We start from the raw sequence: 144,179 nt of genomic DNA, 5'->3' as shown, positions 1-144,179 counted from the left end.
CTGTGGTGAATAGGGCTAGAGATGATACTGTGGTGAATAGGGCTAGAGATGGTACTGTGGTGAATAGGGCTAGAGATGGTACTGTGGTGAATAGGGCTAGAGATGATACTGTGGTGAATAGGGCCAGGGATGCTACGGTGGTGAATAGGGCTAGGGTATGTGATGGTACTGTGGTGAATAGGGCTAGAGATGATGCTGTGGTGAATAGGGCTAGGGATGGTACTGTGGTGAATAGGGCCAGGGATGATACTGTGGTGAATAGGGCCAGGGATGATACTGTGGTGAATAGGGCTAGAGATGATACTGTGGTGAATAGGGCTAGGGTATGTGATGGTACTGTGGCGAATAGGGCTAGAGATGGTACTGTGGTGAATAGGGCTAGAGATGGTACTGTGGTGAATAGGGCCAGGGATGCTACTGTGGTGAATAGGGCTAGAGATGGTACTGTGGTGAATAGGGCCAGGGTATGTGATGGTACTGTGGCGAATAGGGCTAGAGATGGTACTGTGGTGAATAGGGCTAGAGATGGTACTGTGGTGAATAGGGCCAGGGATGCTACTGTGGTGAATAGGGCTAGAGATGGTACTGTGGTGAATAGGGCCAGGGTATGTGATGGTACTGTGGTGAATAGGGCCAGGGTATGTGATGGTACTGTGGTGAATAGGGCTAGAAATGATACTGTGGTGAATAGGGCTAGGGATGGTACTGTGGTGAATAGGGCCAGGGATGATACTGTGGTGAATAGGGCCAGGGATGATACTGTGGTGAATAGGGCTAGAGATGATACTGTGGTGAATAGGGCTAGGGTATGTGATGGTACTGTGGTGAATAGGGCTAGAGATGGTACTGTGGTGAATAGGGCCAGGGATGCTACTGTGGTGAATAGGGCTAGAGATGGTACTGTGGTGAATAGGGCCAGGGTATGTGATGGTACTGTGGTGAATAGGGCTAGAGATGATACTGTGGTGAATAGGGCTAGAGATGATACTGTGGTGAATAGGGCTAGAGATGGTACTGTGGTGAATAGGGCTAGAGATGGTACTGTGGTGAATAGGGCTAGAGATGATACTGTGGTGAATAGGGCTAGAGATGGTACTGTGGTGAATAGGGCTAGAGATGGTACTGTGGTGAATAGGGCTAGAGATGATACTGTGGTGAATAGGGCTAGAGATGGTACTGTGGTGAATAGGGCTAGAGATGGTACTGTGGTGAATAGGGCTAGAGATGGTACTGTGGTGAATAGGGCTAGAGATGATACTGTGGTGAATAGGGCTAGAGATGGTACTGTGGTGAATAGGGCTAGAGATGGTACTGTGGTGAATAGGGCTAGAGATGATACTGTGGTGAATAGGGCCAGGGATGCTACGGTGGTGAATAGGGCTAGGGTATGTGATGGTACTGTGGTGAATAGGGCTAGAGATGATACTGTGGTGAATAGGGCTAGGGATGGTACTGTGGTGAATAGGGCCAGGGATGATACTGTGGTGAATAGGGCCAGGGATGATACTGTGGTGAATAGGGCCAGGGATGATACTGTGGTGAATAGGGCTAGAGATGATACTGTGGTGAATAGGGCTAGGGTATGTGATGGTACTGTGGCGAATAGGGCTAGAGATGGTACTGTGGTGAATAGGGCTAGAGATGGTACTGTGGTGAATAGGGCCAGGGATGCTACTGTGGTGAATAGGGCTAGAGATGGTACTGTGGTGAATAGGGCCAGGGTATGTGATGGTACTGTGGCGAATAGGGCTAGAGATGGTACTGTGGTGAATAGGGCTAGAGATGGTACTGTGGTGAATAGGGCCAGGGATGCTACTGTGGTGAATAGGGCTAGAGATGGTACTGTGGTGAATAGGGCCAGGGTATGTGATGGTACTGTGGTGAATAGGGCCAGGGTATGTGATGGTACTGTGGTGAATAGGGCTAGAGATGATACTGTTGTGAATAGGGCTAGGGATGGTACTGTGGTGAATAGGGCCAGGGATGATACTGTGGTGAATAGGGCCAGGGATGATACTGTGGTGAATAGGGCTAGAGATGATACTGTGGTGAATAGGGCTAGGGTATGTGATGGTACTGTGGTGAATAGGGCTAGAGATGGTACTGTGGTGAATAGGGCTAGAGATGGTACTGTGGTGAATAGGGCCAGGGATGCTACTGTGGTGAATAGGGCTAGAGATGGTACTGTGGTGAATAGGGCCAGGGTATGTGATGGTACTGTGGTGAATAGGGCTAGAGATGATACTGTGGTGATTAGGGCTAGAGATGATACTGTGGTGAATAGGGCTAGAGATGATACTGTGGTGAATAGGGCTAGAGATGGTACTGTGGTGAATAGGGCCAGGGTATGTGATGGTACTGTGGTGAATAGGGCTAGAGATGGTACTGTGGTGAATAGGGCCAGGGTATGTGATGGTACTGTTGTGAATAGGGCTAGAGATGGTACTGTGGTGAATAGGGCCAGGGTATGTGATGGTACTGTGGTGAATAGGGCTAGGGTATGTGATGGTACTGTGGTGAATAGGGCCAGGGTATGTGATGGGACTGTGGTGAATAGGGCTAGAGATGGTACTGTGGTGAATAGGGCCAGGGTATGTGATGGTACTGTGGTGAATAGGGCCAGGGATGGTACTGTGGTGAATAGGGCTAGAGATGGTACTGTGGTGAATAGGGCTAGAGATGGTACTGTGGTGAATAGGGCCAGGGTATGTGATGGTACTGTGGTGAATAGGGCTAGGGTATGTGATGGTGCTGTGGTGAATAGGGCCAGGGTATGTGATGGTACTGTGGTGAATAGGGCAAGGGTATGTGATGGTACTGTGGTGAATAGGGCCAGGGTATGTGATGGGACTGTGGTGAATAGGGCTAGAGATGGTACTGTGGTGAATAGGGCCAGGGTATGTGATGGTACTGTGGTGAATAGGGCTAGGGTATGTGATGGTACTGTGGTGAATAGGGCCAGGGTATGTGATGGGACTGTGGTGAATAGGGCTAGAGATGGTACTGTGGTGAATAGGGCCAGGGTATGTGATGGTACTGTGGTGAATAGGGCCAGGGTATGTGATGATACTGTGATGAATAGGGCCAGGGTATGTGATGATACTGTGATGAATAGGGCTAGGGTATGTGATGGTACTGTGGTGAATAGGGCTAGGGTATGTGATGGGACTGTGGTGAATAGGGCCAGGGTATGTGATGGTACTGTGGTGAATAGGGCTAGAGATGGTACTGTGGTGAATAGGGCCAGGGTATGTGATGGTACTGTGGTGAATAGGGCTAGGGTATGTGATGGTACTGTGGTGAATAGGGCTAGGGTATGTGATGGTGCTTGGTATTTGATTCATTCAGTCATTTAGCATTGTATCTGACCTGCTGTATGTTTCTGTGTCCTCAGTGTAAAGAAGGAGGCTTTCCTCATGACCTGTGGCTGAGTGTGAGTGCAGAGAACGTGTCGGTCTACAAGAGAGGAGAACCCAAACCTCTAGAGACATTCCCCTACGAACACATCATCTTCTTCGGCGCTCCGCAGGCCGCTACCTATAAGATCACAGTGGACGACAGAGAGATGTTCTTTGAGACACCTCTGGTACAGTATACCACCATAATACAACATTAGATAAATAGTAGCCTGGTCCCAGGTCTGTTTATAACACCAGATTAGAAATGCTTTGCAGCCTTTCAGTAGCCTGTTCCCAGGTCTGTTTATAACACCAGATTAGAAATGCTTTGCAGCCTTTCAGTAGCCTGTTCCCAGGTCTGTTTATAACACCAGATTAGAAATGCTTTGCAGCCTTTCAGTAGCCTGTTCCCAGGTCTGTTTATAACACCAGATTAGAAATGCTTTGCAGCCTTTCAGTAGCCTGTTCCCAGGTCTGTTTATAACACCAGATTAGAAATGCTTTGCAGCCTTTCAGTAGCCTGTTCCCAGGTCTGTTTATAACACCAGATTAGAAATGCTTTGCATCCTTTCAGTAGCCTGTTCCCAGGTCTGTTTATAACACCAGATTAGAAATGCTTTGCATCCTTTCAGTAGCCTGGTCCCAGGTCTGTTTATGCTCATGCCAACATGTTTGACATGACAATGAACGACAGGGAGTCTACATGATAGCAAACTGACTGGCACCCCAGGCTAGCCTTTCAGAACATCACCCAACAAGGCCTTGGCTGTTACGATGCTTCTAAACACATGTCTGTTCAGTGTGTGTTGTACCTTTTCCCTGCTGTTAAAACTCTATCATCTGTGGTGTTTCAGGTTGGAGAGATCACCAAGATCATGAAAGCCTACATCAACATGATAGTGAAGAAGAGATGCAGTGTCAGATCTGTGTCCAGCTACGGAACCAACTGGATCAGGTGATTAGGGACAGGACAGGACACAGCCCAGTTGGCTTCCCACCACCCCAGGCTAACAGGCTAACAGGACAGGACACAGACCAGTTGGCTTCCCACCGCCCCAGGCTAACAGGCTAACAGGCTAACAGGACAGGACACAGACCAGTTGGCTTCCCACCGCCCCAGGCTAACAGGCTAACAGGACAGGACACAGCCCAGTTGGCTTCCCACCGCCCCAGGCTAACAGGCTAACAGGCTAACAGGACAGGACACAGCCCAGTTGGCTTCCCACCGCCCCAGGCTAACAGGCTAACAGGCTAACAGGACAGGACAGGACACAGCCCAGTTGGCTTCCCACCGCCCCAGGCTAACAGGCTAACAGGACAGGACACAGCCCAGTTGGCTTCCCACCGCCCCAGGCTAACAGGCTAAAAGCCTAACAGGACAGGACACAGCCCAGTTGGCTTCCCACCGCCCCAGGCTAACAGGCTAACAGGCTAACAGGACAGGACACAGCCCAGTTGGCTTCCCACCGCCCCAGGCTAACAGGCTAACAGGCTAACAGGACAGGACACAGACCAGTTGGCTTCCCACCACCCCAGGCTAACAGGCTAACAGGACAGGACAGGACACAGCCCAGTTGGCTTCCCACCACCCCAGGCTAACAGGCTAACAGGACAGGACACAGCCCAGTTGGCTTCCCACCGCCCCAGGCTAACAGGCTAACAGGACAGGACACAGCCCAGTTGGCTTCCCACCGCCCCAGGCTAACAGGCTAACAGGCTAACAGGACAGGACACAGCCCAGTTGGCTTCCCACCGCCCCAGGCTAACAGGCTAACAGGCTAACAGGACAGGACAGGACACAGCCCAGTTGGCTTCCCACCGCCCCAGGCTAACAGGCTAAAAGCCTAACAGGACAGGACACAGCCCAGTTGGCTTCCCACCACCCCAGGCTAACAGGCTAACAGGACAGGACAGGACACAACCCAGTTGGCTTCCCACCGCCCCAGGCTAACAGGCTAACAGGCTATCAGGACAGGACAGGACAGGACACAGCCCAGTTGGCTTCCCACCGCCCCAGGCTAACAGGCTAACAGGCTAACAGGACAGGACAGGACACAGCCCAGTTGGCTTCCCACCGCCCCAGGCTAACAGGCAAACAGGCTAACAGGACAGGACACAGCCCAGTTGGCTTCCCACCGCCCCAGGCTAACAGGCTAAAAGGACAGGACACAGCCCAGTTGGCTTCCCACCGCCCCAGGCTAACAGGCTAACAGGACAGGACACAGCCCAGTTGGCTTCCCACCGCCCCAGGCTAACAGGCTAAAAGGCTAACACTACAAGGCTAAAAGTCTATGAAGACAAGAGGGACTGTTCTCCTCAACCCAGATGTCTGGATAACTGAAGGCTGTTAATCAGCTACTCAATAACTTGTTCACCTCCGTTGACAACAAGGAATCTCATCTAGAAGATTATATGAACTGTAGTGTGTTTCTCAGGGCGTATAGATGTGGTAAAGAGGTCAATGGAACTAGACCAAAACAATGGAAATGCCATGGAAACGCGTGGGGGAAAGATCCTGAATCTCCTCATTGCCCCCCAGCAACATTACCCTATATCTAGCCTGTTGTTTATATGTGTATTTCACACTATGTTGAGGTAGAAATCGGAGTATAATGCTTGTATGGATGTCAACCCCAATACATGTTCATTTCATCGTCACCAATCAACTGCGTTACAGTTAAAAACTACTTTGACTACCACCACTGATTTCTGTATGCTAGCTATGCTAACCAGCTTATACGAACGGGAGTTAGCATTTAGCAGTCACTTCTTCTAAACCTGAAAAGGGACAACTTCTACATGTTATGCAGCGAAAACAGCCAAATATATCCAAATCAGACTTTAGTAACCACATTGTGAGTCTATTGCAATACATCAATCGTGACGGATTTGACAAATATCCACTTTGTTAGATCAGATTTGGTGAATGTCCGCCAATCCGGCGTCCCCACGGTCTGCATTCCATTGACCTCTTTACCGCATCTATGCCAACAGAACATTCTAGAACATTCTAGAACATTCTAGAACATTCTAGAATGTGTAGAACTAAATGTTTAACTGCTTTCCTCAACCATTGCATAGAGCTATTCCCTAGCTGTCGACAGAGTGGATAACCGACCATGTTATTTTCTGCCATTATTTACATCAATTTATCAATGGTATGGACCAATCAAGTGTCACATGTCGCATCAGATGTCCTTTTGCATCAAGTTTGACCATTTCAAATACCTTTCCAATGGACTGAGATTCAGATTGACTGAGAAGTCTCACACTGTCAAGCCCTCCCTGACAATAGCTCCCCTTCCTTATGAGAATGTTGTGTCTTCTTTTGAAAGTGCAAATGTGTTATTATTATTATTATTATTATTATTATTCTAACATATGAGTTGTTCATGTTTGGGCACCCAACTATATCATTCTATATTTATAATTAGAAGAAGTGATTTATGTAAGGATATACTATGTGGTCAATGTTGATCCTCGGGGGCAGTCATCGCTCATTACAAGACTCTCTATTGCCATTCAATAGGGAGATAAGGTTTGGAGACTTCCCCTCAGGTTTGATGAGCAATATGAGTCCAATTTCAGACCACCGACCCAGGGAGTTGAACCTCTTTACATTTTAATGCCTTAAATAGTTTCACTGCTTCCATCCATGTTTTTATTCATCTACTTTGGACCATAAGTCATAGTTTTGCCTTTCAGGAATGGCATCCTCCAACAGGTGTATGTTATAACACAGGTGGCCAAGGCTGCCATTCTACTCAGTGCCTGAGAAGCAGGGTTTAAACCACATGGTTTCAACTCTGGTGAAATGACACTTGCCTTTTATATAAGACTAGAACAAACCAATATATAGTCCATTGCTTCTTATTACTAATACATTTAGGATATTTATTTACACTAAAGGCTGTGGTATTCAGTAAACGCAGTGGTTAATATAAAAATGTGCGTATTTCTGTAAAACATGATTATAGAAGTTAGTCTCCAGTATTTTAAATAATTTAACTGTTATATTTGCTATTATGAATCGATTATTTTATTTTTTTGTCCTTGTAATGATTGTGACTGAAACTGTTGTTTAATGAGAGATGTTTTGAAGAGACAAGCAGGAGATTCTGTTACTGAAGGATGTATTGTTGTTTGGTCATTATGGGAGGGGACATTGTCTCACGTCAGATGACGTCACTCCTCCGTCTTGTTGGACGTGGAACTCAGATTCAAATTTCAATATTGAGCATCCGCCATTCAAAAAATTAAAACATAGTTCCTCATTTTTGATATCACTGCGCTAGCATGTGATTCTCCATGAAATAGGCAGAATAACCAACTAGCTAAATTATTACAAACGTTGTGACAGTGATTTAATAGTTTGCAATTGTGAGAAAATAAAAACAAACCAGTGGCTACCTTCTGCACAAATTCTGTGCCAGGACGTAGGTCGCCAGGCAGTGACTTGATCAGCTGTGTAGCTAACTGTTGTCGCTAGCTAGCTAATCAGCTAGCTCTTCCGTCACTGACATAAAAAGCTTGCTTTGCCTGTTTAAATTACCCTGAAGTTGTAGACATGCAGCCCCACAAATAATAGGAACTGGCTGTTATCACAAATCAGTCCATAGATCAGCATGATGCTCCTCGATTGTATCGTTGGGTAAGCTGAGCACAGCAGCAGCTGCTTCATGAAAACTCATAATAATGTAAGCATTAGCACTACTAGCTACAGCAGCTTGCTAGCCAGCTTTTGTTGGAAGATTCAACATCGTGTGCAGCACTAAGTAGGTAGCTGGTTGGTTAGCAGTGTCGTTTCAGTCAAGATGATTTCAGTGACTCACTCAGCTGTTGGACAAATGTATGCTTTTCGTGCCCATAGTCAAACTTCAGAAATACTGCTCATTAAAGTACAATAATCCTTAGCTAAATGTAAAATGGGACGACTTCCTCACCAAAAACACACACTATTGACATACTGTATTTATTATTTGAACATAAATGAATTCAGACAGTTGTGAGGCAGAAATGGGGTTCAGCAGACGATGTCAACAAGGTCATATGTTCAAACGTTATGGCAGCCCATTGTAGCCTGACCACGTCTGATCTATCCCATTACCCTTTGCGAGATACAAGACGGGTCAGTGCAGACGGAATCCACCGCTATCTGATGTAAGACAATGGGAGGGTGGGGTGTTTACTATGTGTAATTCCAAGAATCACTATAAGCAGACACAGGCTGTTTCTCAGCTTTCTGTGGCTGCGTCTGTATTGGCACCCTATTCCATATATAGTGCACTACTTTAGACCAGAGAATGGCACCCTATTCCCTATATAGTGCACTACTTTAGACCAGAGAATGGCACCCTATTCCCTATATAGTGCACTACTTTAGACCAGAGAATGGCACCCTATTCCCTATATAGTGCACTACTTTTGACCAGGGCTCTGGCACCCTATTCCCTATATAGTGCACTACTTTTGACCAGGGCTCTGGCACCCTATTCCCTATATAGTGCACTACTTTTGACCAGGGCTCTGGCACCCTATTCCCTATATAGTGCACTACTGTTGACCAGGGCTCTGGTCATATAGAGAATAGGCACCCCTCTCTGTTGTTTCTGTCAGCTGCCGGCAGCCGCACCAGAACTACTATGACTGGTTTCCCTTTATCATTACTGTACTTTTGACATTTTTCTGTTTATTTGGAGAGAGAGAAAAATTGAAAAAATCTGGAGATGATTTTTTTGTAACTGGATTTACAAAATGCTTAATAAATTATTGTATTTCAAATCAAATAACATTTTATTTGTCACACGCGCCGAATATAACAGGTGTAGACCTTACCGTGAAATGCTTACTCACAAGCCCTTAACCAACAATGCAGTTCAAGAAATAGAGTTAAGAAAATATTTGCTAAATAAACTAAAGTAAAAAATAAAATAAAAAGTAACATAATAAAATAACAATAACGAGGCTATATACAGGGGGTACCGGTACCGAGTCAATGTGCGGGGGTACAGGTTAGTCAAGATAATTTGTACATGTAGGTAGGGGTAAAGTGACTATGCATAGATAATAAACAGCGAGTAGCAGCAGCAAAAGGGGGGGGTCAATGTAAATAGTCCGGGTGGCCATTTGATTCATTGTTCAGCAGTGTTATGACTTGGTGGTAGAAGCTGTTAAGGAGCCTCTTGGACCTAGACTTGGCGCTCAGGTACCGCTTGCCGTGCGGTAGCAGAAAGAACAGTCTATGACTAGGGTGACTGGAGTCTTTGAAAAAATGTTGGGCCTTCCTCTGACACCGGCTGGTATAGAGGTCCTGGATGGCAGGAAGCTTGGCCCCAGTGATGTATTGGGCCGTACGCACTACCCTCTGTAGCGCTTTACGGTCGGATGCCGAGCAGTTGCCATACCAGGTGGTGATGCAACCGGTCAGGATGCTCCTGATGATGCAGCTGTAGAACTTTTTGAGGATCTGGGGACCCATGCCAAATCTTTTCAGTCTCCTGAGGGGGAAAAGGTGTTGTCGTGCCCTCTTCACGACTGTCTTGGTGTGTTTGGACCTTGATAGTTTGTTGGTGATGTGGACACCAAGGAACTTGAAACTCTCAACCTGCTCCACTACAGCCCGTCGATGTTAATGGGGGCGTGTTCGGCCCTCCTTTTCCTGTAGTCCACGATCAGCTACTTTGTCTTGCTCACATTGAGGGAGAGGTTGTTATCCTGGCACCACATGGCCAGGTCTCTGACCTCCATATAGGCTGTCTCATCGTGGTCGGTGATCAGGCCTACCACTGTTGTGTCGTCAGCAAACTTAATGATGGTGTTGGAGTCGTGCTTGGCCACGCAGTCGTGGGTGAACAGGAAGTACAGAAGGGGACTAAGCACGCACCCCTGAGGGGCCCCGGTGTTGAGGATCAGTGTGACAGATGTGTTGTTGCCTACCCTTACCACCTGGGGGCGGCCCGTCAGGAAGTCCAGGATCCAGTTGCAGAGGGAGGTGTTTAGTCCCAGGGTCCTTAGCTTAGTGATGAGCTTTGTGGGCACTATGGTGTTAAATGCTGAGCTGTAGTCAATGAACAGCATTCTCACATCGTTGTTGCTTTTGTCCAGGTGGGAAAGGGAAGTGTGGAGTGCGATTGAGATTGTGTCATCTGTGGATCTGTTGGGGCGGTATACGAATTGGAGTGGGTCTAGGGTTTCCGGGATGATGGTATTGATGTGAGCCATGACCAGCCTTTCAAATCACTTCATGGCTACAGACGTGAGTGCTACGGGCGGTAATCATTAGGCAGGTTACCTTCGCTTCCTTGGGCACAGGGACTATGGTGGTCTACTTGAAACATGTAGGTATTACAGACTCGGTCAGGGAGAGGTTGAAAATGTCAGTGAAGACACTTGCCAGTTGGTCAGCGCATGCTCTGAGTACACGTCCTGGTAATCCGTCTGGCCCTGCGGCCTTGTGAATGTTGACCTGTTTAAAAGTCTTGCTCACATCGGCTACAGAAAGCGTGATCACATAGTCGTCCGGAACAGCTGGTGCTCTCATGCATGCTTCAGTGTTGCTTGCCTCAAAGTGAGCATAAAAGGCATTTAGCTCGTCTGGTAGGCTAGCGTCACTGGGCAGCTCGCGGCTGTGCTTCCCTTTGTAGTCCGTAATAGTTTGCAAGCCCTGCCACATCCAACGAGCGTCAGAGCTGGTGTAGTAGGATTCAATCTTAGTCCTGTATTGACACTTTGCCTGTTTGATGGTTCATCTGAGGGCATAGTGGGATTTCTTATAAGCGTCCGGATTAGTGTCCCGCTCCTTGAAAGCGGCAGATCTAGCCTTTAGCTTGATGCGGATGTTGCTTGTAATCCATGACTTCTGGTTGAGATATGTACGTATGGTCACTGTGTGGACGACGTCATCGATGCACTTATTGATGAAGCCGGTGACTGAGGTGGTGTACTCCTCAATGCCATTGGATGAATCACGGAACATATTCCAGTCTGTACAAAACAGTCCTGTAGCGTAGCATCCGCATCATCTGACCACTTCTGTATTGAGCGAGTCACTGGTACTTCCTGCTTTAGTTTTAGCTTGTAAACAGGAGGATAGAGTTATGGTCAGATTTGCCAAATGGAGGGCGAGGGAGAGCTTTGTATGTGTCTCTGTGTGTGGAGTAAAGGTGGTCTAGAGTTTTTTTTCCTCTGGTTGCACATTTAACATGCTGGTAGAAATGAGGTAGAACGGATTTCAGTTTCCCTGCATTAAAGTCCCCGGCCACTAGGAGCGCCGCTTCTGGATGAGCATTTTCGTTTGCTTATGGCCTTATCCAGCCCGTTGAGTGCGGTCTTAGTGCCAGCATCGGTTTGTGGTGGTAAATAGACGGATACGAATAATATAGATGAAACTCTCTTGGTAGATAGTGGGTCTACAGCTTATCATGAGATACTCTACCTCAGGCGAGCAAAACCTCAAGACTTCCTTAGATATCGTGCACCAGCTGTTGTTTACAAATATACATAGACCGCCACCCCTTGTCTTACCAGAGGCTGCTGTTCTATCCTGCCGATACAGTGCTATTTGACAAATAGCCACACACCCCCACCCCTCGTCTTACCAGACATAGCTTCTCTGTCCTGCCAGCCAGCTCTATATTATCCATGTCGTCGTTTAGCCACGACTCGGTGAAACACAAGATATTACAGTTTTTAATGTCCCGTTGGTAGGATATTCTTGATCTTAGATCATCCTGTTTGTTTTCCAGTGATTGCACGTTGACCAATAGAACGGACGGTGGTGGCGATTTACTCACTCGCCTACGAATCCTCACAAGGCACCCCGACCTTCCCCGACCTTCGCCCCCTGTATCTCCTTCTTTTCTTGACGTGAATGACAGGGATTTGGGCCGGTCTCCGGGAAGCAGTATATATTTCGCGTCAGACTCATAACCTGTTTGGTGTTGTCTGTACGGTGTTGTCTGTACGGTGTTGTCTGTACGGTGTTGTCTGTACGGTGTTGTCTGTTTGGTGTTGTCTGTACGGTGTTGTCTGTACGGTGTTGTCTGTACGGTGTTGTCTGTACGGTGTTGTCTGTACTTCAACACGTAGCTACAGTACTATGACACCAAAGCAGTTTCTGGCCTTTGAAATAACAAAAACTGCTTTGAAACTAATGTAGCTACATCTTATACAAAATCCTTCCTTTTTAGAAAATGTAGATTCTTCAGAAAAATTATAATAAAGAAACTTCGCAGGTACTTAAAATATTCCACAAAAGAACGTCATTCAACTCGTAATTCCAAGTCGGGATTTCGGGCCTCTTTCTAGAGGACCTGAAGATCACTGACGTCATGATTCAACTTTGTTTTTTTCCAAGTTCCCAGTGGTCTTGAAAGCACCATAAATCCAGAGAATGCTAGACTTTGATGACAAAGTTTAATGACAAAATTTAGCCATGAAGGACCGCCGCGCCACCTTCCTTTTCAAGTGAGCACAGCCCAACAAGGTGAGTCCAAAAATGTATTGTATGCTGCTGCATAAATGATGTAATATGCCAGGGAGATATGTATACTGTAGCTAAGAAAGTAATACTAAGTGTATGTTGTGTAGTAAGCTGTTAGTAGCCCATGTGCCTCACCCTAATAATTTGGTCCCTTTCCCCCTCATAACTTAGCCTACTGTTCTGACTTGGTGGTGCACATGTAGCCTATAGCCTTTTAGAGAAATGTAATAATCAAATATTGTAAGAGCTTTCGTTGTCTGCTTATATTCCCCCTTTATTTATCCTACGGTTCTGACTTGGTGTACAGGGAGAACACTGTAAGAACGGCCCATGTTCTGAATTCTGTCGCTGTACATTTCAAAAGTGCTGAACAAATAGTTATATTGACTACGTCCGTCCTAGCTCGCTCATGAATGTCTTAATCTAAATTACGGATTGCCTCTAATCGGCTTGTCGTCCCCTTATGCCATAGTTTGTACAGCTCAATTGTCAGTAGAAACCACATTTGTTTAAGCAAGTCAGCCATATCAGCTATGTCTTTTAAAAAGGCAGTAAATGAGGCTGAATGAACTGTTTCTCTGCCAGACAAGGCCCCGCTGATAGCCAGGTGGAGCAGTGGTAAGGTGTTGGGACTGCTGTTGGGACAGCTTTATGGAGGCCCTAACAGTTTGTGGGCACCGTTTGTCACCGTTATAGTGCAGTTAACATATTGTTTAGTGTTGTGTAGTGGCTTTGCTGGCATGCATCAAAAAATAAAACATGTGTTTGCCCCACCAAGATTTACATGCTAAAATGCAGATATAATGATGTCCAGCTTCTTAGACACTTGTGCTGTATAATTAATCACTGTGGCTATAAATGCTACAAGATCCACCTTCTTCACAATAAGTGTATCCAGGTCACCCGATTGACCTATAACATTTGCAACTGGTTGTGGTGTATCTGCCACCATATCTTCTTCAGGACTGTTGCCTCTTGCCCCTTCAACTCTCTTCACCACCTACACATTGGAGATTTGCTGTACAGCCCTGATCCTTGACACCTCAACCTCTTTCACCCTAACAGGGCACTCAGGTCATTCGGAAATAAGCTCCCCACCACAGTTGCAACATTTTACATTCACAGATTCTTCAATATCGTACTTCTTCCGTCTACAAACATTTGACACGTGACAATATTTACAATTTCCACACTGTAATGGTTTGGACGCAAATGCTCTCACCATACCTCACATATCCAAGCTTCACATGTTCTGGTAGAGTCTCCTCAAACAACATAATAATATCGACAGGCTTTTCTCCTCCCTTCCATTTCCCATGCGGGTCAGGTGATCTGCCCTGACCACTCCTGGGAAGGTACTCATCATCTACTGTATATCCAACGAGGCTCCACCCAGTTCTACAGTGGGGGGGGGAAAGTATTTGATCCCCTGCTGATTTTGTAAGTTTGCCCACTGACAAAGACATGATCAGTCTATAATTTTAATGGTAGGTTTATTTGAACAGTGAGAGACAGAATAACAACAACAAAATCCAGAAAAACGCATTTCAAAAATGTTATAAATTGATTTGCATTGTAATGAGGGAAATAAGTATTTGACCCCCTCTCAATCAGAAAGATTTCTGGCTCCCAGGTGTCTTTTATACAGGTAACGAGCTGAGATTAGGAGCACACTCTTAAAGGGAGTGCTCCTAATCTCAGTTTGTTACCTGTATAAAAGACACCTGTTCACAGAAGCAATCAATCAATCAGATTCCAAACTCTCCACCATGGCCAAGACCAAAGAGCTCTCCAAGGATGTCAGGGACAAGATTGTAGACCTACACAAGGCTGGAATGGGCTACAAGACCATCGCCAAGCAGCTTGGTGAGAAGGTGACAACAGTTCGTACGATTATTCACAAATGGAAGAAACACAAAAGAACTGTCAATCTCCCTCTGCCTGGGGCTCCATGCAAGATCTCACCTCGTGGAGTTGCAATGATCATGAGAACGGTGAGGAATCAGCACAGAACTACACGGGAGGATCTTGTCAATGATCTCAAGGCAGCTGGGACCATAGTCCCCAAGAAAACAATTGGTAACACACTACGCCGTGAAGGACTGAAATCCTGCAGCGCCCGCAAGGTCCCCCTGCTCAAGAAAGCACATATACAGGCCCGTCTGACGTTTGCCAATGAACATCTGAATGATTCAGAGGAGAACTGGGTGAAAGTGTTGTGGTCAGATGAGACCAAAATCGAGCTCTTTGGCTTCAACTTAACTCGCCGTGTTCGGAGGGGGAGGAATGCTGCCTATGACCCCAAGAACACCATCCCCACCGTCAAACATGGAGGTGGAAACATTATGCTTTGGGGGTGTTTTTCTGCTAAGGGGACAGGACAACTTCACCGCATCGAAGGGACAATGGACGGGGCCATGTACCGTCAAATCTTGGGTGAGAACCTCCTTCCCTCAGCCAGGGGGACCTTGCGGACGCTGCAGGATTTCAGTCCTTCACGGCGTAGTGTGTTACCAATTGTTTTCTTGGTGACTATGGTCCCAGCTGCAATCACAAAGTACTAAGTCATGTTTTGCAGAGGGGTCAAATACTTATTTCCCTCATTAAAATGCAAATCAATTTATGAAATTTTTGACATTCTTTTTTCTGGATTTCTCACTGTTCAAATAAACCTACCATTAAAATTATAGACTGATCATGTCTTTGTCAGTGGGCAAACGTACAAAATCAGCAGGGGATCAAATACTTTTTTCCCTCATTGTATATATATGTAATAATATTGTAACTCCTTTGGCAGGCGCCCTGCTCCGAAGATCAATACATGTTACTTCTGACGTGGACACTTTTGCCAGATCCAGTGCACGCTTCTTCTGTTCTTCATCAACACAATTAACCAATACAAGACTGCTTCTAATCGGTGCCCCAGCACATTGACTCTGTACCGGTACCCCCTGTATATAGCCTCCCTACTGTTATTTCCCATTGACTCTGTACCGGTACCCCCTGTATATAGCCTCTCTACTGTTATTTCACATTGACTCTACCGGTACCCCCTGTATATAGCCTCCCTACTGTTATTTCACATTGACTCTGTACCGGTACCCCCTGTATATAGCCTCCCTACTGTTATTTCACATTGACTCTGTACCGGTACCCCCTGTATATAGCCTCCCTACTGTTATTTCCCATTGACTCTGTACCGGTACCCCCTGTATATAGCCTCCCTACTGTTATTTCCCATTGACTCTGTACCGGTACCCCCTGTATATAACCTCCCTACTGTTATTTCCCATTGACTCTGTACCGGTACCCCCTGTATATAGCCTCCCTACTGTTATTTCCCATTGACTCTGTACCGGTACCCCCTGTATATAGCCTCCCTACTGTTATTTCCCATTGACTCTGTACCGGTACCCCCTGTATATAGCCTCCCTACTGTTATTTCCCATTGACTCTGTACCGGTACCCCCCTGTATATAGCCTCTCTACTGTTATTTCCCATTGACTCTGTACCGGTACCCCCTGTATATAGCCTCCCTACTGTTATTTCCCATTGACTCTGTACCGGTACCCCCTGTATATAGCCTCCCTACTGTTATTTCCCATTGACTCTGTACCGGTACCCCCTGTATATAGCCTCCCTACTGTTATTTCCCATTGACTCTGTACCGGTACCCCCTGTATATAGCCTCCCTACTGTTATTTCCCATTGACTCTGTACCGGTACCCCCTGTATATAGCCTCCCTACTGTTATTTTACTGCTGCTCTTTAATTATTTGTTATTTTTAACTTAACACTTTTTTTCTTAAAACTGCATTGTTGGTTAAGGGCTTGTCAGTAAGCATTTCACTGTAATGTCTACACCTGTTGTATTCGGCGCATGTGGCAAATATTTTTTTTTATAGTCACCTTGTGTAACAATGTACACTGGGAGTCAGGAAGCAAGTACAGGGAGTGCATTTAATGATAAATGAAACAAAACAAGAGTCAGGAACAGAATCAATAACCCCTGGGGAAGGAACCAAAGGGAGTGACATATATATAGGGGAGGGAATCAGGAAGGTGATGGAGTCCAGGTGAGTCTGATGAGGCGCTGGTGCCCGTAACGATGGTGACAGGTGTGTGTAATAAAGAGCAGCCTGGTGACCTAGAGACGTTATGGGACCGGTCCTTGTCTTCATTATGGGACCGGTCCTTGTCTTCATTATGGGACCGGTCATTGTCTTCATTATGGGACCGGTCCTTGTCTTCATTATGGGAACGGTCCTTGTCTTCATTATGGGAACGGTCCTTGTCTTCATTATGGGACCGGTCCTTGTCTTCATTATGGGACCGGTCCTTGTCTTCATTATGGGACCGGTCCTTGTCTTCATTATGGGACCGGTCCTACAACTTATACTCATTTGGTTCCATTCTTTGATATCTCTATTTACTCTTTTTTCATTATCACACACTTCACTAGCTGCACTTTCAGATTCAAGCACAGTCGCCATTTCCTCCTCTCAGGCCTGCTGCTTTCCTGATCATTCATTGCAGGTCTAAAACAGTCCCTGGTGAGTTGAGTTTCAGGGTACTAGACAACATTATTCTGACATTATTGTTACTTTAATGATTGTTAAATGCTGATGTTCATTATGTCAGTGTTTGTTTTGTAAGGTATTTGGTTTAGCTGAAGTCTTTGGTTTGTAATGTTTGGATACCTGAATGTAGCCAGCCACGCCTTGTTGTTGTGTTATATATAACACTTGATCCTTGGCATCTAGACAAACCTCTGAAAATGTATTGCCAAAGACTTAGGGCAGGGTTTCCCAAACTCAGTCCTTGGGACCCCAAGGGGTGCATGTTTGGGTTTTTGCCCTAGCACTACACAGCTGATTCAAATAATCAACTAATCATCAAGCTTTGATCATTTGAATCAGCTGTGTAGTGCTAGGGCAAAAAAACTAAACTTGGGACCAAGTTTGGGAAAAGCTGACTTAGGGGGGAACATGTCTGATTACTCTTCCCATTAATGTGCCTAAAATGCACCATCTAAAAACACTCCATTTAGACTGCAGATTGTCAAACATTTCAACTAATTCAATAATACAAGTATGTGGAAACCCTTTCAAATTAGTGGATTTGGCTATTTCTACAACGCCTGTTGCTGACGGGTGTATAAACTCTAGCACAGAGCCATGCAATCTCCATTGGCAGTAGAATGGCCTTACTGAAGAGCTCAGTGACTTTCAACGTGGCACCGTCATAGGATGCCACCTTTCCAACAAGTCAGTTCGTCAAATTTCTGCCCTGCTAGAGCTGCCCCGGTCAACTGTAAGTGCTGTTATTGTGAAGTGGAAACGTCTAGGAGCAACAACGGCTCAGCCGTGAAGTGGTAGGCCACACAAGCTCACAGAACGGGAGTGCTGAAGCACATAGCATGTAAAAATTGTCTGTCCTCGGTTGCAACATTCACTACCGAGTTCCAAACTGCCTCTGGAAGCAACGCCAGCACAATAACTGTTCATCGGGAGCTTCATGAAATGGGTTTCCATGGCCGAGCAGCCACACACAAGCCTAAGATCACCATGCGCAATTCCAAGTGTCGGCTGGATTGGTGTAATGCTCGCTGCCATTGGACTCTGGAGCAGTGGAAACGCATTCTCTGGAGTGATGAATCACGCTTCGCCATCTGGCAGTCCAAAGGACAAATCTGGGTTTGGCGGATGCCAGGAGAACGCTACCTGCCCCAATGCATAGTGCCAACTGTAAAGTTTGGTGGAGGAGGAATTATGGTCTGGGGTTGTTTTTCATGGTTCGGGCTAGGCCCCTTAGTTCCAGTGAAGGGAAATCTTAACACTACAGCATACAATGACATTCTAGACGATTCTGTGCATCCAACTTTGTGGCAACAGTTTGGGGAAGGCCCTTTCCTGTTTCAGCATGACAATGCCCCCGTGCACAAAGCGAGGTCCATACAGAAAGGGTTTGTCGAGATCAGTGTTGAAGAACTTGACTGGCCTGCACTCTGACCTCAACCCCATCGAACATCTTTGGGATGAATTGGAATTACGACTGCGAGCCAGGCCTAATCGCCCAACATCAGTGCCCGACCTCACTAATGCTCTTGTGGCTGAATGGAAGCAAGTCCCCGCAGCAATGTTCCAACATCTATTAGAAAGCCTTCCCAGAAGAGTGGAGGCTGCTATAGCAGCAATGGGGGGACCAACTCCATATTAATGCCTATTAATAACCCCCCCCCCCCCCTCCCCTCCCCTCCCCTCCCCTCCCATCCTCTAGTGTCTATGCTGCAATAGTCTATTGATAATTAACATGGATCTTTACACTTAATACATTCATTCATCCAGGTGATAGAAATGGCTGTCCGATTTTGCTTAATTCACGGGACTGCGCATTAAACCGATTCGCGCGCCCATGTGTGCACGGTCCCAACAAAACATATAGACACGTGACCCAGTGAGCCAATCAGAGTTTAAAACCCTATGCGCGCTCCTGGTCGAAACGAAGGAAACGGGAAGAGGTAAAAGAAGCGCTAACATTTAGCGATCTGTCTGTAAATTAGTAACTCTCAGAACATTAACTAGCTACACAATGTCTGAAGAAAAGCCAAAGGTAAGAAATGTTGTGTGTGATTGAATATTTCGGTGCATTCTGCCTGTCGAGCGTACTGATATGTGGGTGATAACGTTAGATTGCCAGATTCCGGTTTGAGCGGGTAAAAAGAGAAAACAAAAGGTTGTTCGATTTGCGGACATTTGGCCGTGCGACGTTTTGCGTGTAGCTAACCAACTATCTGATAGATGTATGCCTAGATGTAGTGTACTCTTATCTACTGTTTCGTGAGGTGATTGTTTGCAGTGAAACAGCGCCATTGTGACTTTTCTGCGCCCATTGGAATGGGGACCAACGTTGTCTCTTTGCGGCTTTTTGAGCTAACTAACTAGCATGCTAACGTTAGCCTAACCCCCCCCCCATGGCCGGCCAGTTAGCTAGCTATCTAGGTTAGCATGGCTCTTGTTGCTAGAGGTAGCTAGCTAAGCTATTGCTGCTAGCTAAAAAGCTAAACACAAACAAATGTTTGACACCAAGCAAGGACATTATTCTTCGCCAGACCGTGTGAACTCCTCACCCTACCAGTACTGTTATGCTCCTCTATTGGGAAATAGTTGTGTCATTGTGAGATGCAGGGCAACCTTACAAAAAATAAACTTGGTCCCAATGGGACTCAGCTAAAATGAAGGTACAATAAAATACAACCGTTAGCAGTGTGCACCGCTAGGTAGCTAACGGAGCTATATTACAGATGGATTGCTGTTGCCATAAAACTAGCTAGCTAATATCTTCATGTTACAATGCGTGTTGAGATGCTTTAATGTTAGCCAAAAAGTTTGCTCTGTCTAATGCATAACATTAGCTATATTAGACTGTAGTGATATAAACAATATAGATATTGTCTCTGAAATACACCCTTTCCCCACTGTTTCAGGAAGGAGTGAAGACTGAAAACGACCACATCAACCTAAAGGTTGCAGGTCAAGATGGGTCAGTCGTCCAGTTCAAAATCAAAAGGCACACTCCGCTCAGCAAGCTGATGAAAGCGTACTGCGAAAGACAGGTTTGGCTTTCCTTAAAGTTTACATTCATCTGACTACTCTTCTGCTGAGGCTGATTGGACAACCTTACAGGGCAACTCCTGACCACAGTAACTTGCTAGATGAGTAGATATAACCTCTCCCCTTTATTTCAGGGTTTGTCAATTAGACAGATACGGTTTAGGTTTGACGGACAGCCAATCAACGAAACGGACACACCTGCACAGGTAGGTGACACTTTCGTTATAGTCCTCTATAATGCAAAGATTCAAACAAACTGATATCATGCACAGACGGAGTTACATGTAGACATATTTTGTGACTTACTGACAATTCTATGTATTTGTGTTGGCAGCTTGAGATGGAAGACGAGGACACTATTGATGTATTTCAACAACAGACCGGAGGAGGCTCCTCCTTCTCGGAGGCTTCTCTTAAAAGTGTATGGACCCCTCTCTGAGGCTCCTCCCTCTCTGAGGACAGAAACACACTTGAATAGCAGCAATGTTTTTTTATTTTATTAAATAATTGTTCAGCTTTATTTTATTTTGGGATCTATCCGCTCGTAGCCATGGTCTTATCTTTGTCATGATCACAAGCTGGATTTCATGCCACCTATCCACAAATGTCTTGTTTAAATTCATACTGAGGATGGACTAGATAAACTGCTTGGAGTCATGTTTTGGAGAATATGTATTTGTTTCACACACGGGACAATGGTGATGTGGGGGGGTTCAACTCATTCAGGGTTTGTCCCAAATGGAACCCTATTCCCTTTATAGTGCACTACTTTAAACAACGTGTATATGGTCAATAGGGGGCCGTTTGGGACGCGCCCTCAATCTACCATAGGTTGAGGGACTTATAGTGTTGAACAGGTCTCATAATATGCAACATGCTATAGTTTTTTTTTTTTTTTTTTTGTCTACTGTTTTTAAGTACATCTTGCAAAATATATACAGTCCAAGTGATCAATTTAAAACCTGTTCAAGGAATATTGGTGAATGGGCCCTTCCTCTAGTGCCGTTTAGATTGAATTGCTATCTCTGTCTGGACCAAAATGCTAACTGAAGTGTCGTGAACAGAAATGTCTTGGTGATATGATAGATTAGGGGTTGCAGGTCTATTTTTAACAACACTTGAAAGGGTGCATCATACCTTTCACACGTCTCTGTTTGGTTTCGACCCCCTTCCACACAGATTTAAGGGGAGTAGTTGAGCTGTACTTTGGATTTCTCCTGCTTTTAACCCATCCCACTGCATCACTGATATTTTATGACAAAATAAAAGGGAATCCACCCTGACTTCAACAACCCTTGACTTTCTTTTGTTTAGCCTTTAGCTATAACCAAGACTTCATGAACTGATCTTCCCACCTGCCTTCAGACTATTGTGTGGACTGGGGCCTTGAATAGGGAACACAGGTCCACTGATCCGCTGTTTCTCTAATGATTTGTATATTCTTTTACTACTGTATCCAATAAATATAGTTTGGTACTCAGCTTCCTTGTTTGCATGCTGTGTGAGGAGTGCTGAAAGACTTGCTGTCTTCCCACATTAGGATATCTCACACCACACATCTTACCAAATATTGTCCCACCTGGAGTATGGAGTGGGCGTTTTCCAAAGCAAGCAGCTAATTGGTCAGATATTACTGCTTCGCCTAACCCTCTGCAAGCGCAGACTCTGAGACTATATGAGGTAGATAGTTGAACAACTCGAGATGAAAGTGTAATATGTTGAACAACTCGACCTACAGCCGATACAGCCGAATAAAATGACGATATCTCGTAGCCATAAAATGAAGAGTTATACACATTTTCAACAAGTGTGTGCAGTCAAACGCTACACTGTTGCAATGCACGAATTGAAAACCTGCCTAGAAATGGCGGTAAGTCGTAGCCATAAATTAAAGGTACCCTAGCAATTGTTACTGTCAAATCACATTTTATTTGTCACATGCGCCAAAGGATCTGGGGACCCATGCCAAATCTTTTCAGTCTCCTGAGGGGGAAAAGGCTTTGTCGTGCCCTCTTCACGACTGTCTTGGTGTGTTTGGACCATGATAGTTTATTGGTGATGTGGACACCAAGGAACTTGAAACTCTCAACCTGTTCCACTACAGACATTTACATTTACGTCATTTAGCAGACACTCTTATCCAGAGCGACTTACAAATTGGTGCATTCACCTTATAGCCAGTGGGATAACCACTTTCCAATGTTTTTTTTGTTTTTTTTGGGGGGGGGGGGGGGGGGGGTAGAAGGATTACTTTATCCTATCCCAGGTATTCCTTAAAGAGGTGGGGTTTCAAATGTCCAAGTCAATGAGAATGGGGGTGTATTCGGCCCTCCTTTTCCTGTAGTCCACGATCAGCTCATTTGTCTTGCTCACATTGAGGGAGAGGTTGTTGTCTTGGCACCACATGGCCAGGTCTCTGACCTCCTCCCTATAGGCTGTCTCATCGTGGTCGGTGATCAGGCCTACCACTGTTGTGTCGTCGGCAAACTTAATGATGGTGTTGGAGTCGTGCCTGGCCACGCAGTCGTGGGTGAACAGGAAGTACAGAAGGGGACTAAGCACGCACCCCTGAGGGGCCCCCGTGTTGAGGATCAGTGTGGCGGATGTGTTGTTGCCTACCCTTACCACCTGGGGGCGGCCCGTCAGGAAGTCCAGGATCCAGTTGCAGAGGGAGGTGTTTAGTCCCAGGGTCCTTAGCTTAGTGATGAGCTTTGTGGGCACTATGGTGTTGAACGCTGAGCTGTAGTCAATGAATAGCATTCTCACATAGGTGTTCCTTTTGTCCAGGTGGGAAAGGGCAGTGTGGAGTGCGATTGAGATTGCATCATCTGTGGATCTGTTGGGGTGGTATGCAAATTGGAGTGGGTCTAGGGCACTTTCTTGGGCACAGGGACTATGGGGGTCTATTTGAAACATGTAGGTATCCATAGAAACTCATTCACTCCCATGGAGAGAAGCTATGTGCAGTTCAAACATCTTTTCAGTGAACTTAGCTATGCTACTGAATCACTTCTCTAAGTCATATGTTTCAATCATCACTGCACAATGAAACATGTATGCAAATTAGAACATTTGGTCAACTGAAAAAGAGGCATTCTGTGACAATTACATCACACATGTCCCTGAATATAATGACAAAATATATACGACCCATAGACTCCTGCCTCTATTAGGGAAGTGGGTGAGAGGAGAGAGATGTGAGGGATAGCATACCCTGTCTGTATGTGAGGGATAGCATACCCTGTCTGTATGTGAGGGATAGCATACCCTGTATGTGAGGGATAGCATACCCCGTCTGTATGTGAGGGATAGCATACCCTGTCTGTATGTGAGGGATAGCATACCCTGTCTATATGTGAGGGATAGCATACCCTGTCTGTATGTGAGGGATAGCATACCCTGTCTATATGTGAGGGATAGCATACCCTGTCTATATGTGAGGGATAGCATACCCTGTCTATATGTGAGGGATAGCATACCCTGTCTCTATGTGAGGGATAGCATACCCTGTCTGTATGTGAGGGATAGCATACCCTGTCTGTATGTGTCCGTTGTGAGCTCACCTTCAGCCTGCTGACATCATGTGTGTTTGTATGTTAATCCATCAGCGTATTGAGTGAATATAGTAATTCACTTGAAGACAGCCTAATTAAAGGCGTCCGCATGCTTCCCAGCCGAAACAGTTCAGAAGAGTTCATGCATATATTATGACGACATTTTGTGACGTTTTTGTTCGTTTTGGACTTCGGTAAGGGTTTTTTCGGCTGTTCGGGCACACAACATTTTTTCTCCACAGCATGATGCTGTCACCACCATGCTTCAACGTAGGGATGGTGCCAGGTTTCCTCCAGACGTGACGCTTGGCATTCAGGCCAAAGAGTTCAATCTTGGTTTCATCAGACCAGAGAATCTTGTTTCTCATGGTCTGAGAGTCTTTAGGTGCCTTTTGGCAAACTCCAAGTGGGCTGTCATGTGCCTTTTACTGAGGAGTGGCTTCCGTCTGGTCACTCTACCATAAAGGCCTGATTGGTGGAGTGCTGCAGAGATGGTTGTCCCTCTGGAAGGTTCTCCCATCTCCACAGAGGAACTCTGGAGCTCTGTCAGAGTGACCATCGGGTTCATGGTCACCTCCCTGACCAAGGCCCTTCTCCCCCGATTGTTCAGTTTGGCCGGGTGGTCAACTCTAGGAAGAGTCTTGGTGGTTCCAAACTTCTTTCATTTAAGAATGATGGAGGCCACTATGTTCTTGGGGACCTTCAATGCTGCAGACATTTTTTGTTTCCCTTCCCCAGATCTGTGCCTCGACACAATCCTGTCTCGAAGCTCTAAGGACAATTCCTTCGACCTCATGGCTTGGTTTTTGCTCTGACGTGCACTGTCAACAGTTTTTTATTTTTAATACATTTGCTAAAATGTATAAAAAATTATTTTCTCTTTGTCATTATGGGGTATTGTGTGTAGATTGATGAGGAAAAACATTTAGTTAATACATTTTAGAATAAGGCTGTAACCTAACAAAATGTGGAAAAAAACAACGGGTCTGAAAACTTTCCGAATGCACTGTACATCGACTGTGAGGAATTTTTGCCAACTCTTTTTTACAGTACTGATTCTACTGTGTCATGTTCAAGGGCTTTCTTGAATGCACGGACCGCTTCAAGTCCCTCCACAGCATTTCGACAGGATTGAGATCTGGGCTTTGATTCTGACATTCCATAACCCTCCATTTCTTATTTTTGAGCCATTCTGCTGTAGCTTTGTTTGTGTGTTTTGGATCATTGTGCTGTTGCAAGATCCATGTTCGGTTCAGCTTCAGCTTTTTGACCGATGGCCTCACATTCTCCACGAGAATTTTCTGGTACAATATATAATTCATGGTTGACTCAATGATGGCAAGTTGGCCAGGCCCTGAGGCAGTAAAGCAGTCCCAAACCATAATGCCACCGCCTCCATGCTTTACGGTTGGTATGAGGTTATTCTGATCAAAGGCAGTGTTTCGTTTTCGCCAAACATTACGTCTGGCATTGAGGCGAACCAACAACTCCACATTTGACTCATCTGTCCAGAGCACATTGTTCCAGTAGTTTTGGTCTTTACCCAGGTGTTGTCTGGCAAACGTCAGTCATGTCTTGATATTCTTTTTTGAGAGCAGAGGCTTCTTCCTTCCTGACCTCCCATGTAGGCCTAGTTTGTGCAGTCTCTTTCTGACAGTTGACTCATGCACTTCGACATTGATTGGCAAGAGATCAAGAGATCCCTGGGCTTCATAGAGATCCCTGGGCTTCATAGAGATCCATGGGCTTCATAGAGATCCCTGGGCTTCATAGAGATCCCTGGGCTTCATAGAGATCCCTGGGCTTCATAGAGATCCCTGGGCTTCATAGAGATCCCTGGGCTTCATAGAGACCTTCTATGAGCATCTTTCGGTCGGCTCTTGGGCTTGTTCCAGCTCCTTTCAGGAAGTCCAGATACCAGTTCTATCAGTCATATTAGTGACCTGGTTTTTAGGTTTCTTTAGTACTGCCCAATCAGCATGTTCACATTTAACAGTGAAATCGCACTTATAGTTGAAGTCGGAAGTTTACATAAACTTAGGTTGGAGTCATTAAAACTTGTTATTCAACCACTCCACACATTTCTTGTTAACAAACTATAGTTTTGGCAAGTCGGTTAGGACATCTACTTTGTGCACGACATAAGTAATTCTTCCAACAATTGTTTACAGACAGATTATTTCACTCATAATTCACAGTATCACAATTCCAGTGGGTCAGAAGTTTACATACACTAAGTTGACTGTACCGTTAAACAGCTTGGAAAATTCCAGAAAATGATGTCATGGCTTTAGAAGCTTCTGATAGGCTAATTGACATAATTTGAGTCAATTGGAGGTGTACCTGTGGATGTATTTCAAGGCCTACCTTCAAACTCAGTGCCTCTTTGCTTGACATCATGGGAAAATCGAAAGAAAGACCTCAGAAATTTTTTTGTAGACCTCCACAAGTCTGGTTCATCCTTGGGAGCAATTTCCAAACGCCTGAAGGCTGTCATACCGCTCAGGAAGGAGACGCGTGCAAATCAATCCCAGAACAACAGCAAAGGACCTTGTGAAGATGCTGGAGGAAACCGGTACAAAAATATCTATATCCACAGTAAAACGAGTCCTATATCGATATAACCTGAAAGGCCGCTCAGCAAGGAAGAAGCCACTGCTCCAAAACCGCCATTAAAAAAAGCCAGACTACGGTTTGCAACTGCACATGGGGACAAAGATCGTACTTTTTGGAGAAATATCCTCTGGTCTGATAAAACAAAAATATAACTGTTTGGCCATAATGACCATCGTTATGTTTGCAGGAAAAAGGGGAATGCTTGCAAGCCGAAGAACACCATCCCAATCATGGAGCACGGGGGTGGCAGTATCATGCTGTGGGGGTGCTTTGCTGCAGGAGGGACTGGTGCACTTCATAAAATAGATGGCATCATGAGGAAGGAAAATTATGTGGATATATTGAAGCAACATCTCAAGACATCAGTCAGGAAGTTAAAGCTTGGTCGCAAATGGGTCTTCCAAATGGACAATGACCCCAAGCATACTTCCAAAGTTGTAGCAAAATGGCTTAAGGACAACAAAGTCAAGGTATTTGTCACGGCCGTCTACGGAAGGAGTGGACCAAAGCGCAGCGTTTGTAGCGAACATGACTTTATTAACGTTAAAGTACACGAACGAGGAAAACAATAAACAATGACGGATAGTGAAGTCCTCAGTACACAGACTGAAACATGGAACAAAAACCCACACCCACAAGGTGAACACACACAGTATAAATATGGCTCCCAATCAGAGATAACGAGCCGACAGCTGACACTCGTTACCTCCGATTGGGAGTCATTGACCAAACCAAGACAACACAACCAAAGACAACCAACCAAAACACAACAAAACGAACACACCCTGGCCGGAGCCGGACTGACGACACGCGCCCCTGGCTTGGTGCGTGGAACAGGAACGGACCGGACCGGGCTGACGATACACACCCCTGGCTTGGTGCGTGGAGCAGGAATGGACCGGAATGGGCTGGCGACGCGCACCACCGACCTGGTGCGGAGAGCAGGAACGAGCCGGACAGGGCTGACGAGACGCACCACAGACTTGGTGCGGGGAGCAGGAACAGGCCGGACCGGGCTGGCGACGCGCACCACAGGTTTGGTGCGGGGAGAAGGAACAGGCCGGGCCGGGCTGGCGACGCGCACCACAGACTTGGTGCGGAGAGCAGGAACGAGCCGGACAGGGCTGACGAGACGCACCACAGACTTGGTGCGGGGAGCAGGAACAGGCCGGACCGGGCTGGGGACACACACCACTGGCCCTACGCAGGGATCAGGAACAGGCCGGACCGGACTGGTAACACACCCCAGTACCTCTCGCCGTGCCTCCACACTTTCCCTCTCCTCTGTGACCAGTGGCCCCCTTAACCTGGCGGCCTCCTCTTCACACCCGCTGGACCGCTCCATCGCGGCCTCCTGCTGCCCCGTCGTCCACGTCGTGAGCCCCCCCCTAAAAATTTTCTGGGGTTCTCTCCTCCCCGTGGACCAGGCCTCCCTAGCTCTCGCCAGACTCTCGATCCATTGCTTCATAGACCAGCCTCTCTCCTCTTCACTTAGCGTGGCCCAGCCGAAACTCCTACTCCCCTGATCCCAGGTCCTTCCTCTCATGTCCAGTCTCCTTGCTCCTGGACACGCTGCTTGGTCCTTTTTTGGTGGGTTTTTCTGTCACGGCCGTCTACGGAAGGAGTGGACCAAAGCGCAGCGTTTGTAGCGAACATGACTTTATTAACGTTAAAGTACACGAACGAGGAAAACAATAAACAATGACGGATAGTGAAGTCCTCAGTACACAGACTGAAACATGGAACAAAAACCCACACCCACAAGGTGAACACACACAGTATAAATATGGCTCCCAATCAGAGATAACGAGCCGACAGCTGACACTCGTTACCTCTGATTGGGAGTCATTGACCAAACCAAGACAACACAACCAAAGACAACCAACCAAAACACAACAAAACGAACACACCCTGGCTCAACATACAAAGTCCCGGAGCCAGAGCGTGACAGGATTGGAGTGGCCATCACAAAGCCCTGACCTCAATCCTATAGAACATTTGTGGGCAGAACTGAAAAAGCGTGTGCGAGCAAGGAGGCCTACAAACCTGACTCAGTTACACCAGCTCTGTCAGGAGGAATGGTCCAAAATTCACCCAACTTATTGTGGGAAGCTTGTGGAAGGCTACCCAAAACATTTGACCCAAGTTAAACAATTTAAAGGCAATGCTACCAAATACTAATTGAGTGTATGTAAACTTCTGACCCACTGGGAATGTGACGAAATAAATAAAAGCTGAAATAAATCATTCTCTCTACTATTATTCTGACATTTCACATTCTTAAAATAAAGTGGTGATCCTAACTGAGCTAAGACAGGGAATTCTTACTAGGATTAAATGTCAGGAATTGTGAAAAACTGAGTTTAAATGTATTTGGCTAAGGTGTATGTAAACTTCCGACTTCAACTGTAATAGTTCCTATCTAAGAGGTCAGAGGTTAGACACAAAGCCTAGTCGCCTAGCGACTACCAGCAGTTTCGGAGCGGTTGAATGAGGGCAGAAAAAACTACTACGGTCAACGCTTCCCAAATTCTCAGAGCGGAATTTACTTGTTTTATTGTTCTGGAAAATGACTGTAGCCTGGTGCCAGGCAGTGTACCCAGAATCAGATTGATATCTACTAAACCCAGAGTGATAATCAGTGGTTATAGATTGAGCATCAAATGGATTCGGGATCAGGGGTGTACCATGTGACAGACTCATTGCAGGGGCCTTTTCTCGTCTCATGTGGTCCTGGGCTTCTGGTCCCCCCAGCTGGGGCAGAGAAGACAGGGAGAGGTTACCCAGTACACCTGGTCCCCCCAGCTGGGGCGTAGAAGACAGGGAGAGGTTACCCAGTACACCTGGTCCCCCCAGCTGGGGCGTAGAAGACAGGGAGAGGTTACCCAGTACACCTGGTCCCCCCAGCTGGGGCGTAGAAGACAGGAAGAGGTTACCCAGTACACCTGGTCCCCTCAGCTGGGGCGTAGAAGACAGGGAGAGGTTACCCAGTACACCTGGTCCCCCCAGCTGGGGCGGAGAAGACAGGGAGAGGTTACCCAGTACACCTGGTCCCCCCAGCTGGGGCGTAGAAGACAGGAAGAGGTTACCCAGTACACCTGGTCCCCCCCCAGCTGGGGCGGAGACAACAGGGAGAGGTTACCCAGGACACCTGCTTCCGGCCCGTTGTCTGCTAAGGAGTCCCAGAGCTACTGAGAGTCCAAGGACCCTACTTGGCTGTAGGAGCAACATCTTCTTCCAGTTCAGCTCCTTCATCCGAGGCACTTAACTGCAGTTTGGGTGACCTGGACGATCTGGAACTGCCCTTTCCACTGGGGTTTCCATAGTTATTTCCCTCGAGTGTGTCGTCTCACCATTACCCAGTCCCCTGGCTGGAGTTCGTGGCTGTGGAGACTTGTGAGTGAACAGCTCGGATGCAGTCAGTTAAGGCTACACAATACTTTAGCACAGTATCATCTAACCAATGCAGGTCCGGGATAGCACATGGAGGAGATGCTGGTGTTCTCGTAGAGAACCTTGTGCGGGCTAAGTCCAGTTTTCCTAGCCGGGGTAGAACGCATCGTGCTATAGGGAGAGTGTCTACCTAGGTCAGTCCATATTTTGTCTAGTTTATTTTTCAGGACTGCAGTGAATTTCATAAAAACCTAAATAGTCAAAAATTTAAAAAAGTATGCTTTTTAGATAAAACTATAATAAATATATTCACGTCACCAAATAATTGAATTAAACACACTATTTTGCAATGAAGGTCTACAGTAGCCTCAACAGCACTCTGTAGGGTAGCACCATGGTGTAGCCGGAGGACAGCTAGCTTCTGTCCTCCTCTGGGTACATTTTTTATTTTTTATTTATTTTTATTTAACCAGGTAAGCCAGTTGAGAACAAGTTCTCATTTACTGTGACCTGGCCAAGATAAAGCAAAGCAGTGCGATTAAAAACAACAACACAGAGTTACATATGGGGTAAAAAAAACATAAAGTCAAAAATACAACAGAAAATATATATACAGTGTGTGCAAATGTATTAAATTATGGAGGTAAGGCAATAAATAGGCCATAGTGCAAAATAATTGCAATTTAGTATTAACACTGGAGTGATAGATGTGCAGAAGATGATGTGCAAATAGAGATACTGGGGTGCAAATGAGCAAAAATAAATAACAATATAGGGATGAGGTAGTTGGGTGGGCTAATTACAGATGGTTCTCACCCCCTTCCATAGATGTACACAGTAACTATGACAACTGATAAATAAAACATGAAACAAAACAAGAGTCAGGAACAGAGTAACAGAATCAATAACCCCTGGGGAAGGAACCAAAGGGAGTGACATATATAGGGGAGGGAATCAGGAAGGGGATGGAGTCCAGGTGAGTCTGATGAGGCGCTGGTGCGCGTAACGATGGTGACAGGTGTGTGTAATAAAGAGCAGCCTGGTGACCTAGAGACCAGAGGGGGAGCATACGTGACATGAACAAATTAATTTATTCAGAGAAAGAGAGAGATTATTTCTCTCAAATGTTGTGCACAAATCTGTTAGTGAACATTTCTCCTTTCCCAAGATAATCCATCCACCTGACAGGTGTGGCATATCAAGAAGCTGATTAAACAGCATGATCATTACACGGGTGCACCTTTTGCTGGGGACAATAAAAGGCCACTCTAAAATTTGCAGTTTTGTCATACAACACAATGCCACAGATGTCTGAAGTTTCGAGGGAGCATGCAATTGGCATGCTGACTGCAGGAATGTCCCCAGGGCTGTTGCCAGATAATTAAATGTTAATTTCTCTACCATAAGCCGCATGTTGTTTTTATAACACATGGTACCTTTAATAATATTTAGATCAACTAGGTCCTGGATGAGAGCAGGCCTGGATACGGCCCAGTACATCACTGGGGCCAAGCTTCCTGCCATCCAGGAAAAAAAGAGGACTGAGCACGCCCCCATTCTCATCGCAGGGCTGTAGTGGAACAGGTTGAGAGCTTCAAGTTCCTTGTTGTCCACATCACCAACAAACTATCATGGTCCAAACACACCAAGACAGTCGTGAAGAGGGCACGACAAAGCCTATTCCCCCTCAGGAGACTGAAAAGATTTTGCATGGGTCCTCAGATCCTCAAAAAATGATACAGCTGCACCATTGAGAGCATCCTGACTGGTTCACCGCCTGGTATGGCAACTGCTTGGCCTCCGACCGCAAGGCACTACATAGGGTAGTGCGTACGGCCCAGTACATCACTGGGGCCAAGTTTCCTGCCATCCAGGACCTCTATACCAGACGGTGTCAGAGGAAGGCCCTCAAAATTGTCAAAGACTCCAGCCACCCTAGTCATAGACTGTTCTCTCTGCTACCGCACGGCAAGTGGTACCGGAGTGCCAAGTCTAGGTCCAAAAGGCTTCTCAACAGCTTCTACCCCCAAGCCATAAGACTCCTGAACAGTTAATCATGGTGTCACGCCCTGGCTCTGGGACTCTTATATGTTGAGCCAGGGTGTGTAGATTCTATGTTTTGTGTTCTTTGTTTCAGTTTCTAGTTCATGTGTATCTATGTTGGCCGGGGTGGTTCTCATTCAGAGGCAACGAGAATCAGCTGTTGCTTGTTGTCTCTGATTGGGAACCATACTTAGGCAGCCTGTTTGGCACAGTGTATTGTGGGATCTTGTTCCGTGTTGGTTTGTGTTTGTTACCTAGGACTTCACGTATCGTTTTGTTGTTTTTTGTTCATGTGGTGAATATATAATAAAGTATGTTCGCATTCCACGCTGCGCATTGGTCCAATCCTTTTGACGATCGTGACACATGGCTACCCGGACTATTTGCACTGCCCCCCCACCCCATCTTTTTACGCTGCTGCTACTCTGTGTATTATTTATGCATAGTCACTTTAACTCTACCCACATGTACATATTACCTCAACTACCTCAACTAGCCGGTGCCCCCGCACATTGACTCTGCACCGGTACCCCCCTGTATATATAGCCTCCCTACTGTCACTTTATTTTACTTCTGCTCTTTTTTTCTCAACACTTTTTTGTTGTTGTTGTTTTATTTAACTTTTTTATGAAAAAATTAATGCATTGTTGGTTAAGGGCTGTAAGTAAGCATTTCACGGTAACGTCTACACCTGTTGTATTCCGCGCATGTGGCAAATAAGATTTGATTTGATTTGATTTGAAAGCGGCAGCTCTACCCTTTAGCTCAGTGCGGATGTTGCCTGTAATCCATGGCTTCTGGTTGGGGTATGTACGTACGGTCACTGTGGGGACGACGTCATCGATGCACTTATTGATGAAGCCAGTGACTTATGTGGTGCACTCCTCAATGCCTTCGGAAGAATCCCTGAACATATTCTAGTCTGTGCTAGCAAAACAGTCCTGTAGCTTAGCATCTGCTTCATCTGACCACTTCTTTATTTAGCGAGTCACTGGTGCTTCCTGATTTAGTTTTTGCTTGTAAGCAGGAATCAGGAGGATAGAGTTATGGTCAGATTTGCCAAATGGAGGGCGAGGGAGAGCTTTGTATGCGTCTCTGTGTGTGGAGTAAAGGTGGTCTAGAGTTTTTTTTCCTCTGGTTGCACATTTAACATGCTGTTAGAAATGAGGTAGAACGGATTTAAGTTTCCCTGCATTAAAGTCCCCGGCCACTAGGAGCGCCGCCTCTGGATGAGCATTTTCCTGTCTGCTTATGGCCGTAAACAGTTCATTGAGGGCGGTCTTAGTGCCTGCATCGGTTTGTGGTGGTAAATAGACAGCTATGAATAATATAGATGAGAACTATCTTGGTAGATAGTGGGTCTACAGCTTATCATGAGATACTCTACCTCAGGCGAGCAAAACCTCAAGACTTCCTTAGTATTTGATTTTGTGCACCAGCTGTTGTTTACAAATATACATAGACCGCCACCCCTTGTCTTACCAGAGGCTGCTGTTCTATCCTGCCGGTACAGTGCTGTTCTATCCTGCCGATACAGCGCTGTTCTATCCTGCCGATACAGCGCTGTTCTATCCTGCCGATAAAGTGCTGTTCTATCCTGCCGGTACAGTGCTGTTCTATCCTGCCGGTACAGCGCTGTTCTATCCTGCCGATACAGCGCTGTTCTATCCTGCCGATACAGTGCTGTTCTATCCTGCCGATACAGCGCTGTTCTATCCTGCCGATACAGCGCTGTTCTATCCTGCCGGTACAGCGCTGTTCTATCCTGCCGGTACAGCGCTGTTCTATCCTGCCGGTACAGTGCTGTTCTATCCTGCCGATACAGTGTATAACCCGCCAAGGTGAGTAATCGCTGTTCTGATGTCCAGAAGCTCTTTACGGTCATAAGAGACAGTAGCAGCATCATTATGTTACAAACAATGCGAAAAAACAAACAAAATAGCACGGTTGGTTAAGAGTCCATAAAATGGCAGACATCCTCATTTTATGTCAGAGGTCAAGTTTAATGACAACACCGTTCAATCAAGAGCGTCTAACCTATAGCAGTTCGCTTTTGACACACCCACTCCTTTTGACACACCCACTCCTTTTGACACACCCACTCCTTTCGACACACCCACTCCTTTCAACACGCCCACTGCTTTCGACACACCCCACTACTCCGAGACCAGTTTGGGACGCAGCTACCTATACTTGGTGGGGAGCGGAACCCTTACAAAAAAAGATTGCAGTTTTGAAACTGCAGTAAAAGTGCAGTAACTGCAGTCGACTGTGGTATTTTTGACGCAGTAATTGCAGAATAACTGCAGTGTACTGCAGTTGAACTGCACTTATACTGCAACATTACTGCAGTAAATTAAACAGTGTTATTTTGGACGCAGTATTTGCCTCATATTGCAGTTATACTGCACTTTAACTGCAATCTTTTTTCGGAAGGGAAATTCCAACCGGATGCTTCAGATTTGTACATTCTGAGAAATATCTGGCTCCTGTGGTAGAAGCAAAAACAGTCAACTCTGTGGTACCTGCTGGACCCGCTCACCATCCACAAAGCTAGAGGAGACTACTCATCCGGCCACAGCTAGAGGAGACTACTCCTCCGGCCACAGCTAGTGGAGACTACTCCTCCTGCCACAGCTAGAGGAGACTACTCCTCCTGCCACAGCTAGAGGAGACTACTCCTCCGGCCACAGCTAGAAGAGACTACTCCTCCGGCCACAGCTAGAGGAGACTACTCCTCCGGCCACAGCTAGAGGAGACTACTCCTCCGGCCACAGCTAGAGGAGACTACTCCTCCGGCCACAGCTAGAGGAGACTACTCCTCCGGCCACAGCTAGAGGAGACTACTCCTCCTGCCACAGCTAGAGGAGACTACTCCTCCGGCCACAGCTAGAAGAGACTACTCCTCCGGCCACAGCTAGAGGAGACTACTCCTCCGGCCACAGCTAGAGGAGACTACTCCTCCGGCCACAGCTAGAGGAGACTACTCCTCCGGCCACAGCTAGAGGAGACTACTCCTCCGGCCACAGCTAGAGGAGACTACTCCTCCTGCCACAGCTAGAGGAGACTACTCCTCCGGCCACAGCTAGAGGAGACTACTCCTCCGGCCACAGCTAGAGGAGACTACTCCTCCGGCCACAGCTAGAGGAGACTACTCCTCCGGCCACAGCTAGAGGAGACTACTCCTCCGGCCACAGCTAGAGGAGACTACTCCTTCGGCCAAAGCTAGAGGAGACTACTCCTCCGGCCACAGCTAGAGGAGACTACTCCTCCGGCCACACGGTGGTGCTGTCTGCTTATGAAGTTAGTTATTTCTGCATGGTTCCTCTGTTTTTATGTCAGAGGTAAAGTTTACAGGTTTGAATCGTGTTGTGAGGAAGTGTTTAGGATCATCAAAATGAATGTAATAAATATGGGATAGGTTTCATTACTTTTTTTGAAGGCTACAGAAAGCGTTTGTTTACATTCACAGTATGTTTCGAAGGATCTGCTTTTGAAGGTAGGAAAGCTGTCTACTTGCTATCTTGATTGCTAGCTAACTAGTTTAGAGTATGATTCATCTCACTGTAAGCTAGCTTTAGCTAGCTAGCCAACTAACGTTAACGTTGCTTGTTACTTGGCAAGCTGATTATGAGGAGCTCATCTCTCCAATGCCAAAACTACCTTGCTATGTTACTAGCTACTGATCTTCTTATGTGGGTCAAGGTTGAGCTTTTAAAGCTAGCTAGCTATCACTTGTATATTCGCTACTAACCAACTCTGGGTCTATGGGGCTCTGCCTGATTCAATGTTTCCCCTTTTATCATTGTGGTTGTGCTTACGAATTCGTTTTCTGCTGAACTGATATCTGTAACATGAATTTATCCATAACATTACGAATTGCAGAATACTGGAGGCTCACAATGGATCAGAGTTTTACTCACTGTCAACCTGACCTGACCCACTTCAAATCAAATTAGGGCTGGACGATATGGCCAAAATATAATATCACGTTTGTTTTTTAATTAGACGGTTTGACAGTATTTTATGTTTTTGAATAATAAAAGTAAATCATTTTCTATATGAGTAGTGCGTGACTCTAGGGTGGCAACACAGACTAACTGGACATTCTATATGAGTAGTGCGTGACTCTAGGGTGGCAACACAGACTAACTGGACATTCTATATGAGTAGTATGTGACTCTAGGGCGGCAACACAGACTAACTGGACATTCTATATGAGTAGTGCGTGACTCTAGGGTGGCAACACAGACTAACTGGACATTCTATATGAGTAGTATGTGACTCTAGGGCGGCAACACAGACTAACTGGACATTCTATATGAGTAGTGCGTGACTCTAGGGTGGCAACACAGACTAACTGGACATTCTATATGAGTAGTGGGTGACTCTAGGGTGGCAACACGGACTAACTGGACATTCTATATGAGTAGTGCGTGACTCTAGGGTGCAACACGGACTAACTGGACATTCTATATGAGTAGTGCGTGACTCTAGGGCGGCAACACAGACTAACTGGACATTCTATATGAGTAGTGCGTGACTCTAGGGTGGCAACACGGACTAACTGGACATTCTATATGAGTAGTGCGTGACTCTAGGGCGGCAACACAGACTAACTGGACATTCTATATGAGTAGTGCGTGACTCTAGGGCGGCAACACAGACTAACTGGACATTCTATATGAGTAGTATGTGACTCTAGGGCGGCAACACAGACTAACTGGACATTCTATATGAGTAGTGCGTGACTCTAGGGTGGCAACACAGACTAACTGGACATTCTATATGAGTAGTGGGTGACTCTAGGGTGGCAACACGGACTAACTGGACATTCTATATGAGTAGTGCGTGACTCTAGGGTGCAACACGGACTAACTGGACATTCTATATGAGTAGTGCGTGACTCTAGGGCGGCAACACAGACTAACTGGACATTCTATATGAGTAGTGCGTGACTCTAGGGTGGCAACACGGACTAACTGGACATTCTATATGAGTAGTGCGTGACTCTAGGGCGGCAACACAGACTAACTGGACATTCTATATGAGTAGTGCGTGACTCTAGGGTGCAACACGGACTAACTGGACATTCTATATGAGTAGTGGGTGACTCTAGGGTGGCAACACGGACTAACTGGACATTCTATATGAGTAGTATGTGACTCTAGGGTGCAACACGGACTAACTGGACATTCTATATGAGTAGTGGGTGACTCTAGGGTGCAACACGGACTAACTGGACATTCTATATGAGTAGTGGGTGACTCTAGGGTGGCAACACGGACTAACTGGACATTCTATATGAGTAGTGCGTGACTCTAGGGTGGCAACACAGACTAACTGGACATTCTATATGAGTAGTATGTGACTCTAGGGTGCAACACGGACTAACTGGACATTCTATATGAGTAGTGCGTGACTCTAGGGCGGCAACACAGACTAACTGGACATTCTATATGAGTAGTGGGTGACTCTAGGGTGGCAACACAGACTAACTGGACATTCTATATGAGTAGTGGGTGACTCTAGGGCGGCAACACAGACTAACTGGACATTCTATATGAGTAGTGCGTGACTCTAGGGTGGCAACACGGACTAACTGGACATTCTATATGAGTAGTGCGTGACTCTAGGGCGGCAACACAGACTAACTGGACATTCTATATGAGTAGTGCGTGACTCTAGGGCGGCAACACAGACTAACTGGACATTCTATATGAGTAGTGCGTGACTCTAGGGTGGCAACACGGACTAACTGGACATTCTATATGAGTAGTGGGTGACTCTAGGGCGGCAACACAGACTAACTGGACATTCTATATGAGTAGTGCGTGACTCTAGGGTGCAACACGGACTAACTGGACATTCTATATGAGTAGTGCGTGACTCTAGGGTGCAACACGGACTAACTGGACATTCTATATGAGTAGTGGGTGACTCTAGGGCGGCAACACAGACTAACTGGACATTCTATATGAGTAGTGGGTGACTCTAGGGCGGCAACACGGACTAACTGGACATTCTATATGAGTAGTATGTGACTCTAGGGTGCAACACAGACTAACTGGACATTCTATATGAGTAGTGCGTGACTCTAGGGTGGCAACACAGACTAACTGGACATTCTATATGAGTAGTGGGTGACTCTAGGGTGCAACACAGACTAACTGGACATTCTATATGAGTAGTGCGTGACTCTAGGGTGGCAACACGGACTAACTGGACATTCTATATGAGTAGTGGGTGACTCTAGGGCGGCAACACAGACTAACTGGACATTCTATATGAGTAGTGGGTGACTCTAGGGTGGCAACACGGACTAACTGGACATTCTATATGAGTAGTATGTGACTCTAGGGTGCAACACAGACTAACTGGACATTCTATATGAGTAGTGCGTGACTCTAGGGTGGCAACACAGACTAACTGGACATTCTATATGAGTAGTGGGTGACTCTAGGGTGGCAACACAGACTAACTGGACATTCTATATGAGTAGTGCGTGACTCTAGGGTGCAACACGGACTAACTGGACATTCTATATGAGTAGTGCGTGACTCTAGGGTGCAACACGGACTAACTGGACATTCTATATGAGTAGTGGGTGACTCTAGGGTGGCAACACAGACTAACTGGACATTCTATATGAGTAGTATGTGACTCTAGGGCGGCAACACAGACTAACTGGACATTCTATATGAGTAGTGCGTGACTCTAGGGCGGCAACACGGACTAACTGGACATTCTATATGAGTAGTGCGTGACTCTAGGGTGCAACACGGACTAACTGGACATTCTATATGAGTAGTGCGTGACTCTAGGGTGGCAACACGGACTAACTGGACATTCTATATGAGTAGTATGTGACTCTAGGGTGCAACACGGACTAACTGGACATTCTATATGAGTAGTGGGTGACTCTAGGGTGGCAACACGGACTAACTGGACATTCTATATGAGTAGTGCGTGACTCTAGGGTGGCAACACAGACTAACTGGACATTCTATATGAGTAGTGGGTGACTCTAGGGTGGCAACACGGACTAACTGGACATTCTATATGAGTAGTGCGTGACTCTAGGGTGGCAACACAGACTAACTGGACATTCTATATGAGTAGTGGGTGACTCTAGGGTGGCAACACGGACTAACTGGACATTCTATATGAGTAGTGCGTGACTCTAGGGTTGCAACACAGACTAACTGGACATTCTATATGAGTAGTATGTGACTCTAGGGTGCAACACGGACTAACTGGACATTCTATATGAGTAGTGCGTGACTCTAGGGCGGCAACACAGACTAACTGGACATTCTATATGAGTAGTGGGTGACTCTAGGGCGGCAACACAGACTAACTGGACATTCTATATGAGTAGTGCGTGACTCTAGGGTGCAACACGGACTAACTGGACATTCTATATGAGTAGTGCGTGACTCTAGGGCGGCAACACAGACTAACTGGACATTCTATATGAGTAGTGCGTGACTCTAGGGTGGCAACACGGACTAACTGGACATTCTATATGAGTAGTGCGTGACTCTAGGGCGGCAACACAGACTAACTGGACATTCTATATGAGTAGTGCGTGACTCTAGGGCGGCAACACAGACTAACTGGACATTCTATATGAGTAGTGCGTGACTCTAGGGTGGCAACACGGACTAACTGGACATTCTATATGAGTAGTGGGTGACTCTAGGGCGGCAACACAGACTAACTGGACATTCTATATGAGTAGTGCGTGACTCTAGGGTGCAACACGGACTAACTGGACATTCTATATGAGTAGTGCGTGACTCTAGGGTGCAACACGGACTAACTGGACATTCTATATGAGTAGTGGGTGACTCTAGGGCGGCAACACAGACTAACTGGACATTCTATATGAGTAGTGGGTGACTCTAGGGCGGCAACACGGACTAACTGGACATTCTATATGAGTAGTATGTGACTCTAGGGTGCAACACAGACTAACTGGACATTCTATATGAGTAGTGCGTGACTCTAGGGTGGCAACACAGACTAACTGGACATTCTATATGAGTAGTGGGTGACTCTAGGGTGCAACACAGACTAACTGGACATTCTATATGAGTAGTGCGTGACTCTAGGGTGCAACACGGACTAACTGGACATTCTATATGAGTAGTGCGTGACTCTAGGGTGCAACACGGACTAACTGGACATTCTATATGAGTAGTGGGTGACTCTAGGGTGGCAACACAGACTAACTGGACATTCTATATGAGTAGTGCGTGACTCTAGGGCGGCAACACAGACTAACTGGACATTCTATATGAGTAGTGGGTGACTCTAGGGCGGCAACACGGACTAACTGGACATTCTATATGAGTAGTATGTGACTCTAGGGTGCAACACAGACTAACTGGACATTCTATATGAGTAGTGCGTGACTCTAGGGTGGCAACACAGACTAACTGGACATTCTATATGAGTAGTGGGTGACTCTAGGGTGCAACACAGACTAACTGGACATTCTATATGAGTAGTGCGTGACTCTAGGGTGGCAACACAGACTAACTGGACATTCTATATGAGTAGTGCGTGACTCTAGGGTGGCAACACAGACTAACTGGACATTCTATATGAGTAGTATGTGACTCTAGGGTGCAACACGGACTAACTGGACATTCTATATGAGTAGTGCGTGACTCTAGGGTGCAACACGGACTAACTGGACATTCTATATGAGTAGTGCGTGACTCTAGGGTGCAACACGGACTAACTGGACATTCTATATGAGTAGTATGTGACTCTAGGGTGCAACACGGACTAACTGGACATTCTATATGAGTAGTGGGTGACTCTAGGGTGGCAACACGGACTAACTGGACATTCTATATGAGTAGTGGGTGACTCTAGGGTGGCAACACAGACTAACTGGACATTCTATATGAGTAGTGCGTGACTCTAGGGCGGCAACACAGACTAACTGGACATTCTATATGAGTAGTATGTGACTCTAGGGTGCAACACGGACTAACTGGACATTCTATATGAGTAGTGGGTGACTCTAGGGTGGCAACACGGACTAACTGGACATTCTATATGAGTAGTGGGTGACTCTAGGGCGGCAACACAGACTAACTGGACATTCTATATGAGTAGTGGGTGACTCTAGGGTGGCAACACGGACTAACTGGACATTCTATATGAGTAGTATGTGACTCTAGGGCGGCAACACAGACTAACTGGACATTCTATATGAGTAGTATGTGACTCTAGGGCGGCAACACAGACTAACTGGACATTCTATATGAGTAGTGCGTGACTCTAGGGTGGCAACACGGACTAACTGGACATTCTATATGAGTAGTGCGTGACTCTAGGGTGCAACACGGACTAACTGGACATTCTATATGAGTAGTGCGTGACTCTAGGGTGGCAACACAGACTAACTGGACATTCTATATGAGTAGTGGGTGACTCTAGGGTGGCAACACAGACTAACTGGACATTCTATATGAGTAGTGGGTGACTCTAGGGCGGCAACACAGACTAACTGGACATTCTATATGAGTAGTGCGTGACTCTAGGGTGGCAACACGGACTAACTGGACATTCTATATGAGTAGTGCGTGACTCTAGGGTGCAACACAGACTAACTGGACATTCTATATGAGTAGTGCGTGACTCTAGGGTGGCAACACGGACTAACTGGACATTCTATATGAGTAGTATGTGACTCTAGGGTGGCAACACAGACTAACTGGACATTCTATATGAGTAGTGCGTGACTCTAGGGTGGCAACACAGACTAACTGGACATTCTATATGAGTAGTGCGTGACTCTAGGGTGGCAACACGGACTAACTGGACATTCTATATGAGTAGTGGGTGACTCTAGGGTGCAACACGGACTAACTGGACATTCTATATGAGTAGTGGGTGACTCTAGGGTGGCAACACGGACTAACTGGACATTCTATATGAGTAGTATGTGACTCTAGGGTGGCAACACAGACTAACTGGACATTCTATATGAGTAGTGCGTGACTCTAGGGTGCAACACGGACTAACTGGACATTCTATATGAGTAGTGCGTGACTCTAGGGTGGCAACACAGACTTACTGGACATTCTATATGAGTAGTGCGTGACTCTAGGGTGGCAACACGGACTAACTGGACATTCTATATGAGTAGTGGGTGACTCTAGGGTGGCAACACGGACTAACTGGACATTCTATATGAGTAGTGGGTGACTCTAGGGTGGCAACACAGACTAACTGGACATTCTATATGAGTAGTGGGTGACTCTAGGGCGGCAACACGGACTAACTGGACATTCTATATGAGTAGTGCGTGACTCTAGGGTGGCAACACAGACTAACTGGACATTCTATATGAGTAGTGCGTGACTCTAGGGTGGCAACACAGACTAACTGGACATTCTATATGAGTAGTGCGTGACTCTAGGGTGGCAACACATACTAACTGGACATTCTATATGAGTAGTGGGTGACTCTAGGGTGGCAACACGGACTAACTGGACATTCTATATGAGTAGTGGGTGACTCTAGGGCGGCAACACAGACTAACTGGACATTCTATATGAGTAGTGGGTGACTCTAGGGCGGCAACACAGACTAACTGGACATTCTATATGAGTAGTGGGTGACTCTAGGGTGGCAACACAGACTAACTGGACATTCTATATGAGTAGTGCGTGACTCTAGGGTGGCAACACAGACTAACTGGACATTCTAAGTGATTTCAAACGGGTCTTTCTCCATTCTGATTATTTTATACTGTTCAATTCAACTTCAACCAACATTTTCAGCATTTAAATCAATTTCTGCATTTCCTGCACTCATTTGAGATCATTTGCCATGGATGGCTGCACGATATTGGCAAACAATCTAGGCCTTATTTTTAACCAAATGTTGCAATTGTGATTTAGAGCAAAACACTTGGGTGAACTGTTGGAATCATGGAAAAATAATGATTATTCAAATTCTATAGTTAGAATATAATAGTGGGCACTTTGAATATAGTTTGACATGACAACAAATGAAAATGCCAGGATAGGAACCAAAGTGTTGACAAGTGTTTCCTAGGGGACCCTATAATATTTGGCTACATTTAATGTTTTCACTTAACTACTTCATGTAGTTAACATATTCTTCCTTCACGTATTCGTCTTTGATTTAGAAGATGCTGTTGCCTGAAAAAACTGATTTAGGTCTATACCATCTCTGGTATTATCAGACTGTACAGTGCCTTCGGAAAGTATTCAGACCCCTTGACTTTTCCCACATTTTATTAGGTTACAGCCTTATCAATCTACACACAATACCCCATACCTCTGGGGTATGACGCTACAAGCTTGGCACACCTGTATTTGGGGAGTTTCTCCTATTCTTCTCTGCAGATCCTCTCAAGCTCTCAGGTTGGGGAGCGTCGCTGCACAGCTATTTTCAGGTCTCTCCAGAGATGTTCGATCGGGTTCAAGTCCAGGCTCTGGCTGGGCCACTCAAGGATATTCAGAGACTTGTCCCGAAGCCACTCCTGCGTTGTCTTGGCTGTGTGCTTAGGGTCATTGTCCTGTTGGAAGGTGAATCTTTGCCCCAGTCTGAGGTCCTGAGTGCTCAGGAGCAGGTTTTCATCACGGATCTCTCTGTACTTTACTCCGTTCATCTTTGCCTCGATCCTGACTAGTCTCCCAGTCCCTCCCGGTGAAAAACACCCCCACTACATGATGCTGTCACCACCATGCTTCACCGTAGGGATGGTGCCAGGTTCCCTCCAGACGTGACGCTTGGCATTCAGGCCAAAGAGTTAAATCTAGGTTTCATCAGACCAGAGAATGTTGTGTCTTATGGTCTGAGAGTCTTTAGGTGCCTTTTGTCAAACTCCAAGCAGACTGTCATGTGCCTTTTACTCCTGAGGGGTGCAGCGGTCTAAGGCACTGCATCTCAGTGCTAGAGGCGTCACTACAGACCCTGGTTCGATTCCAGGCTGTATCACAACCGGCCGTGATTGGGAGTCCCATAGAGCGGCGCACAATTGGCCCAGCGTCGTCCGGGTTTGGCCGGGGTAGGCCGTCATTGTAAATAAGAATTTGTTCTTAACTGACTTGCCTAGTTTAAATAAAGGTTTAAAAAACAACATAAAGGCCTGATTGGTGGTGTGCTGCAGAGATGGTTGTCCTTCTGGAAGGTTCTCCCATCTCCACAGAGGAACTCTGGAACTCTGTCAGAGTGACCATCGGGTTCTTGGTCACCTCCCTGATCAAGGCCCTTCTCCCCTGATTGCTCAATTTGGCCGGGCGGCCAGCTCTAGGAAGAGTCTTGGTGGTTCCAAACTTCTTCCATTTAAGAATGATAGAGGCCACTGTGTTCTTGGGGACCTTCAATGCTGCAGACATTTTTTGGTACCCTTCCCCAAATCTGTGCCTCGACACAATCCTGTTTCGGAGCTCTACGGACAATTCCTTCGACCTCATGGCTTTTTGCTCTGACATGCACTGTCAACTGTGGGACCTTATATAGAAAGGTGTGTGCCTTTCCAAATCATGTCCAATCAATTTAATTTACTACAGGTGGACTCCAATCAAGTTGTAGAAACATCTCAAGGATGATCAATGGAAACAGGATACACCTGAGCTCAATTTCGAGTCTCATAGCAAAGGGTCTGAATACTTATGTAAATACGTAATTTTTTATTTTTAATACATTTGAATTTTTTTTGCAAAACTTGTTTTTTCGCTTTGTCATAATGGGGTATTGTGTGTAGATTGCTGAGGATTATAATTTTTTAAATCCATTTTAGAATAAGGCTGTAACGTAACAAAATGTGGAAAAAGTCAAGTGGTCTGAATACTTTCCGAAGCCACTGTATAGCTAATTATGTTTGCTCTGTCTCAGTACCTTTATTAACTAGCTAGCGATTAGCATTAGTGGCTAACAAGATTCAGGCCCAACTTGCTAAGAAAAGAGAAACTAGCTGTTTGCAGATGTAAGAAACACCGTTATAGATAGTAAAGTAAAAACCCAAACCGGTCCGTGCATCAATAAATACGGTATAGCCTATCGCCCAGCCCTAAGGTATATCGCCCAGCCCTAAGGTATATCGCCCAGCCCTAAGGTATATCGCCCAGCCCTAAGGTATATCGCCCAGCCCTAAGGTATATCGCCCAGCCCTAAATCAAATCACATTGTATTCTTCACAAGCTTTGTAAACAACAGGTGTAGATTAACAGTTAAATGTTCACTTCAACAACCCAGAGAGAGAAAATAGAGAAATAATAGAAAAGTAAAACACGTAATAATAAATACACCACGAGCCATAGAACACAGAGAATAGAACACAGAGAATAGAACACAGAGAATAGAACACAGAGAAGAGAACACAGAGAAGAGAACACAGAGAAGAGAACACAGAGAAGAGAACACAGAGAAGAGAACACAGAGAAGAGAACACAGAGAAGAGAACACAGAGAATAGAACACAGAGAAGAGAACACAGAGAAGAGAACACAGAGAAGAGAACACAGAGAAGAGAACACAGAGAAGAGAACACAGAGAATAGAACACAGAGAATAGAACACAGAGAAGAGAACACAGAGAAGAGAACACAGAGAAGAGAACACAGAGAAGAGAACACAGAGAGCCTGGTCCTTGATCAGTTTGTGCTGTCAAATCAAATCAAATGTTATTTGTCACTTGCTTGGTAAACAACAGGTGTAGACTAACATTGGAATTCTTACGGGCCGTTCTCAACAATACAGACAGAAAAATAGAGACAAATTATAGAAAAAATACAAGGAATAAATACACAGAGTAACGATAACTTGGCTATATACACAGGGTACCAGTACCGAGACGATGTGTAGGGGTACGAGGTAATAACTAGGCTATATACACAGGGTACCAGTACTGAGACGATGTGCAGGGGTACGAGGTAATAACTTGGCTATATACAAGGGGTACCAGTACCGAGACGATGTGCAGGGGTACGAGGTAATAACTTGGCTATATACACAGGGTACCAGTACCGAGACGATGTGCAGGGGTACGAGGTAATAACTTGGCTATATACACAGGGTACCAGTACCGAGACGATGTGCAGGGGTACGAGGTAATAACTTGGCTATATACACAGGGTACCAGTACCGAGACGATGTGCAGGGGTACGAGGTAATAACTTGGCTATATACACAGGGTACCAGTACCGAGACGATGTGTAGGGGTATGAGGTAATAACTAGGCTATATACACAGGGTACCAGTACCGAGACGATGTGCAGGGGTACGAGGTAATAACTTGGCTATATATACAGGGTACCAGTACCGAGACGATGTATAGGGGTACGAGGTAATAACTAGGCTATATACACAGGGTACCAGTACCGAGACGATGTGTAGGGGTACGGGGTAATAACTTGGCTATATACACAGGGTACCAGTACCGAGACGATGTGCAGGGGTACGAGGTAATAACTTGGCTATATACACAGGGTACCAGTACCGAGACGATGTGTAGGGGTACGAGGTAATAACTAGGCTATATACACAGGGTACCAGTACCGAGACGATGTGCAGGGGTACGAGGTAATAACTTGGCTATATACACAGGGTACCAGTACCGAGACGATGTGTAGGGGTACGAGGTAATAACTTGGCTATATATACAGGGTACCAGTACCGAGACGATGTGTAGGGGTACGAGGTAATAACTAGGCTATATACACAGGGTACCAGTACCGAGATGATGTGCAGGGGTACGAGGTAATAACTTGGCTATATACACAGGATACCAGTACCGAGACGATGTGCAGGGGTACGAGGTAATAACTTGGCTATATACACAGGGTACCAGTACCGAGACGATGTGCAGGGGTACGAGGTAATAACTTGGCTATATACACAGGGTACCAGTACCGAGACGATGTGCAGGGGTACGAGGTAATAACTAGGCTATATACACAGGGTACCAGTACCGAGACGATGTGCAGGGGTACGAGGTAATAACTAGGCTATATACACAGGGTACCAGTACCGAGACGATGTGTAGGGGTACGAGGTAATAACTAGGCTATATACACAGGGTACCAGTACCGAGACGATGTGTAGGGGTACGAGGTAATAACTTGGCTATATACACAGGGTACCAGTACCGAGACGATGTGTAGGGGTACGAGGTAATAACTAGGCTATATACACAGGGTACCAGTACCGAGACGATGTGCAGGGGTACGAGGTAATAACTAGGCTATATACACAGGGTACCAGTACCGAGACGATGTGCAGGGGTACGAGGTAATAACTTGGCTATATACACAGGGTACCAGTACCGAGACGATGTGCAGGGGTACGAGGTAATAACTTGGCTATATACACAGGATACCAGTACCGAGACGATGTGCAGGGGTACGAGGTAATAACTTGGCTATATACACAGGATACCAGTACCGAGACGATGTGCAGGGGTACGAGGTAATAACTAGGCTATATACACAGGGTACCAGTACCGAGACGATGTGCAGGGGTACGAGGTAATAACTTGGCTATATACACAGGGTACCAGTACCGAGACGATGTGTAGGGGTACGAGGTAATAACTTGGCTATATACACAGGGTACCAGTACCGAGACGATGTGCAGGGGTACGAGGTAATAACTAGGCTATATACACAGGGTACCAGTACCGAGACGATGTGCAGGGGTACGAGGTAATAACTAGGCTATATACACAGGGTACCAGTACCGAGACGATGTGTAGGGGTACGAGGTAATAACTAGGCTATATACACAGGGTACCAGTACCGAGACGATGTGCAGGGGTACGAGGTAATAACTAGGCTATATACACAGGGTGCCAGTACCGAGACGATGTGTAGGGGTACGAGGTAATAACTTGGCTATATACACAGGGTACCAGTACCGAGACGATGTGCAGGGGTACGAGGTAATAACTTGGCTATATACACAGGGTACCAGTACCGAGACGATGTGCAGGGGTACGAGGTAATAACTAGGCTATATACACAGGGTACCAGTACCGAGACGATGTGCAGGGGTACGAGGTAATAACTTGGCTATATACATAGGGTACCAGTACCGAGACGATGTGCAGGGGTACGAGGTAATAACTTGGCTATATACACAGGGTACCAGTACCGAGACGATGTGCAGGGGTACGAGGTAATAACTTGGCTATATACATAGGGTACCAGTACCGAGACGATGTGCAGGGGTACGAGGTAATAACTAGGCTATATACACAGGGTACCAGTACCGAGACGATGTGCAGGGGTACGAGGTAATAACTTGGCTATATACACAGGGTACCAGTACCGAGACGATGTGTAGGGGTACGAGGTAATAACTTGGCTATATACACAGGGTACCAGTACCGAGACGATGTGTAGGGGTACGAGGTAATAACTAGGCTATATACACAGGGTACCAGTACCGAGACGATGTGCAGGGGTACGAGGTAATAACTTGGCTATATACACAGGGTACCAGTACCGAGACGATGTGCAGGGGTACGAGGTAATAACTTGGCTATATACACAGGATACCAGTACCGAGACGATGTGCAGGGGTACGAGGTAATAACTTGGCTATATACACAGGATACCAGTACCGAGACGATGTGCAGGGGTACGAGGTAATAACTAGGCTATATACACAGGGTACCAGTACCGAGACGATGTGCAGGGGTACGAGGTAATAACTTGGCTATATACACAGGGTACCAGTACCGAGACGATGTGTAGGGGTACGAGGTAATAACTTGGCTATATACACAGGGTACCAGTACCGAGACGATGTGCAGGGGTACGAGGTAATAACTAGGCTATATACACAGGGTACCAGTACCGAGACGATGTGCAGGGGTACGAGGTAATAACTAGGCTATATACACAGGGTACCAGTACCGAGACGATGTGTAGGGGTACGAGGTAATAACTAGGCTATATACACAGGGTACCAGTACCGAGACGATGTGCAGGGGTACGAGGTAATAACTAGGCTATATACACAGGGTACCAGTACCGAGACGATGTGTAGGGGTACGAGGTAATAACTTGGCTATATACACAGGGTACCAGTACCGAGACGATGTGCAGGGGTACGAGGTAATAACTTGGCTATATACACAGGGTACCAGTACCGAGACGATGTGCAGGGGTACGAGGTAATAACTAGGCTATATACACAGGGTACCAGTACCGAGACGATGTGCAGGGGTACGAGGTAATAACTAGGCTATATACACAGGGTACCAGTACCGAGACGATGTGTAGGGGTACGAGGTAATAACTTGGCTATATACACAGGGTACCAGTACCGAGACGATGTGCAGGGGTACGAGGTAATAACTTGGCTATATACACAGGGTACCAGTACCGAGACGATGTGCAGGGGTACGAGGTAATAACTAGGCTATATACACAGGGTACCAGTACCGAGACGATGTGCAGGGGTACGAGGTAATAACTTGGCTATATACACAGGGTACCAGTACCGAGACGATGTGCAGGGGTACGAGGTAATAACTTGGCTATATACACAGGGTACCAGTACCGAGACGATGTGCAGGGGTACGAGGTAATTGAGGTAGATATGTACATATAACTAGGAATAAAGTGACAGATAGTAAACAGCAGCAGTGTATGTGATGAGTCAAAGAAGTTTGTGCAAAAAGGGTCAATGCAGATAGTCCGGGTAGCTATTTGGTTAACTATTTGACTAACTATTTATCAGTGTAATGGCTTGGGGGTAGAAGCTGTTCAGGATCCTGTTGGTTCCAGACGTGTTGCATCGGTACCACTAGCCTGACTGTGTTGGTGTGTGTGGACCATGATGGATCCTAAGTGATGTGAGGGGGTGGGACTCGCCCTATGAGGAACTTGTTTCACCCTATGGGTTTCCCTTGTAATTCCTCCCCAGCTTCCTGAGTGCCCAGGACCAGGATGGAGTCAGCGCTGTTGGATGGCTGGAAGGAGGAGAGGGCGGAGCTGAGGGCAGAGGTGTCTCGGCTGCAGAATGAGCTGGCTGAGAGTCACGCTGAGAGGGAGGAACTGGAGTCCCGTGCCCAGGCCCTCACAGACCGGGTGAGTCCCCACCCCCCCAGGCCCTCACAGACAGGGTAATCCCCCCCACCCACTCAGGGAGGTGAATCATCGCCCCCCCCCCCCCAAGTTACATTTCAACTATTCTTGCGGGACCAGACCTCAACACTGTATTTTTGTTCGAGAACGGGTTGAGTTCTGGTCTTCTGGAGAAACCTACAATTGCTGGAGTCAAGGCTTTCTTGTAGGGCTGACCCCATTTAGTGGTCTGGTCGATTGTTTGGTCGTTAGGCTGTTGGTCGACCCATATTGTTTTAGTCGAGCAGTAACAAATATATATATTTGCGCCCATCTCAGTGAACTAATCCATTGCGGAGGCCTAGACTAAAAGCCAATGTCTGAGGCTCCATATGGAAGGTGTGACTCAATTGCGGAGCCTCCAGAAGCTCTGTATTGCATCGCCATGGCGTCTCCCAGATGTTGTAATAATGCGGAGGGCTCTGCATAGCTCCGTTCTGCATCGCCATGGCGTCTCCCAGATGTCGTAATAATGCGGAGGGCTCTGCATAGCTCCGTTCTGCATCGCCATGGCGTCTCCCAGATGTCGTAATAATGCGGAGGGCTCTGCATAGCTCCGTTCTGCATCGCCATGGCGTCTCCCAGATGTCGTAATAATGCGGAGGGCTCTGCATAGCTCCGTTCTGCATCGCCATGGCGTCTCCCAGATGTCGTAATAATGCGGAGGGCTCTGCATAGCTCCGCAGTGACACGATTGGTTGACGGTAGGTGGGGGCGATATATAGAAAACACAAACTCACTTCCTTGACAACAGCTCTGCACTGCTCTGCGAAGCGTGAGAAGTATGAATGCCCTTCTACTGAGGCCGTATTGACCATGCGCCCAGATGCACATTGAACTTCTCTCTCCAGAATGCACTCTTTTTTCCCGCCAATTTGTGCACATTCATTGTTTCATAACTTTCATTGTTTGAATTGTTTGCGTTTGATTGTTAGTGTCTATCAATTCCCCATTACATATATCACCAGTAGTGCATTTACCGTTAATTCCTATAATTTCTAATCTGTAATGTTTGTTACTTTGGTTACGGTCATTTCTGTTAATGCATTCAATATTGTTATTCCAGTCTTCCTGTTATCATTGTCTGAGTGGACACATTGTTTGCAGAGTACACAACCTACTACACTTGTGAGAAACAAGTTTTGGTTTATTTCATTACATTTATGAGTTCTGTCAATTTAGACATTGTCTTTTGTTTGGAGCTCCTGTCAATGTTGAGTAAAGACGCATAGAAGTAGTCCTATAGGCTACCTGGCCTGAACGCAAATGGAGGGTTAGGGTTAGGGTTAGTGCTAATGGAGGGTTAGGGTTAGGGTTAGTGCTAATGGAGGGTTAGGGTTAGTGCTAATGGAGGGTTAGGGGTTAGGGTTAGGGTTAGTGCTAATGGAGGGTTAGGGTTAGTGCTAATGGAGGGTTAGGGTTAGTGCTAATGGAGGGTTAGGGGTTAGGGTTAGGGTTAGTGCTAATGGAGGGTTAGGGTTAGTGCTAATGGAGGGTTAGGGGTTAGGGTTAGGGTTAGTGCTAATGGAGGGTTAGGGTTAGGGTTAGTGCTAATGGAGGGTTAGGGTTAGGGTTAGTGCTAATGGAGGGTTAGGGTTAGGGTTAGTGCTAATGGAGGGTTAGGGGTTAGGGTTAGGGTTAGTGCTAATGGAGGGTTAGGGTTAGGGTTAGTGCTAATGGAGGGTTAGGGTTAGTGCTAATGGAGGGTTAGGATTAGGGTTAGTGCTAATGGAGGGTTAGGGTTAGTGCTAATGGAGGCATAAATGTGCCCATTTGGGGATCTGATAGTATTTCTGATTGGCTTAATGCACCACCACTAATGACCTGTGGAGCTTCTCAAAGTAATGTTTTCTTCACCTCAAAAACAGCAAGCAAACAAAGTCTGTTTTTACATCGATTGAGAATGACAATAGTTCCTTAGTGTATCTGAAACATCTTTCCATCTCTCTCCCTTCGATAACCACTCAGCGTGACAGGGAAGAAATGTAACGCTCTGATCCAGGCCATGTGTAGCCAATGTGATTTATAGGATATTTGTTTTTATCAGGATATTTTCTACCTGCAGGTTGCAATGTTTTTATTTGTTGGCTTTATGGAGGCTATTTTTACATAGTTGGCAATATAAGTTACTTTTTAGGTTTGTATCATTTTCATTTAGATTTGGATCGAATTTTTAATTCACCACATTACAATGATTTAGAGATATAAAGACGTTATTATAAATTAAATGAAACAGTTTCACGACAATGTGCATATGGAAACCATAACTGGCACGCAGCTCGGTAGAAATTGTAAGATAAATTGGCATTCCACATCAGAATGTTGCCGACTCCTCGTGTAGCCTATCACCGACAACTTCAGGAGAGTAACGGCAGAATCTGAGAAAGCCAGCAGGAGCGGATCTCTGGCGCCCTCTTGAGGCATTTGTCTTATTTCATCCAACCGTAAGCTTAAAGCATCCGACCAGCTCAATGCATATAGTTGATTTTATTAAAACACATAGGGTGTGTCTATATATGGAAAAACACATGTTTAAAAATGTCAACCAATCGATTGGTCGAAAGAACAGACGACTTTCGGTCAACCAATATTTTTTTTTTTTGTCAGGGACAGCACTATTTTCTTATCCATTTACCAAAATACAAAATAATAATAATAATATAAATGGCATATTATTATTATTATATTATTATATTATTAGCCTCATATATCTGTCTCTTTCTATCCTCTGGTTAGCTGTCCCAGTCACTGGACCCATCCCTGTGTGTGTCTCTGCGTCTGGACAGCGAGTGGAGAAGGAAGATGAGAGATGGCAGAGAGAGGGAGGCCAGGCAGGCTCTACTCATCCACAAACTACAGAACAAGGTCCGGGTTTAAATGGTTGGCACTGTGGGGCTATAATGGACTTGTATATGGCCATGTTTTAAGAGCATAAATTCAACAGTCGATGATCAGCGACTGAGCAGAATTGACACTCTCAAACATGGCCGTGAAAATAATTGTTGCTCTCTCGTTTACACTGTGATCAAATGCTCTGTTCTCAGGTGCTGGAATACCGGGATCGCTGTCAGGGAATGGAACACCAGGTGAAGACCGAAGAAAGGGAGCTCCTGAAACGTGAGGTTAGAAGAAAATCTATTATTTGATGAATACTTTATTTAACCAGGTCAATCCCCATTAAGATATGAATCCCTTTTTCAAGGTAGCCCTTGATGAAGTGTTTTTCAATGGTAGTTAATTGAATCTGCATATCAGCACAGAGGAAGAGGAGAAGTGAGTGGGATGACTGGGCCCAAAATCTGTCTTCTCCAGCAAGTGGTGTTTTTTCATTTTTTTAGCTCACCAAGTGAGTCGAATTTGGTTACAACAAATATTAATGGCTTATTTGCTATGTGTGGCTTATTTGATCCAATAGAAGTTTGGTAATGATTAGGTTATTACGAGTGCACTGATCTAAGTAGGACGTGTGACATCCCGACAACATCCCGACAACTTTATATCGGAGTTGTGCCTGGTCGTCACTAGGTACCACAGCCACAAAGTCAAAAACCCATCCTATTTCTACAATGTATTTTCTTAAAATGTGATTTTAAACCTAACCCTATCCACACTAATGATCTTATGCCTAACCTTAAATTAAGACCTACAAGCAAATGTTTGTTTTCACGAATTTTTATGATATAGCCATTTTGAATTTGTGGCTGTGGTAACTAGTGCAAACCGTTGTGTGGCTGTTTACACGTAAATCTGCTCTCTCATTGTCCTTCTTCTGTTGTTGTTGTGCAGAGGAGGATCAGGGATGAGCACAGTGACTCCTTAGAGAGCGCCCTCATCAGGCTGGAGGAAGAACAGCAGAGGTGGGTGGGACACATCATCGACACATCAGAGACACAAGCCCTGACTGCATAGGGGTTGAATAAATCACAATTAAAGAAGATGTCAGAATTGGAAATGTTGTGAACTGCGTTAGAGTCAATCAATCAATCAATCAATTTTATTTTATATAGCCCTTCTTACATCAGCTAATATCTCGAAGTGCTGTACAGAAACCCAGCCTAAAACCCCAAACAGCTAGTAATGCAGGTGTAGAAGCACGGTGGCTAGGAAAAACTCCCTAGAAAGGCAAAACCTAGGAAGAAACCTAGAGAGGAACCAGGCTATGAGGGGTGGCCAGTCCTCTTCTGGCTGTGCCGGGTGGAGATTATAACAGAACCATGCCAAGATGTTCAAAAATGTTCATAAGTGACAAGCATGGTCAAATAATAATCAGGAATAAATCTCAGTTGGCTTTTCATAGCCGATCATTAGAGTTTAAAACAGCAGGTCTGGGACAGGTAGGGGTTCCATAACCGCAGGCAGAACAGTTTAAACTGGAATAGCAGCAAGGCCAGGCGGACTGGGGATAGCAAGGAGTCACCACGGCCGGTAGTCCCGACGTATGGTCCTAGGGCTCAGGTCTCTCAGTTGGCTTTTCATAGCCGATCATTTAGAGTTGAAAACAGCAGGTCTGGGACAGGTAGGGGTTTCGTAGCCGCAGGCAGAACAGTTGAAACTGGAATAGCAGCAAGGCCAGGCGGACTGGGGGCAGCAGGGTGTCATCATGCCCGGTAGTCCTGACGTATGGTCCTAGGGCTCAGGTTCTCAGAGAGAAAGAGAGAACGAGAGAATTAGAGAGAGCATACTTAAATTCACACAGGACACTGGATAAGACAGGAGAAGTACTCCAGGTATAACCAACTAACCCCAGCCCCCCGACACATAAACTACTGCAGCATAAATACTGGAGGCTGAGACAGGAGCGGTCCGGAGACACTGTGGCCCCATCCGAAGAAACCCCCGGACAGGGCCAAACAGGAAGGATATAACCCCACCCACTCCGCCAAAGCACAGCCCCCGCACCACTAGAGGGATATCCCCAACCACCAACTTACAATCCTGAGACAAGGCCGAGTATAGCCCACAGAGGTCTCCACCACAGCACAAACCAAGGGGGGGGGGGGGCGCCAACCCAGACAGGAAGATCACGTCAGTAACTCAACCCACTCAAGTGACGCACCCCTCCCAGGGACGGCATGAAAGAGCACCAGCAGGCCAGTGACTCAGTTAGAGTGTTCTCAACAAACACTATAACAAACACTATTAGCCCACAGAGGTCTCCACCACAGCACAAACCAAGGGGGGGGGGGGGCGCCAACCCAGACAGGAAGATCACGTCAGTAACTCAACCCACTCAAGTGACGCACCCCTCCCAGGGACGGCATGAAAGAGCACCAGCAGGCCAGTGACTCAGTTAGAGTGTTCTCAACAAACACTATTTTCAGACCAGGTAGCTATTAGTCTTTCCAAAGTCAAGACAGAATTGATTGTTAAAACAGAATTTGCCATCCATCGTGTTAGACTCAACCGGCCCAGTCGTTTACTGGTCAACAAGCTTCGCAGTAATGATCAATTAACTGATATAGCAACTATTGAATCTGAAACTGGGGAATTACTATCAGAACCCACATTAATCAATCAAAGATGCTTCTTCATTTGGGAGAGATGTGAATACAGCACTAACTAAGCTTTTATTAAAAAAGGTAAGGATGCCACCCGGTGTTCTCACTATCGCCCCCTACCTTTGATAAATATAGATATTAAACTGTTTTCCATAATGTTGTTGTCCCGTCTCGAGACTATAAGGTCCCTAGACAAGATTGTGAAGCTTAATTCCCCTTTGTGTGTGTTTGTCTGTGAGCAGGAGTGTAGGGCTGGCAGAGCTGAACGCTCTCCTTCGTGGCCAGCTCAGCCAATCAGGGCAGGTAAATGAAGCACTGAGGGAGGATCTTTGCAAACTGACCACTGATTGGTCCAAAGCAGTGGAGGAGGCGGGACTGAGGGAGACGGAGTGGCAGAAAGAGAAAGAGGTAGACTGATAGCTGATTGGTCCAAAGACAGGAGGAGATGAGTCTTTCATTACTGGAGCTGTTTCATCATTCTGATCATCTCTTCTCTCTCTCTCTCTCTCTCTTTCTTTCTTTCTTTCTTTCTTTCTTTCTTTCTTTCTTTCTTTCTTTCTTTCTTTCTTTCTTTCTTTCTTTCTTTCTTTCTCTCTTTCTTTCTTTCTTTCTCTCTTTCTCTCTTTCTCTCTTTCTTTCCTCAGCGACTGACCAGTCATGTAGACCAGGGGCAGAGTCGTCTGATGTCCGTCTGGGGAGATGTGATCACTCTGAGACGACACTGTCACACTATGAAGACTGCCACTGACAGGTGCCTGGAAAACAATTCAAACCAGTATCTTAAACTCTCTATCTCTACGGCTGTGTCTGAAATGGCACCCTACTCCCTATATAGTGCACTACTTTTGACTAGAGCCCTATGGCTCTGGTTAAAATAGCCCTAGTGCTCTGGTCAAAAGTAGTGCACTGTATAGGGATTAGGGTGCCATTTTGGACGTACTTCTGTACTTGTGATATATAGTCCGGTTGGTAATGATTGTTGTTGTTGATCCCACCCACAGGGACCTTTGGGAGCTCAGGGCTGAGTTCTCTCACCTTTCTTCCTCTCTCCTCTCCCACTGTGGTTCAGTGGTGTCTCTCTCTCTATGGCCTAGTGACCCTACAACCAGCCTCCATCCTGCTTCCCGCTCTGCCTCTGCCCCACCCCTCTCCTCCACCCCGGGCCCACCCCTCTCCTCCACCCTAGGCCCTCTCTCCTTGCAGGACCTGGACCACGACCAGAAGGAGAGAGAGGAGAGGGAGAGGGAGAGAGATGAGAAGGAGAGAGAGGAGAAGGAGAGAGATGAGAAGGAGAGGGAGAGAGAGGAGAGGGAGAGGGAGAGGGAGCTGACAGAGCTCAGAGACCTCTATGAGGCTGAGACCCTGCATCTGAATAACAGGTCAGACTAAAAGGTTACTCCAGCCCTGCCTTTCCTGCATTCTCCACTGAGAACAATACTCATTGCTTTGGTTGTGTCCCAAATGGCACATTATTCCCTATATAGTACTCTCCCTTTGACCAGAGGGCTCTCCCTTTGACCAGAGGGCTCTCCCTTTGACCAGAGGGCTCTCCCTTTGACCAGAGGGCTCTCCCTTTGATCAGAGGGCTCTCCCTTTGACCAGAGGGCTCTCCCTTTGACCAGAGGGCTCTCCCTTTGACCAGAGGGCTCTCCCTTTGTGCAGAGGGCTCTCCCTTTGACCAGAGGGCTCTCCCTTTGTGCAGAGGGCTCTCCCTTTGTGCAGAGGGCTCTCCCTTTGTGCAGAGGGCTCTCCCTTTGTGCAGAGGGCTCTCCCTTTGTGCAGAGGGCTCTCCCTTTGTGCAGAGGGCTCTCCCTTTGACCAGAGGGCTCTCCCTTTGACCAGAGGGCTCTCCCTTTGACCAGAGGGCTCTCCCTTTGACCAGAGGGCTCTCCCTTTGACCAGAGGGCTCTCCCTTTGACCAGAGGGCTCTCCCTTTGACCAGAGGGCTCTCCCTTTGTGCACTACATAGGGAACAGGCTGCCATTTGGGATTCATCCTTTGTCTCTGCCTCAGACATGATCAGCTTAATCAATCCTGTTTCTGATTGTCTAGAGGTAGACGTGGTTGTTCCTCTTCTCTCTCTCTTCTTCCACAGGATCTCTGCGTTATCTCGTACCATTCAGGACCAAGAGGAAAAGGAAGAACGCCAGGAGGAGGAGAGGAAGATGGAGCGAGGGAGGGCTTTGGAGAAGCGTGAGAACAGAGAAAAGGAGTGGGAGAGACAGAGAAACACAGAGAGAACTCTAGAGTCTGTCTGTCAGGCCGTTCTAAAACTGGTAAGACTGACCACAGATCAGAAAATACAGTGCCTTCGGAAAGTATTCAGACCCCTTGACTTTTTCCACATTTTGTTACGTTACAGCCTTACTTCTAAAATGGATTTAATCATTTCCCCCCCTCATCAATCTACACACAATAGCCCATAATGACAAAGCAAAAACAGGTTTTTAGAAAGTTTTGCAAATTTATAAAGAAAATCACCTGAAATATCATATTTACATAAGTATTCAGACCCTTTACTAAGTACTTTGTTGAAGCACCTTTGGCAGAGATTACAGCCTTGAGTCTTCTTGGGTATGACGCTACAAGCTTGGCACACCTGTATTTGGGGAGTTTCTCCTATTCTTCTCTGCAGATCCTCTCAAGCTCTGTCAGGTTGGATGGGGAGCGTCGCTGCACAGCTATTTTCAGGTCTCTCCAGAGATGATCCAGATCCTGACTAGTCTCCCAGCCTCTCCAGAGATGATCCAGATCCTGACTAGTCTCCCAGTCTCTCCAGAGATGATCCAGATCCTGACTAGTCTCCCAGTCTCTCCAGAGATGATCCAGATCCTGACTAGTCTCCCAGTCTCTCCAGAGATGATCCAGATCCTGACTAGTCTCCCAGTCTCTCCAGATATGATCCAGATCCTGACTAGTCTCCCAGTCTCTCCAGAGATGATCCAGATCCTGACTAGTCTCCCAGTCTCTCCAGAGATGATCCAGATCCTGACTAGTCTCCCAGTCTCTCCAGAGATGATACAGATCCTGACTAGTCTCCCAGTCTCTCCAGAGATGATCCAGATCCTGACTAGTCTCCCAGTCTCTCCAGAGATGATCCAGATCCTGACTAGTCTCCCAGTCTCTCCAGAGATGATCCAGATCCTGACTAGTCTCCCAGTCTCTCCAGAGATGATCCAGATCCTGACTAGTCTCCCAGTCTCTCCAGAGATGATCCAGATCCTGACTAGTCTCCCAGTCTCTCCAGAGATGATCCAGATCCTGACTAGTCTCCCAGTCTCTCCAGAGATGATCCAGATCCTGACTAGTCTCCCAGCCTCTCCAGAGATGATCCAGATCCTGACTAGTCTCCCAGCCTCTCCAGAGATGATCCAGATCCTGACTAGTCTCCCAGTCTCTCCAGAGATGATCCAGATCCTGACTAGTCTCCCAGTCTCTCCAGAGATGATCCAGATCCTGACTAGTCTCCCAGTCTCTCCAGAGATGATCCAGATCCTGACTAGTCTCCCAGTCTCTCCAGATATGATCCAGATCCTGACTAGTCTCCCAGTCTCTCCAGAGATGATCCAGATCCTGACTAGTCTCCCAGTCTCTCCAGAGATGATCCAGATCCTGACTAGTCTCCCAGTCTCTCCAGAGATGATCCAGATCCTGACTAGTCTCCCAGTCTCTCCAGAGATGATCCAGATCCTGACTAGTCTCCCAGTCTCTCCAGAGATGATCCAGATCCTGACTAGTCTCCCAGTCTCTCCAGAGATGATCCAGATCCTGACTAGTCTCCCAGTCTCTCCAGAGATGATCCAGATCCTGACTAGTCTCCCAGTCTCTCCAGAGATGATCCAGATCCTGACTAGTCTCCCAGTCTCTCCAGAGATGATCCAGATCCTGACTAGTCTCCCAGTCTCTCCAGAGATGATCCAGATCCTGACTAGTCTCCCAGCCTCTCCAGAGATGATCCAGATCCTGACTAGTCTCCCAGTCTCTCCAGAGATGATCCAGATCCTGACTAGTCTCCCAGTCTCTCCAGAGATGATCCAGATCCTGACTAGTCTCCCAGTCTCTCCAGAGATGATCCAGATCCTGACTAGTCTCCCAGTCTCTCCAGAGATGATCCAGATCCTGACTAGTCTCCCAGTCTCTCCAGAGATGATCCAGATCCTGACTAGTCTCCCAGTCTCTCCAGAGATGATCCAGATCCTGACTAGTCTCCCAGTCTCTCCAGAGATGATCCAGATCCTGACTAGTCTCCCAGTCTCTCCAGAGATGATCCAGATCCTGACTAGTCTCCCAGTCTCTCCAGAGATGATCCAGATCCTGACTAGTCTCCCAGTCTCTCCAGAGATGATCCAGATCCTGACTAGTCTCCCAGTCTCTCCAGAGATGATCCTGACTAGTCTCCCAGTCTCTCCAGAGATGATCCAGATCCTGACTAGTCTCCCAGTCTCTCCAGAGATTATCCATATCCTGACTAGTCTCCCAGTCTCTCCAGAGATGATCCAGATCCTGACTAGTCTCCCAGTCTCTCCAGAGATGATCCAGATCCTGACTAGTCTCCCAGTCTCTCCAGAGATGATCCAGATCCTGACTAGTCTCCCAGTCTCTCCAGAGATGATCCAGATCCTGACTAGTCTCCCAGTCTCTCCAGAGATGATCCAGATCCTGACTAGTCTCCCAGTCTCTCCAGAGATGATCCAGATCCTGACTAGTCTCCCAGTCTCTCCAGAGATGATCCAGATCCTGACTAGTCTCCCAGTCTCTCCAGAGATTATCCAGATCCTGACTAGTCTCCCAGTCTCTCCAGAGATGATCCAGATCCTGACTAGTCTCCCAGTCTCTCCAGAGATGATCCAGATCCTGACTAGTCTCCCAGTCTCTCCAGAGATTACCCAGATCCTGACTAGTCTCCCAGTCTCTCCAGAGATGATCCAGATCCTGACTAGTCTCCCAGTCTCTCCAGAGATGATCCAGATCCTGACTAGTCTCCCAGTCTCTCCAGAGATGATCCAGATCCTGACTAGTCTCCCAGTCTCTCCAGAGATGATCCAGATCCTGACTAGTCTCCCAGTCTCTCCAGAGATGATCCAGATCCTGACTAGTCTCCCAGCCTCTCCAGAGATGATCCAGATCCTGACTAGTCTCCCAGTCTCTCCAGAGATGATCCAGATCCTGACTAGTCTCCCAGTCTCTCCAGAGATGATCCAGATCCTGACTAGTCTCCCAGTCTCTCCAGAGATTACCCAGATCCTGACTAGTCTCCCAGTCTCTCCAGAGATGATCCAGATCCTGACTAGTCTCCCAGTCTCTCCAGAGATGATCCAGATCCTGACTAGTCTCCCAGTCTCTCCAGAGATGATCCAGATCCTGACTAGTCTCCCAGTCTCTCCAGAGATGATCCAGATCCTGACTAGTCTCCCAGCCTCTCCAGAGATGATCCAGATCCTGACTAGTCTCCCAGCCTCTCCAGAGATGATCCAGATCCTGACTAGTCTCCCAGTCTCTCCAGAGATGATCCAGATCCTGACTAGTCTCCCAGTCTCTCCAGAGATGATCCAGATCCTGACTAGTCTCCCAGTCTCTCCAGAGATGATCCAGATCCTGACTAGTCTCCCAGTCTCTCCAGAGATGATCCAGATCCTGACTAGTCTCCCAGTCTCTCCAGAGATGATCCAGATCCTGACTAGTCTCCCAGTCTCTCCAGAGATGATCCAGATCCTGACTAGTCTCCCAGTCTCTCCAGAGATGATCCAGATCCTGACTAGTCTCCCAGTCTCTCCAGAGATGATCCTGACTAGTCTCCCAGTCTCTCCAGAGATGATCCAGATCCTGACTAGTCTCCCAGTCTCTCCAGAGATTATCCATATCCTGACTAGTCTCCCAGTCTCTCCAGAGATGATCCAGATCCTGACTAGTCTCCCAGTCTCTCCAGAGATGATCCAGATCCTGACTAGTCTCCCAGTCTCTCCAGAGATGATCCAGATCCTGACTAGTCTCCCAGTCTCTCCAGAGATGATCCAGATCCTGACTAGTCTCCCAGTCTCTCCAGAGATGATCCAGATCCTGACTAGTCTCCCAGTCTCTCCAGAGATGATCCAGATCCTGACTAGTCTCCCAGTCTCTTCAGAGATGATCCAGATCCTGACTAGTCTCCCAGTCTCTCCAGAGATGATCCAGATCCTGACTAGTCTCCCAGTCTCTCCAGAGATTATCCAGATCCTGACTAGTCTCCCAGTCTCTCCAGAGATGATCCAGATCCTGACTAGTCTCCCAGTCTCTCCAGAGATGATCCAGATCCTGACTAGTCTCCCAGTCTCTCCAGAGATGATCCAGATCCTGACTAGTCTCCCAGTCTCTCCAGAGATGATCCAGATCCTGACTAGTCTCCCAGTCTCTCCAGAGATGATCCAGATCCTGACTAGTCTCCCAGTCTCTCCAGAGATGATCCAGATCCTGACTAGTCTCCCAGTCTCTCCAGAGATTATCCAGATCCTGACTAGTCTCCCAGTCTCTCCAGAGATGATCCAGATCCTGACTAGTCTCCCAGTCTCTCCAGAGATTACCCAGATCCTGACTAGTCTCCCAGCCTCTCCAGAGATGATCCAGATCCTGACTAGTCTCCCAGTCTCTCCAGATATGATCCAGATCCTGACTAGTCTCCCAGTCTCTCCAGAGATGATCCAGATCCTGACTAGTCTCCCAGTCTCTCCAGAGATGATCCAGATCCTGACTAGTCTCCCAGTCTCTCCAGAGATGATCCAGATCCTGACTAGTCTCCCAGTCTCTCCAGAGATGATCCAGATCCTGACTAGTCTCCCAGTCTCTCCAGAGATGATCCAGATCCTGACTAGTCTCCCAGTCTCTCCAGAGATGATCCAGATCCTGACTAGTCTCCCAGTCTCTCCAGAGATTACCCAGATACTGACTAGTCTCCCAGCCTCTCCAGAGATGATCCAGATCCTGACTAGTCTCCCAGTCTCTCCAGAGATGATCCAGATCCTGACTAGTCTCCCAGTCTCTCCAGAGATGATCCAGATCCTGACTAGTCTCCCAGTCTCTACAGAGATGATCCAGATCCTGACTAGTCTCCCAGTCTCTCCAGAGATTACCCAGATCCTGACTAGTCTCCCAGCCTCTCCAGAGATGATCCAGATCCTGACTAGTCTCCCAGTCTCTCCAGATATGATCCAGATCCTGACTAGTCTCCCAGTCTCTCCAGAGATGATCCAGATCCTGACTAGTCTCCCAGTCTCTCCAGAGATGATCCAGATCCTGACTAGTCTCCCAGTCTCTCCAGAGATGATCCAGATCCTGACTAGTCTCCCAGTCTCTCCAGAGACCTGTTCTTATTGTCCTCAAATAGGTTGGAAAAATAGGCTGATCGAGCAGCAGTGAGGGCTCTTTGATATTGCTCTGTACTGTCTATCCAAGCTAGTAGGAAGACTTCCAGTTTGGTGGAGCGCCATTTCCGTTCCAATTTTCTGGAGGCTTGCTTCAGGGCTCGGGTATTCTCTGTATACCAGGGAGCTAGTTTCTTGTGACAAATGTTTTTTGTTTTTAGGGGTGCGACTGCATCTAGGGTATTACGCAAGGTTACATTTAGATCCTCAGTTAGGTGGTTAACTGATGTTTGTACTCTGACGTCCTTGAGTAGGTGGAGGGAGTCTGGAAGGGCCTCTAGGGACCTTTGGGTTGTCCAAGGATTTATAGCACGGCTTATGATGGTCCTTGGTTGGGGTCTGAGCAGAATATTTGTTGCGATTGCAAACATTTACATTTTTACATTTTAGTCATTTAGCAGACGCTCTTATCCAGAGCGACTTACAGTTAGTGTGTGTGGTAATAAGATGGTGGTCCGATAGTCCAGGATTATGAGGAAAAATATTTAGATCCACAATATTTATTCCACGGGACAAAACTAGATCCAAGGTATGACTGTGGCAATGAGTAGGTCCGGAGACATGTTGGACAGAACCCACTGAGTCGATGATGGCTCCGAAAGCCTTTTGGAGTGGGTCTGTTGACTTCTCCATGTGAATATTAAAGTCAGCAAAAATTAGAATATTATCTGCCATGACTACAAGGTCCTATAGGAATTCAGGGAACTCAATGAGGAACTCTGTATACGGCCCAGGGGGGTAAATTGACATTTGCCATCATAAATGTTAACAACACCTCCGACTTTGCGGGATGCGAGGGGGATATGGTCACTAGTGTAACCAGGAGGAGAGGCCTCATTTAACACAGTAAATTCATCAGGCTTAAGCCATGTTTCAGTCAGGCCAATCATATCAAGATTCGGATCAGTGATTAGTTCATTGACCATAACTGCCTTGGAAGTGAGGGATCTAACATTAAGTAGCCCTATTTTGAGATGTGAGATATCACAATCTCTTTCAATAATGACAGGAATGGAGGAGGTCTTTATTCCAGTGAGATTGCTAAGGCAAACACCAGCATGGCACAGACACGGTCTCAATGGGGATAGCTGAGCTGACTACCCTGACTGTGCTAGTGGCAGACTCCACTAAGCTGGCCGGCTGGCTAACAGCCTGCTGCCTGGCCTGCACCCTGTATCATTGGGCTGGCTAACAGCCTGCTGCCTGGCCTGCACCCTGTCTCATTGGGCTGGCTAACAGCCTGCTGCCTGGCCTGCACCCTGTCTCATTGGGCTGGCTAACAGCCTGCTGCCTTGCCTGCACCCTGTCTCATTGGGCTGGCTAACAGCCTGCTGCCTGGCCTGCACCCTGTCTCATTGGGCTGGCTAACAGCCTGCTGCCTGGCCTGCACCCTGTCTCATTGGGCTGGCTAACAGCCTGCTGCCTGGCCTGCACCCTGTCTCATTGGGCTGGCTAACAGCCTGCTGCCTGGCCTGCACCCTGTCTCATTGGGCTGGCTAACAGCCTGCTGCCTGGCCTGCACCCTGTCTCATTGGGGAGGCTAACAGCCTGCTGCCTGGCCTGCACCCTGTCTCATTGTGGAGGCTAACAGCCTGCTGCCTGGCCTGCACCCTGTCTCATTGGGGAGGCTAACAGCCTGCTGCCTGGCCTGCACCCTGTCTCATTGGGGAGGCTAACAGCCTGCTGCCTGGCCTGCACCCTGTCTCATTGGGCTGGCTAACAGCCTGCTGCCTGGCCTGCACCCTGTCTCATTGGGGAGGCTAACAGCCTGCTGCCTGGCCTGCACCCTGTCTCATTGGGCTGGCTAACAGCCTGCTGCCTGGCCTGCACCCTGTCTCATTGGGGAGGCTAACAGCCTGCTGCCTGGCCTGCACCCTGTCTCATTGGGCTGGCTAACAGCCTGCTGCCTGGCCTGCACCCTGTCTCATTGGGGAGGCTAACAGCCTGCTGCCTGGCCTGCACCCTGTCTCATTGGGGAGGCTAACAGCCTGCTGCCTGGCCTGCACCCTGTCTCATTGGGCTGGCTAACAGCCTGCTGCCTGGCCTGCACCCTGTCTCATTGGGCTGGCTAACAGCCTGCTGCCTGGCCTGCACCCTGTCTCATTGGGCTGGCTAACAGCCTGCTGCCTGGCCTGCACCCTGTCTCATTGGGCTGGCTAACAGCCTGCTGCCTGGCCTGCACCCTGTCTCATTGGGCTGGCTAACAGCCTGCTGCCTGGCCTGCACCCTGTCTCATTGGGCTGGCTAACAGCCTGCTGCCTGGCCTGCACCCTGTCTCATTGGGCTGGCTAACAGCCTGCTGCCTGGCCTGCACCCTGTCTCATTGGGGAGGCTAACAGCCTGCTGCCTGGCCTGCACCCTGTCTCATTGGGCTGGCTAACAGCCTGCTGCCTGGCCTGCACCCTGTCTCATTGGGGAGGCTAACAGCCTGCTGCCTGGCCTGCACCCTGTCTCATTGGGCTGGCTAACAGCCTGCTGCCTGGCCTGCACCCTGTCTCATTGGGGAGGCTAACAGCCTGCTGCCTGGCCTGCACCCTGTCTCATTGGGCTGGCTAACAGCCTGCTGCCTGGCCTGCACCCTGTCTCATTGGGGAGGCTAACAGCCTGCTGCCTGGCCTGCACCCTGTCTCATTGGGCTGGCTAACAGCCTGCTGCCTGGCCTGCACCCTGTCTCATTGGGGAGGCTAACAGCCTGCTGCCTGGCCTGCACCCTGTCTCATTGGGCTGGCTAACAGCCTGCTGCCTGGCCTGCACCCTGTCTCATTGGGGAGGCTAACAGCCTGCTGCCTGGCCTGCACCCTGTCTCATTGGGGAGGCTAACAGCCTGCTGCCTGGCCTGCACCCTGTCTCATTGGGCTGGCTAACAGCCTGCTGCCTGGCCTGCACCCTGTCTCATTGGGCTGGCTAACAGCCTGCTGCCTGGCCTGCACCCTGTCTCATTGGGCTGGCTAACAGCCTGCTGCCTGGCCTGCACCCTGTCTCATTGGGCTGGCTAACAGCCTGCTGCCTGGCCTGCACCCTGTCTCATTGGGCTGGCTAACAGCCTGCTGCCTGGCCTGCACCCTGTCTCATTGGGCTGGCTAACAGCCTGCTGCCTGGCCTGCACCCTGTCTCATTGGGCTGGCTAACAGCCTGCTGCCTGGCCTGCACCCTGTCTCATTGGGGAGGCTAACAGCCTGCTGCCTGGCCTGCACCCTGTCTCATTGGGCTGGCTAACAGCCTGCTGCCTGGCCTGCACCCTGTCTCATTGGGGAGGCTAACAGCCTGCTGCCTGGCCTGCACCCTGTCTCATTGGGCTGGCTAACAGCCTGCTGCCTGGCCTGCACCCTGTCTCATTGGGGAGGCTAACAGCCTGCTGCCTGGCCTGCACCCTGTCTCATTGGGGAGGCTAACAGCCTGCTGCCTGGCCTGCACCCTGTCTCATTGGGCTGGCTAACAGCCTGCTGCCTGGCCTGCACCCTGTCTCATTGGGCTGGCTAACAGCCTGCTGCCTGGCCTGCACCCTGTCTCATTGGGGAGGCTAACAGCCTGCTGCCTGGCCTGCACCCTGTCTCATTGGGCTGGCTAACAGCCTGCTGTCTGGCCTGCACCCTGTCTCATTGGGGAGGCTAACAGCCTGCTGCCTGGCCTGCACCCTGTCTCATTGGGGAGGCTAACAGCCTGCTGCCTGGCCTGCACCCTGTCTCATTGTGGAGCTAGAGGAGTTAGAGCCCTGTCTATGTTGGTAGATAAGATGAGAGCACCCCTCCAGCTAGGATGGAGTCCATCACTCCTCAGCAGGCCAGGCTTGGTCCTGTAACACCCCTCCAGCTAGGATGGAGTCCATCACTCCTCAGCAGGCCAGGCTTGGTCCTGTAACACCCCTCCAGCTAGGATGGAGTCCATCACTCCTCAGCAGGCCAGGCTTGGTCCTGTAGCACCCCTCCAGCTAGGATGGAGTCCGTCACTCCTCAGCAGGCCAGGCTTGGTCCTGTAGCACCCCTCCAGCTAGGATGGAGTCCATCACTCCTTAGCAGGCCAGGCTTGGTCCTGTAGCACCCCTCCAGGGTCCATCACTCCTCAGCAGGCCAGGCTTGGTCCTGTAGCACCCCTCCAGCTAGGATGGAGTCCATCACTCCTCAGCAGGCCAGGCTTGGTCCTGTAACACCCCTCCAGCTAGGATGGAGTCCATCACTCCTCAGCAGGCCAGGCTTGGTCCTGTAGCACCCCTCCAGCTAGGATGGAGTCCGTCACTCCTCAGCAGGCCAGGCTTGGTCCTGTAGCACCCCTCCAGCTAGGATGGAGTCCATCACTCCTCAGCAGGCCAGGCTTGGTCCTGTAGCACCCCTCCAGCTAGGATGGAGTCCATCACTCCTCAGCAGGCCAGGCTTGGTCCTGTAGCACCCCTCCAGCTATGATGGAGTCCATCACTCCTCAGCAGGCCAGGCTTGGTCCTGTAGCACCCCTCCATCTAGGATGGAGTCCATCACTCCTCAGCAGGCCAGGCTTGGTCCTGTAGCACCCCTCCAGCTAGGATGGAGTCCATCACTCCTCAGCAGGCCAGGCTTGGTCCTGTAACACCCTTCCAGATAGGATGGAGTCCGTCACTCCTCAGCAGGCCAGGCTTGGTCCTGTAACACCCCTCCAGGGTCCATCACTCCTCAGCAGGCCAGGCTTGGTCCTGTAGCACCCCTCCAGCTAGGATGGAGTCCGTCACTCCTTAGCAGGCCAGGCTTGGTCCTGTAGCACCCCTCCAGGGTCCATCACTCCTCAGCAGGCCAGGCTTGGTCCTGTAACACCCCTCCAGCTAGGATGGAGTCCATCACTCCTCAGCAGGCCAGGCTTGGTCCTGTAGCACCCCTCCAGCTAGGATGGAGTCCATCACTCCTCAGCAGGCCAGGCTTGGTCCTGTAGCACCCCTCCAGCTAGGATGGAGTCCGTCACTCCTCAGCAGGCCAGGCTTGGTCCTGTAGCACCCCTCCAGCTAGGATGGAGTCCATCACTCCTCAGCAGGCCAGGCTTGGTCCTGTAGCACCCCTCCAGCTAGGATGGAGTCCATCACTCCTCAGCAGGCCAGGCTTGGTCCTGTAGCACCCCTCCAGCTATGATGGAGTCCATCACTCCTCAGCAGGCCAGGCTTGGTCCTGTAGCACCCCTCCAGCTAGGATGGAGTCCATCACTCCTTAGCAGGCCAGGCTTGGTCCTGTAGCACCCCTCCAGGGTCCATCACTCCTCAGCAGGCCAGGCTTGGTCCTGTAACACCCCTCCAGCTAGGATGGAGTCCATCACTCCTCAGCAGGCCAGGCTTGGTCCTGTAGCACCCCTCCAGCTAGGATGGAGTCCATCACTCCTCAGCAGGCCAGGCTTGGTCCTGTAGCACCCCTCCAGCTAGGATGGAGTCCATCACTCCTTAGCAGGCCAGGCTTGGTCCTGTAGCACCCCTCCAGCTAGGATGGAGTCCGTCACTCCTCAGCAGGCCAGGCTTGGTCCTGTAACACCCCTCCAGGGTCCATCACTCCTCAGCAGGCCAGGCTTGGTCCTGTAGCACCCCTCCAGCTAGGATGGAGTCCGTCACTCCTTAGCAGGCCAGGCTTGGTCCTGTAGCACCCCTCCAGGGCCCATCACTCCTCAGCAGGCCAGGCTTGGTCCTGTAACACCCCTCCAGCTAGGATGGAGTCCATCACTCCTCAGCAGGCCAGGCTTGGTCCTGTAACACCCCTCCATCTAGGATGGAGTCCATCACTCCTCAGCAGGCCAGGCTTGGTCCTGTAGCACCCCTCCATCTAGGATGGAGTCCATCACTCCTCAGCAGGCCAGGCTTGGTCCTGTAGCACCCCTCCAGCTAGGATGGAGTCCATCACTCCTCAGCAGGCCAGGCTTGGTCCTGTAGCACCCCTCCAGCTAGGATGGAGTCCATCACTCCTCAGCAGGCCAGGCTTGGTCCTGTAGCACCCCTCCAGCTAGGATGGAGTCCATCACTCCTCAGCAGGCCAGGCTTGGTCCTGTAACACCCCTCCAGCTAGGATGGAGTCCATCACTCCTCAGCAGGCCAGGCTTGGTCCTGTAGCACCCCTCCGGCTAGGATGGAGTCCATCACTCCTCAGCAGGCCAGGCTTGGTCCTGTAGCACCCCTCCATCTAGGATGGAGTCCGTCACTCCTCAGCAGGCCAGGCTTGGTCCTGTAGCACCCCTCCAGCTAGGATGAAGTCCATCACTCCTCAGCAGGCCAGGCTTGGTCTTGTAGCACCCCTCCAGCTAGGATGGAGTCCATCACTCCTCAGCAGGCCAGGCTTGGTCCTGTAGCACCCCTCCAGCTAGGATGGAGTCCATCACTCCTCAGCAGGCCAGGCTTGGTCCTGTAGCACCCCTCCAGCTAGGATGGAGTCCGTCACTCCTCAGCAGGCCAGGCTTGGTCCTGTAGCACCCCTCCAGCTAGGATGGAGTCCGTCACTCCTCAGCAGGCCAGGCTTGGTCCTGTAACACCCCTCCAGCTAGGATGGAGTCCGTCACTCCTCAGCAGGCCAGGCTTGGTCCTGTAGCACCCCTCCAGCTAGGATGGAGTCTGTCACTCCTCAGCAGGCCAGGCTTGGTCCTGTAGCACCCCTCCAGCTAGGATGGAGTCCATCACTCCTCAGCAGGCCAGGCTTGGTCCTGTTTGTGGGTGAGTCCCAGAAAGAGAGCCAATTATCTACAAATTCTATTTTTTGGGAGGGGCAGAAAACTGTTTTCAACATTCAGAGACTTGTCTCGAAGCCACTCCTGCGTCATCTTGGCTGTGACATAGGGTCGTTGTCCAGTTGGAAGGTGAACCTCCGGTCAGAGTGACCATCGGGTTCTTGGTCACCTCCCTGACCAAGGCCCTTCTCCCCCGATTGCTCAGTTTGGCCGGACGGCCAGCTCTAGGAAGAGTCTTGGTGGTTCCAAACTTCTTCCATTTAAGAATGATGGAGGCCACAGTGTTCTTGGGGACCTTCAATGCTGCAGACATTTTGTGGTACCCTTCCCCAAATCTGTGCCTCGACACAATCCTGTCTCGGAGCTCTACGGACAATTCCTTCAACCTCATGGCTTGGTTTTTGCTCTGACATGCACTGTCAACTGTGGGACCTTATAGAGACAGGTGTGTGCCTTTCCAAATCATGTCCAATCAATTGAATTTACCACAGGTGGACTCCAAATCAAGTTGTAGAAACATCTCAAGAATGATCAATGGGAACAGGAGGCACCTGAGCTCAATTTCGAGTCTCATAGCAAAGGATCTGAATACTTATTTAAATAAGGTATTTCTGTTTTTATTTTTAATACATTTGCTAAAATTTATAAAAACCTGTTTTCGCTTTGTCATTATGGGATATTGTGTGTAGATAGATGAGGAATAAAATGTATTTAATCCATTTTAGAATAAGGCTGTAACGTAACAAAATGTGGAAAAAGTCAAGGGGTCTGAATACTTTCCGAATGCACCACATAGAAATGAACACATCCCCCAGCCCACTGTATTGGTCCATTATATAGCCTGTTTAATGATATTCTGTTGTTGTTTCCCGTGTCTAGTCCAAGGTTCTGTTCTCCCAGAGTAGCAGTAGCCCTACTCTGTGTCTGTCCAGCGATGGGTCAGGACCAGACCGGTTGACTACAGGGCTAACCCAGGTGTTGGATGTATTGGCCCAGGCTGAGACCACTACAGGGCTAACCCAGGTGTTGGATGTGTTGGCCCAGGCTGAGACCACTACAGGGCTAACCCAGGTGTTGGATGTGTTGGCCCAGGCTGAGACCACCCTGCTGTGGCGGCACCAGGAAGTACAGGTCTGTTGAAGACATGCATCAGATCCACTGTTCTAATAGGCTGTTTGAAGACAGACTCTACCCAGCAGGCCAAGCGTGTTCTAATGTTGTCATTTCAACCCATTTTTCCCCCCTGGGTAGAGAAGATATCTATATCTGTTTCTGCATGATCTAGTTAAGTCCAAACAAGCCACCAGTGTCCATGTCTCATCTCCCGCTTCCCTTCAGGATGCTGCGGCTAGCCTGCGGAGGCTGGGTGAGGAGAGAGCGGCGCTGGAACAGAGAGTCAGACAGCTGGAGACAGACACAGAGGAGAGGCAGACACAGAGCCTGCATGGAGGACAGGAGCTCACACACACACAGGACATGTTGCTCAGGTAACACACACAGGACATGTTGCTCAGGTAACACACACAGGACATGTTGCTCAGGTAACACACACAGGACGTGTTGCTCAGGTAAGACACACTGGACGTGTTGCTCAGGTAACACACACTGGACGTGTTGCTCAGGTAAGACACGTTGCTCAGGTAAGACACGTTGCTCAGGTAAGACACACTGGACGTGTTGCTCAGGTAAGACACACTGGACGTGTTGCTCAGGTAAGACACGTTGCTCAGGTAAGACACGTTGCTCAGGTAAGACACACTGGACGTGTTGCTCAGGTAAGACACGTTGCTCAGGTAAGACACACTGGACGTGTTGCTCAGGTAAGACACGTTGCTCAGGTAAGACACGTTGCTCAGGTAACACACACTGGACGTGTTGCTCAGGTAACACACATGTTGCTCAGGTAAGACACACTGGACGTGTTGCTCAGGTAAGACACACTGGACGTGTTGCTCAGGTAACACACACTGGACGTGTTGCTCAGGTAACACACACTGGACGTGTTGCTCAGGTAAGACACGTTGCTCAGGTAAGACACACTGGACGTGTTGCTCAGGTAAGACACGTTGCTCAGGTAAGACACACTGGACGTGTTGCTCAGGTAAGACACGTTGCTCAGGTAAGACACGTTGCTCAGGTAACACACACTGGACGTGTTGCTCAGGTAACACACATGTTGCTCAGGTAAGACACACTGGACGTGTTGCTCAGGTAAGACACACTGGACGTGTTGCTCAGGTAACACACACTGGACGTGTTGCTCAGGTAACACACACTGGACGTGTTGCTCAGGTAACACACATGTTGCTCAGGTAAGACACACTGGACATGTTGCTCAGGTAACACACACTGGACGTGTTGCTCAGGTAAGACACGTTGCTCAGGTAAGACACACTGGACGTGTTGCTCAGGTAAGACACGTTGCTCAGGTAAGACACGTTGCTCAGGTAACACACACTGGACGTGTTGCTCAGGTAACACACATGTTGCTCAGGTAAGACACACTGGACGTGTTGCTCAGGTAAGACACACTGGACGTGTTGCTCAGGTAACACACACTGGACGTGTTGCTCAGGTAACACACACTGGACGTGTTGCTCAGGTAAGACACGTTGCTCAGGTAAGACACACTGGACGTGTTGCTCAGGTAAGACACGTTGCTCAGGTAAGACACGTTGCTCAGGTAAGACACACTGGACGTGTTGCTCAGGTCTCGGGTGAGGAGGAGGAAGCCTGCTTATTTAAACCTGAATTTAGCCAGGTGGGTTGTTGAGAATAATATATATTTTACAATAATAACCTGTTCCTACTTCTGTTCTGCAGGATGTCTTGTGTTCTCTCTAGCCTGGTCCCGGATCTGTTTGTGCTGTCTTGCCAACTCCTGGTCATTGTCCCAGAGGAGTTGGAAAGACCGCACAAACAGATGTGGGACCAGGCTCTGTGTTCTCCACGTATAGTTGACTGGAAAAACGCTGGAGATTCACCCATCTATGTTGCTGTTGCTGTGTCAGTGAGAGAGAGATGGTGGGCTCCCTGAGGAGCCAGCTGGAGGAAGAAGAGAGACGGAGTGAGGAGAGAAGGAAGGAGAACGAACGACTGAGACGGGAGAGAGAGAGGGAGGTGGAAGAGAGGAAGGAGCTGGAGAGTGAGAGGCAGAGACGGTACCTACTCCAGGTCACTGTAAAGTCAACTGTTGATGTAACAAGGGCTTTACAAACCATTTGATTGATTGATTTGATTGACAGATTGGAGGCTGACCTGGTAGAGAGTGCCCATCTCAGTGAGCGTGAGGCTCGTATCCGCATGGAGCTGCATGCCCTACAGGGGGCGCTGCAGAGAGAACAGCTGGACAGGGAGAGGGCAGAAGAGGAAGCTGCTGATGTTAAGAATGCTCTAAGCAAGGTACAGCTATCATCTCTGACCTCTAACCTCTTGAGTCTTAGATTGGATCTGACACATGCTCGTTGTATTTGTCTGCCTTTGTTTACATGATCGTGATCGCTCACCCGTTAAAGCCTGCAAACTACATGCATCGTTTCATATTGAAAATAGAGTATTATGTTGTAGGGTGTCCAGTCAAACACGCATCTTTTGACCAATGGGTAAAATAAGGTGTTAATTGTGTAGATACTCCTCCAAGAAAACCAATGGACCAAACCTCATGTCTCTATCCGTTCAAAGTTACTAGAGTTTATTCCCATATAGGATGACTAGAATTAGTGTGAGTAAACCAATGGAGGACAGAGAAAAAAAGTGGGCAAAAATTAAGAAAATAGCATGGCGTCAGCTGGGCTGGATGCTGGGAGAGAATGGCTAACTGACAGGAAACTAGCATGGCGTCAGCTGGGCTGGATGCTGGGAGAGAATGGCTAACTGACAGGAAACTAGCATGGCGTCAGCTGGGCTGGATGCTGGGAGAGAATGGCTAACTGACAGGAAACTAGCATGGCGTCAGCTGGGCTGGATGCTGGGAGAGAATGGCTAACTGACAGGAAACTAGCATGGCGTCAGCTGGGCTGGATGCTGGGAGAGAATGGCTAACTGACAGGAAACTAGCATGGCGTCAGCTGGGCTGGATGCTGGGAGAGAATGGCTAACTGACAGGAAACTAGCATGGCGTCAGCTGGGCTGGATGCTGGGAGAGAATGGCTAACTGACAGGAAACTAGCATGGCGTCAGCTGGGCTGGATGCTGGGAGAGAATGGCTAACTGACAGGAAACTAGCATGGCGTCAGCTGGGCTGGATGCTGGGAGAGTATTAAGGCTAACTGACAGGAAACTAGCATGGCGTCAGCTGGGCTGGATGCTGGGAGAGAATGGCTAACTGACAGGAAACTAGCATGGCGTCAGCTGGGCTGGATGCTGGGAGAGAATGGCTAAACTGACAGGAAACTAGCATGGCGTCAGCTGGGCTGGATGCTGGGAGAGAATGGCTAACTGACAGGAAACTAGCATGGCGTCAGCTGGGCTGGATGCTGGGAGAGAATGGCTAACTGACAGGAAACTAGCATGGCGTCAGCTGGGCTGGATGCTGGGAGAGAATGGCTAACTGACAGGAAACTAGCATGGCGTCAGCTGGGCTGGATGCTGGGAGAGAATGGCTAACTGACAGGAAACTAGCATGGCGTCAGCTGGGCTGGATGCTGGGAGAGAATGGCTAACTGACAGGAAACTAGCATGGCTTCAGCTGGGCTGGATGCTGGGAGAGAATGGCTAACTGACAGGCTCCAGGCTCACCGCTGAACTCCTCATGTTTCTACTCAAACCCAAAGGACATAAAATGTAGAGCTAAGACAGATATCGATTTTGAGACATGACATGTAGTATTTTCATATTTTAGTATACACCTTTCATATTAATGCGTCATTCCTGATTGTTTTCGAAGATTTCTCACAAATATAAGCGTATCTCTGAAATGTCAATGTAGCTCAAGAGTGTACCCCAAGCTTTTTATTTCAAAGCCTTTTCTATTTAATCCAGCTTCTGTCATGCTAATTTAGCTTTTTGCGACCCGCGGAAACAACTTTGCAGACGACGACCACAACATCTAAAATCATCAAAAGTTACTGTCAGCAGAGCTTATTATCGGATGTAATAGGTTACGAAATCCGACTTTTTGGATATAATGTGAATGATGTTAGAGAAAGACCCCACTGAACGATTCAGAACATGAAGAATCATATTTGTCTTGGTAAAATGTGTTTTATTACATAAGGAACTGAAATGTTTTCTCCCACTCTGGGCAGAGTGGCGGGCACCCTATAATATTACATTTACATTTACATTTTAGTCATTTAGCAGACGCTCTTATCCAGAGCGACTTACAGTTAGTGAGTGCATACATTACATTTTTTATACTGGCCCCCCATGGGAATCGAACCCACAACCCTGGCGTTGCAAACGCCATGCTCTACCAACTGAGCTACGTCCCTGCCGGCCATTCCCTCCCCTACCCTGGACGACGCTGGGCCAATTGTGCGCCGCCCATGAGTCTCCCGGTCGTGGCCGGCTACGACAGAGCCTGGATTCGAACCAGGATCTCTAGTGGCACAGCTAGCACTGCGATGCAAATCCCCTTTGATGCTAACGCTTGCTTCTACTGCACATGCTAGCTTTCATGCTGTTCTGTTCTGTCTCTTTGTCATGGCGTTGTTTCTTCAGCACAAATGATGAAGGTGAAGACTAGAGCAGAAGAGCAGCTCTCATCTTCTTCCCTCAGGACCCCTGTGGAAATGTTGCCTTTCCCACTGGTAGTCTTGCTACTCACATCCCTCCTTCCTCTCCTCCTTCCTCTCCTCCTTCCTCTCCCCTCTCTCTCCCCTCTCTCTCCCCTCGGTCTCCTCCCTCATTCCTCCCTTTGCTTCCCTCCAGGCCCGTGAGTCAGTCTTAACCCTGTCATCCGGTCAGACCCTTCTGAAGAGAGAAGTGTCAGAGCACCGTGATGCCCTAGAGAAGATGGCTGCCTTAAACGAAGCCCTAGCCAAGGACAAGAGAGAGCTCAACGCCCAGGCTATACAGGTATACATTAACCCTAACACCCAGGCTATACAGGTATACATTAACCCCAACACCCAGGCTATACAGGTATACATTAACCCTAACACCCAGTGCTTTGTTGCACTTTTACATCGATGTTGAACATTTCTACTGTCCCACTCTTGTCCACTGTCCCACTCTTGTCCACTGCCCTGTCAAATGTTCAAAATAAATAAATACTCTGCTAAATAAACTGCTAAGCTGTCTCAGACAACTACTCTAGACCCAGAGAGAATGACCTGTTCTTCTCCCCCACAAGCTTGAGATGGAGATGGCTGACCTCCAGGGCCAGCTACAGGGACTGGAGTCAAAGGTCATGACCCTTCGTAGGGAGCTGAAGACCCAGTCCAATGAGAGCACAGAGTTAAGGTAGGACATTATGTGACTTCATCAAAAGTAGACAGACCTTTCTTAAATCCATTACAACTGTTCCAAATAATGTTAATGACATCTGTTTTGAAGACTAAATGCGAACATTAATTTGCCTCAGCGCCTGTCTGCGAGGGCTGGTTTGTGATCGTGATAGTTCCATCAGTATTCTCAGAGCTCTGGCTGTGTGTGACAATCAATCAACATCTTATCAATCAATGTATTTGTCCAGGACTCGTAGAGGATCAGAGCTGAGCTCCCTGCAGCAGCTGAGGCACAGAGAGAGGGACCTGGAGAGTGAGGTGGAGACCCTACGAGAGGAGAAGGAGAGAGAAATCACCGCTCTGGTGGAGGAGAGAGGGATGGATGGAAAACGACTGGAAGAGGTGAAGGAGAACAGGAGAGTGGCATTGAGTCTTTTTATTTTATCTGTGGGGTTTGTGTTGCTTCTATTCAGTTGATTGTTTTTGCGTATTGTTCTTGACGTGTGCGTTCCAGCTGTCTGTGCAGCACAGTGCAGTGTGTGGGGAGTTGAGCGGTCTACAGGCAGAGCTGTGCAAAGCGACAGAGCAGCGGAGGAGGGCAGAGAGAGAGAGCCAGGATGTGGCGGGGACTGTCCTCTCACTGGAGAGAGAGAGAGACCAGCTGGAGCAGGACATAGAGGAACTCAGGTCAATATACTCTTCATGCTTTACAAACGTATAAAAGTAAAGGTTAAAAGCAGAAAATGTGATTTAAGAAAACAGATTTGCCTGCACACTGCCTTAAACGGATAGTTCAGCCAAATGACTAAAGAACTCAATGGTTTCCTGACCCTGTCAGCAGTCTATGGAAAAGGTTTGACAGCAATCCATGCTTTGGTTTAGTTTCCTTGGCAGTGGCTAGTAGTGTTTCCAAATGCTGGCACAAATCCCATTCAAGTAATGAGACCGATATTTCCAGTGATTTTAAACATCACATCCATACTAGAATAGACCTACAAATACTGAACTGTTAAATAAAATGGGATCACTGTAGGTTATCCATTTTTTCCATTGTATGGCTAGAGATAATGCAATGATGCCTATATTAATTTATATGAAAATACTTATACAACTTCTGTTGCATTCACCTTTTACTTATTTGCATATTAGGATGTTTTGGACATGATGTGCGAAAAATGCTAATATTGGTCCCATGACTCAAATGGGATTTGTGCCACGAATGCTAAAATGTTAGCATTTGGAAACAGTGACAGGGAAACTAAACCAACACATTAATTTCTGTCGTTCCTTGTCCATAGACTGCTTACAGCACGTGTCAAACTCATTCCACGGAGGGCCGAGTGGCTGCTGGTTTACACGGAGGGCCGAGTGGCTGCTGGTTTACACGGAGGGCCGAGTGGCTGCTGGTTTACACGGAGGGCCGAGTGGCTGCTGGTTTACACGGAGGGCCGAGTGGCTGCTGGTTTACGCTCCTCCCTTGTACTTGATGGATGAATTAAGGTCACTAGTTAGTAAGGAACTCCCCTCACCTGGTTGTCTAGGTCTTAGCAAGGAACTCCCCTCACCTGGTTGTCTAGGTCTTAGTAAGGAACTCCCCTCACCTGGTTGTCTAGGTCTTAGTGAGGAACTCCCCTCACCTGGTTGTCTAGGTCTTAGTAAGGAACTCCCCTCACCTGGTTGTCTAGGTCTTAGCAAGGAACTCCCCTCACCTGGTTGTCTAGGTCTTAGTAAGGAACTCCCCTCACCTGGTTGTCTAGGTCTTAGTAAGGAACTCCCATCACCTGGTTGTCTAGGTCTTAGTAAGGAACTCCCCTCACCTGGTTGTCTAGGTCTTAGCAAGGAACTCCCCTCACCTGGTTGTCTAGGTCTTAGCAAGGAACTCCCCTCACCTGGTTGTCTAGGTCTTAGTGAGGAACTCCCCTCACCTGGTTGTCTAGGTCTTAGTGAGGAACTCCCCTCACCTGGTTGTCTAGGTCTTAGTAAGGAACTCCCCTCACCTGGTTTTCTAGGTCTTAGCAAGGAACTCCCCTCACCTGGTTGTCTAGGTCTTAGTAAGGAACTCCCCTCACCTGGTTGTCTAGGTCTTAGTAAGGAACTCCCCTCACCTGGTTGTCTAGGTCTTAGTAAGGAACTCCCCTCACCTGGTTGTCTAGGTCTTAGTAAGGAACTCCCCTCACCTGGTTGTCTAGGTCTTAGTAAGGAACTCCCCTCACCTGGTTGTCTAGGTCTTAGCAAGGAACTCCCCTCACCTGGTTGTTGTTGTTGTTGTTGTTGTGTCATTTAGCAGACGCTCTTATCCAGAGCGACTTACAGGAGCAATTAGGGTTAAGTGCCTTGCTCAAGGGCACTTGTCTATGTCTTAGCAAGGAACTCCCCTCACCTGGTTGTCTAGGTCTTAGTGAGGAACTCCCCTCACCTGGTTGTCTAGGTCTTAGTGAGGAACTCCCCTCACCTGGTTGTCTAGGTCTTAGTAAGGAACTCCCCTCACCTGGTTTTCTAGGTCTTAGCAAGGAACTCCCCTCACCTGGTTGTCTAGGTCTTAGTAAGGAACTCCCCTCACCTGGTTGTCTAGGTCTTAGTAAGGAACTCCCCTCACCTGGTTGTCTAGGTCTTAGTAAGGAACTCCCCTCACCTGGTTGTCTAGGTCTTAGTAAGGAACTCCCCTCACCTGGTTGTCTAGGTCTTAGTGAGGAACTCCCCTCACCTGGTTGTCTAGGTCTTAGTAAGGAACTCCCCTCACCTGGTTGTCTAGGTCTTAGCAAGGAACTCCCCTCACCTGGTTGTCTAGGTCTTAGTAAGGAACTCCCCTCACCTGGTTGTCTAGGTCTTAGTAAGGAACTCCCCTCACCTGGTTGTCTAGGTCTTAGTAAGGAACTCCCCTCACCTGGTTGTCTAGGTCTTAGTAAGGAACTCCCTTCACCTGGTTGTCTAGGTCTTAGTAAGGAACTCCCCTCACCTGGTTGTCTAGGTCTTAGTAAGGAACTCCCCTCACCTGGTTGTCTAGGTCTTAGTAAGGAACTCCCCTCACCTGGTTGTCTAGGTCTTAGTGAGGAACTCCCCTCACCTGGTTGTCTAGGTCTTAGTAAGGAACTCCCCTCACCTGGTTGTCTAGGTCTTAGCAAGGAACTCCCCTCACCTGGTTGTCTAGGTCTTAGTGAGGAACTCCCCTCACCTGGTTGTCTAGGTCTTAGTGAGGAACTCCCCTCACCTGGTTGTCTAGGTCTTAGCAAGGAACTCCCCTCACCTGGTTGTCTAGGTCTTAGTAAGGAACTCCCCTCACCTGGTTGTCTAGGTCTTAGTAAGGAACTCCCATCACCTGGTTGTCTAGGTCTTAGTAAGGAACTCCCCTCACCTGGTTGTCTAGGTCTTAGCAAGGAACTCCCCTCACCTGGTTGTCTAGGTCTTAGCAAGGAACTCCCCTCACCTGGTTGTCTAGGTCTTAGCGAGGAACTCCCCTCACCTGGTTGTCTAGGTCTTAGTGAGGAACTCCCCTCAACTGGTTGTCTAGGTCTTAGTAAGGAACTCCCCTCACCTGGTTGTCTAGGTCTTAGTGAGGAACTCCCCTCACCTGGTTGTCTAGGTCTTAGTGAGGAACTCCCCTCACCTGGTTGTCTAGGTCTTAGTAAGGAACTCCCCTCACCTGGTTGTCTAGGTCTTAGCAAGGAACTCCCCTCACCTGGTTGTCTAGGTCTTAGTAAGGAACTCCAGTCTCACCTGGTTGTCTAGGTCTTAGTAAGGAACTCCCCTCACCTGGTTGTCTAGGTCTTAATAAGGAACTCCCCTCACCTGGTTGTCTAGGTCTTAGTAAGGAACTCCCCTCACCTGGTTGTCTAGGTCTTAGTGAGGAACTCCCCTTACCTGGTTGTCTAGGTCTTAGTAAGGAACTCCCCTCACCTGGTTGTCTAGGTCTTAGTGAGGAACTCCCCTCACCTGGTTGTCTAGGTCTTAGTGAGGAACTCCCCTCACCTGGTTGTCTAGGTCTTAGTGAGGAACTCCCCTCACCTGGTTGTCTAGGTCTTAGTAAGGAACTCCCCTCACCTGGTTGTCTAGGTCTTAGTGAGGAACTCCCCTCACCTGGTTGTCTAGGTCTTAGTAAGGAACTCCCCTCACCTGGTTGTCTAGGTCTTTGTAAGGAACTCCGCTCACCTGGTTGTCTTAGTAAGGAACTCCCCTCACCTGGTTGTCTAGGTCTTAGTGAGGAACTCCCCTCACCTGGTTGTCTAGGTCTTAGTAAGGAACTCCCCTCACCTGGTTGTCTAGGTCTTAGTAAGGAACTCGCCTCACCTGGTTGTCTAGGTCTTAGTAAGGAACTCCCCTCACCTGGTTGTCTAGGTCTTAGTGAGGAACTCCCCTCACCTGGTTGTCTAGGTCTTAGTAAGGAACTCCCCTCACCTGGTTGTCTAGGTCTTAGTAAGGAACTCCCCTCACCTGGTTGTCTAGGTCTTAGTAAGGAACTCCCCTCACCTGGTTGTCTAGGTCTTAGTAAGGAACTAACAGTAGTATCATAGTGGTATTAGCATTGTAGTGGTAGTAGTATCGTAGTGGTATTAGCATTGTAGTGGTGGTAGTATCGTAGTGGTATTAGCGTTGTAGTGGTAGTAGTATCATAGTGGTATTAGCGTTGTAGTGGTGATAGTATCGTAATGGTATTAGCATTATAGTGGTGGTATTAGCGTTGTAGTGGTAGTAGTATCGTAGTGGTATTAGCATTGTAGTGGTAGTAGTATCATAGTGGTATTAGCGTTGTAGTGGTAGTAGTATCATAGTGGTATTAGCGTTGTAGTGGTAGTAGTATCGTAGTGGTATTAGCGTTGTAGTGGTAGTAGTATCGTAGTGGTATTAGCGTTGTAGTGGTGGTAGTATCGTAGTGGTATTAGCGTTGTAGTGGTGGTAGTATCGTAGTGGTATTAGCGTTGTAGTGGTAGTAGTATCGTAGTGGTATTAGCATTGTAGTGGTGGTATTAGCGTTGTAGTGGTAGTAGTATCGTAGTGGTATTAGCGTTGTAGTGGTGGTAGTATCGTAGTGGGATTAGCGTTGTAGTGGTGGTATTAGCGTTGTAGTGCTAGTAGTATCGTAGTGGTATTAGCATTGTAGTGGTAGTAGTATCGTAGTGGTATTAGCATTGTAGTGGTAGTAGTATCGTAGTGGTATTAGCATTGTAGTGGTGGTAGTATCGTAGTGGTATTAGCGTTGTAGTGGTAGTAGTATCGTAGTGGTATTAGCGTTGTAGTGGTAGTAGTATCGTAGTGGTAGTAGTATCGTAGTGGTATTAGCGTTGTAGTGGTAGTAGTATCGTAGTGGTATTAGCGTTGTAGTGGTAGTAGTATCGTAGTGGTATTAGCGTTGTAGTGGTAGTAGTATCGTAGTGGTATTAGCGTTGTAGTGGTAGTAGTATCGTAGTGGTATTAGCGTTGTAGTGGTAGTAGTATCGTAGTGGTATTAGCGTTGTAGTTGTAGTGGTATTAGCGTTGTAGTGGTGGTATTAGCGTTGTAGTGGTAGTAGTATCGTAGTGGTATTAGCGTTGTAGTGGTGGTATTAGCGTTGTAGTGGTGGTATTAGCGTTGTAGTGGTAGTAGTATTGTAGTGGTATTAGCGTTGTAGTGGTAGTAGTATCATAGTGGTATTAGCGTTGTAGTGGTAGTAGTATCGTAGTGGTATTAGCATTGTAGTAGTATCGTAGTGGTATTAGCGTTGTAGTGGTAGTAGTATCGTAGTGGTATTAGCGTTGTAGTGGTGGTAGTATCGTAGTGGTATTAGCGTTGTAGTGGTGGTAGTATCGTAGTGGTATTAGCGTTGTAGTGGTAGTAGTATCATAGTGGTATTAGCGTTGTAGTGGTAGTAGTATCGTAGTGGTATTAGCGTTGTAGTGGTAGTAGTATCGTAGTGGTATTAGCGTTGTAGTGGTGGTAGTATCGTAGTGGTATTAGTGTTGTAGTGGTGGTAGTATCGTAGTGGTATTAGCGTTGTAGTGGTAGTAGTATCGTAGTGGTATTAGCATTGTAGTGGTGGTATTAGCGTTGTAGTGGTAGTAGTATCGTAGTGGTATTAGCGTTGTAGTGGTGGTAGTATCGTAGTGGGATTAGCGTTGTAGTGGTGGTATTAGCGTTGTAGTGCTAGTAGTATCGTAGTGGTATTAGCGTTGTAGTGGTAGTAGTATCGTAGTGGTATTAGCATTGTAGTGGTAGTAGTATCGTAGTGGTATTAGCATTGTAGTGGTGGTAGTATCGTAGTGGTATTAGCGTTGTAGTGGTAGTAGTATCGTAGTGGTATTAGCGTTGTAGTGGTAGTAGTATCGTAGTGGTAGTAGTATCGTAGTGGTATTAGCGTTGTAGTGGTAGTAGTATCGTAGTGGTATTAGCGTTGTAGTGGTAGTAGTATCGTAGTGGTATTAGCGTTGTAGTGGTAGTAGTATCGTAGTGGTATTAGCGTTGTAGTGGTAGTAGTATCGTAGTGGTATTAGCGTTGTAGTGGTAGTAGTATCGTAGTGGTATTAGCGTTGTAGTTGTAGTAGTATCGTAGTGGTATTAGCGTTGTAGTGGTGGTATTAGCGTTGTAGTGGTAGTAGTATCGTAGTGGTATTAGCGTTGTAGTGGTGGTATTAGCGTTGTAGTGGTGGTATTAGCGTTGTAGTGGTAGTAGTATCGTAGTGGTATTAGCGTTGTAGTGGTAGTAGTATCATAGTTGTATTAGCGTTGTAGTGGTAGTAGTATCGTAGTGGTATTAGCATTGTAGTGGTGGTATTAGCGTTGTAGTGGTAGTAGTATCGTAGTGGTATTAGCGTTGTAGTGGTAGTAGTATCATAGTGGTATTAGCGTTGTAGTGGTAGTAGTATCGTAGTGGTATTAGCATTGTAGTGGTGGTATTAGCGTTGTAGTGGTAGTAGTATCGTAGTGGTATTAGCGTTGTAGTGGTAGTAGTATCATACTGGTATTAGCGTTGTAGTGGTAGTAGGATCATAGTGGTATTAGCGTTGTAGTGGTAGTAGTATCATAGTGGTATTAGCGTTGTAGTGGTGGTATTAGCATTGTAGTGGTAGTAGGATCATAGTGGTATTAGCGTTGTAGTGGTAGTAGTATCATAGTGGTATTAGCGTTGTAGTGGTGGTATTAGCGTTGTAGTGGTAGTAGGATCATAGTGGTATTAGCGTTGTAGTGGTGGTATTAGCATTGTAGTGGTAGTAGTATCATAGTGGTATTAGCGTTGTAGTGGTAGTAGTATCATAGTGGTATTAGCATTGTAGTGGTAGTAGTATCATAGTGGTATTAGCGTTGTAGTGGTGGTATTAGCGTTGTAGTGGTAGTAGGATCATAGTGGTATTAGCGTTGTAGTGGTGATAGTATTGTAGTGGTAGTAGTATCGTAGTGGTCTCTCCCTGTATGTATGAGTTGTATTTGTCTCTCCAGGATCCTGACGGTGTCCCAGCAACACCAGTTAACCCAGGCCCAACAGCAGGTCTCAGGGCTGGAGGTAGAGCGGAGCCAGCTACAGGTCCAGGTCACCACTCTGCTCCAGACCAAGGACGTGCTGCAGGGTGAGCAGTGACACCTGTTGCCTTAAAGATGAATCCCAATTTCCATTTGGCAGGAGTCAGAAAGTCTAGGAGCCTACTTCCAGAATCCAAGCCTACTGTAACCTACAATGGAAATATGACAAAAGTCCTAGATTTACCTCTCTGTGAGTTGGGGTCTCCAGACCCCATCAAATTACACAGAACCAGCCCATGTATCCACATTCTGTATGTGTTCATTTTCAAAGTTATTGAACTCATCATGGCTGTGTTGTATTGGTCCCCGATATCTCTGTCCTTTGTCCTCCAGGGGAGGTCCAGTTTCTGAGGGGAGAGATGGAGAGAGGGATGAGCCAGACGGAGAAGGAGAAACAGGAGGAGCGAGAGGAGAGGGAGAGGAGCCAGAGAGAGAGGGAGGTCTGGCAGGCTGACCTGGAGAGGCTGCAGTTACAGGTGGATCAGACGACAGAGAAGAGGACAAGAGAAGAGAGGGAACGGAGAGAAGAGAGGGAAGAATGGCAGAGAGAGAGGTTGGCGTTGAGCTCGGAGCTGGGGCACGGTGATGGAGAGGTGGTGGCGATGAAGAACAGGATGGAGGGATTGGAGAAGGAGAAGGAAGAGATGTCATGTATGTTGGAGGAGAGAGATGCAGAGCTGGAGAGACTAACCTCAGAACACAAAAGCCACCAACACAGAGAGAGAGAACTGAAGGAGGAGGGGGAGAGATGGAGGGAGAGAGCAGAGGAGGGGGAGAGATGGAGGGAGAGAGCAGAGGAGGGAGAGAGATGGAGGGAGAGAGCAGAGGAGGGAGAGAGAGAAAATGAGAGACTGAGTCAGAGGCTCACTGAAAAAGAGAAGAATGCCAGTGAACAACTAAAGGCTGTTAAAAGAGAGGGTGAGAATGTAGCGGAACAACTGAAAAAGAAGGAGGTCGAGGGAAGGAAGAGATTAGAGGAGATAGAGGAGCTGAAAACTAGAATGATCTCACTGGAGGAAGACAGAGGCTATCTGGAGAGGGACAGGGATGAAATGAGTCAGAGGTTTAAAGAAAGACAGAAGAAAGAGAGTGAACAACTGAAAGCCACAAGAAGAGAGATGGAGAAGGTGGCAGAACTTCTGAGAAAGAGTGAGGAGGAGAGTACAGAGCTGAAAGCCATGGTCATCTCTCTGGAGGAAGAGTTAAAGGACATTGAGATATTAAAGGGAAACCTTCTGGCTTTAGAAGAGGCCAACACAAAACTCAGGGACAGGGAGATGGAGGAAGAGGAGAAGAGAGAAAAGAGAGAGGCAGAAGAGAGGGAGAGAGTGGAGAGACTGAAAGGAGAGCTGGCACAGAAAGACGTCGAGGTACAGGATCTCCGGAGCAGGATGGAGGGATTAGAGAAGGAGAAGGAGGAGAGAGATGCAGAGCTGGAGAGACTAACCTCAGAACACAAGAGCCACCAACACAGAGAGAGAGAACTGAAGGAGGAGGGGGAGAGATGGAGGGAGAGAGCAGAGGGAGAGAGATGGCGGGAGAGAGCAGAGGAGGGAGAGAGATGGAGGGAGAGAGCAGAGGAGGGAGAGAGATGGAGGGAGAAAGCAGAGGAGGGAGAGAGATGGAGGCAGAAAGCAGAGGAGGGAGAGAGATGGAGGGAGAGAGCAGAGGAAGAGAGATGGCGGGAGAGAGCAGAGGAGGGAGAGAGATGGAGGGAGAGAGCAGAGGAGGGAGAGAGATGGAGGGAGAAAGCAGAGGAGGGAGAGAGATGGAGGGAGAGAGCAGAGGAGGGAGAGAGAGAAAATGAGAGACTGAGTCAGAGGCTCACTGAAAAAGAGAAGAATGCCAGTGAACAACTAAAGGCTGTTAAAAGAGAGGGTGAGAATGTAGCGGAACAACTGAAAAAGAAGGAGGTCGAGGGAAGGAAGAGATTAGAGGAGATAGAGGAGCTGAAAACTAGAATGATCTCACTGGAGGAAGACAGAGGCTATCTGGAGAGGGACAGGGATGAAATGAGTCAGAGGTTTAAAGAAAGACAGAAGAAAGAGAGTGAACAACTGAAAGCCACAAGAAGAGAGATGGAGAAGGTGGCAGAACTTCTGAGAAAGAGTGAGGAGGAGAGTACAGAGCTGAAAGCCATGGTCATCTCTCTGGAGGAAGAGTTAAAGGACATTGAGATATTAAAGGGAAACCTTCTGGCTTTAGAAGAGGCCAACACCAAACTCAGGGACAGGGAGATGGAGGAAGAGGAGAAGAGAGGAAAGAGAGAGGCAGAAGAGAGGGAGAGAGTGGAGAGACTGAAAGGAGAGCTGGCACAGAAAGACGTCGAGGTACAGGATCTCCGGAGCAGGATGGAGGGATTAGAGAAGGAGAAGGAGGAGAGAGATGCAGAGCTGGAGAGACTAACCTTAGAACACAAGAGCCACCAACACAGAGAGAGAGAACTGAAGGAGGAGGGGGAGAGATGGAGGGAGAGAGCAGAGGAGGGGGAGAGATGGAGGGAGAGAGCAGAGGGAGAGAGATGGAGGGAGAGAGCAGAGGAGGGGGAGAGATGGAGGGAGAGAGCAGAGGAGGGAGAGAGTTGGAGGGAGAGAGCAGAGGAGGGAGAGAGATGGAGGGAGAGAGCAGAGGAGGGAGAGAGATGGAGGGAGAGAGCAGAGGAGGGAGAGAGATGGAGGGAGAGAGCAGAGGAGGGAGAGAGATGGAGGGAGAGAGCAGAGGAAGAGAGATGGCGGGAGAGAGCAGAGGAGGGAGAGAGATGGAGGGAGAGAGCAGAGGAGGGAGAGAGATGGCGGGAGAAAGCAGAGGAGGGAGAGAGATGGAGGGAGAGAGCAGAGGAAGAGAGATGGCGGGAGAGAGCAGAGGAGGGAGAGAGATGGAGGGAGAGAGCAGAGGAGGGGGAGAGATGGAGGGAGAGAGCAGAGGAGGGAGAGAGATGGAGGGAGAGAGCAGAGGAGGGAGAGAGAGAAAATGAGAGACTGAGTCAGAGGCTCACTGAAAAAGAGAAGAATGCCAGTGAACAACTAAAGGCTGTTAAAAGAGAGGGTGAGAATGTAGCGGAACAACTGAAAAAGAAGGAGGTCGAGGGAAGGAAGAGATTAGAGGAGATAGAGGAGCTGAAAACTAGAATGATCTCACTGGAGGAAGACAGAGACTATCTGGAGGCAGAACTGAAGAAAACGGAACTATTGGAGAAAAAAATGGTTGGCGTGGAGAGAGAGAACTCACAGCTGAGAGAGAGGGAGAGAGTGAAATACCAGGAGGAGAGTCTGAGAAAGAGGTGGAGGGAGTCTGAGGGAAGGGAGAGAGAGGAGAGAATGAGAGAAAAGCTGGAGCAAAGCGAAGGGGAGGTTGAGGTCCTGAGAGTGAAGTTGATTGTCTTAGAAGAAGACAGGGATTGGGGGAAGAGAGAGCAACAGAAACTAGAGGGGAAGATGAGGGAAAGAGAAGTGGAGCTAGAGAAACTGTGGGGGACACTGAGAGAAAAGGAGGAGGAGAGACTGAGGGAGGAGGAAGAGGCAGGGGCTAGGTTACAGCAGAGAGAGGAAGAGTTGAGGAATCTGAAAGACAGAATGCACCAGTCAGAGCTCTCAGAGAAACATATCTCAGACCTACTGACAGAGACTGAGTCTTTACTAGAGACAGAGAGGAGTCAGGGCAGAGAGAGGGCCAAGGAGGAGAGGGAGAGAGAGCGAGAACGGGCACAGGAAACAGAGGAGAACAATGAAAGACTGGAAGATGAGGTGAAGAAATGGAAAGAAAGAGTGGAGGAACGGATAAGAGAAGTAGGAAGGCTCTCACAGCTCCTGGAGGAGAGAGAGGAGGAGGTGGAGGACTTTAGGGTGAGAGCGGTAGAGAGAGAGAGACAGAAGGAGGAGCTGAAAAGGAGTGAGGAGGAGAGGGAGAGACAGGAGGTCGTGTTGAGGAGGAACCAGGAGGAAAGGGAATGGTTGGGTGCCCAGCTGAGAGAGGAGCAGGCGGAGAGAGAGAGACTGAGGTCCAGACTAGAGGAGGTGCAGAGACAACGCCTCCTGCAGGAGGAGAGAGGAGGTCGCGTGGAGAGGCTGGGGGCTCAGGTTAATGCCCTGGAGGAGGAGAGAGACCGCCTCCTAGCTGAGATCAGGAAGAAGGAGAGAGAAGCTGGGAGCCTGAAGGACGAGACTCACAGAGAGAGGAGAGAGAAGGAGAGGAATGGTGCCTCACTGAGGAGGATGGAGGAGGAGTTGAAGGAGAGCAGGGAGGCGCTGGCCCTCAGTCTGGCCACCCTGAAGGAGCAGGAGAGAAGCAGGAAGGAGGTGCAGGAGAAGGAGGAGGACAACCAGAAGATGAGAGAGGGGCTGAAGACAGCCATGCAGGAGATGGCTACCCTGAACCAGCTGCTGGAGGAGAGCCACATCGAGGGGGAGAGGCTAAGGAGCCTCCTGCAGGAGAGGAAAGAGGAGGTGGTGAGGAGCAGGGAGGAGAGCCTGCGTGCCGCCCGGGGAGAGGTGGAGGAGCTGCGAGGGAGGACCAGGGCTGTGGAGCAGGAGAAGAGGGAGGTGGAGAGGAAGCTCAGAGCCAGAGAGGAGGAGCTGGAGGAGGCAGTGAGAGAGAAGGAGAGGAGACAGAAGGAGGTGGAAGAGGTGTTGGGAGAGAAGGAGGCTGAGCTGACCACCGCAAGGGCCAGACTGGATGTCTTGGAGGAACAGAGGACAGAGCTCAGCTGTCTGGCTGCCGAGAAAAGTCAGGAAGTTACACAGCTGAGAGAGAGGATCAGAGAGGTGGAGGGAGAGAGAGAAGAGAAGAAGAGAGAGATTGAGAGGCTTCAGCGGAAGATCGAGACGTTGAGACAGGAAGTGGAGGATAGGAGGGAGAGCCTGAGGCGTGTAGAGTTAGTCACAGACATGCTGAGAGAGAAGGAGACAGAGCTGGAGAGGCTGAGAGAGAAGGAGACTGAGCTGGAGAGGCTGAGAGAGAAAGAGAAACTGGAGGAGAGGAAGAGCGACTCAGAGGACGTGAAACTACAGATAAAGAGTATGGAGAAAGAAGAGACAGATGGACAGAGGCGACTGAGAGAGCCTGGGGAACAAAGGGAGACGACAGACCAGAAGAGAGGAGAAGGAAGTCAGGAGGGTCCAGGAAAAGAGGTCTGGCTTCAGGAGGAGGTAGTTACTCTGAGGAAGAGATTGTCATCCCTGCTCCTGGAGAGAGAGGAGAGCCAGGAGAGCCTTAGACTGTTGAGACAGAGAGAAGAGGAGAGCCAGGAGAGCCTTAGACTGTTGAGACAGAGAGAAGAGGAGAGCCAGGATAGCCTTAGACTGTTGAGACAGAGAGAAGAGGAGAGTCTTAGACTGTTGAGACAGAGAGAGACGGAGCTTTACACCCTGAGAGAGAGAGTAGAGGAACTAGGTAAGGACAGAGACCGTGTCACAGCTGCCCTGGAGAAGACTGAGGCTGCCATGATTGGCTACCGGGACAGAGCCCACCAACAGGAGCAGAGCAGGGGGGCGGGCTCTGAGGTTAGTACACCTCCTCTCTATGGCTGCGCCCCAATTGGTCCCTATGGGCTCTGGTCAGAAGTAGTGCACTACATAGAGAATAGGGTGCCTGATCCCCTATATAGGGCACTACCTGACACCTGATCCCCTATATAGTGCACTACTTTTGACCGGGGCCCATGTCTTGTATTAACATGTCAGCTGTAATAACTCCCCAAGAGACATTATAACTCCCCAAGAGACATTATAACTCCCCAAGAGACCTTATAACTCCCCAAGAGACATTATAACTCCCCAAGAGACCTTATAACTCCCCAAGAGACATTATAACTCCCCAAGAGACCTTATAACTCCCCAAGAGACCTTATAACTCCCCAAGAGACCTTATAACTCCCCAAGAGACCTTATAACTCCCCAAGAGACCCTATAACTCCCCAAGAGACCTTATAACTCCCCAAGAGACATTATAACTCCCCAAGAGACCTTATAACTCCCCAAGAGACATTATAACTCCCCAAGAGACATTATAACTCCCCAAGAGACCTTATAACTCCCCAAGAGACATTATAACTCCCCAAGAGACCTTATAACTCCCCAAGAGACCTTATAACTCCCCAAGAGACCTTATAACTCCCCAAGAGACATTATAACTCCCCAAGAGACATTATAACTCCCCAAGAGACCTTATAACTCCCCAAGAGACCTTATAACTCCCCAAGAGACATTATAACTCCCCAAGAGACCTTATAACTCCCCAAGAGACATTATAACTCCCCAAGAGACCTTATAACTCCCCAAGAGACATTATAACTCCCCAAGAGACCTTATAACTCCCCAAGAGACATTATAACTCCCCAAGAGACCTTATAACTCCCCAAGAGACATTATAACATTATTATCCTGACTAACTTACCCTCTAAATACACCTCCGCTGTCTTCAACCAGGATCTCAGCGATCACTGCCTTACTGCCTGCGTCCGTAACGGGTCCACGGTCAAACGACCGCCCCCCCACCCCGCTTCTCCTTCATACAAATTCAGACAGCTGATGTTCTGAAAGAGCTGCAAAATCTGGACCCCTACAAATCAGCTGGGCTAGACAATCTGGACCCTTTCTTTCTAAAACTAGCCGCCGAACTTGTTGCAACCCCTATTACTAGCCTGTTCAACCTCTCTTTCGTATCATCGGAGATCACCAGAGATTGGAAAGCTGCCGCGGTCATCCCCCTCTTCAAAGGGGGTGACACTCTAGATCCAAACTGTTACAGACCTATATCCATCCTGCCCTGCCTTTCAAAAGTTTTTGAAAGCCAAGTTAACAAACAGATCACCAACCATTTCGAATCCCACCGTACCTTCTCCGCTATGCAATCCGGTTTCCGAGCTGGTCATGGGTGCACCTCAGCCACGCTCAAGATCCTAAACGATATTATAACCGCGATCGATAATAGACAGTACTGTGCAGCCGTCTTCATCTACCAGGCCAAGGCTTTCGACTCTGTCAACCACCGCATTCTTATTGGCAGACTAAATAGCCTTGGTTTCTCAAATGACTGCCTCGCCTGGTTCACCAACTACTTCTCAGATAGAGTTCAGTGTGTCAAATCGGAGGGCCTGTTGTCTGGACCTCTGGCCGTCTCGGCTTCCTATTTCGCAACGAAGCCTCCTTCACTCATGCTGCCAAACAATGCCCTCGTAAAACTGACTATCCTACCGATCCTTGACTTCGGCGATGTCATTTACAAAATAGCCTCCAACACTCTACTCAGCAGATTGGATGTAGTCTATCACAGTGCCATCCGTTTTTGTCACCAAAGCCCCATATACTACCCACCACTGTGACCTGTACGCTCTCGTTGGCTGGCCCTCACTACATATTCGTCGCCAAACCCACTGGCTCCAGGTCATCTATAAATCACTGCTAGGCAAATCCCCGTCTTATCTTAGCTCATTAGTCACCATAGCAGCACCCACCCATAGTATGCGCTCCAGCAGGTACAGTGGGGAGAACAAGTATTTGATCCACTGCCGATTTTGCAGGTTTTCCTACTTACAAAGCATGTAGAGGTCTGTCATTTTTATCATAGGTACACTTCAACTGTGAGAGACGGAATCTAAAACAAAAATCCAGAAAATCACATTGTCTGATTTTTAAGTAATTAATTTGCATTTTATTGCATGACATAAGTATTTGATCACCTACCAACCTGTAAGAATTCCGGCTCTCACAGACCTGTTAGTTTTTCTTTAAGAAGCCCTCCTGTTCTCCACTCATTACCTGTATTAACTGCACCTGTTTGAACTCGTTACCTGTATAAAAGACACCTGTCCACACACTCAATCAAACAGACTCCAACCTCTCCACAATGGCCAAGACCAGAGAGCTATGTAAGGACATCAGGGATAAAATTGTAGACCTGCACAAGGCTGGGATGGGCTACAGGACAATAGGCAAGCAGCTTGGTGAGAAGGCAACAACTGTTGGCGCAATTATTAGAAAATGGAAGAAGTTCAAGATGACGGTCAATCACCCTCGGTCTGGGGCTCCATGCAAGATCTTGCCTCGTGGGGCATCAATGATCATGAGGAAGGTGAGGGATCAGCCCAGAACTACACGGCAGGACCTGGTCAATGACCTGAAGAGAGCTGGGACCACAGTCTCAAAGAAAACCATTAGTAACACACTACGCCGTCATGGATTAAAATCCTGCAGCGCACGCAAGGTCCCCCTGCTCAAGCCAGCGCATGTCCAGGCCCGTCTGAAGTTTGCCAATGACCATCTGGATGATCCAGAGGAGGAATGGGAGAAGGTCATGTGGTCTGATGAGACAAAAATAGAGCTTTTTGGTCTAAACTCCACTCGCCATGTTTGGAGGAAGAAGAAGGATGAGTACAACCGCAAGAACACCATCCCAACCGTGAATCATGGAGGTGGAAACATCATTCTCTGGGGATGCTTTTCTGCAAAGGGGACAGGATGACTGCACCGGATTGAGGGGAGGATGGATGGGGCCATGTATCGCGAGATCTTGGCCAACAACCTCCTTCCCTCAGTAAGAGCATTGAAGATGGGTCGTGGCTGGGTCTTCCAGCATGACAACGACCCGAAACACACAGCCAGGGCAACTAAGGAGTGGCTCCGTAAGAAGCATCTCAAGGTCCTGGAGTGGCCTAGCCAGTCTCCAGACCTGAACCCAATAGAAAATCTTTGGAGGGAGCTGAAAGTCCGTATTGCCCAGCGACAGCCCCGAAACCTGAAGAATCTGGAGAAGGTCTGTATGGAGGAGTGGGCCAAAATCCCTGCTGCAGTGTGTGCAAACCTGGTCAAGACCTACAGGAAACGTATGATCTCTGTAATTGCAAACAAAGGTTTCTGTACCAAATATTAAGTTCTGCTTTTCTGATGTATCAAATACTTATGTCATGCAATAAAATGCAAATTAATTACTTAAAAATCATACGATGTGATTTTCTGGATTTTTGTCTTAGATTCCGTCTCTCACAGTTGAAGTGTACCTATGATAAAAATTACAGACCTCTACATGCTTTGTAAGTAGGAAAACGGCAGTGTATCAAATACTTCTTCTCCCCACTGTATATCTCACTGGTCATCCCCAAAGCCAACACCTCCTTTGGCCGCCATTCCTTCCAGTTCTCTGCTGCCAATGACTGGAACGAACTGCAAAAATCTCTGAAGCTGGAGACTCTTATCTCCCTTAATAACTTTAAGCATCAGTTGTCAGAGCACCTTACCGATCACTGCACCTGTACACAGCCCATCTGTAATTAGCCCACCCAACTACCTCATCCCCATATTGTTATTTATTTTGCTCATTTGCACCCCAGTATCTCTATTTGCACATCATCTCTTGCACATCTAGCATTTCAGTGTTAATACTAAATTATAATTATTTTGCACTATGGCCTATTTATTGCCTTACCTCCATAACTTGCAACATTTGCACAGACTGTATATATATTTTCTGTTGTATTTTTGACTTTATGTTTTGTTTTACCCCATATGTAACTCTGTGTTGTTTTTATCGCACTGCTTTGCTTTATCTTGGCCAGGTCGCAGTTGTAAATGAGAACTTGTTCTCAACTGGCCTACCTGGTTAAATAAAGGTGAAATAAAAAAATAACTCCCCAAGAGACATTATAACTCCCCAAGAGACATTATAACTCCCCAAGAGACATTTAGCAGTTTTCCAGTTGTGAGCAGCGATTGAGTGTCTGTCTGGTGAGTCTGACCTGTCTGCCCATACTGGAGACAGTAGTGCTGTACAATTCAGTACACGACCCTGGTGTTAAGGAGTGTCTGTCTGTCCTGCAGAGGGCCGTGGCCCAGATAGAGATAGACCCTGTGATCCAGGAACGTCTGTCTGTCCTGCAGAGGGCCGTGGCCCAGCTAGAGATAACCAACAGACGGCTACAGAGGAGGAACACACAACTGGAACAACGCACTGACAGACTAAAGACTGAGAGGAAGCACCTTAGAGAGATGCTAACACAGGTATTGTACTGTACCTCCTCATTTCTACCGTATTTACCTGCAGAACTAAAGGCTAAATCAATCCTCAATTGACCTGATTTCGGATCCCGAATAGAAAGGAGGTGCCCTCACACTTGCCCGTTTTATAGTCCCAGACTTGGAGAATTCAGACCAGTAACCTTACTATATAGAATGATACTTCTGATGTGGTTTGTTTTCAAGGTGGAGAGAGGATCATCACATAATCAGTTGTCCTCCAGCAGCCCCAGAGACAGAGCTCAGGTTGGTCATCAGCCATCAGCCATCAGCCATCTACTAACTGCTCTAGTGATGTCATGTCATTAGCAGTTACAACTCAATGTCCCGCTACAGTGCAGTTGGACTGCACCCAATAACCGATCTACAAATCACTTTGCATCCCAAATAACTTCAGTAATTATGTGATTGGCAAATCTGCACGGAGGCTTACTCAGGATAATCCCCTGTAATGTGCTGAATATAGACAGAGCATTCATTTCCTTTCTCTTCTGCACGGCAGGAGTCCAGGGGCTTGGTTGGTCTTGAAACAGAGGAGTTGGAACACTTAAGGACCAAGGTGAAGGAACTAGAGGATCAGGTAGGTCACCACGGCTGTGTCCCGAATGGTACCCTGTTCCCTTAGGCGCTTAAACACAGCAGTGTTCTAGAGTATTGGACCGTTGCTTTCGTAGTTTTGGAATTCTCAGCGCGCCTCAAGCAATTTCTCCAACCGTCTCCACATTCAAAAGAATAGAACCCGTGTACACAGAGGTTGTGTATTTTGGGGAGGTGCACGGTCGGTGGTCTCAGAGATACACTACCAGTCAAAAGTATGGACACCTACTCATTCAAGGGTTTTTCTTTATTTTTACTATTTTCTACATTGTAGAATAATAGTGAAGACATCAAAACTATGACATAACACATATGGAATCATGTAGTAACCAAAAAAGTGTTAAACAAATCAAAATATATTTTATATTTGAGATTCTTCAAATAGCCACCCTTTGCCTTGATGACAGCTTTGCACACTCTTGGCATTCTCTCAAACAGCTTCATGAGGTAGTCACCTGGAATGCATTTCAATTAACAGGTGTGCCTTCTTAAAAGTTAATTTGTGGAAGTTCTTTCCTTCTCAATGCGTTTGAGCCAATCAGTTGTGTTGTGACAAGGTAGGGGTGGTATACAGAAGATAGCCCTATTTGGTAAAAGACCAAGTCCATATTATGGCAAGAACAGCTCAAATAAGCAAAGAGAAACAACAGTACATCATTACTTTAAGACATGAAGGTCAGTCAATTCGGAAAATGTCAAGAACTTTGAAGGTTTCTTCAAGTGCAGTCGCAAAAACCATCAAGCGCTATGATGAAACTGGCTCTCATGAGGACCGCCACAGGAATGGAAGACCCAGAGTTACCTCCGCTACAGAGGATAAGTTCATTAGAGTTACCAGACTCAGAAATTGCAGCCCAAATAAATGCTTCACAGAGTTCAAGTAACAGACACATTTCAACATCAACTGTTCAGAGGAGACTGTGTGAATCAGGCCTTCATGGTCGAATTGCTGCAAAGAAACCACTACTAAAGGACACCAATAAGAAGAAGTGACTTGCTTGGGCCAAGAAACACGAGCAATGGACATTGGACCAGTGGAAATGTGTCCTTTGGTCTGGAGTCCAAATGTGAGATTTTTGGTTCCAGCCGGCGTGTATTTGTGAGATGCGGTGTGGGTGAACGGATGATCTCCGCATGTGTAGCTCCCACCGTAAAGCATGGAGGAGGAGGTGGTATGGTGTGGGGGTGCTTTGCTGGTGACACTGTCTGTGATTTATTTAGAATTCAAGGCACACTTAACCAGCGTGGCTACCACAGCATTCTGCAGCGATACGCCATCCCATCTGGTTTGGGCTTAGTGGGACTATCATTTGTTTTTCAACAGGACAATGACCCAACAAATCAAATCAAATTGTATTTGTCACATACGCGTGTTTAGCAGATGTTATTGTGGGTGTAGCGAAATGCTTGTGCTTCTAGCTCCGACAGTGCAGTAATATCTAACAAGTAATATCTAACAATTTCACAACATATCCCCAATACACACAAATCTAGTAAGGAATGGAATTTAAGAATATATACATATATGGACAAGCAATGACAGAGCGGCATGGACTAAGATACAGTAGAATATTATAGAATAGAATGCAGTATATACATATGAGATGAGTAGTGCAAGATATGTAAACATTATTAAAGTGACTAGTGTTCCATTTCTTAAAGTGGCCAGTGATTGCAATAGGCAGCAGCAGCCTCTAGTGTGCTAGTGATGGCTATTTAACAGTCTGATGGCCTTGAGATAGAAGCTGTTTTTCATTCTCTCGGTCCCAGCTTTGATGTGGTCCTCTGTAGCTCAGCTGGTAGAGCACGGCGCTTGTAACGCTAAGGTAGTGGGTTCGATCCCCGGGACCACCCATACACAAAAAACTAATAATGTATGCACGCATGACTGTAAGTCGCTTTGGATAAAAGCGTCTGCTAAATGGCTTATTATTATATTATTATGCACCTGTACTGACCTCGCCTTCTGGATGATAGCGGGGTGAACAGGCAGTGGCTCGGGTGGTTGATGTCCTTGATGATCTTTTTGGCCTTCCTGTGACATCGGGTGCACTAGGTTTCTTGGAGGGCGGGTAGTTTGCCCCCGGTAATGCGTTCGGCAGACCGCACCACCCTCTGGAGAGCCCTGCGGTTGCGGGTGGTGCAGTTGCCATACCAGGCAGTGATACAGCCCGACAGGATTCTCTCAATTGTGCATCTGTAAAAGTTAGTGAGGGTTTTAGGTGCCAAGACAAATTTCTTCAGCCTCCCGAGGTTGAAGAGGCTCTGTTGTGCCTTCTTCACCACACTGTCTGCGTGGATGGACCATTTCAGTTTGTCAGTGATGTGTACGCCAAGGAACTTGAAGCTTTCCACCTTCTCCACTGCTGTCCCGTCGATGTGGATAGGGGTGTGCACCCTCTGCTGTTTCCTGAAGTCCACGATCATCTCCTTTGTTTTGTTGACGTTGAGTGAAAGGTTATTTTCCTGGCACCACACTCCCAGAGCCCTCACCTCCTCCCTGTAGGCGGTCTCGTCACCTCCAGGCTGTGTAAGGGCTATTTTACCAAGAAGTAGAGTGATGGAGTGCTGCATCAGATGACCTGGCCTCCACAATCCCCTGACCTCAACCCAATTGAGATGGTTTGGGATGAGTCGGACCGCAGTGTGAAGGAAAAGCAGCTAACAAGTGCTCAGCATATGTGGGAACTCCTTCAAGACTGTTGGAAAAGTATTCCAGGTGAAGCTGGTTGAGAGAATGCCAAGAGTGTGCAAAGCTGTCATCAAGGCAAAGGGTGGCTATTTGAAGAATCTCAAATCATGATTCCATATGTGTTATTTCATAGTTGTGATGTCTTCACTATTATTCTCCAATGTAGAAAATAGTAAAAAATATAGAAAAACCCTGGAATGAGTAGGTGTGTCCAAACGTTTGACTGGTACTGTGTGTCCCAATGGACCGCCAGACCATTACAGCTCTGCAGCTTTGGACTCTGAATCTTTATAGATCAGAACTACTGACCTTGATAAATTATGATTAAATAGGCTTGACAAATCAGAGTATCTCTATATATTGTATTTCTATCTATATTTCTCAAGCTTATTTAATCATAATCTATCAAGGTGATTGAACGATATAAAACCTTTATTGTTATATTAATATTGAACCTTCCCTAACCTCGCAGGTACACTACCTACAGCTGACGCTAGTCCTCGACCACCGGGAGAGGATGGAGTTCATCCAACACTCCTCCAGGAACAACCAATGGCTGGTGTCTCTTCGCCAAGACTTGACTGATTCGCTGGTGTTGGTCTCGCAGCAGCCAATCCCCTCTGTGCTGGAGTCTGAGACGCACCGCTTGGATAGGAGTGCCAGAGAGGAGGAGCTGAGATTGTCTCAGAGTTGAAGATGAAGCACAGTATGTTTGCCTCTGAAATGGCATCCTGTTGTCTTCCAGGGCTCTGGTCCAAGGTAGTGCGCTATATATGGAATAGGGTACCATTTGGGACTCACCCTATGTATACTGAACAAAAATATTAACACAACATGCAACAATTTCACTGAGTTACAATTCATATAAGGAAATCAGTCAATTGAAATAAATTCATTAGGCCCTAATCTATGGAGTTCACATGACTGGGCAGGGGTGAAGCCATGGGTGGGCCTGGGAGGGCATAGGGCCCACCCACTGGGGAGCCAGGCCCACCCACTGGGGAGCCAGGCCCAGCCACTCAGAATGAGTTTTCCCCCACAAAAGGGCTTTATTACAGACAGAAATACTCCTCAGTTTCATCAGCTGTCCGGGTGGCTGGTCTCAGATGATCCCGCGGGTGAAGAAGCCGGATGTGGCGGTCCTGGGCTGGCGTGGTTACACGTGGTCTGCGGTTGTGATGCCGGCTGGACGTACTGCCAAAATTCTCTAAAACGACGTTGGAGGCGGCTTATGGTAGAGAAAGGAACATTCAATTCTCTGGCAACAGCTCTGGTGGACATTCCTGTTGTCAGCATTCCAATTGCACGCTCCCTCAACTTGATACAGCTGTGGCATTGTGTTGTGTGACACAACTGCACATTTTAGTGACCTTTTATTGTCCCCAGCACAAGGTGCACCTGTGTAATGATCATGCTGTTTAATCAGCTTCTTGATTTGCCACCCTTTCAGGTGGATGGATTATTTTGGGAAAGAAGAAATGCTCACTAACAGGGATGTAAACCCATTAGTGTCTGTTCAGTGTAGTTATCATATACCTTTTATACATTTGAATCCGAGTTGGGGTCAATTCACTTTTCAATGTAGTCAATTCAGGAAGTGAATTGAAATTGTGCATTTTTCCAATTCATGAAAGCCCGATTCCGACTTAGGATGCCTTCTTAGTAGTTGGTATTCAGACTTACGTAATGAAGGTGCGTAACGGCCTTTGCAGGCGTGGTTCCCTTGCGATCGCTGAATACATTTAATTAAACCGCTGAAAACCCTCCCACTTGCTGGGCAACAGATTTTCTCGTGGAGTTTTCATTCAGGTTTTGAGTACATTTATCTTAAATACAATCCCTTTAAATACCTTTTTAAATAGAATTTTAGAATCCATCTAGAGAACAGGTTCAGAATATAGGGATCATTTAAATACAGTGCCTTGCAATAGTATTCAGATCCCTTGGATTACTTCACATGTTATTGTTACAAAGGATTCAAATGGATTTCATTTAACTTTTTTCTCAACAATGTACACAAACTACTCTGTCAAAGTAAAAACCAAAAATCAATATTTTTTTTACGATTATTCGAAATTAAATAACTAAAATATAGTTGTTGCATGAATATTCAGCTCTTTGAGTCAGTCCAGGTTAGACAGAATCACCTTTGGCAGCGATTACAGCTGTGAGTCTTCTTGGGTAAGTCTCTAAGAGCGTTGCACACTTGGATTGTGCAATATTAGCACATTATTACATCACATTTTATTTTCTAAATTCTTCAAACTCAAGATGTTGGGGATCATGGCTACACTGCCATTTTCAGTTCCAGGGTCAGTAGCTATATACAGTTCCAGGGTCAGTAGCTATATACAGTTCCAGGGTCAGTAGCTATATACAGTTCCAGGGTCAGTAGCTATATACAGTTCCAGGGTCAGTAGCTATATACAGTTCCAGGGTCAGTAGCTATATACAGGGACAGTTCCAGGGTCAGTAGCTATATACAGTTCCAGGGTCAGTAGCTATATACAGTTCCAGGGTCAGTAGCTATATACAGTTCCAGGGTCAGTAGCTATATACAGTTCCAGGGTCAGTAGCTATATACAGATCCAGGGTCAGTAGCTATATACAGATCCAGGGTCAGTAGCTATATACAGATCCAGGGTCAGTAGCTATATACAGTTCCAGGGTCAGTAGCTATATACAGTTCCAGGGTCAGTAGCTATATACAGTTCCAGGGTCAGTAGCTATATACAGTTCCAGGGTCAGTAGCTATATACAGATCCAGGGTCAGTAGCTATATACAGATCCAGGGTCAGTAGCTATATACAGATCCAGGGTCAGTAGCTATATACAGTTCCAGGGTCAGTAGCTATATACAGTTCCAGGGTCAGTAGCTATATACAGGGACAGTTCCAGGGTCAGTAGCTATATACAGGGTCAGTTCCAGGGTCAGTAGCTATATACAGGGTCAGTTCCAGGGTCAGTAGCTATATACAGTTCCAGGGTCAGTAGCTATATACAGGGACAGTTCCAGGGTCAGTAGCTATATACAGGGACAGTAGCTATATACAGGGTCAGTTCCAGGGTCAGTAGCTATATACAGGGACAGTTCCAGGGTCAGTAGCTATATACAGGGTCAGTTCCAGGGTCAGTAGCTATATACAGGGACAGTTCCAGGGTCAGTAGCTATATACAGGGACAGTTCCAGGGTCAGTAGCTATATACAGTTCCAGGGTCAGTAGCTATATACAGTTCCAGGGTCAGTAGCTATATACAGGGTCAGTTCCAGGGTCAGTAGCTATATACAGGGTCAGTTCCAGGGTCAGTAGCTATATACAGGGTCAGTTCCAGGGTCAGTAGCTATATACAGGGACAGTTCCAGGGTCAGTAGCTATATACAGGGACAGTTCCAGGGTCAGTAGCTATATACAGGGTCAGTTCCAGGGTCAGTAGCTATATACAGGGACAGTTCCAGGGTCAGTAGCTATATACAGGGACAGTTCCAGGGTCAGTAGCTATATACAGGGTCAGTTCCAGGGTCAGTAGCTATATACAGTTCCAGGGTCAGTAGCTATATACAGGGACAGTTCCAGGGTCAGTAGCTATATACAGTTCCAGGGTCAGTAGCTATATACAGGGACAGTTCCAGGGTCAGTAGCTATATACAGGGACAGTAGCTATATACAGGGTCAGTTCCAGGGTCAGTAGCTATATACAGGGACAGTTCCAGGGTCAGTAGCTATATACAGGGTCAGTTCCAGGGTCAGTAGCTATATACAGGGACAGTTCCAGGGTCAGTAGCTATATACAGGGACAGTTCCAGGGTCAGTAGCTATATACAGGGTCAGTTCCAGGGTCAGTAGCTATATACAGTTCCAGGGTCAGTAGCTATATACAGGGACAGTTCCAGGGTCAGTAGCTATATACAGTTCCAGGGTCAGTAGCTATATACAGGGACAGTTCCAGGGTCAGTAGCTATATACAGGGACAGTTCCAGGGTCAGTAGCTATATACAGGGTCAGTTCCAGGGTCAGTAGCTATATACAGTTCCAGGGTCAGTAGCTATATACAGGGTCAGTTCCAGGGTCAGTAGCTATATACAGTTCCAGGGTCAGTAGCTATATACAGGGTCAGTTCCAGGGTCAGTAGCTATATACAGGGACAGTTCCAGGGTCAGTAGCTATATACAGGGTCAGTTCCAGGGTCAGTAGCTATATACAGGGACAGTTCCAGGGTCAGTAGCTATATACAGTTCCAGGGTCAGTAGCTATATACAGGGACAGTTCCAGGGTCAGTAGCTATATACAGTTCCAGGGTCAGTAGCTATATACAGGGACAGTTCCAGGGTCAGTAGCTATATACAGGGACAGTTCCAGGGTCAGTAGCTATATACAGGGACAGTTCCAGGGTCAGTAGCTATATACAGGGTCAGTTCCAGGGTCAGTAGCTATATACAGGGACAGTTCCAGGGTCAGTAGCTATATACAGGGTCAGTTCCAGGGTCAGTAGCTATATACAGGGACAGTTCCAGGGTCAGTAGCTATATACAGGGACAGTTCCAGGGTCAGTAGCTATATACAGGGACAGTTCCAGGGTCAGTAGCTATATACAGTTCCAGGGTCAGTAGCTATATACAGGGTCAGTTCCAGGGTGAGTAGCTATATACAGGGACAGTTCCAGGGTCAGTAGCTATATACAGGGTCAGTTCCAGGGTCAGTAGCTATATACAGTTCCAGGGTCAGTAGCTATATACAGGGTCAGTTCCAGGGTGAGTAGCTATATACAGGGACAGTTCCAGGGTCAGTAGCTATATACAGGGTCAGTTCCAGGGTCAGTAGCTATATACAGGGACAGTTCCAGGGTCAGTAGCTATATACAGGGACAGTTCCAGGGTCAGTAGCTATATACAGGGACAGTTCCAGGGTCAGTAGCTATATACAGTTCCAGGGTCAGTAGCTATATACAGGGTCAGTTCCAGGGTCAGTAGCTATATACAGTTCCAGGGTCAGTAGCTATATACAGTTCCAGGGTCAGTAGCTATATACAGGGTCAGTTCCAGGGTCAGTAGCTATATACAGTTCCAGGGTCAGTAGCTATATACAGGGTCAGTTCCAGGGTCAGTAGCTATATACAGGGACAGTTCCAGGGTCAGTAGCTATATACAGTTCCAGGGTCAGTAGCTATATACAGGGTCAGTTCCAGGGTCAGTAGCTATATACAGGGACAGTCCCAGGGTCAGTAGCTATATACAGGGTCAGTTCCAGGGTCAGTAGCTATATACAGGGTCAGTCCCAGGGTCAGTAGCTATATACAGGGACAGTTCCAGGGTCAGTAGCTATATACAGGGACAGTTCCAGGGTCAGTAGCTATATACAGGGTCAGTTCCAGGGTCAGTAGCTATATACAGGGTCAGTTCCAGGGACAGTAGCTATATACAGGGTCAGTTCCAGGGTCAGTAGCTATATACAGGGACAGTTCCAGGGTCAGTAGCTATATACAGGGACAGTTCCAGGGTCAGTAGCTATATACAGGGACAGTTCCAGGGTCAGTAGCTATATACAGGGTCAGTTCCAGGGTCAGTAGCTATATACAGGGACAGTTCCAGGGTCAGTAGCTACATACAGTTCCAGGGTCAGTAGCTATATACAGGGTCAGTTCCAGGGTCAGTAGCTATATACAGGGACAGTTCCAGGGTCAGTAGCTATATACAGTTCCAGGGTCAGTAGCTATATACAGGGACAGTTCCAGGGTCAGTAGCTATATACAGTTCCAGGGTCAGTAGCTATATACAGTTCCAGGGTCAGTAGCTATATAAAGGGTCAGTTCCAGGGTCAGTAGCTATATACAGGGACAGTTCCAGGGTCAGTAGCTATATACAGTTCCAGGGTCAGTAGCTATATACAGGGTCAGTTCCAGGGTCAGTAGCTATATACAGGGACAGTCCCAGGGTCAGTAGCTATATACAGGGTCAGTTCCAGGGTCAGTAGCTATATACAGGGACAGTTCCAGGGTCAGTAGCTATATACAGGGTCAGTTCCAGGGTCAGTAGCTATATACAGGGACAGTTCCAGGGTCAGTAGCTATATACAGGGTCAGTAGCTATATACAGGGTCAGTTCCAGGGTCAGTAGCTATATACAGGGTCAGTTCCAGGGTCAGTAGCTATATACAGGGTCAGTTCCATATTAACAATGTCCAGGGATACTGGAGTGATGGAGGTAGATATGTATAGGGATCAGGTGACTATATACAGGGTCAGTTCCAGTACCATATTAACAATGTGCAGGGATACTGGAGTGATGGAGGTAGATATGTATAGGGGTCAGGTGACTAGGCATCAGGATATATGTTAAACAGAGTAGCAGCAGCGTATATGATGATTTGTATATGAGTGTGTGTGTACAGTCAGTATAAATATGTGTGTGTGAGCAGATATGGAATGAGTGTGTGTGTGTGTTAGTATCAGTGTGTGTAGTGTGTAGGGCCCTATCAGTGTGCATAGAGACAGTAATAAAGGGTAAACTCCGATAGTACATGCTGTTAGTTATTTAGCAGTCTTACGGCTTGGGGATAGAAGCTGTTCAGCAGCCTGTAAGGATTTGCATTTAGGTCAAGAAGCGTTTTCCTTTTCCATTCTGCATTTATTTATATTACTTTAGTGTCTTGTTGCGTGATGCTATCGCGTATCGGAGTGTTTCTGAACCCTGTAGAATACCCCAAAGAATTCCGGTTGTTCTGGAGGCAAGGGGGGAGTCCGACCCGGTACTAGATGGGTGTACCTAATAAACTGTCCGGTGAGTGTATAATCCACAGCATAATTATTAACTTGACCATGCTTAAAGAGATATTCAATGTCTGCTTTGTTATTGGTACCCATCTACCAATCACTGCCCTCCTTTATGAGGCATTCGAAAAGCTCCCTGGTCTTTGTAGTTGAATCTGTGCTTGAAATTCAATACTTGACTGAGGGACCTTACCGGTGTTGTATGTATGGGGGACAGAGGAAGTCATTCACAAACCATGTCAACCCCTGTTATTTCACTCAGTGAGTCCATCTAACTTATTATGTGATTTTTTAAAGCCTAATTTTACTCCTGAACTAATTTAGGCTTGCCTAAACAAAGGGGCTGAATTACAACTATTTTAGTTATGACTTTTTTTATAACAAATAAATACATCTTCCACTTTGACCGAGTATTTTGTGGAGATTGTTAACAGAAAATGACAATTAAATAAATGTTAATCTCACCTGTGAAGAAATCCAAGGGGTCTGAATACTATTGCAAGGCACTGTATATGCATTTCCGTCTCCGTTTCAGCACCAACTGTTAGATTTAAAAAAATACTCTGATCTTGTAGATTATTCAGGCAGGATTAGGAAAGTATGAATCATAAAAATTAAAATAAAGGTTTGGAGAGCTTTAACGCACTAAATATATTGATGAATCAAAAATGGTGGTTTGATTCATCCTGAAAGTTGCCATATTGAAGTTCAAGCCATGAAATATTGGAAGGTGAGAAAAGTGTCCAATATGTGTTGAACAGTAGTCCTATAAATCTACCCTAATAATCCTCACTAATCATGGACCTGTATGACAACGTCCAGTCGTTGTTAAACCAAGCGCCAGGCTCCTGGTTTAAACTGCTATGTATGGTCTGACTTCCATAATGATTCAAGTAGGCTACATGTCCCAAATTATTGCACAATGTTAGCCTAATATGATCCACTAATGGTAGCGTCCCTTAGGAACAACCACACTGACGTGACAGGGGAAAGAAAGGGAAACGGACTGGAATGTTGCTAAATATAGGCTACAGATTGAAGGAAGCTAACATTAAAGTGACTGTTATAAATGTATGTGGGTATCACTGACGGTGGCTCCCGACAGTGGCTAATATTAAACATGATACCAATTTGTAAAATAAAACGGAGAAAAGCCCGGGAATATAATTAAAACATTATATCAACTCGGAAGTTTCGGCCCTACAGAATAGCCAATAGCTTGGGTCTCCAAATTTCATTCACGCAAATTGAGGGCATACAATTAAAATGCTGAATAACGGCACAGCTATTTATAGCCTACTTAACTATGGAAAAGAGGCCGCAATACATGTCATGTTGATATGATTTTCAGTTTGCTTCCATATGACTGGTTTCACATTCGTCTCCAGGGAGCATAAAGAAAGAAATCATCTAAAAAAAATTGTTATGTGTATTTACAATTCTCTTCTTTTCCCACTTGGAACTGACAGGTTCAGTTCGACCTTATTCATGGTTTCCTCGCGCGTAAAGGTGGTGGAATTATGAGGGAATTAAGTCAAGGTCAGAATAGGTCTTATCTGTAGACACACCTTCATTTCTTAGATCTCCACCAGAAACGAACAGCGGGTTAATAGCATGCTGTTCTCATGCTGAACTTCAAGGTCAGAATACCTGGAGAGAAAAGTGCATCAAAAGGGAATTAGGTTCCATTTACGCACGCTTAACTTGGGTCGGAATTCCCCCTGAATTGAATTGACACCAACCTTGATTTGCATAATATCAGATGACTATCACTATCCTAATTGTTACTGTAACTTATTACACAAAAGCTTAAACGATGTTTTCACTACAGTATTGAAGGTCTCAGACTTATGTTCACATTCTTTTTTTTTTTTATTACAGATTATTTTTTTACAGTCTATTTATTTTGTTGTCCGTTTTGTATTTGTATCCCGAGTGGCGCAGTGGTCTAAGGCTAGCTGTGCCACTAGAGATCCTGGTTCGAGTCCAGGTTCTGTCGCAGCCGACCATGGGGCGGCGCACAATTGGTCCAGCGTCGTCCAAGATAGGGGAGGGTTTGGCCGGCAGGGATGTGGGTTCGTTTCCCACGGGGGGCCAGTATGAAAAAAATAAAATAATAATAAAAATTACTATGTATGCATTCAATAACTGTAAGTCGCTCTGGATAAGAGCGTCTGCTAAATGACCTAAATGTAATGTAAATGTATTTAGCTTGTACTCAACCATCACCTATGTTCCACTATGAACTACGGGTAACTGCCAAAATAAAGGAAACACCAACATAGTGTCTTAATAGGGCGTTGGGCCACCACGGGCCAGAACCGCTTCATTGCACCTTGGTATAGATTCTACAATGGACTGGAACTCTATTGGAGGGATGCGACACCATTCTTCCACGAGAAATTCCATAATTTGGTGTTTTGTTGATGGCGGTAGAAAACGCTGTCTCAGGCGCCGTTCCAGAATCTTCCATAAAGTGTTCAATTGGGTTGAGACCTGGTGACTGAGGCGGCCGTGATCTGCCACATGAGAAGTCTTCTTCACTGAAGCTCCTGCCAAACGTGCCCCAACAATCACACCTCTTTCAAAGTCACTGAGATCTCTTCTAGCCATGGTAGCCAAAACAATGGGCAACTGGGCCTGCCCAGCAATTTTATACATGACCCTAAACTTGATGGGATGTTAATTCCACACCTTTGTGGAAGCACCTGGTTTCAATATACTTTGTGTCCCTCATTTACTCAAGTTGTAACGGTTTTGACTTGAGGTATTTATAGGGGTGCCAGGTAGGTTGTGCCTACCAGAGAAAGCATGGGTTTCTCCTTTTAGTTCGGGAGGGAATAAGTCCCATCTGGTCCGTCAAGTCACACCAATACAAAGGACTTATGTAAAAGTCAAGATGGAAATATACTTTTCATAAACCCCTAAAAACCTTGGAAAGAACTTCAAACAAGTGTATTCTTTTGCTTGGTTGTATTCACAACATAAATGATCACACCCACCCACACACAACAATATAACAAATCAATGCACTTATGTTCATTTAGAAATGTCCTGTACCTCGGGCATAAAAAGAGTCCAGCCCGGTAAATAAGTTCCGTGGCTCAAGTGCCCTTAGTCCCGCAACGCTTGTCTGTAGCATAAACCCAGTATATTCATACACTCAAAATAACACTTATTTTGTAACCCAACTATAAAGCGTATCAAAGACTACCCAAAGAATAATACGTCCTCACAACTACATAAATCACAGTATACATCACCCCAAACAAATGAAATACCGTATACAAAAAGTTGTAGTCAGTCGGTCAGTCAGACAATCCGCCAACAGCCCTCCAGCGGAGGAAAGGCCACGAAAACCAACGGAGAGTTGTAGTCCACAGCGCACAGAGTGGATCCAATCCTGGGTAAACTCGCTTTAAGGCCACAAAACACACTGTAAGGCCACAAAACAAATGTCATGGCGAAGCTTCATGAACTGAAGGTAGTACACATCCTCCTTCAGGTCTCAATCACAACTTCTCTTTTGCGCAGCTGATGCTGGCTATTTAATGGGGAATTAAAGGGGAAGCGCCCTATTAGAAGGAGAAGCCTTGAGACGGTTCAGAAATATTCAGGGCCGTCACACACCCCCTCCCCTGGAAAAAGCCGACCATTGCCCGGGAAGGCAGATCTTGGTCGGGGAAACCGAGAAAGGTCTCCTCATCACTTTCCTCTTCAAAGATCTCCAGGACCTTGCGGCGCTCAATCTCCTCCAATTCCTCAGCCGAGGGGTAACAGGCCTTAAGGCGTGAGACATGGACAACGCGCATATCTTCACCTGTGTCCTCTTTCACCACTCGGTAGTTCAAAGGGCCCACCTGCTCCACAATCCTATATGGTCCTTGCCATTTAGGAGCGAGCTTGGCCGAGAAGAATTGTTCAGCTTTCGAGTAAGGATGAGAGCGAAGCCACACCCGATCACGAAGCTGGAACTGCAGGTCTCGTCTGTTCTTATCATAATTTCTCTTCTGCTTGAGTCGAGCCTGGATCATGTTCCTTGAGACAAGAGCTCTCAAGTCGTGGAGATGGACTACCTGGTCATAGCAAGCAGCGTCTGGAGTAAGCTGCTGGGGCTGTAGCACCATATCCAAGGGTCCTCGGAGGAGACGACTTAGGTTCAGCTCTGCAGGTGTGACTCCAGTGGACTCTTGCACAGCAGAATTCAGGGCAAATCGAAACTCGTGAAGGTGCTTGTCCCAGTGTTTGTGCTGGGTCCCTACATAGGAAGCAACCATGGTCTTCAAGGTTCGATTTACTCTCTCAGTGAGGTTGGTCTGTGGGTGATAGGCTGTGGTCAACTTCTGTCTCAGGTTCCATCTTTGGCAGGTCTCTCCAAAGAGATCAGAGACAAATTGGGAACCTCGATCAGACAGAATGTAATCAGGCACTCCCCAGCGAGTCAGGATCTCTCTCGTAAGGATGTTAGAGACGGTCCTCGCTGTGGCCTGACGCAGGGCAAAGAGCTCAACCCACTTGGAATAGTAATCAACAAAAACAAGCATGTACACATTCTGATTGGAGCTTCTAGGAAATGGACCCATCAAATCCACTCCTAACATTTCCCAAGGTCGGGTAACCACAGTTTGCTGCAACTTGCCAGCAGGTTTTCTACCTTCTGGTTTGTACATTTGACAAACCTGACATTTTCGGATATGTGATTTCACATCCATGCGCAGATGTGGCCAGTACAGTAATGCTTGCAAACGTTTGTAGGTTTTGAACCTGCCCAAATGACCAGCTAATGGGTCTTCATGGAAATGTTGAAGCAGTTGAAGGCGTAGAGTTTCAGGTATGTATATTTGGTAGAGTGTTCTGTGAGGTAGTTGTACAACTCGGTAGACTTTGTCTTCAATGATGGTCAGCTTTGTGGTAGGGTTGACCATCTTTTCTTCATCTTCCAGGATAGTCTGGTACAAAGCCTGTACTTCGGGATCATCCTGTTGGGCTTTCCAAATGACCTCATCAGAGATGGGAAAGTCAGTTTTGGGTGAGTCTCGACTGCTAGACAGGACAGTAGCACATGTAAGATGAGGGCCACCATTACCACAAGCAGGAGCTCTGGATAAGGCATCTGGAACAGTGTTGTATTTTCCTTTCCTGTATTCTACTGCAAAGGTGAACTCTTGCAACCGTAGAGCCCATCTGATGAGCCTGGTGCTTGGTTTGTTGGTCTTGAACACCCACACAAGGGAGGAATGGTCAGTGACCACAGTGAAGTGTCTTCCCTCCAGGTAGTACCTCCACTTTTCCAAAGCCCAGACAACTGCAAGGCACTCTTGCTCGGTTGTGGAGTAGTTCCGTTCTGCTCCATTCAATGTCCGACTGGCGAACGCTAGCACTTCTTCAGTACCAAGTCCAGTCTGTTGGACTAGGACAGCACCAAGTCCAACATCACTTGCATCAGTGTAAACAACAAAAGGGAAATCAAAGTTGGGATGACCCAAAATGGGAGGGGTGACGAGGTGTCGTTTCAGGGTTTCAAAGGAGTTCTGGCACTCTGCCGTCCATCGGAATTTCGCTCCTTTTCGCTTCAACCCGTTGAGGGGTTCTGCCACCTGGGAGAAGTTCCACACAAACCGATGGTACCATCCAGCCATCCCAAGGAACCGTTGAAGGGCCTTGAGTGTGGTTGGCACAGGGAAGTCTTGTACAGCCTTGGTCTTTTCAGGATCCACATGAATACCATCACAAGACACAATATGGCCAAGGAACTTCAGGGAGGTTTGGCAGAAGTTGCTCTTCTTCATGTTCACTGTCAGACCAGCTTCTCTTAGCTTGTCCAACACTGCTTGAAGGTCTTGAAAGTGTTGCTCTCTGTTCTGGGAGTAGATAATTATATCGTCCAGGTAGACGAAACATATCTTCCCTTTGAGCTCACCTAACGCAATCTCCATGAGTCTTTGGAAAGTGGCAGGTGCATTCTTTAATCCAAAAGGCATCACCTTAAAGGAAAACAAGCCCTCAGCACAGACAAAAGCAGTCTTGTCCTTGCTTTCCTGGTCCATCTCAACCTGCCAATAGCCACTATTGAGGTCAAGGGTAGTGAACACAACAGCGCCAGACAATGACTCCAGGATCTCGTGGATGGTGGGAAGAGGATAGGCATCAGTCTGGGAAACATTGTTGGTCTTCCTATAGTCCACACAAAATCTAAGACCACCGGTCTTTTTTGGAATGAGGACAACAGGAGCAGCCCAGGGAGAGGAGGAACGTTCTATTATATCTTGTGTCAACATATCATTAATGAGTCCCTTTTGGATGATTAGCTTCGCTGGGGACAAACGATATGGCTTTTGCTTGATCGGCATTTCCTGTGTAAGGAATATTTTGTGCTTCAGGAGTCCGGTGCGTCCTAACTTTGAAGTACACACATCAGCATTATTCTGCAGCTGTTCCAACAGCCTTAACTCCTCTGGCTGTTCCAGCTGAGCTCTTCTTACAGCCTGTAAAAGGAGATCCTCAGAAGGATTATCCAGGGTTAGTGGTACCGTAGCAACGGCAGAGAAGACTGCCACATTTAGACCCCAATCATGTAACTTTGTAACTTCTGATTGGAAGAAATGCTTCTTGCTCGGATTGTTTGGAAACCAGTAGCAATTGTGTGCGATATCAATCTGGACACCACTGAAGTACATGAAATCAATTCCCAACACGACAGGAAAAGCAAGGTTCTTGTTTTGTAGGATAACCGAAGGAATCATATAGGAACGGTTACACAGGCGGAACTCCACCTCACTCCATCCAAGTGGTCGTTTAGCCGCACCGTCAGCCAGATACAGTGGACCTTCTGTCCACGGCTTCAAGTTGTATTTTGGACCTTCAACCTCCTTCCACAGTTTCTCATTGAGCAGTGTGTAGGATGACCCGGTGTCCAGGATGGCTCTTCCTGTCCATGGGCCTATGGACAGGGGTAACACCAGCTGGTGTGGTATTAACTGAAAGGAAGGGGATGTCGGCGGGGGGGCGTAGGCAGTGACTCTTGAGGTTTCAGCTCTGGTCAAAGCACCCAGAGTAGGATGGTCGTTCCTGCGAAGGGTGTTAGGGGTGTTGGCCTGTTGTGATTTGTGGTTTCTGGAAGGGTTTACTTGATACGGTCTTGGACATGTAGCTGAAGAATGTCCCTTTTGGCTACATCTCCAACAGAACATGGGAGGGGTCTTGGCTGGAGACTCTGGCTGTGGTTGATGATCTGGCTTGGGTAACTGTCTGGGTGTCTGTTTCTTTCTCTGTTCATATTGCTGTTGGCATTCTCTGTCCTTCTCGAACTGCTGTCCTAGGCGAACCAGTCCATCGACAGTGGTGACTCTTTCTCTGAGTTGACTGGCTAGTAGTGGGTTGATGTTCTTCAAGATCAACTTAATGACCTCTTCCTCCTCAATGCCAGGTTTCCTCCTTCTGCACAGGGAGTGGTAACCGTATGCAAAGTCACGAATATTCTCATTCTCCCTTTGCACTCGATTCCTGACTCTGTCTGCCAGCTCATCTGTGTAGTCCTCAGACAGAAATGCAGAGGAAAACTTGGCCTCAAAGTCAGCCCAGGAGGTAGTGGTGAGACGTGCCACATCCCACCAGTCTCGAGCTGTCCCATGCAACACATTCCTCAATGTGGCAAGGAGTTCTTCGTCAGCCAGGGGATTGAGGGCAAGAAAGTCATGACATCTTTCCAGATACATTAGCGGATCAGGACTGTCATCCTTTTTCCCAAAGGTGGGAAATTGCAATTTAATGGGCATCGCTCCCACATGACGTCTACTCAAATCACCATGAACAAAAGAGCTAGGAGGGATTGAGGAAGTAGAGGGTGAGGGAGTTATGGGACCATGAAAATGAACACCAGGATGCATGGTGGATTGCATCCTGCAAGGGGTGGCTGCAGCATGGCCTTGTCTTGGCTGTTCTGAGGTGCCCGCTTGGCCCTCAGTGGTCTGAACAGAAGTGGACACAAGAGAAGCTCTGTGCAAGGAGTTGTGCCTAATGGAGGCCATGTCAACAGACACATCATCCAACATTTTAACACAATTAGAGAGCGCTGTCTGCAAGTGGTCTACAGTGTTAACCAGGGGAGAAAATACAGAATTGACGTCCTTGAGGACCTCAGTGTGATGATGTTGCAGGCGCCACTGGAGAGTGGCAGTGAGTTGGCTTTGTTGGTAGTCAAACTGCCTGTCCATGGCACCAGTAATTTCCTGTCTTCCACTCTCACTGAGCTCTGTCAGAGTGTGAGTTAGAGTACTCAGTGAGTTTCTGAATTCCATGGCACTCTGTTGTTGCTCTACACTCAGACATTTGAATTTATGATGGATTAGAGTTTGGAGATGTTGTTGAGTCTTACGAATATCAAGGATGTCACCTTGAAGTTGTAAGACTACTACCTCTGGAGATAAACCAGACAATGGAGGAAGATTGGGCGTCAGAGGGAGGGCTAGCTCAGTACCTTCACACAGATCCATGTCAATAAGTGAGTTACTAGTTAGACCTGTGGCCTGTGGTCCAGACCGAGCATTTAGATTCCCAGGGCTCTGGCCCACATCAACTCCATTATTTCCATTCACATTATGATTTGTATTGTTGGCTCGGTAGTCAGAATGGCCCTGTGTATTCCCATTGACAGGTAGGATATGGATGAGCACATTTTCTTGTAGTGAATCCATTATTTTAATTCCACTCAAAAGATTTGCTTTGGTTAGTTCTCAATGTTGAGGTCCCATCTGGGGTGCCATTTTTTATGTAACGGTTTTGACTTGAGGTATTTATAGGGGTGCCAGGTAGGTTGTGCCTACCAGAGAAAGCATGGGTTTCTCCTTTTAGTTCGGGAGGGAATAAGTCCCATCTGGTCCGTCAAGTCACACCAATACAAAGGACTTATGTAAAAGTCAAGATGGAAATATACTTTTCATAAACCCCTAAAAACCTTGGAAAGAACTTCAAACAAGTGTATTCTTTTGCTTGGTTGTATTCACAACATAAATGATCACACCCACCCACACACAACAATATAACAAATCAATGCACTTATGTTCATTTAGAAATGTCCTGTACCTCGGGCATAAAAAGAGTCCAGCCCGGTAAATAAGTTCCGTGGCTCAAGTGCCCTTAGTCCCGCAACGCTTGTCCGTAGCATAAACCCAGTATATTCATACACTCAAAATAACACTTATTTTGTAACCCAACTATAAAGCGTATCAAAGACTACCCAAAGAATAATACGTCCTCACAACTACATAAATCACAGTATACATCACCCCAAACAAATGAAATACCGTATACAAAAAGTTGTAGTCAGTCGGTCAGTCAGACAATCCGCCAACAGCCCTCCAGCGGAGGAAAGGCCACGAAAACCAACGGAGAGTTGTAGTCCACAGCGCACAGAGTGGATCCAATCCTGGGTAAACTCGCTTTAAGGCCACAAAACACACTGTAAGGCCACAAAACAAATGTCATGGCGAAGCTTCATGAACTGAAGGTAGTACACATCCTCCTTCAGGTCTCAATCACAACTTCTCTTTTGCGCAGCTGATGCTGGCTATTTAATGGGGAATTAAAGGGGAAGCGCCCTATTAGAAGGAGAAGCCTTGAGACGGTTCAGAAATATTCAGGGCCGTCACAAAGTGTTCCCTTTATTTTGCCAGTTACCTGTACATTGGATATTTAAAATCACTGCAAAGTTTTGGTTTCTCTGAATGTGCGGTTTCCAATGGTATGTTCTTCTACTGTAAGTTCATGAATGTCTTTGCCCATGCTTTGGATACATGTTTTAAATTCTATAAAACAAAACCAGGTGTTTCCAGAGCAACACAATTTTACTGAATCCTTTTTTCAGCCGTTGTTTTCAACATACTGTCATAAATTGTATAGAAAACCTAACATAAAAGGTATAATTTATTGTCCAGCATCTTTGATATTAAATGTGTTTTGACTATCGGCCGCCAGGAGGTTATCTGGATACTGTAGAATGCACAATCTGTTTCCCTCTCGCACACTGTCTGGCGCCTGCTGAGCAACCCGTCTCCTCTGCTCGAAACAACCTGACGAGGCGTTTCCACGGTAGCCTGTCTAAGTGAAAACATTGTTGGAATCCTATAAAACACTGAGATAATGAGATGGCTGATCTGCTCTATTGGAAGATTTGGCACACGCTGCATTTCGCAGAGAGCGTGTCTTTAGAGATTGGCTCATCAGGTATCGTTTCCCAAAACCAATCTTATAGGATTTTTGCAAGGATTGGTACTTTAGAAAGGAAAACGCATGCCATTCCGGTGCCTCCACCCTCGGGATCCACCCTCGGGATCCACCCTCGGGTTTTTGGCAACGGCACTTTTCAGCGGGAGATTGCCGATCAGTATCTCTCAGCCCTCGAGCAAATGTTTTGGATGCAATCATCAGCAAAAGGAACAGGTACAGTGCCTTCAGAAAGTATTCACACCCTTGACTTTTTCCAAATGTTGTGTTACAACTTGAATTTAAAACGGATTAAATTGAGATGTTTTGTCACTTGCCTACACACAATACCCCATAAAGTCAAAATGGAATTATGTTTTTAGACATTTTTACAAATGAATTAAAAATGAAAAGCTTGAATGTCTTGTGCCATTAAACCCCTACAACTCATCCAGAATGCCGCAGCCCGCCTGGTGTTCAACCTTCCCAAGTTCTCTCACGTCACCCCACTCCTCCGCACACTCCACTGGCTTCCAGTTGAAGCTCGCATCCGCTACAAGACCATGGTGCTTGCCTATGGAGCAGTGAGGGGAACGGCACCTCTGTACCTTCAGGCTCTGATCAGTCCCTACACCCAAACGAGGGCATTGCGCTCATCCACCTCTGGCCTGCTGGCTCCCCTTCCTCTGCGGAAGCATAGTTCCCGCTCAGCCCAGTCAAAACTGTTCGCTGCTCTGGCACCCCAATGGTGGAACAAGCTCCCTCACGACGCCAGGACAGCGGAGTCACTCACCACCTTCCGGAGACATTTGAAACCCCACCTCTTTAAGGAATACCTGGGATAGGATAAAGGAAGTCACATAAATTGCATGGACTCACACTGTGCGCAATAATAGTGTTTAACATGATTTTTGAATGACTACCTCATCCCTGTACCCCATCATACAATGATCTGTAAGGTCCCTCAGTCGAGCAGTGAATTTCAACCACAAAGACCAGGGAGGTTTTCCAATGCCTCGCAAAGAACGACACCTATTGGTAGATGGTTATAAAATAAAAAGCAGACATTGAATATCCCTTTGAGCATGGTGAAGTTAATTACCACTCTACCTAGTTGTATATAATGAAACCACTCTAACCAGTTGTATATAATGAAACCACTCTAACTAGTTGTATATAATGAAACCACTCTACCTAGTTGTATATAATGAAACCACTCTAACCAGTTGTATATAATGAAACCACTCTAACTAGTTGTATATAATGAAACCACTCTACCTAGTTGTATATAATGAAACCACTCTACCTAGTTGTATATAATGAAACCACTCTAACTAGTTGTATATAATGAAACCACTCTACCTAGTTGTATATAATGAAACCATTCTACCTAGTTGTATATAATGAATGGAAACCACTCTAACTAGTTGTATATAATGAAACCACTAACTAGTTGTATATAATGAAACCACTCTACCTAGTTGTATATAATGAAAGCACTCTAACTAGTTGTATATAATGAATGGAAACCACTCTACCTAGTTGTATATAATGAAACCACTCTACCTAGTTGTATATAATGAAACCACTCTAACTAGTTGTATATAATGAAACCACTCTAACTAGTTGTATATAATGAAACCACTCTACCTAGTTGTATATAATGAAACCACTCTACCTAGTTGTATATAATGAAACCACTCTAACTAGTTGTATATAATGAAACCACTCTACCTAGTTGTATATAATGAAACCACTCTACCTAGTTGTATATAATGAAACCACTCTAACTAGTTGTATATAATGAAACCACTCTACCTAGTTGTATATAATGAAACCACTCTACCTAGTTGTATATAATGAAACCACTCTAACTAGTTGTATATAATGAAACCACTCTAACTAGTTGTATATAATGAAACCACTCTACCTAGTTGTATATAATGAAACCACTCTAACTAGTTGTATATAATGAAACCACTCTACCTAGTTGTATATAATGAAACCACTCTAACTAGTTGTATATAATGAAACCACTCTAACTAGTTGTATATAATGAAACCACTCTAACTAGTTGTATATAATGAAACCACTCTAACTAGTTGTATATAATGAAACCACTCTACCTAGTTGTATATAATGAAACCACTCTACCTAGTTGTATATAATGAAACCACTCTAACTAGTTGTATATAATGAAACCACTCTACCTAGTTGTATATAATGAAACCACTCTAACTAGTTGTATATAATGAAACCACTCTAACTAGTTGTATATAATGAAACCACTCTAACTAGTTGTATATAATGAAACCACTCTAACTAGTTGTATATAATGAAACCACTCTAACTAGTTGTATATAATGAAACCACTCTAACTAGTTGTATATAATGAAACCACTCTAACTAGTTGTATATAATGAAACCACTCTAACTAGTTGTATATAATGAAACCACTCTAACTAGTTGTATATAATGAAACCACTCTACCTAGGTGTATATAATGAAACCACTCTAACTAGTTGTATATAATGAAACCACTCTACCTAGTTGTATATAATGAAACCACTCTACCTAGTTGTATATAATGAAACCACTCTACCTAGTTGTATATAATGAAACCACTCTAACTAGTTGTATATAATGAAACCACTCTACCTAGTTGTATATAATGAAACCACTCTACCTAGTTGTATATAATGAAACCACTCTACCTAGTTGTATATAATGAAACCACTCTAACTAGTTGTATATAATGAAACCACTCTACCTAGTTGTATATAATGAAACCACTCTACCTAGTTGTATATAATGAAACCACTCTACCTAGTTGTATATAATGAAACCACTCTACCTAGTTGTATATAATGAAACCACTCTAACTAGTTGTATATAATGAAACCACTCTACCTAGTTGTATATAATGAAACCACTCTAACTAGTTGTATATAATGAAACCACTCTAACTAGTTGTATATAATGAAACCACTCTAACTAGTTGTATATAATGAAACCACTCTAACTAGTTGTATATAATGAAACCACTCTAGCTAGTTGTATATAATGAAACCACTCTAACTAGTTGTATATAATGAAACCACTCTACCTAGTTGTATATAATGAAACCACTCTAACTAGTTGTATATAATGAAACCACTCTAACTAGTTGTATATAATGAAACCACTCTAACTAGTTGTATATAATGAAACCACTCTACCTAGGTGTATATAATGAAACCACTCTAACTAGTTGTATATAATGAAACCACTCTAACTAGTTGTATATAATGAAACCACTCTAACTAGTTGTATATAATGAAACCACTCTACCTAGGTGTATATAATGAAACCACTCTAACTAGTTGTATATAATGAAACCACTCTAACTTGTTGTATATAATGAAACCACTCTAACTAGTTGTATATAATGAAACCACTCTAACTAGTTGTATATAATGAAACCACTCTACCTAGTTGTATATAATGAAACCACTCTACCTAGGTGTATATAATGAAACCACTCTAACTAGTTGTATATAATGAAACCACTCTAACTAGTTGTATATAATGAAACCACTCTACCTAGGTGTATATAATGAAACCACTCTAACTAGTTGTATATAATGAAACCACTCTAACTAGTTGTATATAATGAAACCACTCTAACTAGTTGTATATAATGAAACCACTCTACCTAGTTGTATATAATGAAACCACTCTACCTAGTTGTATATAATGAAACCACTCTAACTAGTTGTATATAATGAAACCACTCTACCTAGTTGTATATAATGAAACCACTCTAACTAGTTGTATATAATGAAACCACTCTACCTAGTTGTATATAATGAAACCACTCTAACTAGTTGTATATAATGAAACCACTCTAACTAGTTGTATATAATGAAACCACTCTACCTAGTTGTATATAATGAAACCACTCTACCTAGTTGTATATAATGAAACCACTCTACCTAGGTGTATATAATGAAACCACTCTAACTAGTTGTATATAATGAAACCACTCTAACTAGTTGTATATAATGAAACCACTCTACCTAGGTGTATATAATGAAACCACTCTAACTAGTTGTATATAATGAAACCACTCTAACTAGTTGTATATAATGAAACCACTCTAACTAGTTGTATATAATGAAACCACTCTACCTAGTTGTATATAATGAAACCACTCTAACTAGTTGTATATAATGAAACCACTCTACCTAGTTGTATATAATGAAACCACTCTAACTAGTTGTATATAATGAAACCACTCTACCTAGTTGTATATAATGAAACCACTCTAACTAGTTGTATATAATGAAACCACTCTACCTAGTTGTATATAATGAAACCACTCTACCTAGTTGTATATAATGAAACCACTCTACCTAGTTGTATATAATGAAACCACTCTAACTAGTTGTATATAATGAAACCACTCTACCTAGTTGTATATAATGAAACCACTCTACCTAGTTGTATATAATGAAACCACTCTACCTAGTTGTATATAATGAAACCACTCTACCTAGTTGTATATAATGAAACCACTCTAACTAGTTGTATATAATGAAACCACTCTACCTAGTTGTATATAATGAAACCACTCTAACTAGTTGTATATAATGAAACCACTCTAACTAGTTGTATATAATGAAACCACTCTAACTAGTTGTATATAATGAAACCACTCTAACTAGTTGTATATAATGAAACCACTCTAGCTAGTTGTATATAATGAAACCACTCTAACTAGTTGTATATAATGAAACCACTCTACCTAGTTGTATATAATGAAACCACTCTAACTAGTTGTATATAATGAAACCACTCTAACTAGTTGTATATAATGAAACCACTCTAACTAGTTGTATATAATGAAACCACTCTACCTAGGTGTATATAATGAAACCACTCTAACTAGTTGTATATAATGAAACCACTCTAACTAGTTGTATATAATGAAACCACTCTAACTAGTTGTATATAATGAAACCACTCTACCTAGGTGTATATAATGAAACCACTCTAACTAGTTGTATATAATGAAACCACTCTAACTTGTTGTATATAATGAAACCACTCTAACTAGTTGTATATAATGAAACCACTCTACCTAGTTGTATATAATGAAACCACTCTACCTAGGTGTATATAATGAAACCACTCTAACTAGTTGTATATAATGAAACCACTCTAACTAGTTGTATATAATGAAACCACTCTACCTAGGTGTATATAATGAAACCACTCTAACTAGTTGTATATAATGAAACCACTCTAACTAGTTGTATATAATGAAACCACTCTAACTAGTTGTATATAATGAAACCACTCTACCTAGTTGTATATAATGAAACCACTCTAACTAGTTGTATATAATGAAACCACTCTACCTAGTTGTATATAATGAAACCACTCTAACTAGTTGTATATAATGAAACCACTCTACCTAGTTGTATATAATGAAACCACTCTAACTAGTTGTATATAATGAAACCACTCTAACTAGTTGTATATAATGAAACCACTCTACCTAGTTGTATATAATGAAACCACTCTAACTAGTTGTATATAATGAAACCACTCTACCTAGTTGTATATAATGAAACCACTCTAACTAGTTGTATATAATGAAACCACTCTACCTAGTTGTATATAATGTATAGAAACTAGGTAGAGTGGTTTCCATACATTAAATACAACTAGGTAGAGTGAGCAGAGAGCTATAGGAGAATATATCAACCGTCTACCCATGGTGGTTTCCATACCCATGGTGGTTTCCATACCCATGGTGGTTTCCATACCCATGGTGGTTTCCATACCCATGGTGGTTTCCATACCCATGGTGGTTTCCATACCCATGGTGGTTTCCATACCCATGGTGGTTTCCATACCCATGGTGGTTTCCATACCCATGGTGGTTTCCATACCCCTGGTGGTTTCCATACCCCTGGTGGTTTCCATACCCATGGTGGTTTCCATACCCATGGTGGTTTCCATACCCATGGTGGTTTCCATACCCATGGTGGTTTCCATACCCATGGTGGTTTCCATACCCATGGTGGTTTCCATACCCATGGTGGTTTCCATACCCATGGTGGTTTCCATACCCCTGGTGGTTTCCATACCCCTGGTGGTTTCCATACCCATGGTGGTTTCCATACCCATGGTGGTTTCCATACCCATGGTGGTTTCCATACCCATGGTGGTTTCCATACCCATGGTGGTTTCCATACCCATGGTGGTTTCCATACCCATGGTATATACACATATAGAGTGGGTATACGGTTGCTATACAGTGGATATTCACTACCAGTCAAAAGTTTGGACACACTTACTCATTCAAGGGTTTTTCTTAATTTTTACTATTTTCTACATTTTAGCAGACACTCTTATCCAGAGCGACTTACAGGTAGTGAGTTTTTTTTATTTTTCATACTGGCCCCCCGTGGGAATCAAACCCACAACCCTGGCGTTGCAAACGCCATACTCTACCAACTGAGCTACATCCCTGCCGGCCATTCCCTCCCCTACCCTGGACGAATTGTGCGCCGCCCCACGGGTCTCCCGGTCACGGCCAGCTACGACAGAGCCTGGATTCGAACCAGGATCTCTAGTGGCACAGCTAGCACTGTGCCTTAGACCACTGCGCCACTCTGGAGATACATTGTAGAATAATAGTGAAGACATCAAAACTATGAAATAACACATATGGAATCATGTAGTAACCAAAAAAAGTGTTAAACAAATCATCATTATATTTGAGATTCTTCAAATAGCCACCCTTTGCCTTGATGACAGCTTTGCACCCTCTTGGCATTCTCTCAACCAGCTTCATGAGGTAGTCACCTGGAATACATTTCAATTAACAGGTGTGCCTTGTTAAAAGTTAATTTGTGGAACACGAGCAATGGATATTAGACTGGTTGATATACAGTGGGTATAAGGATGATATACACTGTATATTTGTATGAGAGAGAGAGAGAGAGAGAGAGCGAGAGAAAAAAAACATACGACATTATAAAATCCATGTACACAAACAACAAGTGTGCGGTTAAAATTGGCAAAAAACACGCTGTAGGGTGAGACAGGAATGCAGCTTGAGGCCCACCCTCTTCAACATATACAGTAGATTGGTGAGGGCACTAGAACAGTCTGCAGCACCCGGCCTCACCCTACTAGAATCTGAAGTCAAATGTCTACTGTTTGCTGATGATCTGGTGCTTCTGTCACCAACCAAGGAGGGCCTACAGCAGCACCTAGATCTTCTGCACAGATTCTGTCAGACCTGGGCCCTGACAGTAAATCTCAGTAAGACAAAAAATAATGGTGTTCCAAAAAAGGTCCAGTTGCCAGGACTACAAATACAAATTCCATCTAGACACCGTTGCCCTAGAGCACACAAAAAACTATACATACCTCGGCCTAAACATCAGCGCCACAGGTAACTTCCACAAAGCTGTGAACGATCTGAGAGACAAGGCAAGGGCCTTCTATGCCATCAAAAGGAACATAAAATTTGACATACCAATTAGGATCTGGCTAAAAATACTTGAATCAGTTATAGAACCCATTGCCCTTTATGGTTCTGAGGTCTGGGGTCCACTCACCAACCAAGAATTCACAAAATGGGACAAACACCAAATTGAGACTCTGCATGCAGAATTCTGCAAAAACATCCTCCGTGTACAACGTAAAACACCAAATAATGCATGCAGAGCAGAATTAGGCCAATACCTGCTAATTATCAAAATCCAGAAAAGAGCTGTTAAATTCTATAACCACTTAAAAGGAAGCGATTCCCAAACCTTCCATAACAAAGCCATCACCTACAGAGAGATGAACTTGGAGAAGAGTCCCCTAAGTAAGCTGGTCCTGGGGCTCTGTTCACAAACACAAACAGACCCCACACAGCCCCAGGACAACAACAACAACAACACAATTAGACCCAACCAAATCATGAGAAAACAAAAAGAGAATTACTTGACACATTGGAAAGAACAAACAAAAAAACAGAGCAAACTAGAATGCTATTTGGCCCTAAACAGAGAGTACACAGTGGCAGAATACCTGACCACTGTGACTGACCCAAACTTAAGGAAAGCTTTGACTATGTACAGACTCAGTGAGCATAGCCTTGTTATTGAGAAAGGCCGCCGTAGGCAGACCTGGCTCTCAAGAGAAGACAGGCTATGTGCACACTGCCCACAAAATGAGGTGGAAACTGAGCTGCACTTCCTAACCTCCTGCCAAATGTATGACCATATTAGAGACACATATTTCCCTCAGATTACAGCGATCCACAAAGAATTCGAAAACAAACCCAATTTTGATAAACTCCCTTATCTACTGGGTGAAAAACCACAGTGTGCCATCACAGCTGCAAGATTTGTGACCTGTTGCCACAAGAAAAGGGCAACCAGTGAAGAACAAACACCATTGTAAATACAACCCATATTTATGTTTATTTATTTTCCCATTTGTACTTTAACTATTTGCACATTGTTACAACACTGTATATAGACATAATATGACATTTGAAATGTCTTTATTCTTTTGAAACTTCTGAGTGTAATGTTTACTGTTAATATTTATTGTTTATTTCACTTTTGTTTACTATCTACTTCACTTGCTTTGGCAATGTTAACACACGTTTCCCATGCCAATAAAGCCCTTAAATTGAAATTAAATTGAAATTGAATTGAATTTGAATTGATAGAGAGAGAGAGAGAGAGAGAGAGAGAAAATAACCAGAGCGCAGAATAACGGATGAATTTACCAACGCACAACACCCGTTGAATGTGGCCGGTGTCAGTTAACGTCGGCAAAAAAACTTTATTAAATGGTTGCCAGCAGCACAGTTACAGTCATCAACGCTCTGGATAACATGAAAACTGGCTAACCAGCTCTGCTAGGACAAGTAAAATGATCAGAGTGAGGTGTTCTCTCATTTGTGTCTGGAAGTAGCTAGCAAGTTAGCCAGTTAGCTTGGGTGCTTGATTGCCGTTGTGAGGTCAGAACGCTCCGATCAACCCTACTCCTCCTCCGCCAGAGCGTCCAGTGACGCGCTCCGACAGCGAAACCGCTCCGATCAACCCTACTCCTCGGCCAGAGCGTCCAGTGACGCGCTCCGACAGCGAAACGCTCTGACTTTACGAACGGACAATCTGACAATCTGACGATCTATGGATGTCACTGAGTAGGCTGAGACCCCATTTTATGGCTGGACAATCCATAGGTAAGGCTGTACAGTGGAATTATGCAGTCAAATACGTCCACAGTGCAATTAGGTGGTGGAAAAAGTACCCAAGGACTTGAGTAAAAGTAAAGATACCTTAATAGAAAATCACTCAAGTACAAGTGAAAGTCACCCAGTAAAATAATACTTGAGTAAAAGTCTAAATAAGTACGTTTTAAATATACTTAAGTATCAAAAGTAATTGTAAAAAATAAAATAACTTTCTCCTGTATAAATAAAGTATAAATAATTTCAAATTGCTTATATTAAGCAAACCAGACAGCACCATTTTCGTGTTTTTTAAAATGTACGGATAGCCAGGGACACACTCCAACACTCAGACATAATTTAGAAACTAAGCATTTGTGTTTAGTGAGTTCACCAGATCAGAGGCAGTAGGGATGACCAGATTTGCTCTCTTGATAAGTGTGTGAATTGGACCATTTTCCTGTCCTGCTAAGCATTCAAAATGTTACAAGTACTTTTGGGTGTCAGGGAAAATGTATGCAGTGAAAAGTACATTATTTTCTTTAGGAATGTAGTGAAGTAAAAGTAAAAGTTGTCAAAAATAGAAATAGTAAAGTAAAGTACAGATACCCCCCAAAAATTCTTAAGTAGTACTTTCAAGTATTTTTACTTAAGTACTTTACACCACTGGTGGGATTGCAACAGTTTATTGTCAAAACAATTAATTATTTTATTTCATTTAAAATTATGTAACAACATTCCAACCTTCTTTAGCATTAGCTTGTCCATATATATGACATGATTCCACTATTTGGATCCGTTTGCATCACTTTCAATGAGGGACTTTTATTTTGAAGGCGAACCGCAAATTCCACTGGCTGATCGTTACTGTGGCGTGCGTTGAGCAGGAAGACCGACACGTTGGCTCGTTACTGTGGCGTGCGTTGAGCAGGAGGACCGACACGTTGGCTCGTTACTGTGGCGTGCGTTGAGCAGGAGGACCGACACGTTGGCTCGTTACTGTGGCGTGCGTTGAGCAGGAAGACCGACACGTTGGCCAACGTTCAGAAGATAGAAATGGGTTATGTAGAACAAACATGCCTCTGATTCTAAGGAATCATGTCAGTTCTATTTATGGCAATTCAATTCAAGGGGCTTTATTGGCATGGGCAACATATGTTTACATTGTTAAAACAGGGCTTTATTGGCATGGGCAACATATGTTAACATTGCCAAAGCAAGTGAAATCGAAAATAAACTAAAGTGAAATAAACAATGAAAAATGAACAGTAAACATTACACTCACAAACGTTTCAAAGGAATAGAGACATTTCAAATGTCATATTATGGCTATATACATTTCTATCTGCAACGTTCCAACCCGTGTTGGTACTGATCATGCCCAGGCGAACCCACTGAGCTGTATACGAACCCCCTCTGTCCATCGCTCCGCAAATGAGAACATGTCGGCCCGGGCCGACCCCCCACACCGACCCCCCAACAGCCGACCCCGCCCGGTTCCGTTTGCGGCGGCGAGGGGCTTCTCTACCTACCCGACTAGTCAGCCTCGCCTTGTACTAGCATGAACACATTTTCAACAGGCAGAAGAGGATTTGTCAACTATGGATGGATATCAAACGGATTTGATCGGAATTAATTTTTAAAACAAGTCAGATCATCAGTTTAGTGATTCCAGTTTTTATCAGCTTGCTAGTTCACTTAGCTAGTAGAATATGCCTGGTTAACTCGCCTATCAAATGGCAGAAATCCGTCTGACAGATCAGCCACACTATCTGCCGGTCTGTCGGTCTGCCGGTCTGTCTAGTTGGCCTCCGGGAAACGTTGAGGTTACTGTCGCTGCGTTGCGTTACAATCTTCTTTTAAGTAGCATGCTAGTTAGCATGCGTTGAATTATTTGTTCTCCTGAAATGCTAGCTAGCGATGAGAACTGAATATGTAGCCCAGTAACTGTTATACTGGAGACTCGATGTCGAAACATCTAAAAGGTTTAGGCAATGAATAAGAATATGTAGGTAACTAGCTAGGTGATAAGAAAGTACACAGACAACGTTAGCTATTTTGCTAGCTCAAATAGCTTGTTCGATTTTTTTTGCACTGGCTGGGACCATCTGTTGGACAATCACGGTTAGGTAACTAGCTAAATTAGCTAGTTAAACATGAATATCAACTGTTAAGAGCTGGAAGACGTTTAATCATCCATCGTATTTGATTTGGATTATGTTGGATTTGATAGTCCGGGCGAATGTACCGAATGTACTCGTCTAACGTTAGCTCACGGATTGAAGGGGGCGAAAAAGAGAGAACTTTTTGGAGAAACCGCCCGTCCCAAATAATCCCACCAGCCATGGCAGTCCTGGGCCAAATGTCGGGGCTGGCATTGGGACTGTATGTAATCCTGCTCCTCAGTCCCGTTGCTGGTAAGTCTCCTTTACCTTCATTTACCCAGTCTTGTTCAAATCGATGAAATAAATATACATACACACAAAATTGATTTCCATATGATATAATTAGAAAATTGGTTTGAGTTCCCCATCTCCCTTCCTATAGTCTTGCCCTAGTTAGTAGCTACTGCAATTTGCCTGCTTTTATTAATGGGATCTGTTGACCATTACCTATTCTGTGAATGAATGTCAAGCCAAGCCATGTAATTTCAAGTCATGCCATTACACTGGCACTGTGAATATGATCTTGGCAAACCACAGCAACAATGCTAGCCTGTCATCCATACTTGAAGAAGATGGGCTATTGATCTGATGGATGGTGAAAGCCTGGTATTGTAGGCCATATTGAGATCTATTGAGCTCCGATATTCAGAAAAGGCTCTGATCTACCCTAGATGCTAGTGCTGCTTTGGTTGAAAGTACTGGAGTCCTATCTGCTGTCAGAGATGTAGTCCAATTTATTACCATGATGGGAAAGAAAAGGAATAAAGAACTGCTGAGAGGAGAGAGGCTTCAGGAAGCTAAAATCATACAGATTCTGTGTTCAGCTTTGACATGGTGGATAAGACAGCTGCTGTCCCTGGAGATATGTTGGGGACAGGAGAAAGACAGCTGCTGTCCCTGGAGCTATGTTGGGGACAGGAGAAAGACAGCTGCTGTCCCTGGATATATGTTGGGGACAGGAGAAAGACAGCTGCTGTTCCTGGAGATATGTTGGGGACAGGAGAAAGACAGCTGCTGTCCCTGGAGAAATATTGGGGACAGGAGAAAGACAGCTGCTGTTCCTGGAGATATGTTGGGGACAGGAGAAAGACAGCTGCTGTCCCTGGAGCTATGTTGGGGACAGGAGAAAGACAGCTGCTGTTCCTGGAGCTATGTTGGGGACAGGAGAAAGACAGCTGCTGTTGGGGACAGGAGAAAGACAGCTGCTGTTCCTGGAGGTATGTTGGGGACAGGAGAAAGACAGCTGCTGTTCCTGGAGGTATGTTGGGGACAGGAGAAAGACAGCTGCTGTTGGGGACAGGAGAAAGACAGCTGCTGTTCCTGGAGCTATGTTGGGGACAGGAGAAAGACAGCTGCTGTCCCTGGAGGTATGTTGGGGACAGGAGAAAGACAGCTGCTGTTGGGGACAGGAGAAAGACAGCTGCTGTTCCTGGAGATATGTTGGGGACAGGAGAAAGACAGCTGCTGTTGGGGACAGGAGAAGCAAATGAAAGCTTCTGGTTAGATTTGTCTTGTCAGGAACATGGGATTCACATCCCAAATGGCACTCTGTCCCCTATATAGAGGAGAAGAAGAATAATATATACCATTTAGCAGACTTTTTTATCCAAAGCAACTTAGTCATGTGTGCATGTCATTGTAAATAACAATTTGTTCTTAACTGACTTGCCTAGTTAAATAAAGGTACAAAATAAAATACTCATAAAAACGAGTGATGCTGAAGAGAGTCTAAAGCCTTCAAACTCAACTCTGGACCTCCAAGCCAGTTCCACTGTTCCCCTCTAATCAGGGACTGATTAAGACCTGGACACCAGGTGGTGTAATTAATTATCAGGTAGAAGAGAAAAGCAGCAGGCTCTGGATCTCGTAGGGTAACAGTTGAATAACCCTGGTATAGTAACCAGCAGGCTCCGGATCTCGTAGGGTAACAGTTGAATAACCCTGGTATAGTAACCAGCAGGCTCCGGATCTCGTAGGGTAACAGTTGAATAACCCTGGTATTGTAACCAGCAGGCTCCGGATCTCGTAGGGTAACAGTTGAATAAGCCTGGTATAGTAACCAGCAGGCTCCGGATCTCGTAGGGTAACAGTTGAATAACCCTGGTATTGTAACCAGCAGGCTCCGGATCTCGTAGGGTAACAGTTGAATAACCCTGGTATAGTAACCAGCAGGCTCCGGATCTCGTAGGGTAACAGTTGAATAACCCTGGTATAGTAACCAGCAGGCTCCGGATCTCGTAGGGTAACAGTTGAATAACCCTGGTATAGTAACCAGCAGGCTCCGGATCTCGTAGGGTAACAGTTGAATACCCCTGGTATAGTAACCAGCAGGCCCCGGATCTCGTAGGGTAACAGTTGAATAACCCTGGTATAGTAACCAGCAGGCCCCGGATCTCGTAGGGTAACAGTTGAATAACCCTGGTATAGTAACCAGCAGGCTCCGGATCTCGTAGGGTAACAGTTGAATAACCCTGGTATAGTAACCAGCAGGCCCCGGATCTCGTAGGGTAACAGTTGAATAACCCGGGTATAGTAACCAGCAGGCTCCGGATCTCGTAGGGTAACAGTTGAATAACCCTGGTATAGTAACCAGCAGGCTCCGGATCTCGTAGGGTAACAGTTGAATAACCCTGGTATAGTAACCAGCAGGCTCCGGATCTCGTAGGGTAACAGTTGAATAACCCTGGTATAGTAACCAGCAGGCTCCGGATCTCGTAGGGTAACAGTTGAATACCCCTGGTATAGTAACCAGCAGGCCCCGGATCTCGTAGGGTAACAGTTGAATAACCCTGGTATAGTAACCAGCAGGCCCCGGATCTCGTAGGGTAACAGTTGAATAACCCTGGTATAGTAACCAGCAGGCTCCGGATCTCGTAGGGTAACAGTTGAATAACCCTGGTATAGTAACCAGCAGGCTCCGGATCTCGTAGGGTAACAGTTGAATAACCCTGGTATAGTAACCAGCAGGCTCCGGATCTCATAGGGTAACAGTTGAATAACCCTGGTATAGTAACCAGCAGGCTCCGGATCTCGTAGGGTAACAGTTGAATAACCCTGGTATAGTAACCAGCAGGCTCCGGATCTCGTAGGGTAACAGTTGAATAACCCTGGTATAGTAACCAGCAGGCTCCGGATCTCGTAGGGTAACAGTTGAATACCCCTGGTATAGTAACCAGCAGGCCCCGGATCTCGTAGGGTAACAGTTGAATAACCCTGGTATAGTAACCAGCAGGCCCCGGATCTCGTAGGGTAACAGTTGAATAACCCTGGTATAGTAACCAGCAGGCTCCGGATCTCGTAGGGTAACAGTTGAATAACCCTGGTATAGTAACCAGCAGGCCCCGGATCTCGTAGGGTAACAGTTGAATAACCCGGGTATAGTAACCAGCAGGCTCCGGATCTCGTAGGGTAACAGTTGAATAACCCTGGTATAGTAACCAGCAGGCTCCGGATCTCGTAGGGTAACAGTTGAATAACCCTGGTATAGTAACCAGCAGGCTCCGGATCTCGTAGGGTAACAGTTGAATAACCCTGGTATAGTAACCAGCAGGCTCCGGATCTCGTAGGGTAACAGTTGAATACCCCTGGTATAGTAACCAGCAGGCCCCGGATCTCGTAGGGTAACAGTTGAATAACCCTGGTATAGTAACCAGCAGGCCCCGGATCTCGTAGGGTAACAGTTGAATAACCCTGGTATAGTAACCAGCAGGCTCCGGATCTCGTAGGGTAACAGTTGAATAACCCTGGTATAGTAACCAGCAGGCCCCGGATCTCGTAGGGTAACAGTTGAATAACCCTGGTATAGTAACCAGCAGGCTCCGGATCTCGTAGGGTAACAGTTGAATAACCCTGGTATAGTAACCAGCAGGCTCCGGATCTCGTAGGGTAACAGTTGAATACCCCTGGTATAGTAACCAGCAGGCTCCGGATCTCGTAGGGTAACAGTTGAATAACCCTGGTATAGTAACCAGCAGGCTCCGGATCTCGTAGGGTAACAGTTGAATAACCCTGGTATATAAACCAGCAGGCCCCGGATCTCGTAGGGTAACAGTTGAATAACCCTGGTATAGTAACCAGCAGGCCCCGGATCTCGTAGGGTAACAGTTGAATAACCCTGGTATAGTAACCAGCAGGCTCCGGATCTCGTAGGGTAACAGTTGAATAACCCTGGTATAGTAACCAGCAGGCTCCGGATCTCGTAGGGTAACAGTTGAATAACCCTGGAATAGTAACCAGCAGGACGCGTGGCTCTCGAGCTTCGCCTCTCCTGAGTCCGTAGGGGAGTTGCAGCGATGGGACAAGACTGTTACTAATAATAATATAATAATAATAATAATAATATATCACAAAATTGGGGAGAAAAAGGAGTAAAAAGTAAAAAAAAAAAAGTAAAAAAAAGAGGTGTGTGTGGATGAAACCAGTCAGTAACCAGTCAGTAACCAGTCAGTAACCAGTCAGTAACCTGTCAGTAACCTGTCAGTAACCAGTCAGTAACCAGTCAGGATCTCTCTCTCTCTCTCTATCCACTGCTCAAAAAAATAAAGGGAACACTTAAACAACACATCCTAGATCTGAATGAATGAAATAATCTTATTAAATACTTTTTTCTTTACATAGTTGAATGTGCTGACAACAAAATCACACAAAAATTATCAATGGAAATCAAATTTATCAACCCATGGAGGTCTGGATTTGGAGTCACACTCAAAATTAAAGTGGAAAACCACACTACAGGCTGATCCAACTTTGATGTAATGTCCTTAAAACAAGTCAAAATGAGGCTCAGTAGTGTGTGTGGCCTCCACGTGCCTCTATGACCTCCCTACAACGCCTGGGCATGCTCCTGATGAGGTGGCGGATGGTCTCCTGAGGGATCTCCTCCCAGACCTGGACTAAAGCATCCGCCAACTCCTGGACAGTCTGTGGTGCAACGTGGCGTTGGTGGATGGAGTGAGACATGATGTCCCAGATGTGCTCAATTGGATTCAGGTCTGGGGAACGGGCGGTCCATAGCATCAATGCCTTCCTCTTGCAGGAACTGCTGACACACTCCAGCCACATGAGGTCTAGCATTGTCTTGCATTAGGAGGAACCCAGGGCCAACCGCACCAGCATATGGTCTCACAAGGGGTCTGAGGATCTCATCTCGGTACCTAATGGCAGTCAGGCTACCTCTGGCGAGCACATGGAGGGCTGTGCTCCTCCTTGCATAAAGGCGGAGGTAGCGGTCCTGCTGCTGGGTTGTTGCCCTCCTACGGCCTCCTCCACGTCTCCTGATGTACTGGCCTGTCTCCTGGTAGCGCCTCCATGCTCTGGACACCGCCAGCATTCAAAAGTGACCAAAACATCAGCCAGGAAGCATAGGAACTGAGAAGTGGTCTGTGGTCACCACCTGCAGAACCATTCCTTTATTGGGGATGTCTTGCTAATTGCCTATAATTTCCACCTGTTGTCTATTCCATTTGCACAACAGCATGTGACATGTATTGTCAATCAGTGTTGCTTCCTAAGTGGACAGTTTGATTTCACAGAAGTGTGATTGACTTGGAGTTACATTGTGTTGTTTAAGTGTTCCCTTAATTTTTTTGAGCAGTGTGTATATATATATATATATTACTGCTCGTCTAAGACAATCTCGGTCGACCAACAGCCTAACGACCAAACAATCGACCAGTCGACTAATTGGGGTCAGCCCTAAAGGTGTGGCATATCAAGGAGCTAATTAAACAGCATGATCATTACACAAGTGCTGGGGACAATAAAAGGCCACTCTAAAATGTGCAGTTTTGTCACACAACACAATGCCACAGATGTCTCAAGTTCAGGGAGCGCGCAATCGGCATGCTGACTGGAGGAATGTGCAACTAAGATGTTGCCAGAGAATTGAATGTTCCTTTCTCTGCCATAAGCCACCTCCACGCGTCATTTTAGAGAATTTGGCAGCACATCCAACCAGCCTCACAACCACAGACCACGTGTAACCACACCAGCCCAGGACTTCAAAATGCGACTTCTTCACCTGCAGGATCGTCTGAGATCAGCCACCCAGACAGCTGATGAAACTGTGGGTTTGCACAACAGAAGAATGTCTAGACAAACTGTCAGAAACCGTCTCAGGGAAGCTCATCTGGGTGCTTGTCATCCTCACCAGGGTCTTGACCTGACTGTAGTTCGGCATCATAACTGACTTCAGTGGGCAAATGCTCACCTTCGATGGCCACTGGCACGCTGGAGAAGTCTCCTGTTCACGGATGAATCACGGTTGAAACTGTACCGGGTAGATGGCAGACAGCGTGTATGGCGTCGTGGGGGTGAGCAGTTTGCTGATGTCAGCATTGTGAACAGAGTGCCCCATGGTGGCGGTGGGGTTATGGTATGGGCAGGCATAAGCTACGGACAACAAACACAATTGCATTTTATCTATGGCAATTTGAATGCACAGAGATACCATGACAAGATCCTGAGGCCCATTGTCGTGCCATTCATCCACCGCCATCACCTCAGGTTTCAGCATGATAACGCATGGCCCCATGTCGCAAGGATCTGTACACAATTCCTGGAAGCTGAAAATTTCCCAATTCTTCCATGGTCTGCATACTCACCAGACATATCACTCATTGAGCATGTTTGGGATGCTCTGGATCGATGTGTATGACAGCGTGTTCCAGTTCCTGCCAATATCCAGCAACTTCACACAACCATTGAAGAGGAGTGGGACAACATTCCACAGGCCAATATCAACAACCTGATCAACTCTATGCGAAGAAGATATGTCGCGCCGCATGAGGCAAATGGTGGTCACATCAGATACTGACTGGTTTTCACTGTTGGTGGGGTCCAGCTGATTGGCAGGCTACCAACTGAGTGGCAGGCTACCAACTGATTGGCAGGCTACCAACTGAGTGGCAGGCTACCAACTGAGTGGCAGGCTACCAGCTGAGTGGCAGGCTACCAACTGAGTGGCAGGCTACCAACTGAGTGGCAGGCTACCAACTGAGTGGCAGGCTACCAGCTGAGTGGCAGGCTACCAGCTGAGTGGCAGGCTACAAGCTGAGTGGCAGGCTACCAGCTGAGTGGCAGGCTACCAGCTGAGTGGCAGGCTACAAGCTGAGTGGCAGGCTACCAACTGAGTGGCAGGCTACCAACTGATTGGCAGGCTACCAACTGAGTGGCAGGCTACCAACTGAGTGGCAGGCTACCAACTGAGTGGCAGGCTACCAGCTGAGTGGCAGGCTACCAGCTGAGTGGCAGGCTACCAGCTGATTGGCAGGCTACCAGCTGAGTGGCAGGCTACCAACTGATTGGCAGGCTACCAACTGAATGGCAGGCTACCAGCAGGCTACCAGCTGAGTGGCAGGCTACCAGCTGAGTGGCAGGCTACCAGCAGGCTACCAGCTGAGTGGCAGGCTACCAACTGAGTGGCAGGCTACCAGCAGGCTACCAGCTGATTTGCAGGCTACCAGCAGGCTACCAACTGAGTGGCAGGCTACCAGCTGAGTGGCAGGCTACCAACTGAGTGGCAGGCTACCAACTGAGTGGCAGGCTACCAGCAGGCTACCAGCTGAGTGGCAGGCTACCAGCAGGCTACCAGCTGAGTGGCAGGCTACCAACTGAGTGGCAGGCTACCAGCTGAGTGGCAGGCTACCAGCAGGCTACCAGCTGAGTGGCAGGCTACCAACTGAGTGGCAGGCTACCAACTGAGTGGCAGGCTACCAACTGAGTGGCAGGCTACCAGCAGGCTACCAGCTGAATGGCAGGCTACCAGCAGGCTACCAGCTGAGTGGCAGGCTACCAGCTGAGTGGCAGGCTACCAGCAGGCTACCAGCTGAGTGGCAGGCTACCAACTGAGTGGCAGGCTACCAACTGAGTGGCAGGCTACCAGCAGGCTACCAGCTGAGTGGCAGGCTACCAGCAGGCTACCAGCTGAGTGGCAGGCTACCAACTGAGTGGCAGGCTACCAGCTGAGTGGCAGGCTACCAGCAGGCTACCAGCTGAGTGGCAGGCTACCAACTGAGTGGCAGGCTACCAACTGAGTGGCAGGCTACCAACTGAGTGGCAGGCTACCAGCTGAGTGGCAGGCTACCAGCAGGCTACCAGCTGAGTGGCAGGCTACCAGCTGAGTGGCAGGCTACCAGCAGGCTACCAGCTGAGTGGCAGGCTACCAACTGAGTGGCAGGCTACCAACTGAGTGCAACATTTCCATCTCCTTGACATAGTGACATAGTGACATTTGCGCCAGTGAAAGCTCATTAAGTAGCAGACACACCTGTCCGGGGCTACCAGTTCTTTCCACAGAAATACCCTGAGATCTGAACCAGAGAAGCTAGCAGCTGAAATCAAACAGTTTCCATCTCTGCTGGCTAAAACACAGTCTATCGAGATCTAGTGACATTTGGCCCAGTGAACACAGCTCAGTTCACAGGAGACTACAGCAGTGTTTACCCAGCCAGCCAGCCAGCCAGCCAGCCAGCCAGCCAGTCAGTCATACAGCCAGCCAGCCAGCCAGCCAGCCAGCCAGCCAGCCAGCCAGTCAGTCAGTCATACAGCCAGCCAGCCAGCCAGCCAGCCAGTCAGTCAGTCATACAGCCAGCCAGCCAGCCAGCCAGTCAGTCAGTCATACAGCCAGCCAGCCAGCCAGCCAGCCAGCCAGCCAGTCATACAGCCAGCCAGCCAGCCAGTCAGTCAGTCATACAGCCAGCCAGCCAGCCAGCCAGCCAGTCATACAGCCAGCCAGCCAGCCAGCCAGCCAGTCATACAGCCAGCCAGCCAGCCAGCCAGCCAGCCAGCCAGCCAGTCAGTCAGTCATACAGCCAGCCAGCCAGCCAGCCAGCCAGCCAGTCAGTCAGTCATACAGCCAGCCAGCCAGCCAGCCAGCCAGCCAGCCAGCCATACAGCCAGCCTTTCACAAGTTACACATTAATCACCCCAAAGAGTTGCAAAACACTACTGTACCATCATACAGTTAGTCAGCATCCCAAATGGCACCCTATTTCCTATGTACTTCACTACTTTTGACCAAGGACCATAGGGGTCTACTTCAAATCAAATCTAATCAAATGTTATTTGCCACATGCGCCGAATACAACAGGTGTAGACACACAATAGAGCTAGGCAGAATGTGAAACATGTATAGAACTAACTTCATTCTCCATTTCCTCAAACAGAAACCCTGACAACCTTCATGTTTTAAATCTATTTATACTGACAAAGAAAAAGGAGTGTTTTAAGATGAAGATCTGTTTCTAACTCTGAGACAATAGTCTGTTTCATCGTGTCCTCTCTGAATTTGGAACTTGTCGAAGCACATGCTGCCACTTTGATTTAGGCTTCATTTTGTTAGTTCATCCTGATTGAACAAAAGCACCATTACATCGCCATTGTATTGGACATTGTGAACTGAAAAGCTGAATCAAGCTGAAGAAGACAACGCAGTAGAGTACAGTACTACAGTACAATATACTGTACTTTTCTTTACTGTACTACTGCAGTATATTGGACAGTACTGTGCTCACTGTAATCTACTCACTGTGCTGTAATCTACTCACTGTAATCTACTCACTGTGCTGTAATCTACTCACTGTAATCTACTCACTGTGCTGTAATCTACTCACTGTAATCTACTCACTGTGCTGTAATCTACTCACTGTGCTGTAATCTACTCACTGTGCTGTAATCTACTCACTGTGCTGTAATCTACTCACTGTAATCTACTCACTGTGCTGTAATCTACTCACTGTGCTGTAATCTACTCACTGTAATCTACTCACTGTGCTGTAATCTACTCACTGTGCTGTAATCTACTCACTGTGCTGTAATCTACTCACTGTGCTGTAATCTACTCACTGTAATCTACTCACTGTGCTGTAATCTACTCACTGTGCTGTAATCTACTCACTGTGCTGTAATCTACTCACTGTGCTGTAATCTACTCACTGTAATCTACTCACTGTGCTGTAATCTACTCACTGTGCTGTAATCTACTCATTGTGCTGTAATCTACTCACTGTGCTGTAATCTACTCATTGTGCTGTAATCTACTCATTGTGCTGTAATCTACTCACTGTGCTGTAATCTACTCATTGTGCTGTAATCTACTCACTATGCTGTAATCTACTCACTGTGCTGTAATCTACTCACTGTACTGTCATCTACTTACTGTGCTGTACTGTAATCTAAATCTGAGGGTGGTTTTAACATTCAAGACTTGGATTTGTATCAATTCACCAACCAGGGCTTTTACAGTTGAAGTCGGAAGTTTACATACACCTTAGCCAAATACATTTAAACTCAGTTTTTCACAATTCCTGACATTTAATCCTAGTAAAAATTCCCTGTCTTAGGTCAGTTAGGATCACCACTTTATTTTAAGAATGTGAAATGTCAGAATAATAGTAGAGAGAATGATTTATTTCAGCTTTTATTTATTTCATCACATTCCCAGTGGGTCAGAAGTTTACATACACTCAATTAGTATTTGGTAGCATTGCCTTTAAATTGTTTAACTTGGGTCAAACGTTTCGGGTAGCCTTCCACAAGCTTCCCACATTTAGGTTGGGTGAATTCTGGCCCATTCCTCCTGACAGAGCTGGTGTAACTGAGTCAGGTTTGTAGGCCTCCTTGCTCGCACACGCTTTTTCAGTTCTGCCCACAAATGTTCTATAGGATTGAGGTCAGGGCTTTGTGATGGCCACTCCAATACCTTGACTTTGTTGTCCTTAAGCCATTTTGCCACAACTTTGGAAGTATGCTTGGGGTCATTGTCCATTTGGAAGACCCATTTGCCACCAAGCTTTAACTTCCTGACTGAAGTCTTGAGATGTTGCTTCAATATATCCACATCATTTTCCTTCCTCATGATGCCATCTATTTTGTGAAGTGCACCAGTCCCTCCTGCAGCAACGCACCCCCACAGCATGATGCTGCCACCCCGTGCTTCACGGTTGGGATGGTGTTCTTCGGCTTGCAAACCCCATCTTTTTCCTCCAAACATAACGATGGTCATTATGGCCAAACAGTTCTATTTTTGTTTCATCAGACTAGAGGACATTTCTCCAAAAAGTACTATCTTTGTCCCCATGTGCAGTTGCAAACCATAGTCTGGCTTTTTTATGGTGGTTTTGGAGCAGTGGCTTCTTCCTTGCTGAGCGGCCTTTCAGGTTATGTCGATGTAGGACTCGTTTTACTGTGGATATAGATACTTTTCTACCTGTTTCCTCCAGCATCTTCACAAGGTCCTTTGCTGTTGTTCTGGGATTGATTTGCACTTTTCGCACCAAAGTACGTTCATCTCTAGGAGACAGAACACGTCTCCTTCCTGAGCGGTATGACGGCTGCGTGGTCCCATGGTGTTTATACTTGCGTACTATTGTTTGTACAGATGAACGTGGTACCTTCTGGGGTTTGGAAATTGCTCCCCAGAATGAACCAGACTTGTGGAGGTCTACAAATTTTTTTCTGAGGTCTTGGCTGATTTCTTTTGAAAAATGCAGACATTGAATATCCCTTTGAGCATGGTGAAGTTAATTACACTTTGGATGGTGTATCAATACACCCAGTCACTACAAAGATACAGGCATCCTTCCTAACTCAGTTGCCAGAGAGGAAGGAAACTGCTTAGGGATTTCACCATGAAGCCAATGGTGACTTTAAAACAGTTACAGAGTTTAATGGCTTAATTGACAGAGTGAAAAGAAGGAAAATATTCCAACAAGGCACTGCAAAAAACGTGGCAAAGCAATTAACTTTTTGTCCTGAATATAAAGTGTTTTGTTTGGGGTAAATCCAATACAACCCATTACTGAGTACCTTACTACTTCAAGCATAGTGGTGGCTGCTTCATATTATGGGATGCTGATAAACGTTAAGGACTGGGGAATGCTTATAAACGTTAAGGACTGGGGAATGCTTATAAACGTTAAGGACTGGGGAATGCTTATAAACGTTAAGGACTGGGGAATGCTGATAAACGTTAAGGACTGGGGAATGCTTATAAACGTTAAGGACTGGGGAATGCTGATAAACGTTAAGGACTGGGGAATGCTTATAAACGTTAAGGACTGGGGAATGCTTATAAACGTTAAGGACTGGGGAATGCTTATAAACGTTAAGGACTGGGGAATGCTTATAAACGTTAAGGACTGGGGAATGCTTATAAACGTTAAGGACTGGGGAATGCTTATAAACGTTAAGGACTGGGGAATGCTTATAAACGTTAAGGACTGGGGAATGCTTATAAACGTTAAGGACTGGGGAATGCTTATAAACGTTAAGGACTGGGGAATGCTTATAAACGTTAAGGACTGGGGAATGCTTATAAACGTTAAGGACTGGGGAATGCTGATAAACGTTAAGGACTGGGGAATGCTGATAAACGTTAAGGACTGGGGAATGCTTATAAACGTTAAGGACTGGGGAATGCTTATAAACGTTAAGGACTGGGGAATGCTTATAAACGTTAAGGACTGGGGAATGCTTATAAACGTTAAGGACTGGGGAATGCTGATAAACGTTAAGGACTGGGGAATGCTTATAAACGTTAAGGACTGGGGAATGCTTATAAACGTTAAGGACTGGGGAATGCTTATAAACGTTAAGGACTGGGGAATGCTTATAAACGTTAAGGACTGGGGAATGCTTATAAACGTTAAGGACTGGGGAATGCTTATAAACGTTAAGGACTGGGGAATGCTTATAAACGTTAAGGACTGGGGAATGCTTATAAACGTTAAGGACTGGGGAATGCTTATAAACGTTAAGGACTGGGGAATGCTTATAAACGTTAAGGACTGGGGAATGCTTATAAACGTTAAGGACTGGGGATTTTTTCAGGATAACAAAAGAAACGGAATGGAGCTAAACACAGGCAAAATCAAATCAAAATCAAATCAAATGTATTGGTCACACACAGATGTTATTGCGAGTGTAGTGAAATGCTTATGCTTCTAGTTCCAACAGCGCAGTAATATCTAGCAAGTAATATCTAACAGATACACAACAAAAACCTAATACACACAAATCTAAGTAAATGAATTGAATAAGAACACATAAATATATGAATGAGCAATGTCATTATCAGAGTGGCATAGGCTAAGATGCAATAGATAGTATAGAATACAGTATATACAGTGGGGAGAACAAGTATTTGATACACTGCCGATTTTGCAGGTTTCCCTACTTACAAAGCATGTAGAGGTCTGTAATTTTTATCATAGGTACACTTCAACTGTGAGAGACGGAATCTAAAACAAAAATCCAGAAAATCACATTGTATGATTTTTAAGTAATTAATTTGCATTTTATTGCATGACAAGTATACATCAGAAAAGCAGAACTTAATATTTGGTACAGAAACCTTTGCAATTACAGTTTCCTGTAGGTCTTGACCAGGTTTGCACACACTGCAGCAGGGATTTTGGCCCACTCCTCCATACAGACCTTCTCCAGATCCTTCAGGTTTCGGGGCTGTCGCTGGGCAATACGGACTTTCAGCTCCCTCCAAAGATGTTCTATTGGGTTCAGGTCTGGAGACTGGCTAGGCCACTCCAGGACCTTGAGATGCTTCTTACGGAGTCACTCCTTAGTTGCCCTGGCTGTGTGTTTCGGGTCGTTGTCATGCTGGAAGACCCAGCCACGACCCATCTTCAATGCTCTTACTGAGGGAAGGAGGTTGTTGGCCAAGATCTTGCGATACATGGCCCCATCCATCCTCCCCTCAATACGGTGCAGTCGTCCTGTGCCCTTTGCAGAAAAGCATCCCCAAAGAATGATGTTTCCACCTCCATGCTTCACGGTTGGGATGGTGTTCTTGGGGTTGTACTCATCCTTCTTCTTCCTCCAAACACGGCGAGTGGAGTTTAGACCAAAAAGCTCTATTTTTGTCTCATCAGACCACATGACCTTCTCCCATTCCTCCTCTGGATCATCCAGATGGTCATTGGCAAACTTCAGACGGGCCTGGACATGCGCTGGCTTGAGCAGGGGGACCTTGCGTGCGTTGCAGGATTTTAATCCATGACGGCGTAGTGTGTTACTAATGGTTTTCTTTGAGATTGTGGTCCCAGCTCTCTTCAGGTCATTGACCAGGTCCTGCCGTGTAGTTCTGGGCTGATCCCTCACCTTCCTCATGATCATTGATACCCCACGAGGTGAGATCTTGGATGGAGCCCCAGACCGAGGGTGATTGACCGTCATCTTGAACTTCTTCCATTTTATAATAATTGCGCCAACAGTTGTTGCCTTCTCACCAAGCTGCTTGCCTATTGTCCTGTAGCCCATCCCAGCCTTGTGCAGGTCTACAATTTTATCCCTGATGTCCTTACACAGCTCTCTGGTCTTGGCCATTATGGAGAGGTTGGAGTCTGTGTGATTGAGTCTGTGGACAGGTGTCTTTTATACAGGTAACGAGTTCAAACAGGTGCAGTTAATACAGGTAATGAGTGGAGAACAGGAGGGCTTCTTAAAGAAAAACTAACAGGTCTGTGAGAGCCGGAATTCTTACTGGTTGGTAGGTGATCAAATACTTATGTCATGCAATAAAATGCAAAAGAATTACTTAAAAATCATACAATGTGATTTTCTGGATTTTTGTTTTAGATTCCGCCTCTCACAGTTGAAGTGTACCTATGATAAAAATGACAGACCTCTACATGCTTTGTAAGTAGGAAAACCTGCAAAATCAGCAGTGTATCAAATACTTGTTCTCCCCACTGTACATTTTACATTTAAGTCATTTAGCAGACGCTCTTATCCAGAGCGACTTACAAGAGCAATTAGGGTTAAGTGCCTTGCTCAAGGGCACATCGACAGATTTTTCATCTAGTCGGCTCTGGGATTAGAACCAGCGACCTCGGTTACTGGCACAACGCTCTTAACCACTAAGCTACCTGCCGCCCTATGAGTACATATGAGATGGGTAATGCAAGATATTTAAACATTATTAAGATAGTATAGAATAAAGTATATACATTTGAGAAGGGTAACGCAAGATATTTAAACATTAAAGTGGCATTATTAAAGTGACTAGTGTTCCATTTATTAAAGTCTGTATGTAGGCAGCAGCCTCTCTGTGCTAGTGATGGCTGTTTAACAGTCTGATGGCCTTGAGATATAAGCTGTTTTTCAGTCTCTCTGTCCCAGCTTTGATGCACCAGTACTGACCTCGCCTTCTGGATGATAGCGGGGTGAACAGGCAGTGGCTCGGGTGGTAATTGTCCATGATTATCTTTTTGGCCTTCCTGTGACATCGGGTGCTGTAGGGGACCTGGAGGGCAGGTAGTTTGCCCCCAGTGATGCGTTGTGCAGACCGCACCACCCTCTGGAGAGCCCTGCGGTTGTGGGCGGTGCAGTTGCCGTACCAGGCGGTGATACAGCCCGACAGGATGCTCTCAATTGTGCGTCTGTAAAGGTTTGTGAGGGTTTTAGGTGACAGGCAACATTTCTTCAGCCTCCTGAGGTTGAAGAGACACTGTTGCGCCTTCTTCACCACACTGTCTGTGTGGGTGGACCATTTCAGTTTGTCAGTGATATGTACGCAGAGGAACTTAAAACTTTCCACCTTCTCCACTGCTGTCCCGTTTGGGGTTACTCCCTCTGCTGTTTCCTGAAGTCCACGATCATCTCCTTTGTTTTTTTGACGTTGAGTGAGAGGTTATTTTCCTGACACCACACTCCCAGAGCCCTCACCTCCTCCCTGTAGGCTGTCTCGTCATTGTTGGTAACACAAGGCCAAATCTACAATAGAGTTGCATACCAAGAAGACAGTGAATGTTCCTGAGAGGCCAAGTTACAGTTTTGACTTAAATCTACTTGAAAAATCTATGGCAAGACCTGAAAATGGTTGTCTAGCAATGTTTAAATTAAAAAACCAATTTGACAGAGCTTGAAGACTTTTGAAAATAATATTGGCCAAAAAATCTATTTAATCCATTTTGAATTCAATCTGTAACGCAACAAAATGTGTAATAAGTTTCTGAAGGCACTGTACAAAACCTTGCAGATCAAATCTTTTCTCTTAGAAAAAAATATAAACTATTGGAACCAAGACTTAAAAAGAACTGATATTATCAACAACAATTGCGAAATCATTCACCCCCTTTGGCATTTTTCCAATTGTTGCATTACAACCTGGAATTAAAATAGATTTTTTGGGGGTTTGTATAATTTGATTTACACAACATGCCTTTCACTTTGAAGATGCAAAATATTTTTTTCTTGTGAAACAAAAAACCTGAAAACTTGAGCATGCATAACTATTCACCCCCCCAAAGTCAATACTTTGTAGAGCCAACTTTTGCAGCAATTACAGCTGCAAATCTCTTGGGGTATGTCTCTATAAGCTTGGCACATCTAGCCACTGGGATTTTTGCCCATTCTTCAAGGCAAAACTGCTTCAGCTCCTTCAAGTTGGATGGGTTCCGCTGGTGTACAGCAATCTTTAAGTCATACCACAGATTCTCAATTGGATTGAGGTCTGGGCTTTGACTAGGCCATTCCAAGACATTTAAATGTTTCCCCTTAAACCACTCAAGTGTTGCTTTAGCACTATGCTTAGAGTCATTGTCCTGCTGGAAGGTGAACCTCCGTCCAAGTCTCAAATCTCTGGAAGACTGAAACAGGTTCCCCTCAAGTATTTCCCTGTATTTAGCACCATCCATCATTCCTTCGATTCTGACCAGTTTCCCAGTCCCTGCCGATGAAAAACATCCCAACAGCATGATGCTGCCACCACCATGCTTCACTGTGGGGATGGTGTTCTCAGGGTGATGAAAGGTGTTGGGCTTGCACCAGACATAGCGTTTTCCTTGAAGGCCAAAAAGCTAAATTTTAGTCTCATCTGACCAGAGTACCTTCTTCCATATGTTTGGGGAGTCGCCCACATGGCTTTTGGTGAACACCAAACGTGTTAGCTTATTTTTTTCTTTAAGCAATGGCTTTTTTCTGGCCACTCTTCCGTAAAGCCCAGCTTTGTGGAGTGTGCGGCTTAAAGTGGTCCTATGGACAGATACTCCAATCTCCGCTGTGGAGCTTTGCAACTCCTTCAGTGTTATCTTTGGTCTTCATGGTGCCGCTTGCTTGGTGGTGCCCCTTGCTTAGTGGTGTTGCAGACTCTGGGGCCTTTCAGAACAGGTGTATACTTACTGAGATCATGTGACGGATCATGTGACACTTAGATTGCACACAGGTGGACTTTATTTATCTAATTATGTGACTTCTGAAGGTAATTGGTTGCACCAGATCTTATTTAGGGGCTTCATAGTAAAGGGGTGAATACATATGCACGCAACACTTTTCCATTATTTATTTTTTTGAATATTTTGAAACAAGTTATTTTTTCCATTTCACTTCACCAATTTGGACTATTTTGTGTATGTCTCTCTCTCTCCCCCCGTCTCTCTCTCTCCCCCGTCTCTCTCTCTCCATCTCCCCCTGTCTCTCTCGCACTCTCTCCACCTGTCTGTCTCTCTCTCTCTCCACCTGTCTCTCTCTCTCCCCCATCTCTCTCTCCCCTTTTCTCTCTCGCTCCCCCTCTCTCCCCGTCTCTCTCTCTCTCCCCGTCTCTCCCTCCCTCCCCGTCTCTCTCTCTCTCTCCCCGTCTCTCGCTCTCCCCGTCTCTCTTTCTCCCCGTCTCTCTCTCCCCCGTCTCTCTCTCTCTCGCTTCCCCGTCTCTCTCTCTCCCCCGTCTCTCTCCCTCCCTCGCCCCCTCTCGCCCTCCCTCGCCCCCTCTCGCTCTCGCCCCGTCTCTCTCCCCAGTCTCTCTCTCTCTCTCCGCCTGTCTGTCTCTCTCCCCCTGTCTCTCCCTCTCGCTGTGTCTGTCTCTCTCCTTGTGTGTCTCTCTCTCTCTCCCCCGGTCTCGCTCTCTCTCCCCCTCTCCCCTGTCTCTCTCCCTCTGTCTCTCTCTTTCTCTCACCCAGTCTCTCTCACCCCCTGTCTCTCTCTCTCACTCTCCCCCCTCCCCCGGTCTCTCTCTCTGTAGAACACACTATTGTGTTTTTCTACCTGAACGTTTCTCCCTCTATATAACAGATTGGCAGATAGTTTCCCCATAAACAAGCAGTGGTTTAGTTCACCCTGGTCTGGTCTGTTTACATTGTGCTTCATTGTCTCATTCGGACACAGTGGTACTGGGATGTGTATGGACCTGCATATGACCTGGTTTCAACATTTGAGTAGTTTTGGAAACTGTTGTAATAACAGTATTTTTTCCAGCCAGCCCTAACAGGCAGCATGGTTTAGTTCCAGCCAGCCCTATATTGATATCAGTCAATTTAAATAAATTCCTTAGAAATCTATGGATTTCACATGACTGGGAATACAGATATGCATCTGTTGGTCACAGATACCTTAAAAAAATAAAGGTAGGGGCGTGGATCAGAAAACCAGTCAGTATCTGGTGTGACTACCATTTGCCTCATGCAGAGCGACACATCTCCTTCGCATAGAGTTGATCAGGCTGTTGATTGTGACCTGTGGAATGTTGTCCCACTTCAATGGCTGTGCGAAGTTGCTGGATATTGGCGGGAACTGGAACACGCTGTCGTACAGGTCATCCAGAGCATCCCAAACATGCTCAATGGGTGAAATGTCTGGTGAGTATGCAGGCCATGGAAGAACTGGGACATTTTCAGCTTCCAGGAATTGTGTACAGATCCTTGCGACATGGGGCCATGCGTTATCATGCTGAAACCAGAGGTGATGGCGGTGGATGAATGGCACGACAATGGGTCTCAGGATCTCGTCACGGTATCTCTGTGCATTCAAATTGCCATCGATAAAATGCAATTGTGTTGGTTGTCCGTAGCTTATGCCTGCCCATACCATAACCCCACGCCACCATGGCACTCTGTTCACAACGTTGACATCAGCAAACTGCTCGC

At 46.5% G+C, this 144,179-nt stretch overlaps 3 protein-coding genes across 3 annotated transcripts in view; all 3 read left to right on the top strand.

Moving 5' to 3' along the window:
- Positions 1-9,175, top strand: part of LOC311121692 (unconventional myosin-X-like) — a 35,891-nt gene extending 26,716 nt beyond the window's left edge. Inside the window, exons 8-9 of the mRNA XM_084196150.1 lie at positions 3,395-3,586; positions 4,253-9,175. Coding sequence (XP_084052276.1) covers positions 3,395-3,586; positions 4,253-4,357 — 297 coding nt within the window. The 3' untranslated portion in view covers positions 4,358-9,175. The remainder of the gene's footprint in view (positions 1-3,394; positions 3,587-4,252) is intronic.
- Positions 9,176-19,347: 10,172 nt separating this feature from the next.
- Positions 19,348-21,974, top strand: LOC311121691 (small ubiquitin-related modifier 3-like). The gene is made up of 4 exons (XM_084196149.1): positions 19,348-19,492; positions 20,367-20,495; positions 20,628-20,699; positions 20,828-21,974. The coding sequence occupies exons 1-4, from the start codon at positions 19,472-19,474 to the stop codon at positions 20,930-20,932; spliced, it is 327 nt and encodes a 108-aa protein (XP_084052275.1). The 5' UTR covers positions 19,348-19,471; the 3' UTR covers positions 20,933-21,974.
- A 13,512-nt stretch (positions 21,975-35,486) lies between these two features.
- LOC311121690 (uncharacterized protein) lies at positions 35,487-99,162 on the top strand. Its single transcript, XM_084196148.1, has 25 exons — positions 35,487-35,598; positions 50,029-50,192; positions 52,965-53,093; positions 53,273-53,350; positions 54,015-54,085; positions 55,969-56,134; positions 56,371-56,477; positions 56,728-56,956; positions 57,011-57,105; positions 57,822-58,002; positions 70,654-70,905; positions 71,113-71,261; positions 72,786-72,935; positions 73,020-73,176; positions 75,646-75,792; positions 76,070-76,179; positions 76,412-76,565; positions 76,678-76,850; positions 83,569-83,696; positions 83,983-84,380; positions 86,511-89,147; positions 93,459-93,638; positions 93,840-93,899; positions 94,156-94,233; positions 97,415-99,162. Exons 2-25 carry the CDS (start codon positions 50,052-50,054, stop codon positions 97,634-97,636), a joined length of 6,192 nt encoding a protein of 2,063 aa, XP_084052274.1. The 5' UTR covers positions 35,487-35,598; positions 50,029-50,051; the 3' UTR covers positions 97,637-99,162.
- Positions 99,163-144,179: the final 45,017 nt, after the last annotated feature.

The sequence above is a fragment of the Coregonus lavaretus genome, assembly GCF_964263955.1.
Source record: "Coregonus lavaretus genome assembly, contig: HAP1_SCAFFOLD_968, whole genome shotgun sequence".
NCBI lineage: Eukaryota > Metazoa > Chordata > Actinopteri > Salmoniformes > Salmonidae > Coregonus > Coregonus lavaretus.
This window is presented reverse-complemented; position numbering and strand designations above follow the sequence as displayed.

What these genes read in the sequence shown, in the direction of transcription:
- LOC311121691 (XM_084196149.1), top strand. Translation starts at nt 19,472, where the DNA reads ATGTCTGAAGAAAAGCCAAAG. An exon ending in AAGCGTACTGCGAAAGACAG is followed by an intron (nt 20,496 to 20,627) that starts GTTTGGCTTTCC and finishes CCTTTATTTCAG; the next exon opens with GGTTTGTCAATTAGACAGAT. An exon ending in AAACGGACACACCTGCACAG is followed by an intron (nt 20,700 to 20,827) that starts GTAGGTGACACT and finishes TTGTGTTGGCAG; the next exon opens with CTTGAGATGGAAGACGAGGA.
- LOC311121690 (XM_084196148.1), top strand. Translation starts at nt 50,052, where the DNA reads ATGGAGTCAGCGCTGTTGGATGGCTGGAAGGAGGAGAGGGCGGAGCTG. An exon ending in GAGAGTGAGAGGCAGAGACG is followed by an intron (nt 72,936 to 73,019) that starts GTACCTACTCCA and finishes TTTGATTGACAG; the next exon opens with ATTGGAGGCTGACCTGGTAG. An exon ending in GCAGGGGGGCGGGCTCTGAG is followed by an intron (nt 89,148 to 93,458) that starts GTTAGTACACCT and finishes TCTGTCCTGCAG; the next exon opens with AGGGCCGTGGCCCAGATAGA.